A 144179-nucleotide genomic window follows, 5' to 3' on the forward strand; every position below is an offset into this window, starting at 1 on the left:
TATGGTTGAATTTTAAGGACCATGGTCTAAAATTGGATCACAAAAGCGATCATGCATTGATATGCAGAAAGATTTGCAATTATACATTTATGAAATTATCAATATACAGAAAGATTTGCATTAGGAATTAAATTACATGAATTTTCTACATATTGCTCTCCAAAAAAAACCCAAATAATTCTTTGCTTATTATTTTTCATTGCATCTCTGCAATGGCAAAAATAACAACAAAGAAATAGTTTTATGTTGAATACTTTTACATAAAATCCTGAACAGTAATGAACAAAAAATAGATACCTATTTGTCAGAAGATTCTTAGAGACAGCACATGAGGAAATTTTGCATGAAACAGCTATTCAGGCTGCCTGAAAGTATTCTCCAGAGATGTGTATCAGTGCCTACAATGAAATCACATAAACAGAATAATTGGTCATCCTCACTTTTGTATTATTGTCTCACATGATGGATTACGTGTCCCACTAATGCTAAACCAATTCACCTATAAATGAATGATCAGGCCCTAAGATTTAAAAGAATTTACTCACCTTTAAAGACTGGAGTTGCAACAGGAATAGGAAACACTGTTCACAATATCCAGAACACTTCTTAACGTTTTTTTAAATATGACTCTTTGATTTCCCCTATCAAATCACTCATTACCATGGGACTTTGCCCTTGTTTTCAGAACTTAACTAAAAATAGTACAAATGTTCTTAAGTAAAACATTCATAAGGCAGGAAAGGGGAAAATTAATTCCCCATCTCATTTGTATATACAGACTGAACAGACTTTCTTTATGTGCTCATATAACATTTGATAAATGAGAGTTGACTCCCTCACTACAAATACTCAATGTGCAGCTATTTGGTTTTTCACTGCAGAGTCGCTACCTCTGGTTCATAAAGTTCCTGAACCACAAATTGTTGAAGGTTAGGAAAATATTCCTGGGAAGTTTTACTGTTTGCTGATAAGTTACACTTTCTTCCTTCAGCAGCCAGTGCTGGTAATTGTCAGGGATGGAACACTGGGCTCTGTGGTGCCAGTAACCTTGGACTGGTTACAGTCCTGCAATCTCACACGCATTGGACGTGGAGTTAACACTGCTGCCTTTATTTGCATATGCCAGAAAACTGCATTTATTGCACCAAGGTTATTTACAATTTGTTCTGGAATACATAGTTACCTGAGTGCAAGAAATATGTCTTCGTCTAGGTGTACATTTTGACATTTAAAAATATTTAGAGGTAATTTTCCAAATAGGCCTTCCTCAGAAAGACAGAAAGCCCAACTGATCTATAAATTCTCTGCAACTTAAAGTGCAATAATTTAATTTAATTTTATTGAAATCACTGAAGCATGCCTGAACACACACCTGGGTACAACATGGACAAATTTTGTTCAGTCTGATTTCATAATTTGGGTGGGAAGGGACCTTAAAGCTCATCTTGCTCCAAAACCCCTGCTAGGGAGAGGGCCACCTGTCACTAGACCAGAACCCCAGGCACAGAGACCCCTCCAACCTGGCCTTGAACACTTCCAGGGATGGGGCATCCACAAGTCCCCTGGACTGTTCCAGTGCCTCACACATAAAAGAATTATTTCATAAATCTGGCCTAAACATACTTTCTATCAGTTCAAAGCCATTCCCCCTTTGTGTTGTCACTACATAGTCTTGTAAATAGTCCTCATGCATTCTGTAGGCTACCTTCAGGCAACAGAAGCCTGAAATTAGATCACCTCAGATCCTTCCCAGGCTGAACAATCCCAATTCACTCAGCCTTTCTGCACAGGAGAGGTGCTGCATTCCTCTGATCAATTTGGTGGCCCTTGACCACCAAGCATAGGCAGGGCAGACAAGGAGGCAAGGAGCAGGTGGCAGCTGTTTGATTAGAGGCCTGGAGTGGACAGTGAGGGAATAAAGCAAGGAGGATGCAATGAAGAAGACAAGAGAACAAGGCTAAAGTCACATGGATGTCTCACAACAGATAGATCTATAGGAGGAAAGTGGTTCCCATTTACTGAAATAAGAATCAGTTCACAGAAGTCCACTATCATGCAGTCATCCTCTATTTAGCCAGCCAATTTGTGGTTCACTTAGTGGGGACCACCCTTATTTTAGGCAGGAATTTTTACTTCACTGTATGTGGGATGATATTTAAATTATCTGTACTTCTTTGCCTTCTTTTGCTCTTCCATCCTTTTCCAGTTCCCTCATTACCTCCATACCTTTCAGGACAAAGCTGGGATCTCACAGACAGTCTAACACCCTCCACAACCCTGACTCACTCCTAGCAGGTGATGGCAGCAATGCCTGGCATTTAGCAAGCATTCTGCAGGAGCTAGGAGGGAGGTAAGAGAAGGTGGTGTGGTCACATGCCCTTTTCACCCTGTCAGCAATAGCCATGTGCTGTTAGTATAGACTGCCCTGCAGACCAACAGAGAAATCCTGTGGCAGATCAACAGTTGAACAGCAAAAGTCTTGACAGGACAGAAATCAAGGAGTTTGAAATTTTGCTATTCGCTCACAATTATAGCCCCAGACTCAGAACACCCTGGTTCTCAGGGCTCATCTGGTCTCCTGAGACAGATGCACAGAGACACATCTGATTTGCTCAGAGTGTGATTTTACATGACAGAGAAACATTGTGCTTAAGCTGTTCCAAAAGGGAATTCTTCTCAGTGATTCAGAAGGAGGTTTTGAACTCTGATCTCCAAGATCCCAAAGCTGTAACCTGATCACCAGTTATTTTGGAGAAAGTACCTCTGGCTCTGCTGGAGCTATCCCACTTTGTATAAACAGTGCAAGAAGACTCTGCCTGGACAGCTGGTGGCTGGGGAGCCTCTCCACTCTTGCAGGCAAGGCAGAAACCTCAACATGAACCTCAGCTTCCTGGTGGGAGTTTTCACAATGGTGTTACCTGCTACCCGACAGCCCAACCTTTCTCTCTTCTCCTCTTCCACTCACCCAAAGGGTGGTCAGGAAGATTTCTTATCAATCAGATCAGGTTTCTTTAACTAAAAAATTTCCCATCAGCTCCACTTGTACAAGGCAGAGCTGTGCTGGGATCCTGACAATTTCTACCTGGAAGCAGTCTGCTGAAATGAAAGCTAGAATTCAGCTTAAGGAGGGTCTGGCTTCTCTCTGACAATTTCAACCTCTGAGACAAAATGAGTAATTTTGAGAGCAAAGATCAAACCCACTTCATAGTCTGGACATCAGAAACTGGCAATTGTTGCAAGGCAAACACTGAACTTTGAAGTCCTTCTCTTTCATTTAGTACAGCAAAAAGTCCTTACCACTCACACTTAAACCACAGTGACTTCCCTCCAAAGTGCACATTGCACTGAAGCTCTCCTGCAAAAGACTCTGAACTCGTATCTTCCATTTTGAGAATACTGCTTGAAAAAATACAATTTGGCACTTCAAAAGAGACATTTGACTTTTCCTTGTCTCAAATGATTGCCCCTTATAGCCCTTGAGCAACTGCAAATGCTTTGCTCTAGCATTTGGTATCAGAGAAAGTAGTTTGAGTTACTGTAATCCCCATTACCATATTCTTTAAAAATGTGCTATTGCTTAGTGAGACACAGCTTTTCTCAGTCCTATTTTTAAGCTCTGGTGCCTAAAAAGGCTGATACTTAAGATGAAGAAAAGGTAGTTTAATGTATTTCTTTTCATTAAATCTGAAGAAAATAATAGCTGCATCCATTTGTGGTAGGTATAGATAAAAAAAACATCATTAAGTTCCTAAAGCTTGTGTTAAAATGCAATCTGTTATCCTTAAGAAAACCATCATTATCTTCCATCTATGAAATATAATGTGTGTGCACACTCATACATATGTATGCCAATGCACAAAAACACAGGTTTTTATTTTTTAAATTTAAGTGACAGCATATGAAAACAAACACACTTTGATGTACACACTTCTGCTCTAAAATAATTTACCATACTTGAAGGGCCAAAAACCCCAACAACAAGAATAAAATCCCATCCCCAAACTGAAAGTTACCAATATTTCTCTGTATTTTATTTTAAATACTTCATTATCTATTTTGCTTTCTATTATATGCTAAAATATGCTCCATCTGACTTAAAACCTTATAGCAAGGTTACCAGGAGGAACAGAATCAGGTCAGCACATTAAACTAGATTTTCTTTTACAACAGCTTCCAGGCAAATCTTCAGATTTTCCATGTTATTTACAAGGACATTAAGAAGGTCTTGTGCTTTCTACCTCAGTGATTTATTCTTCCCATATGCAGATGTGGTAATTCTTTAGAAGCTAGTTAATTAAAAGTTCTAGCAATAACAGTAGGATCTTGACAGACTAACTTTGATTTACCAACCTTATAAAAAGTCTGTCCTTACCTTTCAGAATCTGACTTTACCAGGGGATGTGCTAAATGAGAATAATAATTCTTAAAATAAATTAGCTAAAAAAGTTAGTGTCTTACACCCCAAGTGGCTACAAATACAGTAAGTGCTTTCACATAAGGATTTGACAATTTGTTATAAAATATTTATGAAAACTATTTGTAATATCAGGAGTATCAAAAGTTAAGCTATTATTAGAAATGACTTGGTGATAAGACATGCTCTTAAACAGACACCTACTGCTTTTGTCAAATACAGTTTGCATAGCAGCAGTACACTCCCACACAGTTTTGTAAGAGATAAGGGAAAACAAAATCTTCATTCAGATAAGCTTTTTTTTTTTAGCTAGTATCTATTTTGTAGACTATGTGGGCTCTCTTCATAACCTTGTTTTGATACACATCACAGAACATCTGGAACCACATGTGTTTTCCTGACTTCCTTCATGCTGGATTTAAATATTTTTATTTTAAATGATACCCAGTACAGGATATACATGATGTAACACAATATTACCACAAGAAAAATTGTTAGAAACCATCTCCTGTGTATCCTGCCTCCCCTTTCCAATCTTCTTCCCCACATCCCCTCTGCTGCAAAAGACTGATTCACCAGGATTATTAAATGTTAGATGTTGTGCTGTGGTGTGAACCATGATGCCCCTCTTGCAGAGTTGTAGGTTGGTTGTAAGAAAGTTTTCAATAATTACTGGGGGATTTGTATCATAACTAAATGATAAATCTGGAGTTACTCATTCTCATTCAGTTTATTGATAGAGGCAATAGTGTTACAGCTTTAGATAGTGAATTCACAGGAGAATTAATTGCTTGCAGAAGCTTTTAGACAAGAAGAATTCCTCCAGAAAAAAATAGCTGGGTAACATCAGATTTCTATTAGAAGAAGAGCAAGTGGCAAATGCACCAATGTGTTCTGAAAGATATTTAGTTAGAGGCATCTTCTTCAAGAGGCTATTTCCTGGCAGTGTGATATTTCTGTATTTACATATTCCATCAGGCCCAGCAAAAAATTCAAACCTTATCTACATTGTCACAGCCTATGCAATCAAGGAGCATGTTCTATAGCAAAGATGCTAATATTTGTTTCCTTAAATGCAAATTGGAAAGCTGCAATCTTTCATATCAGATAAAGTCACACCACCAGTCAGTCATACATACAATTGAATTTTATCTATCAGCTTTATCACCAGACTGGCAATAACCAGAATACAAGTACTGGGGTCCTGCAATTAATGATGAGATATAAATCCCACCACTCTTCCTACTACCTAAACATGCTCAGCAACTTCCACAACCAGATACTAACCACAAGACCAAAGTGGGACAGAGTCTTCTCTAGGTTGCTTTTGTTTAATTTTAGGAAAAATAATGTTCTTCAGTTACTTTAAGTTATATAGCTCAAAAAAAATTTTTAAAAAAATTAACATTCTCCCTACAAAACTTAAAATAGTACATTTATATCAAAGACACCATTAGCTTGTCTGGAAAATCCCTTAGGAAAAGTCTTACCTTATGTGGAGGAGACAAATTAAACCCAAGTTTGCAGTTTGAGACTTCCTTTTTTCTTCTAAAGATGAATTTATCTCTTTTCAGTTCAGTACCTCTGCGCTCTCTTCTGACCCAATTTTGTCTGTGATATATGCCAGAGTTTCAGTGGAGTCACTTGAGCTCCTGTAAGAAAAGAACTGAAGTCAAAAATGAATGCTCTCAACATTCCTGCTCTGACAGACTGCTTGACAGGACACTAAAAGCCTTGCAAGGCTATAGGTGAGGTAAAGCCTCAGAACTGCCATTCTCTTAGACAAAATAGCATTTTGGTTTTCTGCTAATTATTCTGTACTAACATAACAAAGTTAAAGCTCATGCAGATTAGGCAGGTCTACAATTTGTACAGGCCTGATACAGGCTGTTTTATAAGATTCATTCCCAGGGTATTGCATGACCAGAAGACATTCAAATTAAATTACAGCCTTAGTTTAGACAGGAGAAAGACAAAAAAAATGCTTTCTACTGAGAGGCACTGCAAAGCACAACTGGCACAGAAGTTTCTAAATTTAATCACTTTCTGTTCCTCTCCTATCCAAGTACCCTGGGATTGGTTTTTTGCTTGTTGATGGAGAGTCAGAAAATTGCATGGAGGACTGAGCACAGGTGCACCTGCTCTTGCAGAAATGGGCAGAGAACAGCCACAGAAGGTGCAGGGAGGTTTCCCATCCCAGCCCTTCTGGGGAGATCCCAAGGTATGGCAGAAGGGCCACCACAAAAGTCCACATTGCAGGATAAGGCAGGCAAGATGGCTCAGACCCCTCAGGTAACAACAACATTTAAAGGGCTCTACTGGCCAGAGTCAAGAGCTCTTCCAGCCCCATATCCTGTCCCAAATGCTGTGCTAGGGGTAAGACAGGCAAACACACCATGATTTTTACTCTACTGTTTTCTCCCAGCTTCCAGCACCCTGCAGCCTTGGAGCTTACAGAGCCAGCAGGCATTTCTTTCCAGGGCTACATCAGGGCTAATCCAGGGTTCCTGGATTTATAGGACTCATTTGTCTCCACCTCAACAAGAAAACTCCCTCACATAACAATGAATTCAGCTGGAGGGAAAAACTGAAGAAATTAGATCAGATAATCTCATCATCACCTAACACACTCAGGAAGAGTAGTCTTTTTCTGGAAACTGAACCAAAGCATGTGACACCTTATGAAGTATTTGGTGTGGGGCCAACAATTAAACAATTGTGGCTATATGTTATACAATCTTAAGCTTTAAGATGATGTAATAAATACATTTTTAAATGCTTGCTTATAGTAGAAACCAAGTTGTGCTATTTTAATACCATGATCAGTTTCACTGATTCACTGAAAATGCTCTGAAATAGTTTTAACTTCATGCAGGTATATTCTGAAATCTCAGTTTGTTGAACAGGCAAATGTTTTGTTATGTAGGATCAAGAAATGCCCAGTTCTGTCTTCTATTAGCAAAAAAATTTCACAAGATACTTTACCTGAATCATGTGAGAACAAAAACTGGCTGTTTAGGCTACCAATGAACATTTGCTTCATATCAGATGAGCAAGAAAATATATATTTATCAGAAGAGCGAGCCTTCCTTTATTAAAACTGCTCCATTTTTTCCTACTGTCTCCTCAGTCCTCTGGGAAATAAAAAAAAAACAAAAAAAAACCAAAAAAAACCAAAACAACAACAAAAAAAAAACTCCCGAAAAACAAACAACCCAAAAACACCCCAAACCCCTTTTTAAGGAATAGGATTATCAGATCTTTGAACTAGTATTAAAACACAGTATTGTAGATATATTAGGAGTACAGTGTTTCCCAAGCCTATGTAATAAAATTCATCAATGTCTTTAAACAATTGACTGAGGCTCTGAAAAGTCAATGTTTAAAAGAACTATTCAAGTCTGACTTTCCCAAGTGAACAGTTAAAAAAAACCCCAACAGTATTTAAAACAGTACAGCCAGAGCTTCTCTGCACTCCATTATTGTTAGAAGATGGGTACATTCACATGAACTCCATAAAACAGCACACCCACATTGTTTAGGTATTATCAAAACTTGCAGATCTACAAAGGAGGAACAAATTCATGAAAGCATTTGTAGATTACATTCTTATTTTTAAAGGATGAGCAGGGAGTTTCCATGCATCCTATTGCTTAAACACTTTTTCAACTCCTAGAAAAAAATTTGATTTTTAAAGGTTTAAGGAAATTTAGTGTTGTTTCCCAATGTCAATGATGCTAAGGTGTTTACTGAAGTAGAGTCACTTTTGAAAGCTCACCTTAAATTAAAAAGAAAATGTGAAGGGCACAGACATAGATGTAGCAATCATTAGTACTAATTCTTCTCCATTCTTCTCCATCTTTTTCACAGTATTTAAATGTTTAGGCAAAACAAAAGCAATCTGATCGTGTAAAAATTTACATTAAGAAGACAGCTGTAAAAACCAAAACAAAACAAACAAACAAAACCCTGAAAAACTGAAACAAAAAATGCCCACCCAAGCAAAACAAACATAAAGTATGGGTATGGCTAGGCACCAAAATTATTTTGCAAAAATGAGAGCTGAAAACCTCATTGTTTCATTCACTTCTAACAGCTAAGTAATAGCATTTATTTTCTAATGACCTTTTCTTACAGTGAGAAATAGAAAATATAACCTTGTATAAGTAATAAGTAAGAGTAATCAGAGTATCAGCTATAGAAAACACAGCAGCAGTATATCCATAGTTTCATATTGCTGCTGTTACACATTTTCCCAGTTTTGGCACTCCTTTTATAAAAACTTCTTACCCTGTGCTTGAATTTTTCTATCACTTAAAGCTTTTCCTCAAAATGCTGAAATGATTTTAGAAAAAGCAGTTGGGACAGTACCATAGAAAGGTAAAAAAAGTCATGTTCTACACATGTGTCTAATGTTGCTCTCTGCCTTCAACAATTATAGAAAGAACAGGATTCCCAAAACTATAAAAAGCATTCAAAAACTGCTTGTTTCCTCCATTTCCAAACCAAGCAGGGCATTCAGCTCTGAAGACTGGAGGAGGGATTTAAAGGAGTACATCCAGCACTGGTTTGTAAAGAAAAATGGTAATAACTTTTGTCAATATCACTACTCTTATTTTACAAGGAGCACTTGGTGATGCCTCAGGTTTTAGCTTTTATATTTTTCAGATTCTATTCTGCTTTAGTGTGTAAATCTAGGCTTTATATTAGGGGATAGTTAGCTCTCTTCACAGAATAGGTAGACAAACAATTCCTTCTCTAGCTGGGGACCCATGGACAGATCTGGACCTCAGGCCCAAGAGTATAAACAACGGTGGACCGAAGAGAGAAAACAAGAAGGATGGGACTTCATGGGCTGGAGCAGTAATTGGACAATCAGCTCCAATATGCTAATGACCAGAACTCATAAAAACCTGAAACCCTGTGACCTGTTGTCCATTTTGTGGCCATTTTGGGTTGTGCTGCTCAAGGTGGATCTATTTGAGGCCTCTTAATAAACGCCTACTTTATTCTTCAGCTCTGTCTAGTCTCTGTTCTAGGTCAGCCTTCACAAGGCATCAATGGCACCAAAAACTATCATGGCTAAAGACTGTTAAGGCCCATCCTCCTCACTCACCTGTTCCTGCAGTCCTGGTGGGGCAGTGGGCCTTACTATTAATTGCAATTACTATTACTATGATTGTATCACTGCTACCAGCAATTGTGCAGCACAGTGCTGAAGATTTTTTGCCAGGAAGCATCCCCTGTGTGAAAGCATCTCCTGGGAGCCTCTCTGGTCTCTGCAGCATCATCAGTACCACGCCAGCAACTCTCCATTCAATTCATCTCAACTTCCTGAGGATCATGGGATGGGAGTTGTTTGTTGTGGACTTTATTCCACCTGCTCTCAAGAGGAGCCAGCACAGCAGTTTGATTTACTGCAAGACTCTCAGGGTATCTCAGCTGGGCAGAGCACGGTGTTAGTAACACCAAGGCTGTGCCTTTGATCCCTGCCCAGGCCATACACATAAGAGCTGGAGTTGCTGATTGATCGCTGTGCACAATATTCTGCGCAATCTGAAACAGGACTGAAGGGACTGGAAAGCAGCTCATTCTGACATGAGTGATGACAGAAAGCCTCTTCCCCTCTTCTTCCTTCAGGAGAAGTACAACTAAATAAGGACTAAAAGCTGGCTCCTAGGACGAGCTGCCACTAAATGGTCATTGGAGCAAGGGTGTTTTGCATTGGTATCCAAGTGGCTGCTGCTGTTTGTGCAAACAGTGATCCACGGTAGCCATGCAAAAAGCCACACACAAAACACTTCTGACTTCTGGAACCTTGCAGTTTACTTGGAATACCAACGCTTTAACAGAGAGAAAAAAAGGTACAAATTAGAAACTGAAAATGACAGCTTAAGTCCACTTTTATCTTTAGCATTAACTCCCCCCAAAAAAACTTTTTTGAAGTTCCATTTAGCACAGAACTGGCTAATAGGTGAACAATTCCCTACGGTGCACTCACTCCAATAGTTTTAATATCAGCATAATGAACCTGAATTTTAATTGACTTTGACATTAGAGTTACCCTAAAATGAGTCTTATTCTGCTTTCAACTAAATCATAAGTAACATTTTCTTTATAAAGTGACAATATTATTCAAGACTTCTGATGTGAACATATCAGATACCCATGGTAACTAACATTCTGGAGAGTGCTGGCTCCACACAGCACTCTAAAATCTGGACACTTGTATTTGACCTATGATCTCTATAGATTTTTTGAGGTTTTTTATGCTTTTTATATGGTTCATTACTTTTGAAAGAGATTTTTTTTAGGTATTAACTTTTCAGAAGTCAAAACAAACAAACAAAAAACCTTTAAAGTTATTTTTAGGCTGTGTGCTTGCAGAGGTTTGAGTCGCTTTGAACTAAAATATTGATTATCAGCTTTCAAAGTGGAAATACCAAGCCCTTGCAAACAAATCTGCTGGAGTGGCAGCCTACAGCCATCCAGGACTGTTAAAATGCTAGTCTGAAGGGTTTTGCCTTTTTCTGAACACACACCATATTCCATTTTCTCCTTTGTGGAGGAAGAATCACAATAAGCACAGAAACACATGCATGCATATATGTCTATTCATACACACTCATTTGTGCCAATCCCAGATTACAGACAGTAACTGTTCTGTCTCATCTATAGGAGGAACAGATGAAGACTGACTTGACAGCACATATTCAAGACTTTTTGGTTTTAAACATATTTTCAGTTCTCCTGAGTGGGAAAGAAGGACCATTCAACCAGCTTCACTAGAAGCTTATGGTTCTAGAAGGAAGTCAGCACTCCAAATAGAAATACAGTCCTCAAACACATGGCCCAACCTTACCCTTCTTTTATTTCTGCTCAACTTCCTTTCCCCACACTGGGGAGGACACATCTTTCTCCACTGTGTCTTTTAAAATTTAAAGATGCTCAAGGTCATTATTCACTCTTACCATCACTGGTTTTACTACACTAACAGCAGAAGTTTTCTCTCAGCTGGGGTTTCAAGAACATATTCTAACACAAACCAGAAGGTGATGATGAGACTACACATCCTCAAGTCTTGTGGCCCTCCCTGCCTCAAGTGAGTGTCAGGTCCAATTGCTGCAGGGTTGGGTTTGCCCTGGGGTACCTGCTCATAAACCACAACTTGGCTCTCCAAAATTGAAACCACATTTCCAAGAAGCATATAATCAATCTTTCAGAGGAGGAATAGGGCAGCAATCTATTTTTCATGCTTTTATAACCCCTGATGACAACATATCACATTAAGATTTTTTCCAAGTGTGCGTCATTTCAGACTGTACAGGTCACAACTACATATTCCCAGTGAACGTTTCCATTACAGCACAAACTCTGCTGAATGAACCACACAGAAGACTTACAAGCCTTGATAGGTGAAGGGGGAATAGCACTGCACTATGTTAGTTTTAACACACAGGACAACTAATCAGTTCAGAAACCTCCCAGTATAATCTAGAAAGAGTTTAGCAACTGCAGGAACAAGGACTATAATGGAAAAAAAAAAAAAGCAATTTACTGCATGCTTTGGTTCTGCAACAAGACAACAATATAGCTGAAAATAATGTAATGGAAGGCAAAGTACTGGGGGGCTTCAGTTTATATTAAGAAAATTGTTCTTTTTATTTTATTTCTTCAATCAGTGTATGTACTCCATTAAGAAAAATTCCATATCTCACCTGCAATTCCATAGCTACAGGTTTCTCACTCAGAGTGGAACTCGGCAAATTTGCATAAAAAGAACAAAGATAAAAGAACTGAGTGATATCATTGAGCGCTACTGCTGCACACATTAACTCCATCCTTGACTTTTGGCACTCTTCTCTCTGAATATTTCACAGTGAGTACATAGAATGTGCAGCTGAAGAAAGTTCCTGATGCTTCTCAGCAAAGCATTTGGAAGTGAAACCATGGAAAAAGCTCAGCACCAGAAGTATGACATATTTCCTTCTGTTCTGTGCTAGATAGCAGGCTAGCAGCTGGGGTCTGCTGTCAGCCCTGGAGCTTTGAGCACTGACAGAAGTCCATTGTCACCAGGCTGGCAGCCCTGTGACGTGCTGCCAGCAAGGCATGGTGTGACACGGCTGGGAAAGTCAGGCTGAGCTCTCTGGAGCAGGTAGAGCATGAGCAGCATGAACAGCAGGAAGGGGAGCAGCAAGCATGGAGCAGCTGCTGTTAATTAAATCCATCAAATGGCAGCACTTTAGCATGAACACAAATGGCTCAGTGCTGGCCTCAGGTCTCCAGCTCTTGCAGAGTAACTTACAAGCCATGGAAAAGTAATTATGATGGCAAGAAAGAAAAATGCAATAGGTCTTGAGAGCTGGGTGGTTTAAACTCCCTGTTATATGAAAACTGAATATCGAAAAGACTTTCTCTGTACATTCCTCTGGCTTCTATTTCATAGGACAACTTTGAGTAAACACATTTATCTTCTTTCTTGCCCATATGACCTCATACACTGCACACTGGGAAAAAAGAAAGTTTCACAAGTCCTAAAGCATGCTGGGTAAGGAGAACTGCCTGCAGGAAAGCCCTTGTAGACGTGCTACAGCAACACAAATTCATCCATCTCTATAACTTTGACCACAAGTTGTGATATCTAAACATCTCAGGTTATCTCTGACATGTTCATGTTGGGCTATTTTGGTCTTGCACACATGGGACTGAGTGGCACAGAATCACAAACACTGAAGGCCACTTAAATTTGTCAAGAATTAAAAGTCATTCATACAACTGGTCCAAAAATTGTAGAAGACTAATCATATCTTCCAGTATGCCCAGAAAATAATATTATTTTGTTTTGTAGCTTTTCACACACATACCCCTCCAGTCTGGCCAGCGATTCTCAGTACTCTGTAATGTGCCTCTCAGGAGGAACTCCTTACAGTCTTTGGGATGAAGAAATGCAATATATGCCACAAGAGGGGGAAACACAAAGGCAAGACAGCATCAAAGGAGAAAAAAAACAAACACTTTCTTTGTGAGAAAGATTTTCCTTGTAAAATCTCAGCTGGTTCCATGAGTGATGGAGAATGTAAGGCAGCAGCTACTTGGGCACACTGAGAACCTGTACCACCTTCCTCTCCTGCACCCCTGCCACTGCAGAGCAGTGACACAAGTTTTTCCTTGCCCTCTCTTCCCCAAGGAGCAACTCAACCCTGCCTGCCCTCTGCTTGTCAGCCCTGCAAGTGGAACCAATAGTTGGCTGCACATTAGCTCAGAACATGCTGACATGCCACTCTGGAGAGCCTATTTGAAAGGTTAATAACTTTTAAAATCCAATTAGAGGGCCTAATTAGCTAAAGCAATCTTTGGTCTGCCTACTGAATCTCAAACTAGGTGAGCACAATAAAGATTAATCTGTTCTTTGTTCTTTTGCAGGCAGCAAAGAGGATACTGGAGCTCCTGAATGCCTCAGTTTTCAGGTGGGCACCAGAATGACCTGAGCTAGCTCAGGTCTGAACTTCAGAGCAAGTTCAAACCCAGCAGAAAATCTCAAGCCACAAATTTGTGTCCCATTGTCATGACATCATGATGCTGATACTTGGATTGTGACAAGCATTGCCACACATGCTATTTTTGCCATTCTTGAGCACCTAAGGTCAAAATTACCTGATTTTCTAGGAAGAGCAGCAGGAAAAAAATTCAGCAATTTTATTTCTCACTCAAGTATCTCTGTGGAACTTTTCCTTTGTAACATCAACTGTGACAGATCATCTTGCATGTAGTGTTGCTTCTTCACATATACACAATTCCAAATACACAAGAAAACCATCAGTTAGTTACTAACCCACTAATTACTAGTTAACCTGCTCTAGGCTTCCAAATGAAACCTTATTTCATAAGCTAGTCTTTCTCTTTCCTGCTAAACATCATTAGCAGACATAAAAAATCAATATATAAATATGTAAAAGTACTATTTTCATACACATTTAAGACAAACCAAATCAAACAAAAATTACCTACAACACAAGCTCCTGAAAATTTGTATGGCTGTCCAGAATCTTCCATTTATACACAACCTTAAAGGTAGAAAGGCTAAATTCACAATGCCGTATTTTTTAAAACATCTGCTAATAAACTGTCCTAAATTCTCTTGTCCACAGGCACACCTGAGTCTCAAAAAGCCCTACTGATTTTCCTAGGAATGCTTCCTGGGAGCTGGCACATGCTGCCAGAGCCATGGCAGCGGTACCAATGACAAAGTGAATTTCAGAGGAAAAAGACCAGTTGCTAAGAGAACCCTAGGCTGTTTTAAATTCAGAAAGCAGCTTAGCATGAATCTGCCACAGGAACTGCAGCCATTAGAACAAACGACTGAAAAAAGCTGCCTGACCTAAAATAGTCCCTAATCACTTCAGGCTTTCCTTGGTAAAATCTACACCTCATTTACAGCCCAAGAGAAGAAAGGAATCGTTCTGATTCACGAGAAAGCACCACTAAAAGTGAAAAGGTCTGAAGTGCCGAGAGAGCAAGAACAGCTCCCACGGGGCCTCTCTGGAGCCCTCAGCCCAGCGGAGCTTTCACTGCGGGAAACACCAAGCGTGTGAGACTATTTACACAGCCGGCCGGGTTCCGGTTCTCCCACAGGAACCATCCCGGAGCTCCCGAGCTCCCGGCCCCTCACGGAGCGCGGCATCCCGCCCGCAGTGCCGGCCAAGGCCCGGCAGGGGCCGCTGCGGCCCCGCGGGAGGGCCCAGGCACCGCCTGCCAGGGATCGGGAACGGCGCCCAGATCCATCCCCTGCCACGGGCACGGAACGGGAATGGCCTGGGCTCGAAGGGACCTGGAACTGAACACAGTGCCAAGCCCTGCCATGGACATGGAACCGGAACAGCCCGGGCTGGAAGGGAGCTGGAACTGACCCCGGCTCCAAGCCCTGACATGGGCAGGGACTGGGAATGGCCCGAAAGGGACATGGAACTGCACCCGGTTCCAGCCTCTGCCACGGCCAGGGAACGGGAACGGCCTGGGCTGGAAGGGACCTGGAACTGCAGCCGGCTCCAAGCCCTGACATGGGCAGGGACAGGCAACAGCCTGGGCTGGAAGGGACCTGGAACTGCACCCAGATCCAACCCCTGCCTTCTTCTAGTGAAGGGGTCACATCCTGCAGACCTCTTCATCGGGGAACTGAAATATCAGCAATGGCTACAAAGATACGAAAAACATGAAGGATACATTTTGCCATCACAAAATGTAGCTGAGTACGCAGTGAGCTGAATTCAGTTGAGTGCAGGTTTAAAACAGGATATACCCCTTCACTATTTATTAAGGCCATCCTTTCCTTATCCAATAGGGCTTGTACCCTAGAAAGGAGAAGCTCAGAAGGGACTTGAAGTAAAAATGAGCTCACAGGTGTGACACTAAACAGGAGTGGGGCAAAGCTGGCACTCAGCTGAGGAAGCAGACAGCTGAGACACTCAGCTGGTGACAGGGAGGGGAACAGCCAGGGTGCAGACAGTGACTCCAGTGGAAAAGATGGGGCTTTGCCCAGTGTTTTCAGCTGTCCCTATTCCAAAAAGAGGCATGCCTGTCCCCTTAAGGTTACTGTCCAAAATACACCTGCTTCCCCTCTTCTACAGCAGGGAGCCCCACTCCATCATTTCTCACAAACAAACCCAGCTTTGCCTACATTATTGAGAAGCACTGAGTCTCCTCTGGGCAAAGAGCCTGTGGTTAATCAAACACAGGAAGAGGGAATGAAGCCACCTGCAGAAATCCTGACAGATATCTCTGTCCACTCACACCTCTGAGTGTCTCTGTAGTTGACACCACCTGTTATGTCTTTTCTGAACTCTGCCAGGATCAAACTCCACAATACTCTCCCTCTGGAAAGAGGTTTTGGACTACAGTACTTAGAAGCCCTCAACATTTACTCATCATCCAGCACTTCTCTGCAGACATTCTTTGCACAGCACCCTTTTATAGATGGTTTGTGAACAGCATTTGCAACCACTCCAAATTATTCAGTCTAAATAGCAGAAATAACTCAAGACAGATAAGTTTAAACCTGGCTGTGTTACCTGGCTGTGTCTCTTCCTCTCTTAGCCAGAACTTATCAGTATTTGGTATCTATCTTAAACCTCTTGTAGCTCTCTTTGCCACACAACTGGTCTTTTCCTTGGAAAAAAAAAAAAAAAGAAACAAAAAAGACCCCTAACAATCAACAAAATTATAGTTTGTCCTGAGCCCACTGCTTAGTTTTAGAAGTAGCTTGGTTGGGGACAGTAGGGAGTTAACCAGGTAATAGCATAGACATAACTGAGAATAATTACTGCAAAGTTTCACACCTTCACTGAACTGAGGGAAAATTCCCATTGGAATGCATCATACTTTCTTGCTTAACACCAAGAACTGACATTAGGCATTTACAAAACAAGCCTATCCAAAGAAAATATATAAAATTACTACAGACCAAATAAAAATCCACCATAAATAGTTTTAAATCAGTGTGTTTAGAACAAAGACAGGAGGACAAACACAGTATCCATACAAATGCCCTCCTGAAGGGACTGTGACCAGTTTGAAAACTTACCAGCTCTTACCCGGAAACTTCTACTTTTCTTGTGGGAATATATGTCAAGGGAGAAATTATTTCATTTTACTTTGTTATTAAATAGAAAACAACATTATGGCTCTTCTCTGTCAACTGCAACCAACAGGTAATTAACTCCATCACCTTCCATTTCAAATAAATTCACAGAGCACAAAGCACCATAAAATCTCATAAGAAGTCCAAGTAGCACAGAGATGTCTCTGCACTGTCTCCAGTGGAGTAGAACACTGACAAACAGAATCAGTGCTGTTTTACTTGTTCAATGCAAAGCATTTGAATAACAGCCTTAAACTGAACCAAGATAAGGGGGAAGAGGAGTAAATTCCTAAAACACAGCAGTATAAACCTTAGTATGCAAAGAATGTTGAGGATTACATCCTACAGAAGGAAGCTGAAGTAACAAATCATCTGTTCAAGCTTCTTGCAACAATCACATAATTAAAAATCACCATCAGCTCAGAGTGGAACAAGTGCCAGTAGTGCCAAATACAATGACAGGTCTTAATCTCACATTGAAAAGTATCAGAGATGACAAATTTTCCTTCAGAAATTCAAAGAAAAATTATATGCATTTCAAAACATAATGTACTTGTTCAAACAGACTGAGCAAGGGAGGGAGGAAATAAGAAGTTTTTTTAAATATCCAAAGTAAACTTGGATTTCACAGAACAATATTATCTTCCTGGAGGAATGAAGAAGGGGGAGTCATTTGATTTTTGTGGAGACAGTTTGTTTTTTGGTTTTTCAACTTTCCAGACAAAAAAGACTTCATAAGCAGATTACAAGAATGTATTACCTTGAGCTATTAAAAGTTACAAGTTTTTCAGTTTCACCAATCAAGGTTCCTAACAAAAGCCAAACATCTTCCCTAAGAACACAGGAGGTTTTCTTCAAATTGCATTATGTAACACTGATGACTTGGCTTAAAACTTAATTCAACTAACGATTTTTTTTCTAATCCACATAAAAGTTTACTATGTTTACACAGCAATTCCCTCCATCTCATGATCCTGTATTATCAATATTTTTTTTAAAAAAGCAACCCCTCCCCAAACTCCCACAGGTTTCCCAAACCCTTAGTCCGCATTCAACTGGAAGTTTTACTGTTACAGATTAAAGGTCACAGACAAAATGCAAATTTTGTTTCTTGAAGAATATCTACAGGAATTAGTGCCCTTCTCCTTTTGTCTGTATATGCACAAAGTAGAAATGGGTCAAGGGAACTCCAACACAGATAACAAAGCAGATACAGTTATGAGCACTGATAGGCAACACCCAGACACAGAACACAGACATGGGTAAGGACTGCAGAGTTACCAACTGAAATCAGCATAGCAGGAAAAGCTGCTTTTGGCCAGAAGTTGTTTGAATGCAGTTTTAATAATTCAAGATGAAGTATAAAGATCAGGGTAAACTGAAAACTATTACACAAGAGGAACAGCCTCTATGATCTTCATAAACGAGGATAGGGCTGAGATACAATGCACAAGACATCCCCCCCCATGCTCCTTAAGTGCTCAGTTAAGTCAGGCTCCAATAAATTATTTCATATTTTTCTTTTTTTTTCTTGATATGCCAAGACATGGTAAAGAAAAACTCTGCAGTTTAGTTAGCTTTGGCTAACTATCCATAATTTCCTCTTTCAGGCTCTTAAATGCTGAGCTGCCAGATAGTATGCATGTGAATGGTGTTACATGACCTGTACAGGCATTTCCAGGAAAAGCAAGACAGAAACTGAAGCCCACACTAATCAGATGGAAACAGAGGAATCCTGGTTCTATATCCTGGTGGTAAAGGTACAGTTGAAGCTGATGGTGAATCAAAGACTTAACCAACTAAAAGCCTGAAAAGTGAATATTTACGTGACCTTCACTGGGGAAAGTGAAAGAATGAAGCATGGAGCCCAAACTTTATTTAAGAGGTAGTTCCCTTTAGATATGAGGAGAGCAATGAAGAATGACCATATCCTGATATTCATGATGAATCCATCCTGTGACCATCATCCTGAAAACGAGCCTTTCCCACTATGCATTTCCTAGCCTGTGAGAAGGGGATTTGGGTTGATCCCAACCACCAGAAAGCAAGCCAAGCTGTTCTTTCAAAGTGCTACCTCAAACAGTTTTTGAGAAGTACAAGTCCTTCCCTCCTATTTACAGAAAAGATCTCAAATTCATAATTGAGAACATTCCATGGCCAAGGCCAAGATTTTAAGGGCATGACAATAAAGCTGGAGCACACGTGTGTATGGCAGCAACAGACATGTCTGCAAAAGTTCAGAGACTTTGCTCCCATATGGATCAGATCTGAACTAGAAATGCTGAACCAAGCAGGAATGTTCTGCTGATTCTTGCCTACAAAGAAAGATATTCTTTAGGAGTTAAAACTGTTTCCAGTCAATAACTTATCCACCAAGACCAAGACCTCAAAAGATCTTCAAGGACACAGAAAAACTGGATCCCAAGCACATGAAAAATAATTGTTTCATTTGAATCACTCCCCTTTGGAATTCTACCTACTACATTTTGCTAAAATACCTCTTTAGATAAGAGCATTTTCATATTTGTATTATTGACCTCTCCAGAAAAGAAAAATGGAAAGATGCCACCACTTTCACTGTGAAGACTGTGACTTTTCTTGCATTCTTACAGGCTCGCATCTAGAATATATATTTTTTTTAAAACACACATTTACGTTGAAAAATGCTGCACAGATGAGGTGACTCATTGCAGACCTAGAGTGGTGCATTGTTCCATCAAAATTCTTTACCTTGTGCTTACATAAGGCCTCCCACAGGCATCTGGAGTCACTGGAGACTGAGAGAAGGAAACGTGACAAAATGAAGAATATGGGCAGCAACCATTGTCTCCCTTTATGAACCTTTACATTTGTTGGACAATATCCAGCTGTCTCCTGTGTGCTACTGGTGGTGTCCAGTTCTTTTGGGAGCTGCAATCTTCACAGGGTTACCTAAAAACAACCTGAAAGATACTTAATGCAGATATTATGAAATTGTGGTATGTTAATGCTTGAACACAAAGCATTTTGGGGCTGCTCATACTTCAGGTTTATTTGAGCAACCCTGTTCCCTTGCAGTAAAGCACAGACTGCCCACAAAGCAACACTGACTCACTAGAGAAGGTCAAGTTCTTCGTGTCTGGTGTGATTCCAAATGTCCCACATCTAAGAAGGACAAACTGACTCCATCCACCCATCCTCTTCATCTATTCAGCTCAATTCTCCTGCTGCTCATGGTTTTCTCCTAGGCTGAGACTGGCAGACCTGCTGTGGGAGCTTGAACTAGAAACAACAGGATTCTTGATACTACCAAAATATCACTTCAAGTAAAGCAGTAGGATCGGGCAGCTAAAATGAAAACATGTTTGGAAGAGATTAAAAAAAAGGGAATTAAGTAAAAAAGGGTAAATTCAGGCCTTTTCTCACTATGAAGCAACATCTTTACCTTCCTATCACCTTTCACTTGATGGCACATACAGGTGATTTTGTAAATGAATTTCAGTAAAGTTCCTTAATCTTTCTTTGTTTTATTAACTGTGAAAAACCCTGATAAAACCCTTCATAATCCCCATGCTGAAGAGACCATACCTCCTGACATAATTCTCCCCCAGATTACCAGGTAGCCAAAGGGACTGTATGCTTTACTACCTTACAGTTACTTGTAGAGGTTTTGTGCTGGGCACTGTGAATCCAAGCTATCAACTGCCTTACTGCAGTGAGAAAAGCAAGGCTTTTAAGACAAAGTTAATGTAACCACTAATGATTTCATATTAATGTAATCATCAATGATTTCACTGAAGTTTTAAACTCAGATATTAAAAATATACTAAAATAGCAAAACACATCTATATTTACTTTTGCTCTTTTGCCTTCTCAATTCAACTCAAAAATTTGTCTTTGCAGAGGAATACACAATTATCTTCACTACTTCAATGGATTATTTTCATACTTTCAGAAACTGAATAATAAAAAAAAATCTAAAACAAAAACCAAGTTTCATCCTTCCTGTCTTCCTTTTAATTTAAAAATCTTAGGTATCCTTCCCAGATGAAATAATTTATTTCTCTTTTTTACCTTAGAAAGAGTGCCTTTCCCCATGTGTTTCCCCATGTGTTTGTTGTGAAAGATTAAGCAGATGAGGGTTACTGGCTCCTTTGGGGTAAGAGGGGAGCTTTCCTTAAAAGCTTCCACAAACACTCAAAACCTGTTAGCCATAATGAAATAGTTGTTCTTTCACATCTAATTCTTTTTACTATTATTAAAAGTAGGAAGTCTGATCTATTCCAAAACTTGTTTAAAAATACAGTGCTAAGTAGGCATCTTCCTGAGTTTCAAATCAAAGTTGAACAGGTGCAAAATGTAAAAGCTTTTAAAATGTATCCTCTCCCACTTCATAGTAAGCAAACCTTTTACTTTAAGAGGGATATTTCACACATCAACAGTCTCAGACCTAAAATAATGCTCCTTTGCAGTCTTTCACTTCTAAAAGGTCAATATTCTTTAAAAAAAAAATTGATAAAATAAATGGGTGGTTTGAAAAAGCATGAAGCACTGCAGTACTGAAAAGAGGAGTGGAGAACAGCCCTGAACAGATTTGGAATTGAAGGCCACATTCCATTCCCTGTACGTTGTGATCCAGGGTCTCTCCAGAGAGAACAAGTTCTCAGGCTGATACGTGCAAAGATTGAACTCTGCTGCCTCTTGCATATGAGATACCCACATTTCTGCACTTCTAGGTGGTCTGAACTTCATCATTCCTTGCCTTCCCTTCCCTCTGTAGTTTTTATTAGCAGATATTGAAACACCACTTGAAAACCTGTAAGGAAAAGTTGTGTCGCTCCAATAAAAACATACAAATAAATATTCACATATTTTACTGATCTAACACAAAACGTTCTCTAAAAAGAGAAGGAATCAAAATAGTGTCAGGTAACAGGATTACCTAAGGATGCATTAAATATCTTTTTCCACAAAATAATTAAGTTTCTTCATTAAAACCAGACATTATTTCAGTTCTACAAAACAAGCCCGATAGATATGTTCTTTTACTTCCAACAGAAATTTAATTAGGACAGATAAAAGATTTTTGAGATATTTTGTTGCAACAATAGCAACCCATTTCAAGTAAAGAATTAAAATTAAGATTTTATTTGTGGTCATTTACATGACTCAAATACCAATTAAAAACTGATTAATCCTTAAGCTTCATAAATTCAGGTTTTTAAAATCTTTATTTTCTCCACTTACACCAATTTTAAGAAGTTTTGCTTAGAGGGTGTAATATATTTATACTGAAAATATTTTAATTTTTTTACTTCAATTTTTTTCTAAGAAGAGAAGGAAGGTGCCATTATTGTTTTGCTTGAGAAGCCAGTCCCTACCATTAGAAAAGACTTGGCATGGCCATTCACACGCACACTAAAGTGCTCAGGTGCAGTATCAAACAGACCAGTGAAGAATATACAAAACACCATTGTGTATAATACTGTGACAGTTTTTCAATATATTCACATACAGTAATCTCTGAGTACCTGAAAGGAAACTGGCCATAAATCCTAAAGAACCTTGTCTATAAAATTGAGTAACCTGTCAATATACTGTATCTCTTCTAAAAATACCCGTATTTTACAATAATATACAAGGTATCTGCTTGCAAACACAGAAGTAGCCATAAATAAAACTTTATTCTTTCTTTTCATTTACAAGCTACCAAGTACCATGTATTTACACAGCACTGGACACTTAAAGTAGTTGCAGTCACAAAATGATCCAGACAGCTGTTGATAAAGTAAAGGATCTTAAGATAAAAGCAAAGTAATACTGTAACAGATAAATGGCAAAAAAGCAGTTTTGCCATAATGATCAGACTTGCATGTTGCATCAATTCTGGTTGAAACGACTGAGCGCCATGCGATTCTCAGCTTTAATCGTTTGCAGTCTGGCTAAAGTTTGTACAGTCATTTCTCTTTTGCAGTTATTAAAATAAAAAAGTTAAAAACTATAGCAGCAACAAGCAAACCCTGTGACAGGAAGGCAAGGTTTAAGAACTAAAAAAGTTTATACAATGTGCTTAGGAAGGTCTGCAGAATTTATCTTCCATCGGCTGGAGTTCGACTGAGTGACAACATGATTCGGGCGTATCTTTCACACAGTTCATGTGTGGAGTAGGAGGGTAACTTTGGCGGGTCATTGAAACCTTTAATCTCTGTAGAACAATCTAGCAGTTTTGGCAGGAAATCTGTCAGTTTTTCTTGCAAGCTGGCTGCAAATCAAACCAGAAAAACAAACATAAGCATTTATGTTCACATGTAGAATTGTCCTTTTTCTGCCCAATGTTGACTTTTTTTTAAATTAGTGGGTAGAAGAGGAGGAGTTTCACTTGGAATAATTCAGATTCTTTAGCCCTACCAAGCAATAACTAGGACATACCAATTCCTAGTAAGATGTTGATATAAACTCCCCTTTAGGTAGTCTAATAACACCACAAGTGTTTTCCCATTCAAAAAGCATGTTTCCTTTACAGCCTGATAGCCCAGTGCAACTTATGGAAAAATCTTTTATTTAAATGTCTACAGAATTATTCAAAAGTCAGGGCAGCTCAAAAAACATTACCAAGGCAAAAAAAGATATGGGTTTAATTCCAAATATTGAAAACATCATACTCATAAAAAAGGTGCACAAGGGCCTTTTACCTTAATAATAAATGACTTACGTTCCATTTCTTGTCCAAGATAAGAACACCAACGGTTCCTCATATCTTCCACAGCAACAATATCTTTCTCTTCCATTTCATCCACCAGTAGTAATGGCAAACACGGGACAATAAGCTCGTTCATTATGATCAGGCCATTATTTACTTCCTGATCGTCTCCCGATTCAAACAGTGCTGCAGCATGTTCGTTTAGTTTCTTCATCAACCATCACAAAAAAGGAAAGCTTTTAAGTACACAGCATTTCACACTCTACCATGCATCATTATCAGTTTCTTTTAAAGCACAGTCTTTCTACAGAATTACCTGGCAGTTTGTATTAACCACAGCTGTATTTTAACATTTACTCCATGATGCATATGCTGTACTAATCCACTTGAACTTATGCTGTTCCTCAAGCCACTTCATTTCATACCTGCCAACTCCAATTGTGCAGCTGTTTTGTTAAGGCTGAGATTCTATCACCGGCTTTTATTTTTTCACTATTGTTAAAAGTGACATAACAAGGAAAAAATCCCTTGTTTCAGGCAAGGCATCATTGCTGATGCCTTTGCCAATATTTGTCTCCCCATCAAACCATGGCAGCAGGCTGAGTCTGCTCACCAGCACTGTCAATCACTACTCCCACCCATCCCAGACATGACTGCAGTAAGCCCACTATAATCATAAAGAAAATGATTGGCTGCTCGCAAAAAATGGGGGGAATAACCTTTTCTTTTTTACTTTTGCATTTTTCCCTCTTACAGCCTCACTATTAAATTACTAATGCAGGGAAGTTTGAGGTTTGTTGTACATGATGGCAATACTTTTCTATTAATTAATTTTATTAGAACTATGCAGCAAACTCAACATTTTGAGACATCCAGTTCACCCTTCACTTACTAGCAAACACTCTCGTCTGTAGTGAGATATCAGCTCCTCGTCGTGCCCTCTGTAGGGGCCTTTGGACAAGAGTTCTTTGTTATTCTGGTAAGCATAGATAAGGTAGAGCAAGGCTTCCATGTAACTGTAGTGAAGAAACAAAAGCATTACGTGCAATATCCACATACCACCTGCCTCAATGTAACTATTCCAAGGACAGATAACTCCACTTGCTGGATGGCAAGTCCACCCCTTCCCACCAATCTCTTCATAATTTTTTTTTAAACCATACAATTTTGTCTTTTACACACACTAGAACAAATTATTTTATTATTAGGTTAGATCATTACAAACAATGTCTAATCCAAAGCTCACTGAAACCAAGAGTTATCATTTCACTCACTTCAAAAACAACTTTAGATTGGCCTTGAGTATCCATGAAAATTTAATTTTTCCTGACTGCATTTATGTCACATTGGGTTTGAGTTTCCATTGCCATGAATATCTTGATAGCATTCTACACCTCAGCAAATAAGATTTAAAGTTGTCGCCTTATTTCTAAAACAACAACTGTGAATTTTTAAGCTTCACTAATTGAAAGTTCTTCCGAGTTACTTGAAATCTAATGTGATGGAAGAAGCCATCACAGAATTTCAGCAGCAGAAGTGCTGTCAGACTGTTGATATTTCTGTCTTTAATCTGAATGCAGAAGATAAATGCAAGGCTAATTGGTAGAGAAGGAATAAGAGAGCACCCAAGAACCTGTCAGTTAGTAATTGACAGAGATCCCTTCGTGCACAGATGAACAATCTCCCCTCATACTGCTGCACATCATCTCCTGCAAACACCTGAAATGGTTAATTCTCTGATTTAAAAAGACCCAGTTATGACAGCCAAGCACTGAAAGCAGTTCCGGTAGCTACCCTAAAAACAGGCAATTTGATATCTCATTTTTACTCAAATAATAAAAAAAAATCTAGGAAGAGAAATTTCCTAGGGGAGTGGTTAAAGGAACATGAAATCGTGCACTCCTTCCTGATGAGAGTATGAGCTCATGTGTCAAGCTGAAATTACCAAAACCAACTACCAAGCTACTGAAAAAGGCTAAAAATTATGTGTAGACACAGAGCATATCTGAATACAAGTCAAGAATTTTCCAAAGTAAATAACTCAGGATGTAAGGTAATACCTCCCAATGAGACAACATAAAAATAAGGGGAAAGGCTACTTCCATTTTTCCTAGCCATGAAAACTCTTCATACCACTGGTCACGAAGATGAAGATGATGGAAGAAAAGATGATTACAAGAACTGAAACTGCTGGTTATAAACCCAGAGGGGGTGGACCTTCTCCTGTTCTTAGTTCAGTTATTTGTGAAACTGCAGGCTGAAGCTGCAGTGTCAATAGCTCTGTTGATGCAAATTAAAACTCAGTGGTGGTAGTTATTTCCAGTCACCCTCTTCTTGCTCCTTCCCTCACCTATGTGTGACCCTTTACTCAAACAACTGTGGTGCCATTTAACACCAAAGTAAGCTATTTTAGATTATCATGACTGTAAATCCAACCTCAGACTCCTTATTTATCTTGGGTCTGAGGAATGGGGCTACAGTAATATCAGCAAACAGATCCATAGAATCATAGGGTGGCCTGGGTTGAAGGCCATGGGCTGTTGCTATGATATTTTCTGAAAAATCCTTTCCTGGGGATTTTTTCTCCTGAGAAGCTGAGAGACGTCAGGAACAAAATGTAAACAGTGGTTATCTGCTGCTGTGGAATGCAACAGGTGCATCTGTGATTGGTCTCATGTGGTTGTTTCTAATTAATGGCCAATCACAGTCAGCTGGCTCGGACTCTTTGAGCCACAAGCCTTTGTTATTCATTCTTTCTTTTTCTATTCTTAGCTAGCCTTCTGATGAAATCCTTTCTTTTATTCTTTTGGTATAGTTTTAATATAATATATATAATAAAATAATAAATCAAGCCTTCTGAAACATGGAGTCAGATCCTCATCTCTTCCCTCAACCTGAGACCCCTGTGAACACCATCACAATGGGCAGGGGGACACCTTCCACTAGACTAGGCTGCACAAATCCCCATGCAACCTAGCTTGAAGGTTTCCAGGGATGGGGCAGCCACAGCTTCTCCAGGCATCCTGTTGCAGTGCCTCACCCCCCTGAGTGTAAGGAATTTCTTTCTGATAATGAATCCAGACCTCCTCTCTGTCATTTTTTAAGCCATTCCCCCTTGTCCTGTCACTCCATGCTTCTGTAAAAGGTCTCTCCTTCATCTTTCTTGTAGGCTCCTTTCAGATACTCAAAGGTTGCTTTCAGGTTTCCATGCAACCCTTCTCTTCCTTCAGGCTGGACAGCCCCAACATTCTCATCCTGTCTTGACTGGGCAGATGCTCCATCCCTGTGATCCCCTTGGTGCCTGCTCTGGCCTGGCTCCAGCAGGTCCCTGTCCTTGCTGTGCTGGGAGCCCAGAGCTGATGCAGCCCTGCAGGTGGGGTCTCAGCAGAGGGGGCAGAGGGGCAGAATCCCCTCCCTGCCCTGCTGCCCACGGGGCTCTGGATGAGCCCAGCACATGATTGGCTTTCTGCCTTCTCACAGCTGAACTGCACATAAGTTCAAGTGTGTGCAGATTAAACCTAAAATCACTGAAGCTGCTCACAAAATTCTGGAGCTCAGAAGGCTGAGGCATTGGAAAAGACACAGAAAGCACAGAATGGCAAAATGGCACTGCTTTGAAAAAGGCATTTCAGTCAAAACTGAAAAGCTGTACTGGCATTCCAAGAAACTTAAAAAGGCAACTGCTAATGCATACAGTTTGTTCAATTTTAAGTTGCTGCCACAAGAGTGAGCTGCAGGCAAAATTCCTACCAAGGCTCATTAGCTGCCTGGGTTCATCTCAGCCAGAGTAGGTTACTACTCCACACTGAAGTCAGAGACGATCTGCCTTAATTCTCCACCTGCAGTGAAAAGTGGGCCTTGTCACTCACCATCAGGGATGACAAGTGACCACTGAAAGTAGGCATGAAAAAGATATACCAAACTAATCTTGATTTCTGTGTTTGTTCAACACATTACAATTAAAGAAATAAATACTGCTTGAATAAATGTTGACTTTTGGCTCCATCAAGACACTGAGTGCTGCTAGGTTATCATTCAGTGTTACTGAAGCTAAGAAAAGTTTGTCAACAGAGAGGTGGGTTTGCAGGGAAAAAAAAAGCCTCAAAACTAATGAAGATCATATTTCTATTATGAAAGTCTATCCTTTCATGAGTATTTTTGAAGTTATGATTTTATGACTTCAGTGTTGAATGAACTGACAGGGATCAGCAGTTTAGTCTTGTTTCCAGCATAAGGATGGTACCGTTCCTCTCTTAAGTGGGAATCTCTGTAAATCTCTGAAACTTTTGGGAATCTGAAGCTGAAACACAGGTATATATTTGCACAAGATGCCTTTGGAGCAGGTCACTGGATAGCCAGATCTCACTGATCCACTAACCATACTTCAGTCCTACTATCTTTGTATCAGAAACTTCATGAAGCACTTCTGAAATGGTACCTTTTATTTCTGACCCATATTAGAGTGTAAGTATTATCACATTGGTGATAATAGGCTTGTTTTTTAAATTATGAAGGTGCTTTTTAACAAAGGAAAAAACCTAATTCTGCAAGTTATTGTAAATAGTGGAGAACGTCATTTAGCACATAGTACAAACCTGTGCTTCCCTCTCTCCTCCTTGGCACAACCAGATTATGTTATGGCAAGAAGGAATTTATTGAAAACATTGGTATTTTATAACTGAAGGTGCCACTCTGGAGTCCCAGTGCCAAAGAACTAGAAGATGTGTCACCACACCTGTAATCTTAGAGAATGCATGAAGGGGTTCCTATAAGCCACACCAATGCCTGTGACATTTCTGCCTCTTTAAGGAATGAAGCAACACCAGACTTCAAATAAGCCAGGTAATCTTCTGACTAACCTTTGTACACAAACTGTTTAAGACCAATAGTGCAGCATATTTCAATTCAGATTATTAGTAAATGTACTGTTTATTACATGGTGGTAACCTGAAGACAACCCAAGACTCTGGGCTGATGGTGTTAGCCAGTATAAAAAGAGGTATCGTGTCACAAAGGCAAGGCTGTGTCTTTTGCAATCAATTTTCCTGTATTGTTTGGGGCCTTTCTTTTTTGGGAAGACATAGGATGAGAAATATGGAGCAATTTACTACTTAACAAAGAAACAAAGAATTAAATTTGACTCCCACTACAAATTTACCTACATGCTGTTTTATACACGAACAGTGACTGACTACATTTAGACTGTAATCACCATTCTTCTTGCATGTGTAGATCAGAATAAATATGAGCTGTTCTGAATTAAGTACATAAATGTCCATTTTATACAGCCACAATTTCTGACTTGGTTCAAAAAGAGAAGGGAATGAATCACCATAGAGTTAAGGACAATCAGTTACAACTATGACAGCTATACATGACAGCTTTTCTCAAATATGTTCTGTTTTCCTGACCTTTAAAGGCCACCATAGGTGGAGTTTTGGCTCAGACTAATGCAGAAGGTACAACTGCTTCAGTGGGAAGTTCCAGCCAAAAAGCAACAAAGACACAGACTTTGACTAATTGTGCCTGCTGATGAAAGCAAATAAATGTATGTGCACAGAGTGACATCCAGAGCACTTAAGAATAGAAGGAAGAATAGGGGTGCATGTGGAGGGTGCTCTGAAAAGAACCCATGGCTTGTATAAGAAATTGGAAATGGAAATTAAACACATCTTAATTTAGAAAGCAGCTTTACTTATCAACATTACATTTTGCTTTCACATCATTCCACTACATTTGAGTTCTATACTACCACTTACCTCTTTTTTTGGAAAAACTCCAATCCTACCATGAGAAATATGGTTGTTTCCCTGAAATGTCTGTAGTCTTGATGCCATCTCTGCATGTAAGAAAGGGTAAATAGACATTCATCCACAAAAATGAAATATAATTATTTTTAAACACAACCCCCCCTCCAGTTAAATTTAGTGTCCAGTCACAGTAAGTACTAAGGATGCCAGTAGGCTTGCATATGAGGGAAGTCCACCAGAATCCACCCTTCCCTCAATAAAAAGAAAATTCTTAAACGTCTTAAACATTTCTAGATGAGATTATTCTTACAGAACCTATTACCATTTGAAAGGAACACAAAGTATCTTTGGAGAACCACAGGTAAAATTATACAAGATCTTGTTTTTTCTTCCCTATATTACTCAGGAAGTGTTGGAAAGCTTTTTCATACACCAGATAGTAAGCTTAATTTTCAATACAAGAATGACATAGAAAAAGCCTGAACATTTTACATGGGAAGTGTTAAAAATACCCAAATGCAACTCTGATGAAATGCTCTTGCTGAAGCAGAACAATTATCTTACTGCATCACCATTTACACCAAGTGACTCCTGGTTCACTTTACAGGTAAATGCTCCAGGTGAGAAAGGCACTTTCTCTACAGAGGGTTAAGTGCTGACCTTCAATTGTGCATTAAAGATAAAATAGGGGACAGCACACTGTAAGACACAGCTACTAGCAGACTCAACAGAAAGAGCTTGAGAAAACATCCATAAAATGCCAGCTCACTATACTGGACTGACACAATCTATGGTGAAACTCCCAACTACCTATAGCAGGAGCTAAAAAAGGGGCACCCTTCTGCAGAGGAACAGATGATATCCCCACTCCCCACTCCTCTTAAGAGTCAAGTCCAGAATTGTTTGTTCTCTCTGTGCAGCATTATTCAGAGAATGGTAAAACGCTGAGCACTGCACAGCCAAGAAAATGCAATTAAAATGCCACTCTGAGGGTCCCTCCCTATCAGACTAGGGAGGCACACTGTAATACAGTAGTTTCTACTGTAGGTCCTAAACCTGGTAGTGAGAAGTGGAAATTAAAATATTTTTCATTGGATTTGTGAGGGGAAGATTACTCCCATTACCCTCCTGATCAAGTTGTTTGGACCTACCAACACAACAAGGAGGTATGGGTGGTGCACTGGAATCTGCCCAGGACATAAATACCCACTGTTAAGAGGTCTTAATGAACAGTATTACTCAGACTTGAAACTGATGCTGGAAAATCAGCTACAGGCTTAGCTTTAAATGTGAGATGAATTATTTAAGCAACTATTAGTCATGATTATTTAATGTCCAATATTCACTCTCACTTTCCCTCCAAGTTTTTCTAAACAACACAGGAGGAAAAATTAAATGCATACACTGGTTATGCATGGTCTCAGCAAAGAAAAGAATCTGCTGCTCATAAGAAAATGGGAATAGCTGCAGAGATAGCTGGAGGAGAAGCACAAATGGGACTGTGCCTGCTATGCAACTCTCAAGATGAGCAAGGCTGGGCACAGACCACTCTCCTCCTTCCTTGCCAGCTGCCTAGAAAAAGCCATGTGGCTCATGTGGTGATAAATTACAAAATATTGTTAGTGACGTCAAGACACGATAACGAAGTAAGGACAGATTCCAACCTGACATTTATTAATGGCTCAAACACTGGAATTACAGATGTGGAAAAAACAGCTTTAGCTCAAGAGCAGCCTTTAGACAAATAAGGGCTTTAAATAAATAGCCAGTTTGAACTTCTCAGTCTGAGACAAGAAGAAATTTGTAAAGACAAAATTCAGCTTTACTGATAACTATTTCACGCTACAACTTAATTTAAAGCATAAGAAATACCGACCTCATATTCCTCCATGTTTACTTCATCTGGCTTTATCATTTCAAGTTTGGCTTGAGCAACCTTCATTATGTTACAGCACCTTACGAAAAGCAAAAAAAAAATCGTTAAATATTACTGGAAATTCACAGAGGGTATTATCCTTACAAAGACAGGAGCCTCAAACAGTATGAGCTACAGCCTTATGCAAACCAGTATGAAAATGCCTTGGAAAATGTACATTTTATTATGCATGGTATAATCAGCAGGAGAAGGCACACTTTTGAAGTATGTGTGATGGAGGCCTGTGCTATTTAAAGGATTATTTCTTTTATTTTGCTAAATTGCTACATTGCTCAGTCTTTCTTTTAATTTTAAATTTCAGATAGTTTGAAACTCCCTGACAATTACTTGGCAGAAGTTTAGAAGATTATTCCCTACACAGAAATCAGACTGTTTTCTAACTTTTAATTTATCTATTTATATAAGTAAGTAGATGAAATTTTGAGTGGAAGAGAGACATAGCCTTGCTCTCGAGTCAGTCACTCACCCAGTTGGAAAGGCTTTGCTCTCTACTACTTCCTTTCAGGGCAGTGAGAAAACAAAGTGAAAGAAAGTACAAAAAACTATGTGCAAGATTATGAACAACCTTGAGCATTTCTACTTAATTTAGGTGAGTAGAAACTCAACTTCTTGATTAGTCTTTTAACAGGGATTTTTATAAAGATGATTTGTTTTACAACGTAAGCACGCATGCTGTTAACTAGGAGATAAAGCCAAACACACCAGCCAAATATGAAGGGGTGTTTCCACACATCAGAGAACATTCATGAACACAGGAAATGAGATGTGCAGATCTTATTACCTTTCATCAAAGCTGAGATTGTGATCTCCAAACTGCTCCAGCAATGTCCTCTCAATTATCTTCTTTGGTGCCTGGTTTTGGATGAAGTAAACAATTGCATGACGCAAACGATAATCACATTCAGGTGGCGGATCTTCCTGGGCTAATTTTAGCAGACGTGTGTATTCCAACTTAATTGCCTACATAATTTTAAGAAAATAGACATTATTCCTTCTGGCTTTCAACTCAGACATCACAGACACAAGATACTTTATGTGCCACAGCATTTTGCCTATAAAAATTTTTAATAGTTTCACAGATCACCCTTCTAAGAAGTCTAAACTATGTTTTTAAAAAGAAAAAAGAACCAAAACCACAGATAAATTGTCAAATTGGTATTTTCTCTCAGCAGTTAAGCCTGACAAAATCCCAATTTAACCTGCCCTTCAAAAGTATTTCCAATCCTGTCGCTATGTCTCCCTGAGAGGAGAGTTATACAATCCTTAGAGAGGTTTCTTTAAGCCCAAGACAAGTGTAAGATTTCAGGCACTTGACCTTGAGAAATTTTCTGAAGTCTCATAAGGTAAAAAAGTACCTCAAATATATGGTTAAATGCAAAGACATGAAAAAATACACCCTCCAAGAAGTTTAGTGAACGTGTATGATTCGGAAAATACTAAGTGGGAATGAAATATATCCTTCAATAAAAAACAATTGATAGGATTTCTGAAGAAAATAATAATTCCATATGAACAGTACTGCACTATAGGGCAGGACACAGCCCTCCCTGAATATTTTAGAGGTCATCAGAATCATTTACTTTTCCAGCTTTGCCAGCACATTAGGTTTTAATGAACATCATTTCATATGTTCATTAGATTTTATTCACTGACACTATACAGCATGAACAGGAGCAACGAGAAAAAGAATTAGAAAAATGGTGACAAATGTTAACACACATTCCATAAATTCCCTCTGATAACAGGGAGGTTATCAGATGGTTTCCTAACACATTTGCAAAGTTTCAATACAACGTATGCATGAAATAAAGCATCAAAGCACTCACAAAAAAAAAAAAATTAAAACCCTGCTTGGTATTTCAAGTGTCTTTATGCTGTAATACCAGAAATCTGGGCTTCCATCCTCTGCTAATAACACATTTTGTTTCAGGACTAAACATGTAGAGTAATAATCATCCAGGTGTAAACATAGAGCACATGGAGACCTTTAAAACTTAGGAGAATATTCTGCATCAGTATCATTTAAATACTCATGATTTGCATTACCATTAAAAAGGATGTTTAGGACAACATTATAAATGCCAAAAGCCACACAGGTTCGATTATCTTACATCAGAAGTTCCACTATTAGAAAGTCAACATGGCTAACAATTAAACCTTGTTTATTGAGGAAGCAAAAATAAACTGATTTAAACATTTAATTTTTTATATAATTATTTAGAAGTAGGAAAAATGCAACACAAACTCTATATTTTTATAATAATTTTAAAATAATGTGGTATTCTACAGATTCAGAAATCTTTACCAAAATGAAAAAAAAAACACTACACAAAAAAAGGGACAGTAAAAAAATATTATATGCTTTCATTTTCTCACTAAGGATAACAAAGATATTAAAGGAAACACTCTGCAAGGAGTTGTCTATAAAGGTTAAAGAACCTTTATATATTGGAAGAGATCACTGACCAAGAAATATCTGAATGTTAGTCATGTCTTAAACCTGAGGTCTAGGGGGGAGTGGAACCTTGGCTGTCACAATGACCCACACCACTAGAGTTTCACCTGAGTAACATTAAATGAAGATATAGAACCCCCCCAGTTTTTTGGAAACACTAATTTCATCAAGAACAAACACATAAAGGAACACAATAACAGTAATAAAAGACATAGAAGCTTTTAAAGTAAGTTACAGGAAAAAGTGAGATTTCATCTGGATGTGTCCCAAACCAAAACTTTTGCTCCCAAAACAACCCCACTTTATCTGCATCCATTCATACTAATGTATTCCTTCAAAATGAACCATATTTCACCTCTTCTAAGCTACTACAAACACGATTCAGCAGAAAATGAGTAAGGAAATTTTCTACTGTATGTCAAAACATTTTCTCACTGAAAGACATTCTGCCCCCATGAAGCCTAAATGTTCAAGGACTCAAAATTAAAGACTGAAAATCATTTCAACTGGGCATTGTTTTGATAACTCTAAAGCATTAAATAGAATTTTATTTTGAAGTAATTTTCTGTTTTAAAATTATCAAAACACCCTTCAAATTAAAAAAATATAATTAGATATAATTGACATTTCTGGTTCAAATCAAGGAGTGATTTGATCAAATGAGGATTTTTTCTTTAACTTGAAAAACACTTTACATATTTTCATTAATAAATTTGAGAAAAAAAAAAGCAACCAACACTGAATCCCAAGCAAACCCAGTTTCACTGAGCAGAGGCTGTGGCAGATGTCTCTCCCTTCCCTGAGATCAGGCACAGTTAACAGAGACAGCCCTGCACACACATTATGCTTATAACCCTTCTTTAAGTATCCATATCAAACACCCACACAGACAAACCAAGCAACCAATCCATGAGGTTTAAATTTCCTTACCAAGGAGTTGCAGAGCTTTTTGTTGGTGATGTTAGGGTTTTTTGTTTGTTTGTTGCTTGTTTGGGGGCTTTGTGGCTTTTAGAATTTCTTCTAGTGGAAGTACACCATAACAATTAAGAAGAAAACAGACCGCTACTCAGTGACAAGCAAGAAACTTTTTTCTCCTCTCCAAATCACATTTGAGAGGATTTTACACTTTACATCATGTCAAAGAAACTCCCTTTTTAATACCCTGAAAATTCGAAAGGCCATGAGCTAAAGGTGCTCAGAAGTTTGTGTATTTAAGAAAATGAACACATTCCTAAATCTGGTGGCACAGTGAAGACTAATCACTTTACATAAAAAGCCTAATGTCTAATTCCCATAATAAACCACTGCTTAAATAAATAGTATTGACACCCATGCAGTTACACAAAAGCAAGCAATTTGGAATTATTAAAAATCTTTTCAGGAGTACAAACCAAAAATATCTCTTTGAAAAAACAACAAATGACTAAAAGTCCCTGGGCAAAAAAAATCCTTACGTCCCACAGTCTAGCAAAGGCATGGGTTTTATTACTAACAGGAGAAAAAACCCATATACTTTTATCAATTACACATCTAGGTTTCATATCACTAATATGTTACTCACTACTATTACTAAAAAGCTGAAATGCAGAAAGGTATATGAGCTGCTGATATCAACAGGGCAAATATCTGTATATTTTTCAAGGGGTAAGCATCTAAATGAGGGACTGATATAGACAAGCTGGAGAAGACTTTATATACAGAAAGGGGTAGAGGGGATTAGCATATCTAACAAGTCAGAGGAGAAAAAGTTGAAAATGTTAGTTGTACCTTAAAGAACCCTGCTTCTGGCCCACACCTGTCATAAACATTCCTGGCTTTACCTATAGCCATGATAATACCTTGCATGTTCGGGGTCAGCATGACCTGCCACAAGGGATTTAAGGTAAAAGTTTTGAATGATTAATATTTTAATGACTAAATTCAATATGCCTTTAGCCTCATGCAAAATGAAAAAGCAACTTAATGCATGCATACATTGATATGGCACACTTCAATACAGATCTGGTGAGCATAATCTGCAAATCAAATCATGGCATGTGTATATATAGTTTTACTGTATCAACATTAAAGGAATCTTACAAAAAAGAAAAAAAAAAAAAAAGAAAAAAATCTGTGTCAAAAAAGTTACATGGACCAAACTTCCCAGGAAAGGAGCATGCACAGTTTAGCATTAGTACCAAGCAGAAACTGCACACTGAATGAGTGCTACCCATGGCCATGAAAGGATTAAAAAAAAGGTTTCAAGTAGAAAAATCATCCAGTCACACTTGAGATATACTGCACTAAAGCCACCTGTGTTTTATGCATATTTCAAGGTCAAAAAGAGAAACTCACTGCTGCAAATGCAATCAATCCCTGAAACATTTGCAGACAATCTCTTAAACATCAATTAACAAACACCAAGCCAAACACAGGACATCTCTCGCTGCTATTCACATCAGTTACACACAATATGATACATCCAAGCTACTCAGAAAAGCCTTTCTCCTTTTTAATCTGTAAGCAAAGGAAAACACTCCCTCCCTGCCCAAGGTATTGCTGGTACAGCAAGAAATGATGAAGGATCTTAAACTCCCTGCGAGTCTCCCACACATAAAAACATTTCTAAAAAGTGAATACACTCACAAAACGAATAGGGATATAGGCAAGAAAGTTATCTACTAGAAAGACAAGGGCATGGGGACAAAAGTAAAAACAAACAAGCAGGTCATTATATGAGGTTAAATCTGCATTTCTTTCAAGGTGGAGACTACACATCTGTGAGAAGCTAAATTCAATCTGATGATGTCAATTAAACCATTTTATTCCCCACGCCATCCTCCCGGTTATAACTGATCACACTTCCAGGGCAGAATGACCTGAAACATCCATTTGCCTAGGGAAGCTAAAGCTCCCCAAGAACCCATGTTCAGCGCCCTGACAATATGGGCTGCACCAACTCTATTCCCACCCAAAACAAACATGGAGTAAGCAGTGACAAGGCAGGGCAGTTTGATGACCAGCAGTGTTGCTTTCTACTGCTGAAACTGGGCAGCAAAAAACAATGCTCCTCAGAAAAACAACAGGCCCCATAATTATTCCTCAAGTAGTAGCAAGTACATGTACCAGCATGAACCTGAATTTTTTTAAGATTTGCAAGATTCAGTTCTACCAACCATATCAATTTCAGCTTATTTCCATGGCTAATTTAATCTCCAAAGCCTGAAAAGCTTAACCTTGGCAAATAAGAGATCAGACTTTACTGGACTGACAAGAAAGCACAAGCATTAAAAACATTTCTCAGTGTCCTGTCCCCTTTTAAATAATGCAACAGTGGGCAGTCTTATCACCAGCATTTTGAAGGCTACCTGGCCTAACACAAACATTCACTCTCCAAAGCTGAAGAGACAGACACCCCTCCAGTGTAAAAGGCAGCATGCAAACCGTGCCCAAGTAAGAGTCTGTAGTGCTTTCCTTCCGTATTTCACGACAAACTAGGACATTGTTAAAGATCACAAATGGCTAAGCATTTAGTTTTGCAGAAGTCTGTTAGGTGTCACAGTGTGCAGACATGCCAAAACTTCTCATCAGGCAGCACGAGGAAGCCCCGGGGAGGAGCAGTGCACACGAGGTACCTCATCGTCATAACCCCCCTCCTCTGACTCAATCACAAACGTCCCCACATCGGGGATCGCCACCTCCACCACTCGCTGGGTGGGAGCTGCTTGAGCTGGGGCATTATCAGAGCTCTGCAGAAGAAAACCATTATCAGTACATGCTTGGGGGGAAAAAAAAGAATCATCATAACAGGTATCAGAAAATACAATAAAACTGTGGAGAGATGCAAACTGATCTAGTTTGCAAACTGAGATGCAGGCTGATCTAGTACAATGATGTCCACTGCTGAAATTCTGAAAAAATTCAGAAGCTGTATCTAGTTAGAGAATATAAGTGATATTTATAATTTTTTAAGCAATACATTTTAAAATTAAGCCATAATTACTACAGTTATTTCATTTGTTCTTTATTCACTAATTCTATCTTTACAGGTTAGTATACCAGTATTACAACTCTAATATCCATTACAAATTTAAGTCACTTGGCAAAGGATGAGTCTGTGAACCACAATTTTTTGTACATTTCACCCCAAAATTACTAAGTATATTATAAAATATCAGCATAGTTTAGGAAGGGACCTCAAAGATCATCTAGTCTTAAAGATGCCACCCACTAGATCAGGTTGCTCAGGTACCCATCCAGTCTGGCCTTGAAGAAGGCCAGGTCAGATACTTCATATCTGAAATACCTGATGAAGCCACACTAAAGGAGAAAAACAAACTGAAAGCTAACATTTCCCAATGCTCTGGGAGAGAAAAAAAATACCGAAAAAAGCCTTTTAAAGAACATTTAAAGGAGCATTACATTTAACTGGATTATTTTTTTAGAAGAGTAATTAAACAGAAAATCAGGAGAAGACTATCTTTGTTACTAAAATTCTTGATATGTTAAACTAAGTTTTAAACAACAACAGTGACAAATATGGCTCCTATGGTCTATCACTGAATAATAGGCAGTTTGCAACATTTGCAGAACTTGAACCTTGACTCTAATCCAAGCAATGGCCAAGTGCTATGCTACTTGTTCTGCAACTGTAACAATAACTTCACTTTTTAACCAAGATTCCAAAAACACAGTATCTATTTATACCCAACACTGTATAAATACAAAGGAGGGCTATGCAATCGGAAGGCAGGAAAAAAAAGGACAAAAGGCATAAAATGGAAAAAATGAACATGTGGTGAGTAACCTACAATCCTGTTACATGTGCTGATGTTGGCTTTCCTTCTTTCCTAAATGGACAAACAAGAAGGGAAGTAATGGAATATATGCCTGCATGTCTGAGGCACATGGAAGCAGAATAATTAAAAAGTAAATATTAAAAAGTAAAATTAAATTAAATTAAAAAGTAAAATTAAAAATAATTAAAATATAATTATTAAATAATTAATAATTAAAATGACAATACACAAAGGAAGCACAATTCTGCATAAGTGAAATTTGGGGATACAGAGAACAGCTTTTAAATGTTACCAGAGTACCTTCAGATTAACTAGAAATTGAACTACATTTGTTTCTAAATAATGTTTGCATGGTTTGGTTTTTTTTCTTTTTTCTCATTAAACAGATCATGGTGTTCCCCAACCACAGTCATGTGAAGTCTTAAGGCAGACCACTGTGCCAAGTGCCATTTTCCTGAACTACAACACTTGATGCATTGAAAAAAGGCTAAGATTCTTTCTCATCTCACTAGGATGGTGTCACAAACCCTGGAAGGAGAACAGCCTTATGAAAGACATTTTATCATGTATTATGGTCTCCTCACAGCACCTTTTCAGCTGGAGTAACATGTATTAAACAGGTTCCCACTAAGCTGTTCTGAGAACTCAAAAAAGGCCAATATGCAGCAGCCTAAGGCTTTAGTGGCAGAGCATCTTCTCATCCAGAGTTAGGTGAGTTTCCCTGTTAGCTTCAATTTCAGTTTAGCAGAGGAAGTGTGCTTCCCTGCCTTCCTGACACCACAGGAGGGGTGGAAAACACAGCAGGTCAAGAGGGTGCCAACAAGCTGTCACATAATTTTCAAAGATTGTAAAGTATCTGGGGCCAGACTGCTTCTGTTTAATGAGGATTCACACCTGATCTTAGGAAGCATTTTGCACAGATCTAAACTGTTCATATCCATAGTGGTTACTAGGGATGCCTAAGGAAGCCATACTGTACTTTTATGGATACAATTCCAAGACAGATCCATATATTGTTTTAATGACACAAAGTTTTGTGGAAAACACATTTGTCATTTATCCACATACTTATAGGGAAGGAAAAAAATATTTGCTGAAAGAAGAAAGTGTCAAATATTAGTTTCATTAATAACACATAAAATAGTTAATGCCCCATTCCTCTTTCACTTTGTACAAACTGAAAACAGAAACACCCAACACTGATTGTTATAGAAATTTTAAATTAATATAGGCATCCTATGAATCACAAAAAATTATTTTTGTCAAGTTGTAGATCTGCATTAAAGCTATGGAATTCTGTTGAAAAACCCCTTATTTTTGAAAGCTACATTAACTTAGCTACATAACTTTGACAGGTCTGTCAAAGGAACTCAATTATGTTCTTACATTTCCCAGATAAAAACCTGAATGTTGAAAGCAATATTTTTCAAGTCTTTCACATGGACTGTCAATGTTTACTCCTCAAAAATACATGGAATAATCTAACATTTTTAAAAGATGGTGGGCACAAACAGCTGATTGTAATTTGAACAATATGCTGTACTCCTGACAAGCACTTTAATCCAACAGAGAACACCTATCATAGTATTTTTAGTTTTGCACTACACCCATTACCATTGTATACAGTTTCTGGATGGACTTGAGCATTGGACAGTCCCTGAAGAAAAAACAATTGTCAGTTCAAAGTTTCCAGATTCACACTCTTTTATCAGCTTTTGTATAATTTTCACTTGCAAAATAAAAGCAAAAGAAGTATTTCAAGCTTGAAAATGTCCTCACCGTATCCATTATAGCTTCTGGACCTCTATCTTCTTGTTCAGCTAAAGCTTTATTGATTGCTTGTACAGAATCTTCTTTTAAGTGCTTTGAAATATCAGTTCTTGATGGCTGCTCTAAATACTCTAGTTCTCCTGCTTGAACTTAGTGACACAAATAAAACAACAATTTTGTGTGTTAATATAAGCATGAATTTTAAATTCATTAGTTTTATTTGGATCATTATCTCATCGATAAGGTAAGCACACAGAAAATGCAGGGTAGGTCACACAATTCACAAATACAACTTTATACCAGTCTGTGTCTCATGTCATTTTAAACACTTCCCTACAAATGGATCTCTGATCTTATATTAGGAACTAATATTTTATATTAGGAATATATTATATTAGAAATTTATATTAGACCTGTCCTGTCTATAGATCTTAAGTGAGGAGTATTCATCAACCAATCATCAGGGATGACTGAGAACAAAGCTGAGATTCTAGCTGGAGTTTCTGTGGGATACAGACTCAACATATGGAATGACCTCCAGCCACCTGAGTGCAAGATCTATTTTTGCTTTGTAAAATAATAAACACATTATATTTTTCTGCCTTAAGGGAGACCTCAGTCTCCTCCACTTGAGAGCAATAAATTGATTAGTATCAATAGTGTCTTATATTTCTTACATGATAAAACCAAATTTTGGCAGACTAAACATTAATTTTGTACTTTCCATTACTAACAAAAGAAATAGCATGAATCTCAAAGTGTTTGTGAACTCAAAGCATAACAAAAGATGAAGCAACTCTCCATAGAGTATGCAAAACAAACAATCCCATTAAATCACTGCAGTTCTTACGCTTATTTTGCAGTCACACATAGCTATGAGAAATGTATGCTCAATCTTTAGGACTCAAATCCAGCACTAAGAACATCTGGACAGAAAATTCATCATGTCATCTTTCATATAATATACACAGCCTACTGCAATGGAACAAAAGGTGAATGTTACCAAAAAACTGGCAGCTCTGGTTTATAATCAGATTGCCAGTGGTCCTTATAAGCTGGGTTCCAACAAGCATTGGCCTCACAGTTGCTGGTCAGAATCTTTTCCACAATTTTAACACCCTAATTGCCACACAGTAATTTCATAAGCAGGCCCTACTCTCATTATCATTAAATCTATTCAATGCACTGCACCAAATACATTATTCTGCTCTTCAGATCTAAATGCTATTCTAATTTAAAATGTGAATGTAGGTCTCACACTAAATCATCCTGAATAGAAGAAATACATCATTTACAGGCTAAAAAGTCCTCAAAACAGACTGGTGAGACCGCTCTTAAAAAGACTCAGTTTCTATGGGTGAAAAAAAAAAAAGGAGCTCATGACAACTGGGAGGGAAAAGGCAGAAGAACCAATGAATAATTATTTTCTTTAAATAAAAAATGAAATGCAAAAACCCACTCCAACAGGCTAAACTTGAAGTATAGTTACATTGGCCAAGTAAATAGCTGTAATTCAAGATTACATAAATTAATCTTTTCTTCCTTCATTATGTTCTAAAATATATAGACAAGCTCCAGTGATTTTTGGTCAATGGTAGAAGCAGCTAACCTGGAGCAGGTGAGGGTGCTGGTGCCCTGGGTATCTGAGATAACAATTTCTCCTGCTGTGCTTTCTGAGCAAGTTCTGCATCCCACTCTTCAAGTTCTTTTTCAAAACGTTTATTGTCTTCCTTGACATAATCCCTTAGATCAGAAGGCAGCGTGTCCATTCCAACAAGCATCTGCCCTGTTTCTTTGTTGAACTCCTCTGTGGTAACATGAAATAAGTGTTTCAGAAAAAGAAAGAATAGGACAAAAGAAAGTAAAAAGTATGTTCAACAGATATCCTCAATGAAATTACCAGAAATGCACAGCATAGCACCAAACCCCCAAAACTATATTAGTTTTAACTGGTTTTTTATCTGTTGAGCATTCTATGTGAACATTCAGAGAATACTCACAAAATCTCCACCATTTCTTGATTGTATTACTGCCACAGAGAGCTGGACACAACTAAACTTACCAAGAGAAAAGGGGAAGGAGAGTAGGAGAGTGGACCTACAGAATTCAGAAATCTAGCTGGTAAGAATACTAGCTAAATTGAGTAATCTTCCTTTTGCTTTGAGAATGGTCTCTGCAGGGGTATCCTACATCCCAGGGGATCCACCAGCAGTAATTGCCCTGCAGTGAGCAAGCCTCTGATTTAACTGGAATGGCACAGGCCCAAACAGGGCCCAAACACCCTATGGTGTGGCTGCAAGTGCACAACCAACGTGGCCACCTAGGAATGTCAAGGGTAATATTGGTTCTCATTTAAAAACTGAACAAATGAGCACTTGAGCCTTCTGCCCTATGAAAAAACAGGAACCTGAATATTTTCCATGACCTTCTACTGAATATCTGGACACTTTCACAGACAGCTCTCTGTCTACCATTATCCAAAACTTTGTGTTAAGGGATCGCTGTCCTCTCTTTAATCACTTCCATACAGAGCCTTATAGCAGCATACTCCTATATGACCTGAAAATAATTTCCCAACCCCTGTACTACTCAGGTTTGATGTGTGGTTGTTAGGTCTAAGTTATTCACATTTCAGTTTACTGAATAAGCTTTCAAGTTTCCACGCTCCAGTAGAGTGTATCAGGGCTCTGAAGCTTATGGGGAAAAAAGCAGCTACACGAGGATTTTAATGTCAAAAGGCTCATTTCTCCATTTCCATAGTTCTCTTCTAATCTTGAGATAAACCCTCCAAAATTCTGCAATCCCTTCTCTAAAATATTTACAAATTAGCAAACAAGGGTTCTTTATTTTTAATAATGCTGAAACCCAGGCATTCTCTTTATGATCAATAAGCCGAACAGCAATTGTTCCACCCATGAAAACAATCAAACAGTTGGCAGCAGGAATAAAACTTTCAATAACTATTAAAAACACTTCAAAAATCTGGAAATCCATCTGAAAGAAGTTTGTTTAACCAATGTATTCAGCTACTCTATATCATGGAGAATCTGTGTAGATAACATTACCTTGTATCAAGTACTGCTCCTTGTCATTGATGTACATTAAACAATATGCACTGGCATTCCTGTAACCACCAAAAGAGTCCCGTTCCAACTCTTCCCAAGTTGACTTTGTCACAGAAATATCATTATATTTCATCCATCTGTTCTGGTGGTGGTCATAAATATATGCCCAGTAGTGTCCTGCATTTGCTTGACCCTCATGAACTAGGACAGCATGCAACCTATAAGGAACCTTAAAAAAACAAAACAGGAGATAAATGTCAAAACCTCCCTGACAGTATTTAGTTCCTATTGTATGCCACCATGCTACATGAAATAAAGGTAACTGGAATAAAGTTAATCAGAATCAAAACACAACACAGAGGAAAAACAAGTAAAGCTAGCAACTCACTAAGCATAAGGACTTGGAACTATGTTACTTACCACTACTAGTTACAGGAGATCTTAAAAATATTAGTATATGACATATATGTCTACTCTGCTGCCTTTACTGCCACTCATCCTCTTTTCTTAATTCCTTAATATTCCTACCTTCATTGTATCTATCAAAAAAACCCTTAAATAAGTCAGCCTTGACTGTCTCTGATTTGCTTCAGTTCCAACCTGGCAAATCTGTCAAAAAGTCTGGAAAGGCACATGCAAATTCAAGGTAATAAACTCAGTGTTTTTTGTGTGACAGTAAAATAATTTATTTAAATTAGTATCTGCTTCAGTTATCCAAAAAAAAAATTCCCACAGTAGAATAGGAACACAACTGTTTTCCAGTGTTTTAACTGTATCAGGAAAAGCTAAATAAAGCATGGAAGACCTGAAAAGGTCCTCTCCTGCTCCTGAGGCAAAGGATGATAGCAGTTTCTAGGACCTGGAAAATGAATTCCAGGCTACATCTGTAAACCAACAAGTAAGAACAATGAGAAACTTAGTTTCTACCTAATTGGGAGTCTGAAGGAGAGAGAGAAGCAGAATGAACGAGTTCTTTCTTTTTTACAAGCCTTTTGAGAACATCTTAGTGATTGACTCATTTTAACCTGCTGGAATAGCACACGCAACGTAAAAGGGAAAGCTGAGCTTCTCTGCTATGCACAGTGTGTCTCAATGACAACAGCTCAGCTGAGATGAAAAACCCCAAAACCAGCTTGTGCTGGTGTCACAATCTGGACTGAAGACAAACAGTCTCTTTAACTCAAGGTGTACTCAGCATTTTTTGAAAATTGTGTACTCAAAATCATTTGAGTACTGCAAGAATCACAAACACACACATATCTGTGACTGGAGAAACTCCTTGAAATTATTTTTAACCTGATCATTCTCTTCCAGGCTATATGCAAGTGCTGGAGATTTTCCAACTCCCCTTGAACTGTAAAGCAGAGTGACTGCACAGCAGCTGGAATCAAACAGCCTGTCTTTCCAGAGACCAGACCACACTCTAAATCTTCCAAACACAAGAAGAAATCCTGACAAGTCCTTAAATCCGAATGCTAGGGGGTTTTTAACATCTGTTATTAAACCAGTGTGAAAGCCTCCTTAACATGACTGCAAGCCTCTGCATATGCACAAAAACGTATGCAGATCCTGATTTAATAAAAAAAGGTCTCTTTAGACTTTGTCAAAACAAAATTATCATACCCTAAAATCGGAACTAAAAATCCCCATTGAATTTAAATAGTTTTACTTAAAACCATGCAAACTGGGTCAGCTTGAATGCCCCCACCCTTTCCTGCAAGCCAGGAGAAGTAGCTGTCAGTCACCTACACTGAGCTTTCAGGAAGGCTCCCCACAGAGGTCTGTGACCAGGGGACAGGTGAGTTCAGTGCCAACAGGCATCTCTTGTGATAAGCCATCATATCAACAGTAATTAATAGCAGAAGGCAACACAAACATGGGTGGCATTAAATTTCTCAGTTCACACTTACTACTTGTAAATCAGGAATAGAGCTTCACCAACCCCATCACATGTAGCTAGAGAACAGATATGTCAAAGCCACTATATCCAAGATAAATTCCCACAGAAAAAAAAGTTGTGTCTCTTTCCCAACAGCAAGTTCACAGAAGGAAGGAAATAAATAAGCAGCTGATAAAACATTCATTCAGGAGAATGAAACAATAAAGATTTCAGGAATGTATCTCATATGACAATTTGACAAAGGTTTTATGGACTACTGTACCTCCTTAGAATCCAAAAGGACAAAAGTAGAAAACAAAGAGCTTATCAAATAGTTCATAAATATAATATTTGCAGGATGCTTCCTAGTGTATGTTTGTCTTAAAAACGTGTCTAGTTTTGTGTGCATAGAACTTGACTTCAAGACTGCAATCCTGCAGTTGTATTTTGCAGAGGAAAACTGTTCCCAGGGAATGGGGCAATACCCAGCTATCAAATCACCCAGAGACAGAGGAAGCAGGGAAAAGCAGACAGCTCTGCATACCTACCTCCTTCCTATTGTGCCAAAACAGCAACAGAGACAAACCAGGTGAGCTGCAGAAGGGCAGCTTCCCTCCCAGCCTGTGATTTCAAATGGGTTCAGCACCTACTTTGTGTTTTACTGAGTAATCTCTTTTTTCTTTTGTAATGACAGCTGACTAGTATCTTTGCTATCCCGCAGTATTTCTTCCTGCAACACCTAAGCCAACACAGGTAGATTATTCAGATGCAAGTTACCAAATTAATTTTTACTGTTAGATGACATGTAGCCTGTGGCCTTCTTCTTAGAACACAAGTATTAAGGGAAAAAAGTGCCTGCTAGTAGCAAGCTTAAAGAAAGCCATCTAGGCAAATCTGCCTGAAATTCTTAACATCAGAGGTCTGCTGCCAGTAACTATTAGGAGCCATGTACAAAATGAAAACATACCTCAAGAAAAACTGTAAGCTGAACAGATCTTACTTGGAATGAAAATAGTTCTTTTTACTAACAGAAAGTAACAGAGGGAGCAATCCTTAACCTTAAAAGCTCTCAGAGTGAGAGAAGATGAGTATGTGAACATAAGAAACAGCAGAGGAACAATTCCACAGCAAAATGATCTAAAAACACTGATCATATTACACATAATAAGAATTTGCTAGAAGATAGCTTAGACTAATAATCAAAGTTGTGAGTGATACAAAATCTAGACAAAGTTATAAACAAACAAAAAAAAAAAACCAAACAAAAACCAAGCCAATAGCAACAACACCACTCACTACAAATTAACTACAAATCAAAATCAGAATTTCATTGTATTAGCATGGAAGTTGCAATACACAGTGGCACTAAGCAGCAAAGTAAATAGTACTTTCCTGTGTCTAATACTTCACCACCTTAAAGCCATAAGATTACTGAGTAATAATGGGCAAATCAGGTCAAGAAAATTTTGTTGTGCAAATCTGCATTCAGGTAAAAAATGGGGATCAGAGGTAGAAGATATTTGGGCTTTTCATCATAGTTGCCTGAATTTAAGCATGCCATCTGTAAAATACTGTAATGCTGTCTTTCATTTGACTGTGCACAACTAAAGGGCTTACAAAACCCATTATGACTTTGCAATGAAATTTCTCAAAACACTACATAATGGTATAGTTGCTCTCAAAACACTACATAAAACTTGCTCTGTTTTCAAACATCTAAGAATTTTTAAAAAGTGCCAAAAAAGATCTATTTTCAATCATGCCAAAACTGTACTTACCTGGACCATTGTTTTGTCAGAGTACATCAACTCAATTGTCCGATGTATTCGAGATATACTTTCTTGTAAATCTGAAAGACAAAGAAGAAAGAACCTCTCTTCCACAGGCTGTATAATTGCACGTGACTACATCTTTATCTCATGAAAACCCAAACAGGGGTGCATTTCACACATCTATCTACAAGCCAAATGCTAAACCTCCTGGGATGAAAGATTTCCCCCATGTGCACAAATCTTTTCCTACAGCAAATGCACTCCCCAATGCGTGGCATTACCTCTTGTGTCATTCTCAACTTCAGTCCTCCAGCGGTGCAAACAGCCCTCCAGGACAGACAGCTCCTCCTCTGTGATGTGCCTTGGTGCTGGATGCATGGGCAGGTCAGGGGGAATCCGTGATTGTGTGAATGGTTTATGTATTACTGATCTCTGTACAGGAGATGTGCTTGGGACATCTGATGATGAAGGCCCCTGCTGCTCTATTGTGCTGCATTCATTCAAAACATGAAATATAAAAAATTGAATCATCATGTAGACAGACTAAAAGTTACACCATAAAAATAAGCTTTTCATTTGAAAATGGGCATTTTAAAGGTAATAATTTCCTAAAGTGCAATCCAGAACACATAACTACAATAGCAATATGGAATTAGTATTTAAATTCTGAAAGCTTTATGGTGCATTACATGTTAGCACAACAACAAAGTTTGGTATATTTGAAACACTACTGAACAATTTCAAATCATGTCATACATGTAAATAACTCTGGTTTGAAACATTTACAGCCAAGTGGCAGAGAGGGAAATCACAGCAGTTTGTCTTATGGCCCATGACCATAAAATCCAATAAGCACAAATGCTCAGTTTAATAACTTCCTTCATGTGTCTTATGCCTAGCAGACTTTTTCCAACATCCTACCTACAACTTATGTTAGATGAGCAGCAATAATGAAGGGACCTCTGATATTTATGCCACACTGGAAATGCACTACCAACCCATCTAAATTTCTTCCAAACCACTCTAACACAAACTGCAAAGCAGCCACCTTAGGAGAATTCTGCAAGAGCAGCAGGGTAATAAAAAGGAAGACTTGTTACAGATTTTTCTCTTCCCATCAACAAGATCACCTCTATATAATTACACTGCATAAGAGGAATGTGAAGATCTTTCTTGCATGCCACTGAATTTTTACTTTGTGTACAGTATCATGATACAGCCTGAGGAACTTGTATCTTCAGGAGTTTAGAAAGTTCTGAGAACATTAAGAGCTGAAAATGTCACTCCATATAACATGCTGTGGTGTTTCTACAGATGGACAAAAAAGCCACAAGACTTACATTTCTACAGAACAAACTTCCTGTACAGGAGTTTGACCAGTTTATTACTTTTAAAAGTTTGTCTTCTCCTATCAATCATCAAATTTCTGCTGGCATTATACCAGTAAGGCACTGGACATCTTTTTAAAGCCTTGTTAGATTCATGTACTTCACTTCTCTGAATGACAAATTTAACAGCCTTGACTGACCCAGAAGACAGAACCCTACTGTCCAAATACAACATACAAAGCTATGTTACAAACTGTTAAATGTCCACTTATCCAAAATTGTACTCTATCACCAAAGAATTATTTAGGTTGGAGAAAACTTCTAAGATGATGATGTCCAACTGTTAATCCAATACTGCCAAGTCCACCACTAAACCATGTCCCTCAGTGCCACATCTACACTTATTTTAAATACCTCCAGTGATGATTCCACCACTGCCCTGGGAAGCCTGTTCCAATATTTGACAATGCCCTCTGTGAACAAATACTTCTTAGTATCCAATCTAAACCTCCTCTAGTGCAACTTGAGGCTGTTTCCTTGTGTCCTGTCACTTGTTACCTGGGAGAAGAGGCTGGTTCCCACCTGGCTACACCCTCCTGTCAGGGGGTTGTACAGAGTGATAAGCTCTCCCCTGACCCTCCTTTTCTCCAGGCTGAGTCCCCCCAGCTCCCCCTCATCACACTTGTGCTCCAGACCATTCCCCAGCTCCATGGCCCTTCTCTGGACACACTCCAGCACCTCAATGTTTTTCTTGCAGTGAAGAGCCCAAAACTGAGCACAGGATTTGAGGTGTGACCTCAGCAGTGCCCAGCACAGGGCACAGTCACTGTCCTGGTCCTATTGCCACACCACTGCAGATCCAGGCCAGGTGCCATTGGCCACCTGGCACAGCTGGCTCATGTTAAGTCACTGGGGACCAGCACCCCCCCAGTCCTTAGCCACTAAATCTGCAAACTGACTGAGCATACACTCAATCCCCTACACTGAGTTACTAACTTAAACAGGGAGAAAAACATTATTGGACATTGATCTCTCTGGTACTTTAGCTATTCTGCATTTAAGAAGTCAGATTATTTAGGTTCCTGACAAATTTGGTAAGATATGCAAACTGCATGGCAGAAAAGGAGCTTAGTTCCCAGGCAAAAAATAACAGATAAATTGCACACCAGAAACCTTGATGCCATGCAGCACATACACACTGCCCAATTCAAATTCTTAAACAATACACATGGGAATCAATGACCTCACCAGCATCTTCAGTCTATTTAGAATTGCAGATGGAATTGGGCTGTGCTTGAAAATGGTAATCTCCTTGTGAAGACATTTTGTTAAGTGCATGAGACAAACCCAGGTCATTAACATTTTTATTGATTTAAACCTGCCGTGCTGAAAGAAAAGAGCAGAAACTTTATGCTACCCGCCCTAGAGACTGTTAGTTTTATTGGTGTGGTGCACAAAGCGGCTGAACGTGCTCCCTGTCCCCCAGAGGCTGGCTGGCTCTGGTCTCTGCCTGGGGAGCAGGAGGCAGCCCTTACCTGGGGGGGAGCTGTGGTGGCAGTGTGCCGCTGGCGGGGGCACTGGCACCCAGGTCATCCACGGGGGACGTGCACACCGGCTTGCTGGAGGCAAACTCCAGGGCATACTGCAGGACATCTACCAAGGGGAATCGTTTAGGACCAGAACCATAGCTTAAATATCTGTTAACCACAAAACGTATTAATGCCGTGACTTACAGACACACACAAAAAAAAAAAGAAAATCAAAAAAGAAAAAAAAATTATATTTTTTTTTCTGATTGACTGCAATTAATTAAAGCAAATCTTTCCTAGCATGTTTCATGAATCAGAATTACAACACTTATACACAGCTTCCAAAGAAAGGGTAAAAAAAGAGATACAGAAAGGAAATCTCAGGTAAATAACTATACACAAAGTGTATAATTGCAAAGAGTTATTCTATGTAGCCCATAATACTATTAGCATTTACACAGTTATCTATAGTACCGTTCTAATCTCTGCTGTAAAACTGTGAGGTACTCTTTGAGTCTCTTGATTTCATCTCGTTTAATTCTTGTTATTTCTCTGTTTTTGTGCATATACCTGTAAAACACAAAATTTAGAAAGTAGTGTCAGCCCATAGTATCCCACCAGTGAAACTGAGGTCTGTCTCCATCAGCCATGCAGTTCAATACTAATAAAAACTGACAACGCTCTAGAACCTACAACATACTCAGCACTAAAAGAGAAGTGAGAAGGAAATGAGCCTTCCCTTCCACAACTTTCAGAAGATGCTTTTTCCTCAGTGTCAAAAGCTCTGTTGATACTGTGGATGACAAACATGCATTAGAAAGCCACTATTAGAGAGATTCTAAGTTAAGCAGTTTAAGTGGCAATCCCAGAGCAATACTCCTGTTTCATTATTTAGGTTCACAAATAACTTTACTGAAAGCCATCCTGGTATTTCTGCTCTACAGAGAAACTGCATGCACTCATGCTGAGAACTGACTGCATGTCTGAAGAGTATCTGCAACATTACAAAATATCTAACTTGTCACCCTGTTTCCCAAAGTGACCCATAAATGGTGGGTCTGATTTTTCAGAGTATTTTGCCTGTGTACACAAGTACCGAGCAATAAATGAAAGTGGAAACAGGTTTTTGACACAAAGCAGCAGTATGTCTTAAATTGTGATCTATGTGTATTTTCTGAAACAGATGAAACCCATGAAAACTCTAACTTGTGTAAATAGAACATAAATTTACTATGATTCAAGTGAGCATAAAATACATCATCAACTTTAACAAACTTACAAGATTTATTTTATATCCACACTAGAATTTTGTTGATAATATTATACCGTACCTGTCTAGATACAAAATTGGAGGAAATTCTAATTTGTTGTGTATCTTCTCTGGTCTCCCCAAAGCCTGATTAAACTCAAATCTTGATAGCTCAAAAGTTAAGACAGGAGGAAGCTCTGTGAACCAGTGCTGGATGAAGAAACAGAAATCCCCAAAATTAATGCCTTTCAATAGCAGAAATCCAATAGTAATGACATAGTACCTGCAGACTGATACAGCTATGACAGAAATTGGTTTTAGGTTGGGTCAGCATAAGTTTTCCAATGCTACCACCCTCTCCCTTCAATGTAAACACAGAGTATTTGTTGCCCATGCTGCATAGGAGCTTTGCTATCTGTGTTCCAGCAGAGGAGGCAGAAATACTTATTCCACTCACATTTATTTTGCTCATGCAGAAGTCAGCTCATGCTTGAGCCTACCTGCCTTGCCAACAGTCCTGTTCCCTTAACTCCTCAATGATATTGAAAGGGCTGTTTACACTGTTATCAAGTGCTCTTCCTGCTATAGTTCTCTCAGACTCAACTTCCTGATCCTTTTATTCACCTAGCAACATTCAAAGCTCCTAACAATCCCCTGTGAAACAGGATCAGTGAGTTTTTGACATTTCCTGGGTACTAACAGCTTAAAGTTCCTACTCATGTCTTTAATCATCTTACTATCTTCTGCTATCATCATCTTACCCCATTTGTCTTTGACTACTCAGCAGAGGTCTATCCATAGTCCTCATTTCTTTTTTTACATACATTGTTTCTCAATTACAATACAAATCCAGCTCCAGTTCCAGCACTGAAGTATGATCTTTTTTTTCCCCTCTCCATTCTCACACATAACAACGACAGTCTACCCATTTAAATAAGTTTTGGGTGTCTAACCACCACCTGAAGTTTTTCTGATTGCTGCAGACACCTTTGACATATTTGTCATCAGTGCCATAGCCCAGATGTGGCATTTGACTCAGGGCTCACTACAAGTTCTCCTATCCAGCCAAATGTCTTGAATAGTCTTTTCATATAATAACTGGCAAACAGCCTTTTCTTCCAGTGCTCATGGCTAAAATTCTCTTGAAACAGGATTTAAGTTCCTCAGGACAGAGAATATCTCCTTTTTCTGTTCCTACATTAGCTCACTAGCTGACACTCTGCTCTGTAACTGAGGCTTTTAGGCATCATGATAACAATGCTAATATTAACACTAATACTAATAGCAATCAAGCTAAATACCCCATTACAGTCAATGGTAGGAAAAAGGAAAAAAACCCAGAATGTTACTTTGAGGATCTTTGAGTACCACATTATTATTCTCTTTAAGCTTTGATATCAATCAACTCAGAGAAAAGTTTCTTGAAGTCTTTGTTCAGTTGAGACAGACCATGTTAAAGCTACAAGAAATTCAGAGTCCTTTAGTACCTCCAAACCTTCCAATGCACTGTGACATCTTTCAGGCAATATATTTAAACACATATTATTGCTTTAAACACATATTATTGCTTCTTACTAAATGAAGCAAGATCACTATGGATTATTTCAGTGAACCATAACCAATTTACTTGGCCCTAGTAATAACGAAGCAATGGTTTTTCTAGAGTAGGACTTAACACGTTACTTTTCTTGTTTTTCCACCATTGTCAATCTGTCATATGACTATTTCACTTCTATTTCCACATGCTAAGAAGCAAAGCTGACAATTTCACAGAACTCCAAGTTTAACAGTATAGATCTGTGCATCACTATCCTGCTGTTTCCCAGTTTCCCAATATTACAAGTTAAAAAAGTCTCAAAACCAAAACAAACTCACAACACACAAATCTGACATTTCTAGTCAAGCATTTATAACAGAACTGGTATTTTATGCATGAATACACACACAGGTTATCACTGCAAGACAACCTTTAGTTCAGAAGATGAACAATTATGCTCTTGTAGTAGGTACAACAAGAGCATGGAAAAACTAAACTTGGGATTGCACCAAGAAATTAATGAGATTTTGTTTTCTTCAAATTACATTTCAGGAAATATGCTCATTGTAGAAGAGATGCCATAAAACATTTGTTGTAAAACACAGAATTGGTACCAGAACTTCAGACTGGAGGATGATTTCAGTGTGTGTCACTAGGCTTCACAATTTAACCCCCTGTGTACTTTGACATTAAAGGAAGCAAAATTGCATTACTGCAGAAGATTGACATCAAGGAAGAAATTACACCTGAACCTTTTACATAAGTAGGAAAAAACCTCCAAGATTTCACTTCTTTAATATAACAGTGATGAAACATGAACAGCTGTGCAAAGAGAAAGTAGCTCAGCCTTTACAGGCAAAGGGGATTCCCATCTATACAGCAGGTGCCATGAACCATAAAAACCAGACATGAAACCCAAAGACAAATAAAAATACAATAACATCCCAAGAGAAGTGCACAGGAGCACTTAACTCACCTCCTGACCAGACTTTGCAGAGTTTTCTGAATGGAGAGATTCAATTTCCCCTTCAATCATTGCAGCTTCTAGGCACTCATGCAGATCTTTAAAGCCATTAACCTGTAGTGGATACTGGCCAAACATTTCTGTGTTTTCAAATTTTTTACCTTCACATGAAAAATTAAACAGTTAATGTTTTAGAACAAAAAATTTACCTTGAAAAAAACTCTTTCTATCATAGGTCAATTGATCTATTCTACTAAACAATATCCACATTTTCTTATTGAATTTAATGATATGTTAAAAGACAATTTATTCAAAAATGTTGCTCAAGCAATATTGAAAATTACTGTATTTTCCTCTTCAGCCCACGTTTATATTTTTTTAGCATCTTTTGGTAATAAGCAAAACTGAAAGTTACTTGGTACCACAGACATATGGGAAGTTTTACACATATAAATCAAAGTCCTCCCCTGCAAATAGGAGCTTCATAATACAAATGTATATTGTATCAGCAAAGTCAGTGGAATTGCTGGTATGAAAGAGCCCTTTGTATAAGTATATTTTGCAAAAATAAGCCACAAAAGAGAACATTCATTTCTGTCCTGAAAACAAGATTATAATTTGGTAACACTGTATAAAGATGTAAGTGCAAAACTGAGGACAAATATGGACGACAAGTGATTTCAACCTAGAAATTCAATTTATTTCAACCTAAAGTCAGTAACAAGTCTTGCATCCCCTAGTTTCTTTTCATTTGTTTGATTTTTACAAATCTCAGTTAAAATGAGAATAAAAGGGATGAAAGTAGCTAAATATAAAGAAGCAAGAATGCTACTAGCAAGAAATCTGCAGAATGGTTCTGAAATCTGACAACAACTCAATAGAAACATGTTCAAGGTCACAGAATAACCTGGAAGCCACTAAAAAGACTACACCTGCTTCATTCAAATGCAAAAGTCATTCCCTTGGATGGGAGGCAGAATCACCAACATTAAAATGACTCAAAAATACTTTCATAGCCTTTTGGAAATAGAGAACAGTACGATTCTGTAGATCTACTAATTGCACAAAAACAAGGTAAAGGGAAACTTGTTGTACAGTGTCTTCCTCCTTAGCACTCTCTCTAACACTGCCCTTGAGCAGGTTTCTACTGACTTGTTTTCCAACAAACTGTACTTGTAGGAGGGTGAGTTTTCCATATGAGACATTGTGCATAAGGAAATGCTGTAACTGAAGGTTTAAATTGCATTAAATGAATCAGAGGGAGCATGAGAGAACAGCTCAGTGAAACGCAGTATCTTGCATTCTGGTAAGTGGTAACAGTGCCCCAGTAATTTCTTCCAAGCATCTCCCTCAGCACTAACTCCCAAACTTGCCTCTCACCCCAACTCCTGCTGCACTGAGAACATACACTCAGCTCCTGAAGGTTATGAAAACAGTTTTTGTGGATCCCTACAGCTCACTGCATTTCTCCTCAGTCTCATACCTCACCAACCATTTGTCACAGACAAATTTATATATGTGTGTTCTCCATATCTGCTTCTGCAGAAGCAGCTAGAATCCTAAAAATGCATCAGTCACCCTTGTGCTTGGACAAGCACAGATCAGACATGACCAGAGAAGTCCAAGTAAATTCTGATGCATACCTTCAAGTACACCTACTGCTAGAAATCGTCCATAAAACAACTCCACCATTGGGTTCTTTGGTTTCTCTCCATCCCTAAAAGAACAGAAGCTGTGTTAGTGCAAAAAAATCCAAGTCAAAGCTACAATCTTTGATTTATAAAACTATGAATTCTTCTCAAATTCAGAGTTCAGAATGAATGAATGCAGAAGTTTAAAAACTTCTGAATTCATTATAGAAATGATGCCCATTTTACTGTTATTTTATTTTTGTACTTTCCTCTAATGACGATAACAATGATTCAGATACTTGCAGGGAAAACTATATTCTGAAAACTAATTTTCAGAAGCGGTTCATTTTAAGACAATCTATGCAAACCAGATTAAATAACAATACAGTTTAAACTGTACAAAACCCTTGTAAAAACTGTTTCTTGAAACAGTATAGAAAAAAATCATGTGTTCAAAAGAGTTTCCAGATGCTCACGAATACAAACAATGTGTATTTTCTTCTGAGATGAGAAAGAGGAGCAAGGTTTTGAAGTACTTTAACTACAGGATCAAAAAGCAAAATGGCATTAAAATAAAAAAAGCCTAATTGGCTACCTACAAAACACCTCTCTATTTTACTCTTTATATACTCTGGACCTCATGGAGCTAGATTTCTAATATGAAGTAAGAGGGTGAAAAAAGACAATTTGTGGAAAAAACCCGAAAGTATTGATATGTATGGAAAAAATCATACCTGAACTACAACAAGTTACAGAGTCAAATTTTTTTCAGCCATACGGAGAATTGCATTTTTGGCCATTTGTTTTGCTTTTCTCTCATCTAAAATGTTCAACATGCAGAGCTAAGAAAAAATCTTACCTCTCTTCTTCAGCTTTAATTTGGAAGGCATCTTCAAGCCAATCTAATAATTTGTGTGTAAATTCACTAACGTCTTGCTGTTAAAAAATAAAGTGATCAGTACACATTTGCAACAGAACACAACAAAGTGTCACCTTACAAGAGCAGTTTAGCAGAATTCCCTTCCCCCTCCACCAGTGTTCCAGAATCACACAATGTCTAAGACTATGCCATGATTGTTTTTTTTATGAGTGGCTCTGGTGTTCCTCAGCAGTGACACTGTCCTGTGATCCTTGTTACTTGGGCTCAGCTTTCACACCACGCTAGTCCAAAGGCATCTCTTGAATCCCATTGTTCAAGCCCTTTGGTATCTAGCAAGTGGTGACTAATATTACTTTCATCAAGCACTAAATTCTGTGTGCTATTGTAATTAAACACCTCAGCCACATAACCTCATGTTATGAAACAAAGCATCTGAAGAAATAGGATATTTCTCAAAAAAAAGGCAGAATATACACATTAAGATTTGAGTAATAATCCTGAATATTAATATTTAGATCAGCCAAACCAGTATCCAAACAAACAGTATAAAGGCATTGTACATTAACAGTACAGCCCTGGGTGTACTGTTAGATCAGAATAGTATTTCTCCTTCAAAAACTCCCAGACTTAGAAGCTAAACTAAATCCTAAAAGCAAGAATGTTTAACTATTAGTCCATTTCTAAAATAATAGAAAGAATGTGTATTGAATAAAATAGTCCTGTTGTATGGAATTTTTTTTCATCTTTCTTCATTTTTTTCATGTAACCAGAAACCACATAAGTTCAAAGACTGTGATAATTAGAAGCTGCTTTTCTGCAGAAATTCTGTTGAAATTCTGTTGTCTACGGTAAGTATTTGCTATTACAATATGGCTATATAAAAACATGCAGAAAATTGACTGAATTTACCTGTTGGGAATCATTTGATTTAAAAGCATCTTTAAGGATTTCAACTGCTCTTGATGGATCAACATATTTTCTCTTTGAACCAACTAGAAGTGCAAACAGGTACCTCAATTCACGCATGAAAGGCAGATTCCTATGTTCCTGTATGTGAAGAATAAAAATATTTAACAAAGTGGAAACAGAAATCTACTGAACAGAAATGTTACCCAATAACCTGAGTCATAATAATATATATGGTTATTTGCAGTACTACCAAGGTAATGCTGCATGCCTTTTACTTGTCAATGTTACAAAATAATGCGGTTTTCTGAGAAGAAAATTCCATTTCAGAAATGAAAGGTACCCTGAAATCGTATCTAGATGATACTGTTTGTCTTGAAGAGGGCCTGCATTGACAACTGGACAAGCAGAGATGCATTTAGCACAGAAATGTTTCTCTGGAGACTTACAAAGCCTTAAGTAACACCCTGCAACAATATGCATTATTTTATTGAAATTAGTATTCCTCTGTACCTCTAGAAGAATTTCTTGTGAGCCTACACACTACTCAGCACCTTTAAGCTTATTCTTTTCCTGAAGACTAAACTTCTAAGGTCTAAATTAACCTTTCTTATTTCTCTTGACATAAGTAAAATGGCCTGCTCTTGTTCCTACCCAGCTTTGAAGTACAGTTCATGTGACTATGGCATTCTTTTGCTGCTTTCCAGAAGAGAAGAAATACTTTCTGCCTGCATGATGAAAAACAAATAAACTGAAATACAAATACCATAGATTAAATCACAGGTTACCAATGCTGCAGAGATTGGGTATCTGCTCCTGAGTAGATAGTTGGCAAATACTTGTGAAATTAAACCCCACGAAATATCCACTTGTGTTTAGAACAAAGTATCATTCAAAGGCACCACAGATGTCTGATACTGGTCAAACTGGAAATACTTGATGACAAACTATTGCATATGCTCATCAGACAGCAGACTTGTTTAGTCACTCCAGGAGGCATAAAGCTTTTTATATGTAAAATATGGTTTACTTCAGATTGCAAAAGTGCACAGTGAATTCCATGTGTTCCACATAATACCTAGGAAATACTTCTAGCCATGTAAATCTCTGAATTTAACTTGCTCTTCTAGTCCACCTTGCAAAATACCTGCCAGTTATTAACACTGCTCACAGAAAAGGCTGCACTTCAAGTGCCACTCTAATTCAGCATCAAATCATCCTAATTTAAGAACAAAATCAGTCTCCCATTTAGATACTTAAAGCATAATATAACAACAAAAGAAGGAAACAAACTGCAAAAGTTGTATTTTTCTTGCTGTTTTCTTAAAGTTTTCTATTAAAACAAATGGAATTTCAATTTTTAGATACATTTTATAAAGATGCTTCAATATCACTGATAGTTCACATGCATAAAATAAATTATTAACCACAGAATACTATTTTTATTCAATCTGAAGTACATAGGCATTATTATAAAGTACATAGTACATTACTGCATTACCCAAATTTACACTACAACTTTGGCAGAGTTTTAGCCAAAGTTAGCTTGAACAACTTAGCTTGAACAACTGCCTACCAATGGAAGTAGAATTACTCAGAACAAATATCTACAAAGGCTACTAAAGTTCTCCAAAACTAGGGAAATCCTTGCTGCTTTTGAAAAAGCTCAATTTAATGCAATAGACATGACCCTTGACCAGAACTAACCCTAAAATCTTCAAAATAAGGTGGGTCAATCCCTAAGATAAGGTACTGAGTTCCACAAAAGGACTTGCACATCAAAACAAAGAACTGATAAAGTGAACACAGCATAGCATACAGTCCTCACCTCTAAAGCATCCTGTACATGCACCAACACAAAATAAGCTTTTAACTAAGCACTGCATGGAAATTTCATAATCTAAAACATTCTCCATTTTATCACCTATCCTTCCTGCATAAATAATTCCTTAATACATGTCAGAATAACTTATTATTATAAATGCTTTTAAGGCAGTATAAATATTTAATACATAGCAAACACTCACTATGGCAAATCAGTTTGCCAGGAGAGTGAGATAATGGTAATATTACAATAATATCAGAACAGGTGGAAGGATGTGCTAACCTGGAGTGTAGTAACCCCTTTTCTCTGATAATAAAATGTTTCCTAAAGATATCACTGAGGCCAAATATTTAGCTGGTCTCAGTGTGTACAGGAAAAAGATCTGTTCATGTGACAGCAAGAGCCAAGAGAACTGGGACAGCAAAGAAGCTGCAGTAACTACAGAGAACTGCATTTGTTCTATAGAAAGAAACCAAGGAAGACAAATTATTTTCAAATTAAAAAAAGGAAGATCAAATCAAAGATTTTAAGTGTATGCCCAAATCCAGAAAATCAAAGCCCAATTAAGCTGAGACAAATAGGGTGGGGCTGTTGGTTGTTTGGGGGTTTTTTGAAGTAAAAATTTATACCAGTGGCTTCTGGATCAAAAAGTTTACATGCCAAATTATTCATAGCATTTGGATTCAATATATTGATGGGAAAAAAACAAACATCCTGCTCTGTAATATTCCCTGAAGTACAACCACATGCTTTAATTCTAAATCAAGAGATTGTCATGACCCCAGCATTAAACTGTAATTCCTACCAACTGGAAGAACAACAGGATATAAACCCAAGTATTCAAAATTTGGGATTATTAAAACATATCCTTTATTAGCAAGGAAATTTGATCCTGGAGAATGTCAGTCACATATGGTAGTTAATATTTAAAAAAAAAACCAAAACCAAAACTGAGGCAAAATAGTTTTAAAATAAGTAAGCCATCAGAAGTAAATTCCAGGGCTTTACTTTTTTTTTCTACTGTCAACTGGTAACTTATATTACAACTCTGAATCAATTTGCTTCTAATTGCCTTCACTTACAAAGAAATAAAGGCACCATATTTGGGGGCATGCATGCTCATGTCTTCTGTTCATCTAAATTCCAACTAGCGCAGCGATCCCTTATCCTAAATTCTCCTCAATCCGCTTTCAGCTGTAGATAACAGAGCAGTATATCAAGTCATAATGTTACTTCATTCTGGAATGTAAGTTAACAAAGGAGAGGACACAAACTACTGCCAGAGATTCCTTCTAGCAAGGTTTCTGCCCAAATCCATGTACTTGCCTGGTGTCACACCATTTCTCACGAACTTATTGCCTGTCATGGTCAGAATTTCTAAAAGAAAGCACTTTGGAAGAGCTAAAGGCATTTGGCTGCAAGTGTCAATGCTTGGGCAAGACGTTTATGAAGCCAACAGCTTGTTATCAGCTATTTCATACCACTTGGCAGATGGCAATTGCTTTTTCCATGCTGAAAAATGAACACAGAATTTCTGAGTACTGAAGAATATTACTAAAACAAATTACATGATGAAAAATTAAATGCTGAGCAGAAAGTCAATCTAAAAATATAAATAAAAAAATGTAGTGCAACTATTTGTAAAGCATGACTAATCTTTCTCATTAAAATACACTGCCCCATCCCTACCTTGTGTTGGGAACACTATCCATGTTTTCTTTTCACACCATCTCATGACCTAATGCAAACATGCTTTGCAACCAAAAAAGTGACCTCCTGCACTTTGAATGTGGAGAGGAAAGAAGGGGGTAGGGCAGGAGAGAAATTATCCAGGCCTGACTGGACATTCAACTTCCCTTTTATGGAGCATACCCAGAGGTTTAGAAAATGGACACTGTCTTCTCTTTTTTTTTTTCTTTTGCTTCTCTAATTACAGCTCTTACTTTTGATAGTGAACATTCCAGAGAATCCTGAAGGGACAAACAACTAAGAACAGGCTAACAACACACTTGCTTGTTTAAATCTGACAGAAAGGGGCAACAGGAAGTACTCTAATTTACTGTGAGGGTGGTGAGACCCTGGCACAGGTTGTCCAGAGAAGCTGGGGATGCCCCATCCCTGGGAATGTTCAAGGCCAGCTTGGATGGAGTTCTGAGCAACCTAAACTAGTGGAAGGTGCACCTGTCCATGGCACAGGGGTTGGAAGAAGTTAATCTTTAAGGTTCTTTTCAACCTAAATCATTCTAATTTTGGGTATGCAAAAATTCATTGCTCTATAAGTCCCTGCTAAAAACCAGGGACAAAACATCTTCATACAGCCACTTCCTTTTCCATTTTTTCCTTCCTATTTCATAGCATGGAAACCACAGGGCCCCCACTGCATTTGTCCTCAAAGGAGGCCCATGAAGGAAGAAAAACTGATCTGTCTTGTCCCCCACTCCATGACCACTCCCCCTTGCCAGTCTGAAGCCACACAAAACCTAAGGTAAGGCCTTTCCCTCCCCAGTCCTAATGAGTACCAGGGTAAGCATGAGAAAATTTATACTTATAATCACCTCCTAAAAAAGCCAGAAGAGACAAGCTAATGAATGAAAGCTCAACGTCAGATCATGAGTGGGAGGGAACTGGAATAAAATAAATTTGCTAAGACAAGCTACACTCACATGAGAAATGCTCTGCCTCTCTCAGCACCCTGCCCCATACTCTGCTGCCAGGCTGATGCCATTTATGTAAGATCCACAGCAGGAAGCTCAGAGAACTGTTAACTGGCACCTCTAAAACCCACGCTGATATGAGCCACAGATTCAAGCTAAATTCAAGTACAAGACAGAAATGCCCTCATCAGCCATGAGAGAAAATCAGCTTCTCCTTTTACCTTTTGGTTTCGGGGTAAATCTTGAGCATTTGCAGGAGGATTGAAATTCAAAACTAGTCTTCGAAACTCCAGTAGGTTAAATAATGACTGAAAAGAAAAAAATTAAGAAAACCTTTAAGCACTTCTACAAACAATACAAAACTCTTCCAAATAAGCCTTAGCAAAACAAATGAAGTGTCAAACACATGCAGTGTTAAGTTTTGTTTCAGAAGGCAGAGTATTGCTAAACATATTTTCACCAGAAGACAATTACTTTTGCCAAGAAAACAGCATAATAAAAAAACAACTCTGCACTTAATCACATAAAAGGAACAATAATTTTACATAATAGGCAAATTACATTTTACAACAAGAATTTTATGAATTGTATAACTGTCAGTTTTCAAAATAACACGAAACACTGTTTAGCCATCTAAAATTTATCTTGTAGGCCCTCTATCATCTACTCCTAAGTGCACAGAGAGTACATCTCTGCACGTGAACCTAATTCCACTTGCATTAGCTGAACATTTTGCATTCTGTCCTCTCTTCCCATTCCTACAAGAGCTGAAGGATGCACATTAGAGTAAGGAAATTGGGCTATACAACTTTGCAGGTAAGGGACTGATAACATTCCCACTTTATGGACATGTGAATAGACAGGTGTCTGTCTGTCTAGGACATGAAAACAGGTGTCTGCAGGCACACCCACAAAGAACTCCACAGTGCCTGGAGCCAAGAGAGTACAAGAGCAAGATGACTCTGGGCTGCAAACAGTAAAAGTCCAGTGCATTGGGCTGAGGACTGGAGGCCTCAGAACTTGTGGAACTGCAGCACTGCTTTTCTGTACAGACAAAAAGCATCTTAACTAAAAATCACTACATTACAGAAGAGCATTCTGATGAAGGCAGGGTAGGAAGAAAGGTCTGAAGTACCTTAAACATGCTCATCAGAAAAGCACAGGAAAGATCTGCCTTCCTATTTGTATTTTATTTGGTTTATAATCTATAATTAACTCTCCTCCAACTTCATCACATATCTTAGCTATTTGTTTTGGAAAGGCAGAGTTTGCTTACCCCAGCAATAGACTTTGATCCCAGAACTTGTCCTACCCATGTAAAGACTTATGTCACAGATCACATCAGTTTAATAGGTTTTCAACACCACAGGGCCAAATAAGCGAGACACAAATTGTGAAGAGGCTCTGCACTTATTCCAGCAATTTAGAACATATTGGTAGGAAAATAAAAATAAAATACTGCCAATGTTCCTGATTCTCCTTGTGAAAGAGCCCATAAGAGTCTAACCTTTTCCCACATCCCACAGTATACAGCATCCCCAACAAAACAAAGAGGCTTCCATTGGCACATTTCTTTTTAGATTTAAAAAGTATCCAAAACATCAGCCAAAAAAAGACCTCTCTGACTTTGCTGAATCAAGGCAGACAACTGACACAAACTTTTTTCCTATTTTGCTGTTCAAAATACATGTTCCCCTTTTATCCATCCTTGCAGAGAAGGGAGATTAAAACAGAGTCCTTTGTTTACTTACTCAAAGCATAGAAAATGTTAATATTTAATTCAAGTGTCAGTCTAGAAGCTGATACTAATTGAAGTTATGTCTCATGATGTAACAGAATTCCACTGGTGGGCTCTTCAGCAAGCAAAACATAGCAATGTTTTATGTACAAAATAAACCAGCTGCTGAAATATAATGTCCAAAGGCTGAATTCTCTCCATAACTAATCCAAGTGCCATCAAAATGCCAAGCAGCTGAGCAGGCCAATTTCATAATACAAACACACAAATTATGTACAGAAAACTGTACTCAAGTTTAGCATTTTTGCCTGTCATTCAATCCAACAGGTTTTTCACAAAAATTCAGTTTCTTAAATTCAGAAGTCTACTGAACATAATTCCATGCTCTCTGACTGACCTGAACAAACCCATCTGTGCAATCTCCTGAGAGTAATTAAGAGGATTGTCCAATTTGCTCTTTTCTTCTTCAACCTTGAACTATTCAAAATTTCTTATGCAAGATGTTCAGTTGTTAAACTTCTTGCCAGAAAAGCTTACAACGTGCATGGCTGTTGTGAGATACCGCAGAACCCTCACAGTTTATGTGCTGCCAACACCACTAATGGACACAGGACAGGACAGTGTCATGCTGTAGCTCTCCTATAGTCAGCTAAACCAACTTAAGGAAACTTAATCAACTTAAGGAAACTTCTACCTTCATTTAAAAAGATCATTTCCCAGCGTAAGTGTAAACAAGTGCCTGAAACCAACTGTTTTAGATACAGTATCTCAGTGAGGAACCTGCAGCTTTTCCTGAGGTAAGGAGATAAAAAGGAGCTCACCTAAGCCCAGCAGGGATCTCCCAAGACCAACCACCCCAGAGCCAAAAAGTGGAAAAGCAAAACACTTTCTAGTTTGCTGAGCCACCTGTCAAGGCTCCCTGCACCCAGGGTAAGAGGCCCATGAGGCAGAAGCTGCTCTTCTGCAGCCACCAAGAGACAAAGCTGAGACTGTCCCTGGCCCAAGTGCCACACACTGGCCCTAGCCTAAAGCTCCCAACAGATTTGCTTTCCAAACACACTGCATGGAGCAGCACCTCACCTCTCACCCACTTGGCTTCAGCTACACTGAAGGGGTAAGAGTCCCAGTGCAAGAAAACAGGCTGCATCTAAAAGGTGGACACTTCACATCTACAGTCCTTGATCAAATACCTTTACAATTGACTAAAGTATGCAAAACTTATGTATGAAAGAAAAGCACTCTACAAGGTGGGTTTGTGGCTTTTTTTTTTTCTCAGTTCATTTAAACAATTTAAAAGCTGTCATCTGGAAACCTGACTGAGCCAAGCTAAGTTATACCAATTCAAATTGCCATGAACATAAGCAGACAGTATGGACATAAACATAAACAGTATTCTTACTGCCTTGTATTCTGTCAGAACAGAATACAGAAGAACAAAAATCCAGTCTCAGTTTAAGGCATTCACACTAAAAATACTGAATAATGAATACAAGACATTGTGGCTTTCCCCTGCTATAGGTGGTATTTTCAGTCATACCAGAGAGAACTAGGTAGAGCTGTAGCTTCTATACTGTAAGATACTAAAACATTCACTTTTATGAGTAATGTTTACTTACATTCAGTTCAAACACAATTTCTGAATCTAAGTTGCCAGGGTTTCCCTTAAAACACTCTGCTTTATCCCTTTTTCCCCCCCTTAAAATTAGGATTATCAAACATAAGGACCTTGCCAAAATTTAGGTTGACTGAATAAAGAATTTTTAACATTCAAGAACAGTGATGAAGAATATAAACAGAATTAGTGCTGCAAGAACATAAATTAGTCAATATATTAAACCTATAAATGCCAGGCATGAAACACAGGTCATTAAATGCCACCAGCAGAGTCCTAAATTAATAAAGTTACTGACACCAATAACAATTAAAGAGTAGGAAAACACTGCTTCTGAGTCTAGGTACAAGATGACCCAAGAAGCTGCTGCAGAGAGCTTCAGACAGGCTCCTGGTGGATTCTTGCAAGTTTGTAAGCATTGGGAACTAAAACCAGCTGTTTCACTAATAGATTAATGAAAACATTTGGTTCTCTCTGACTTCCAATTTTGTATTTGTTTTCAGCACTGAGAACAAAAAAACAAGAAAAAGGCAAAAATAGTCCACAGTAACTGTGCATTTTTAATATGCATCACCTTTATACAAGTTTGCATAAGACCATGAACAGGCATACAGCTTCACATTGAATTTGAAAAGGTTAAGCTTGGAAAGACAGAGGGAAGGCACGACAGAAGGAAGAAACCCAAAAACTAAATATATCTACTAGGACAGCTTGAAAAGCAACTCTTGGCAAGGGAAAAGAAAAGCATGCATTCCTACAGAGCTCCTAAACAAATTCCTTTAGGTACTGGCATTTAGCTAAAACATGATCTTGCATGAGTTGAAAATTTATCTGTATTAGCACAGCACAACACTCATTTTCCTCATTTAGTCATCTGCAGCCTTTTATGCACTTCAGTTTGACATTTATTTATTTATTTCATTTTTTCTTTAAAGCCACAAAGCCAAGACCATATCTACCTTCATTTTGTGTAACAAGCAGAGAGCAATTTTAAATAGTGAATACATCATTACTGTTCTAATAATAAAAAGCAAAAATATAGCCCTATGTCAAAGTATATTATTTGGAATAGTTTGCCTCTACCAACATGAAAAATTAGATTTATGTTCTTACTTCACTTTATAAACAATTTTGGTGATTTAAGGAGCCAGTTTTAATGAGGTAGACTGAGTATTATTAGGGTTAACATTTGATTCATGTTAATAACTCAAATCAAAGAGAAACACAGAGCTATGGCATTTATGGTCCTACCTGCATGCATTGCCATGTTTCCTCCAATAGAATAAAGAATTTGAAATTTACTTCTTATCAATATTTGAAGTCATAAGGTTCAAAGTACTCTTAAATATTGCAAAAATTAGTGACTTAATACTCTTGCATGCCTCTGATTGAATATTAGTGTCCAAAGCTCCATATTGCAAAAATATGAGCAGCTGACAGCTGAGTACACTTCTCACCAACTTGCAATCCTTTTGGACTCTATATCCCTATATCTTGAGAGAATTGGGATTGTTCAGCCTGAAGAAGAGAAGGCTTCAGGGTGACCTAAACTGTGGCTTTCCAATACCTGAAGTGAGCCTAGAGGAAAGATGGAGAGAGACTATCCAGGAGTGATAGGACAAAAAGGGAATGGATTCACACTCACAGAGCAGGTTTAGATCAGATATTAGGAAGACATTCTTTGCTGTGAAGATGATGATGCACTGGCACAGGTCCCATTCCTGGAAGTGTTCAGGGCCTGGTGGGATGGGGCTCTGAGCAACCTGGTCTAGTGGAAGGTGTCCCTGCCCATGGCAGGGGGTTAGAAACAGATAATCTTTAAGATCCCCTCCAACCCAGGCCATTCTTTGGTTCTAATTTGGGAGAATCACTTCCTTCCCCTCTTTAAGGCTCTCCAGACTTTTCCTATTTAGTGATTATTTTTCCTTTTTTGGTTCATATTCTTCAAAGTACTTTCTCAAAGTCCATAAAGTGCTGCTTGTTGCAACTGCACCAATTACTCTGCTGTGCACAGCGCTCCCTTCTACCCTGCTCCTCCTTATAACTTTGGGGTTGTCTCCCACTCCACCTGTTTGTGTCTTATTCCTGTTAGGTGGTAAATCCTGTTTCCAGAACAGAGACTAATAAAAGGCATTAAGAAAATTAGGAAGTCACCCAAAACATACTTTTGTGCTTCTTTATATACACTGAGGATTTGGCACAGTCCAAAGCTTCTCTCACATTCTTTAGAAAATTTCACGTAAAGAAGACAGAAGGGAAGTGAGCAAAGCAGCTTTAAATCTGGGACTTGAGCAGGTTCCTGTTCAAAATTCACTGTGAAAGTATGGGAAGAGGAGTTTTCTTTTGCTCTTCCCCTCTGAAATAAAAACTCTTACAGACAAATATGACACTGCCTGATGGCTGAACTTCAACACAACCACCCCACATGTACAGTGGTAGTGAGAATCACAGATTTGAGAATCACAGATTCAATCCCAGGTCTCAAAAGCTTTGGAAAGTACCTCTAAAAGGACATTTTTATTTATAAACAAGCAACCAATTAGCATTCCAAACTGCTGAAGACTTAGGTACAATTTGCAGTTTTAAGCTATCATGTCTTTCATCTTCAGAAGGCTGAGGTACAACATGGAAGAAGATGGAAAACAGCTTGCACACTGTTTGAGCTTGAAAGTCAAACTAAGACCTCTAGCAGGCTTGGGTTAAGTCAACATTTTAAACAAACAGCTCACCATGGAATTACCAGCCTGCATTTAGAGAACATTTACTTGTTTATAGCAACAAACTCAGAACACTACTACAATTCAGAAGACAGCTAAGTATGATATGTGTCCAGAAGAATTCACTTTATGCTTGTGTCTTGGCACATACTAAGAAATGCCATCCAACCACTCCTCTACTACATGGTCAAAGCAAGAAAAAAAAATGTTAGGACAAAAAAAATCACAGCCAACATTTCCTTACATGGTTACAGAAGTTTTCAGCTTCTTGCCCAAATTAAGTGATGTAAATTTAAATAACACACCTAAACAATGCATCCTGTATTCTTTATTTTAATTAAATAAGCAACTATTTATGAGTCAAAATGAAAGGCATGATCCATTAAAGCTTTCCATACCTTCGCAAAAAATTTTGCAATATTACAAATCACTAAATGTAAGGTAAGAGTATGAAACACCACACAAGCAACCTGAGGAAGCCAGAGACCACAGAAGCACAAAAAGCAGGAAAAGGAACACATTGTCAACAAATATCATAGGATGACTGAATTTGGAAGGGACAGGTTCACTTTTCAGAGAAACAGAGCGAGTGGCAGAGGAATGGAAAGCAAGAAACTAGATTTCCAACATCATTATTGCTCTGCCCATGAAATTCTACAGAGCAGTTTCTATCATATCCCCCACCAACCCCTGCGTCAGGCTGTTCCACAGTGAAAAAAGTGGAAAGAAAATATTCCATCAATGACCCTTTTAAGTCATATGGGGATTGAACACTGAATGCTCTTCAGCCTACAACCTGGCATTGCATGCCCAGCAAAGCAAGGGACTCAGGAGCAATGTATAAATGTGCACATTTAATAATATTATGCTAGGCTTTTTGTATGAATGCACTACCACATCATCCACCACAATCCTTTCCATCCGTCATGACAAATAAGAAACATAAAATAATGTAAAAGTTAGATACTTGTGGTAGGCTGCTTTAAAGAAGAACAATATTGGCAAGTAGCTGAGCTACCAACTGGGAAGAAAATACTTGCTTGATTCTCATCCATCAAGTTGGTTCATTTCTTCCCAGAACTAGAATCAAAGGAGATCCTAATCCCAAATACACTGACATCAGGGAAACAAGAAGCCTGCTCCTAAACACAATGCAACAGAGTAAAATGCCAGAAGTGGTGTTAGGGACCCTGAAAATAAAAGTTAAAGAGCACCCTAGGAGATTTATGCTTACTAACTTCATTCAGCAAGCTATGCACTTTTGGGGAAAAAAAAATCCTACTCAGACAGACACAGGGAAAAGTGTGTGAGGATGCCAAGCCCCAGCTGTCCTGTTGGGATACCTCATTTGGTAAAGGGAGAAGCTGCAACCTGGCCCTCTGGAAGTCATGAGACTGGGGGAGAGAGTGCACATGGTACATGAGGAATGGCACTGGAGAAAGAGGAAACAGCAGCATTCACAGTACAGTTTTCACTGATTTCCCCACACACTTTGCTTCTCCCACAGAAATGTACCTTGGCACACTGTGACATCCTCTGAACCATCTGGGCATTTCTCATGGCACCTTTTCCACAGGGCAGATCCTGCCTGGACATTACTTCTTGTACATGACCAGAGCTCCACTTGGGACTCCAAAAGATAAAGTGTGTCTGGTGCAGTGTCTTAAACCAAAACATCTGGGGGAGAACTTGCACAGGCAGCAAACCTAAGAGATGATTCCAACAACATATCCATGTGCTGTCCTTACTTGCTTTCTGCATCCCATGTCCTGAAAACTCTTAACTTCTGCTCAGCATGGGGTGAAGGAACCACTCCACAAGCTCCATAAATTTATTATTTCTAAGCCATTTTCAGGCTGTAAACTCTTACAGTCAAGAAAAACTGTGACGTTACCTTTTCACAAAGGGGCCACTAAAATCTACTGCAGAAAAGTAAAAACATACAGTGGTGTATTTGTGTTTTGTTTCTTTAAAGAACTTGATGTCATAAATTCTAATTCAAGAGCAGACATATGTAGTCACAATAATGAGAATTTTTAAAAATTAATAAATAAAAAACCAATGCACAACCAACAGAGAAATAGTCTAAAGCCTCAAGATTTATGGGTCCTTTTATAAATGTTCCTCTAACTAAACAGTAGCAAAATCATGCATGGGTGAACTCCTGTCCCAAATGTAGGTTTATTAAAAGTTCAAGAAGAGGTAGAAAAAAGGTTGAGGAACTTGATTCATTTCTTGGCAGGTGACATGATTTAATACAGTTTTGTTCTGAAATACTGTCTTGGGGACTCAGTTTTAAATTAATGTTATTATCAAGTCAGAAGTCCTTAACAGCAAGGCAGATTTTTAGAAGTTACACTGTGGGAAAACATTACCGGTCACTAATGCTGCTGAATGTAACTGTGGAAAGCAAAATTTTGTTTTGCAGCTCTCTGAAGAGAGACTCCCCTCTTCCTGTGCAGAAGAGGATGCCTTCCACATGTGCCTATTTCTCTACAGCACAAATAAATACAGGGTAAAGGCAACATTTCAAATGAGGTTTGAATCTTGTTAAACCTTGCTGTCATGCACCATGAACGTCTCTTCAGGAATTTCACACTCTTAATGCAAATACACAAACCATTTATGACTGCATTTCACTTAGTCAGTTAATTGGTGCCTATAAAACATACATTGCAAAAGGAAAGCATCAAAATGTCAAAATCTCTTTTTTCCTTAACAAGTACGCCTTAAATAGAAAGATGACTTTTTTCTTTCTTTGCAATTTAGTTTTAGATTATATTACACAATATATCATTGTGACTGACAGTAGTTAACATTTAGATATTGTTGACCTATGTGATGTGTCAGGTTTCAAAAGCCTCCCAAAGAAAGCAAAAAACTACTTCTACATAGTCAATGCAACCCAAGTAGTCAATCTGCCCTGTGGATACATAAGTATGGTATTAGCTAATGTTCTAAATTAACATGCATTAAATTTCCTGGGATGGTTGCTTGAAACATAAATCTTCCTGGCTGACAGATAATATTAATAACCTAAATTTTCAACCAACTGAAGCTATAAATCTTTCACTGGTTTGCTTAAATTACATTCCATAGACCTAACTCCAGAAGTTTCACTATCTTTTAGGATCAAGCCATTATAATTCCAGACACCACAGATTTTCACATGGTATGGCTGGTGACCATAAGAACTAGCTAGGTCTCTTTCTAATCTGTTTTCAAGGTATAAAGTTGCACACTGGGTATAAATAACATGAGATCATAGGTCTAGCATAGGTTTTTACATTCTCTGCCCTCTGCTCTTATCTCTGTGATTAAGAAATTAAAAATGCAAGTTTCCATAAAAACATTTACCTAAAGATTTTCAGTTATATAAAAAATATAAAAAATTTCTTTAACAGAAATGCACATGCACATAAAATCAGTGCTTTAGATTTTGGGCTGCTAGGAATATAAAATCTGATTACACAACAGAGAGGGTAAAACACCAAGTCACATTAGCCCCATAAAGATCTTAATGGAAATATTTGCTTCTGTTAGGACAACGTTTCTGCTATTGCAAAAAGAGCTATGCATGCGATGGAATAAGGAAAGGGGGAGAGAGGAACAAGGGAAACATCAAAAGATATCCAGGAACACAGAAAATTCAAATATTGCTAGATTCCTAAATGCTGAAAAAAAAAAAAGGTCCAAGAACATAAAAACTTCAGTGGGAAGTTGAGAGGGTCATAGAACAATTAAAGAAACCTTTCAATTTCATGATCTACAGCATTAGCTAAACAGAATCTGCAGGTAAGTAAATCCTTCCCATTAAAAAAAAAAAAAACAAAAAACAAAACCAAACCAACACACAAAATGACCCACTTCAAACAAAACCAAAAAACCTCCAAGTCAAGCAGAACATGTATAGCAGTAATCCAATTTATGCAGTCTTCTGGGATTTCAGGGCAACTTTAGAAGAATTAATTTAACTAAGCTTTTAACTAAGCACCAGTGAAGTGAGATGGAAAGTCCAGGTACAAACAAAGAAGCAATCAAAAACTAAGAAAGGAAAAAGAGCCAACCATCTGTTCCAGCCTGAAGGGAGGTTACTGTAAATTCACCAACTCTGCACTGGTAAGTAAAATTCAGAAGTGATTGAAAAAGGACAGCAAGTTTTGACCATGTTTGCTCAGTAAAGAGATTTACAGTGTAGTAGAAACGTGAGTTGGCAAGCATGAACAGACAGAAACATCATATGAGATTGAGTACCTATGTAAAAAGAAAGCTATTTTCAAAACTGCTATGTGTACAGTGAGGTACCTGGTGGAAAGCAACTCAGGAATTTGTAGATGATGGGCACTAAACTAACTAGCATTATTCACATTATTGACCTGTGAGATCAGACCACGCTACTCAGGGCTTTTTTTCAGGCATCTAAAAACTTTCCAAGGTTTGACAAACCCTGCACAGCCTCTCCGGGCAACCTCCACTGCCTGCCTGTCTTTATAGGAAAAATGCTTCTTTATATCCAGGCTGAATCTTCCTTATCTCAATGACTCCTATTGCCTCTCATCCTCACAGCATGCACTGCTCTAAAAAGCCTGGCTCAAGTACATCAGAAACCTCTTGTATTCTCCATGACTTCGTAAAAATCAGAGAGAGCTGCCTTGCTAAGACTTCTTCCCACTGTCTCTCATCACCACTGGATGCAGCTCAGTGGGTCCTGTGGACTTGTATGGGTCAAATTTGCACACTCAAATCCTTGTTCAGAATTCCCTCAACTATGTACAGGTCTGAGGTCTTAGAGATAGATCTCACTGATAAAGACTGAGGCAAAGCAAGGCACTGAGTACCTCACCTGCTCTATTCAGCCATATTCTCCTCACTCAGCCCTTTACACCCAGTATAACATCAAAACCTTTTCTTGTTACCCTAGACAACCTTTTAGGCATCAACTCAGGTCAGCTTTCACTTTACTAATACCATTCCTTCATGTCTGCACAACATCTCCAGTCTGCTCAGCAGCCCATCTCTGCTTCCAGATCCTGCACACTGCCTGCTTGGCAGTGAAGCTTGGCTATGAGCTCCCTGAGAGCAGAACAGACTCTTCTGGCAATCAGGGAATGCTCTTAGCTTTCCTAAGCATCTCTGCACTTCCACCTATGGAACCCCAGACACCAACTCTAGAAGAAAACAAAGTCTGTTCTCCTGAACTGGGTCTGGGTCCTGTTATTCTTTTCTCACGCCCAGCAGCATCTTAAACTCCATTATTCGTGGTTGCTGCAGTCAAGAGTACCCAGATTACTCCACCTTCAGTTCTTCCATTTCTGGGGAACAGCAGATTCAGCTGTGCATCACTGGCCCATCAGTGCTCATACCAGGAAGCCGTTCCTCAGGCCCTTCAGAAATCTAGTGTGCTTCTGTCCTGCTGTGTTGAACCCAGCAAGGGTCAGGATGTTTACTGAAGTTTCCCATGGGAACCACAGACTGTAATGCAGAGACTTCCTTGCCTTTCAGGAGGCTGTGTGCACATCCTCATCCTGAGGAGGGTGATCTGTAGCAGACACAACTGTCACTGATGACAGCATGAGCTGCCTACACCCAGGATCTGCAGAGAGTCAACTCCTTGTCTTCAACAACTTCTTAATAAGAAACATTTTGAAGCTCACTTATATATGCTACCAGCACCTTCTACACTTCAATCTGACTTAGGGATAGACACATTAAGAGATGCAATAAATAAATAATGCGCAAAAAACATCTCATGCAGTGGCCTAAACTTCCCAAGAAAAGAGATTATTTTAAATTACTCACTTAAAATGAGCTGACTCACCTCCCAACAGATACAATGAAGAATGCCCACAGCTGTTTGAAGAGTGCTTACCTGAATGACAGCACTAAACCAGCACGTGTTGCCAACATTCTTTAATCCTACAGGGCAGTTGTCTTGCCGCTTCCGATCATAAGGGTTTGGAGAGTCACTCCATACCTCTGGATGCGTCCTCTTTAAACTCGCTTTGTTTTCTGCAATACTGGCTTCTAGAACTCTTTGAGAACAGAAGGGAGGGGAAAATGTGAGAAAAAAACAAAGACCCCAGAAAAACAAAACAAAAAAACCCCCACCAAATACAAGTAAAATACATTCAGGTAGCAATATGGACATCATAATGACATCATTCACTTATTGTTGCTGAGCAATATATGCAATATTATATGCAATATATATTATATGATATAACATGCATCCAAAAATCTATTTTACTTCTAGCTATGCTACAACAATTCTGTTACCTTTTGGAAAATGGTATTGGTGAGTGCATGAATCTCTTGTAAGAGCTCTAGATACAAGAGCCATGTCTACAAGTCATCAATTATTTAAGAACTAGATTCAAACAAGATGGAAAAATTTTAGGCAGCACTAATAGTACAGTGCTTTCATCCTCAAATGCTTTTATTGCTATGTGAAGCACAAAGTCACCAATCTTTTGTTTACTGACAGGAAGCCAAAGCTAGCAAGTCAGCTTTCAAAAAGGAAGGCAGTTTTCTTAGTTTTCCTTTTTGCAACTTAGGCAACTGTGTTAATCACTTTACATGGCAAGTAATTACTTTATGAGCCATGGAAAGACATCTCCCTGCAATTTTTCAAATGCCACCCAACATTTTAATTGTATGCTTCAATGACCACTTTCTTTGCTGGAAACTGTTCCTGTGTGATTTATGCTGATTATCCATATTTCACATGACAACAGGATCTGATGGGTGTGAAGATCTCCAACTCAAGCCTCATTTGATACATTATTTCTGTATCAACAGGTGGCTTAGCCTGGTGACAAAATACACCTTAAAAGTAATTTGTGGTAGGTGTACTCTAAATAGAAAGATGGAGATGGATGCACTGAGGTCATGTAACAGTGGCTCTAACTCATAAGCCAAGAGTCTGGCTTCGCACTACGGACACAGTAGTCACTGTTTCCAGCCATCCAGTCCAACTCTCAGACAAAAGGCTGAGCTCCTCTCCAACACCAAGCACAGGATTTCACAGGCTGCTTCACAAGCATTAAGCAGTCTGAGCAGCATGAAGAGCTGCCCCCTCTCAGTTCTAGAGTCACCAGCACCAAAGAAAGGCAGCTTTAGGTTGGTCTGTAAATGCAGATCCTCAAGGATAAAGTTCGAACTTCTCAGAAAAAAACACAGAAACAGACAACCCCCCTCCTCATAATCTCTCAATTTCCTACCTACATCTTTATTTCAAGCTATGCTCCTATCAAAGAAAGAAAAGCTATCTTACCAAGAACTATGAAGCATCATATGAGTTTACTGAAGATAACTGTTCTGGGGAACATACTAATTTGTCATTGATACTTATTTCAGAAAAAATACAGTAAAAGAGGCATTCTAAATTTGAGAGACCATTTGATACAAATACCACTTTTGTACCTGTCTCAGAAAGAACCTAAATCTGGTAAATTCCTAAGGATTAATCAATTTATTTTTTACACCACCCTGTAAAGAGCACTGAAAGGGCAAGCATATAACCCACTAAGAGTTTCTATTCTGACATCTCTTCAAACACCGTATAGGGATGGAACCTGACCCTGATTGCTCCAAGAGTCTTTTCTGATAGCTTTTTCTAGTAAGAAAACCACAAAATGTAAAGAAACAGTCAAATTCATTTCCCTTTTCACTAATACAGTCCTTCAAAATTATTGGATGACCTACGTATCTCTGCTTTGAGAGCAAATGTTGGTCAATGGGGACATTTTTTTAATGTCATACATAGTTCAGAGAATTTGTCATGCAGGTAGAATTGCTTAAAATCTTGTTTAAACTAAATTGAAGGGACCTTTAAAACTGACAGGAAGATTGACAGACTGGAATAAATTTAAATGATGTTGTAACTACTTCACACCACTTGTGTTTCAGGTAAAAAAAACCAAACTTCTCTTTTTGTTCTCCCCAGAAGTTCAAAAATATTTCAAGATATTTCAAGATTCAAGTTCAGAAAAATAAATACTCTCAAACTGAAACAGTTCCCTGACCCCGTGAGTATTACCATTCATCAGCTTAATTACTCACTAAAACTTCTTTGTATTTGAATTTGTGTTTCTTTAGCAGGTACGGGATTGACTCCCTTCTAGCTCGACCTAAAACATGTTTCCATGTATTAATAAAGTATTTGTTTCTGAAGGCATCATGGTATTTTTTCCTTAATTCTACTTATAACATTATCTGTCCTCAGAGATATGCCATTTGCACATTCTCAGAGAGCACAAGCAATACTGCACATTCTCTCTGCTGAATTAATTTTCCAACATAATGATAGTCATGATGCAGTTAAATCAAAAATGAAAAGTGAAATAAAGTGCAGTAAGCACAGCAAATAGGAACTTGATGATCAGCTAGAATGCTACATAAATAAATGTATTTACTAGCACAGTGAGGATATCTCATATAAAATGCTCACTGTCTTACATTCATAGTGTCACAAGTTTGGGACATGGCCTGGATCAAGAATCTTACACTGCTTGACAAAACAAGCATCCTTCCAGAGAGTTATGATAAAGATTTAGCAATTTTGTTGACAGAGCTGAAGCCCCACTTTTTGACCCTTGGGGACAACAGCACAGTCTCCAGCACAGAGCCATCAGCCAGCTGTTTGCAGTTTGACAAAGCCCCAACTCACAGGACCTACAGCTTCCACGCCTCCAAGGGCTGGAATCCTGTTTGGAGGGAAACACTGTAGCCAGGGTTAATTACTGCCAGGCTTGCCATGAGGCTTGAAAGCAGTGTTTTATTTCTCTGTAACAAGCTGGGCACAGCCAAGCATCTTTGCAGAACTGCAGGGGGTTCACCAGACAAAGCAAAAACCCCACAGCAAGGCAAGTGCACGGCACGAAGATTCTGTCAAACCACGCTCTAAGGAAGCCCACTCAACGTGCTGCAGAAAAGCCCACTCTGTCAGCTTACTCAGCTAAAGAGCATAGGAAGGTACTTGTACTGTGACTGTCTTACAGCTGGACATGCAGGAATATATCCCTGACTCTACAACATTCTAAAACTCCACCTTGCATCTACACACACAATGCCTAACCACAGTGTAGAGTCCCAAGCAGTTTTGATGACCCTGATTTAAAAAAAAGCTCAGGGGCTGTGCACATCCTTCATGGACTGACAGCATGGACTCATTTTTATAGGGGCAGTACCACAGCCACAGCTGATTTCTCCTTCCAGTAATATCTCACTGGCTTCCCTAGTGAAGCCCTCTTTCACCAGCTTCAGACTTCAATCCACAAAAAGTAATATAAAAGGAGAAACTTCTTCACAACAGGAAACACACTGATCAAGCACATTTCTCCAGGAGACTTAAAGAGGAAACAGGAAAAGCTTTTAAACGTGCCACGTACAAGATGTTCAGCTCGGACACTCGGACATTTCAGATGCACTCTCTCAACACCTACACAGTAATCACATCTGTCCTCATCAGGCACTTTAAAGAAATCACATTCAGGAAGACAAATTCTACGTGCATTACAACATTAATTACACAAGTCAAGAAATTCCATTAATTCTCCCTTGGAAACCCTAACAAAATCTTCACAAATTAGGTTCCAAACCACTATGAATACCTTTGAAAAAAATATCCATCACAGCAAAAACTACTTAAATATGCACATGGCCTACATTTTTTTTAATGAACCATTTCCACAGTTTAAATTTGCTTATTATTGACCTCCTATTGGATTTTTGCTTCTTGTTTTATCTAGAAAATCAAAAGTAAATGGCTGTAGCTTGACTTGTTTACAGCCAGTGTTCCATTTTTTGTTTTGCAAAGCTCTCCACAGATCATGCACTTTCTGTTGGAATGCCAACATTCTTCTGTGGGGTGTTAACTACAAAGTGGGCTGTTTTTTTTCTTTTGTCTTTTTGTAATAAAACCAGTCTAAATTCTGTCCTTAAGGAAACTGATTAAACAGTTCAGATTAAGAATTTAAGAATTCAACAACTCTGAATTTCCTATATTTGTTCAACACTGACATAATCTGTCATCAGCTCAGGGTGCTTCTTGCTAAATTACTGAGTTGATCTAATGTCTCAATGCTGCCAAAACCTTCAAGATCCTCATTCTTCTCTGCCTCCATTCACAAGCAAAGTCCCATTCCCTTCCTTGTGTCATGAAATACTATGGATCCTCCAGTGACTATTTTTACATGGCTTGTGAAATGAATTTGTGCAACAAATGATCCAAAGAACCCTCCAGCAAGCATAGAAAATGTGGTGCAGTGCACCAAGGAGGATATGACCTGCAACAAGCTCTTCATTTGACATTGCACATGTTACTCTGAGCAATTTTGCCATTAGATGTGAGTCTCTACTTCATAAGACCAACATCTTCTCAACAAATAACCAGATTGACCAGATTGTCTAGATGTCTTTGTAGAAAACAGGCATCCTTTGTTATTTTCTGCAGTCAGAAAGATATACACTGTAATTTAAGTAAAAAGTATTTATAATACTTAAATACTAAGTATTTATAATACCAATAATACTATGGGCTAAGGTAGGACCAAATGGGGGGGGGGGTTAGTTTCAAAAGTAAAAAACAAAGTCTACAACAAAAATCCTAAATCTTCAAGGCTCCCAATAATTGAGCACAGCAGAAGCAGACAAGGCTTGGGTAAAGAAAAAGAGGAAGAAAATTTTCCATCTCCAGAAATAGGTCCATCTCTCTGAGTGCCTGCTTAAATCACAACTCTGTAATTACAGCAATTCTGCCTTTCAAAAAGGAACACGCAAGAGCTGACCTTCTGAAAAAAAACTGGACAGAACTTCCACCATCCTCTTGCATACATGCACATACTGAGGCTTTAGAAAAAAACAACCCCTTAAATCCTTCTTCCAGTTGTTAATGAGAATATAAACCCCTTTCATCCCACCCTTCCCTCCTAAAATATGCTATCTCAAATTCTTAAAACAAGATGACTTTTATCACAAATGGGGAGGCAGAGGAGTATGTTTATTCTCACAATTAGTGTATTTATTTTTCAAAAGGGAAAAGAAAATTACTGTTGATAAAGTAATACAAATAAAGCAATAAAATATCTATATTTTCAGAGATGGAATTTTCTAATAAGTCATTTAGCCTGTCAAACACAATGAACTGAGAAAAAGAATTATCATGGTTAATCTCCCCATCTAAATTATTTTTTTATAAAATTGGTCTTTTATGAGGAGGTAGTACTTTACCTCCTATCAAGGATCAAATCATTGCCTGTTTCAGAACAAGGCCAGCCACAAATTGAAAACTCAACATTCCTCCCAAGGCCAGTGACAGATGAAAAAAAAGAAACAACATCCCTCCCACACAAATCTACACCCAGGCTTAGTTCAAGTCCCAAATATTTCATAATTGTATCAACATACCAAAAACATACACTGTACAAAACGTTATCATAAAATCTGACCAAAAGTTAGCTCAAAGACTCTTATCACACCCAAACTGAGACAGTTATGTTTATAAAGCTTGAAATCCAGAACTTCACTCAAAGCCTATAAATCTTACGTGTTAAATAGGTTAATAACATTCTTCATCTGCTAAAATAGAGCAGCTGCTCTTAGTGTCCTCAAGTCACAATAATAATACCCACTCCCTCAATCTCATCCCTAGCAAAGAGGGAAGAAAATGTTATTGTAAAATGACCACTGCAAAAAACAGGACAAAGTATTTATTTGCTTCTTAATTTATATTTTGGTTTTGTTGCTTTTTACCTGATACACAAGAGAAACTTCTGGGTTTTGTTCCTATTTAAATATGACCACACATTCTCTATCTCCATCCACTTCCTCCATATTTAAAGAAATACAAAAATATGAAACATTTTATTAAATCTTAGTCCACACATAATAGACTATTTTCCAGTGTAGAAGATACAATACATTAAAGCAGCATCCTGAAGCCAGGCATATCAGTAGCACAAGTAAAAGTAAACAAGTTATTATTTGTTAAAAGTTTAAAAAAGCAATACAGGCCAATCTCCAACTCTTTAATTTAATTTCTGCTTTATATAAGTTGGTTGTTTACCTGCTAATGGCTTGTTCCTCATCTGTAATTCCAGTCTCCCTGAATGCCCTGTTTGATTCCTCCAAACTCAAGGCAATTGCCCTCTGAAGATCATCTTTATCATCTCCAGTGAGATCAATCACATCTGAAAAGCAAAACTATCTTTCTCAAAATTAAAAGTGAAACAGAATGAAAGGTAAGTCTTACTGTAGAGGAGAGAGCCCACATGGATTGCTGAGTACCATTCCAGTCCATCCCTCCTGTGCCCTATGCTCTTGCAACCACAAACCCTGCTAACAGCTCCCTTCTGCCTCCAAGCCAGATAAAAACCTCAGCAGCTCACTCTTGACATGATGGGCTGTGGTTCTCCTTGCTCCTAATGTTCTTAACTTTCACAAAGTTATGGGACAAATTTAGGAATACATGTTTTCTGAAAGCCCTCTTAAAGCAATACACTTAAATGCATTACTTCAGCTACTGAGATCAGTTGCTTCAAGTAACACATGATGAAGAACCTTACTTAAAAAGGATACCTTAATTGAGCATAGTTGATTTTTCCTCCTCATGAAGGAACATGTAACAATGTTTTCCCAACACAGCCCCAAGTCCTACAAGTATTCTGTACCCTGGTAAGCCAAATACTTTCACACAGTTTCATAACAAATGGAACAGTTCCTTACTCAACCTAATTATTTTCTCTCCTGTTTGTGCATTCCTTTTCTGAACATATTTAAATTTTCTTTCATCTCCTGAAAGTATCGCATCTCAGCATGAAAAAAACAAATACTGGAGAGAAAATGAGGACCCATACTTGGATAAATGGGGAATTTTGGATGGACTACTGACTGAAAACAGCTCTATTTCTGCCTTCTTCACCAGCTCTTACTATACAAAGGATCAAAGACTGACATCCCCCATAAACTTCCTTACTTCCTGAGAGCAACAACACCCTTCTCCTAATTCAGGTGGGATCCTACTACACACCACAACACAAATCACGTCCCTATCAGGCACAGCCGAGCTTTTAGAGCAGCTAAGAGCCTACAGGAATGTCCATCAGCTGCACAAGACCTTCAAAAAAGCCAAGGTCACTGGTTATCACCATTTCAAGGGTCAGAAGTCTCTTTTTCCAAGTCAGACAGAAAGAAAGGAATAGCACAAAAGAGAACTTGTGTGCAATATCAGATTTGCACACGGACAGGGAGCACCGGCTGGTTTGAGCCTCCCTCTTCCAAGGCCAAGTTTACCCAAAGAGTTATGAAAGGGAGTTGTCTCCAGCCTGGGGTTTGGCCATTAGAAGCTGGAAGGCTCTGGGAGAAAGAGATACAGAATTGAAACTGGAAACTGCTCACAAAGAGAGACAAGAGGTTTGTCAGCATTTCTGCTTCCACAGGCAAACCCAATTACTCAAAAACCCTTGTCTGTCTACGTTCTGACTTTTCTGCTGTGCAGGCCAGCCCACGGTAGAGACTGTAGCTTCCCCTATTCCTCTGGGCTTTCTTTTATGGGATGCTTCTCACTGGATCAGAACAAAACACTAAACTCAGTGTATAAAAATCATTGCCACAGTCACACACAAACAGAAAATGGGATGACGTGTCGTTGTAAAAAGCTGAAACCAGAGAGAATTTGTAAAGAAATTTTCTTGTTAACACCAGCATCTTCAAAACTTAAGTTTTAAACTCAGCCCTGTTTTCTCCAAATAATGGTTGAACTTCTATTTTATTTAGTGGGCCTGTAAAAGGGAGCACTCTTACCTGCAGAGTATACTGGGCAATCTGTCCTGACCTAGAAGTATAGAAAAACACTGTTGCTATAAAAGCAGCTCTTCCTAATTTTATTCTTAGGTCTTTTACAGTCAGCTCAGATCTTCCAGTGTAACAGAAGGGTACTTCAACTCAGATGCCTGAAATTCTCCTTCAGAAATACCAAAGCAATTACAACCACCACCAGCAGAAGTCTCTCCCAGAGAAGTTTTGATAAATATGCTGCCACTCTGAGAATAACATAATTTGGGCAAAAATACCACCTCAGCCTGGGTCACATGCAACCCCAGCTCTGTCCTACAGCCTGACAGCAGAAGAAGACTAGAAAGGTTGACAAATGAGAGGATCCCCTCACCACACACACACACACACTGCCTATTATGATCTAAAATGTGGTGCTTGTGCTGTATTTTCTGCACATTTACAAGGAGCCACACACAGCCCCTCATCTTGCCTGGAGCCAAGCTGTATTTCTCAAAGTAGGAATAGTGGTCACAACCCAGCAGCCCCACATGCTGATGGACAGGGATGGGATTACTCTGGTCACTTCCTTACAGAGAGGAATGTTTCTTGAGCAAGTCTCTAGTCAGGTAAGAGTGATGACATTTTTACATGACAATAAAGAAAGCAAGATGAAGAAGTCAGCTTCTCTATATGGGGACTATTTTCTAGAAAACAACTCAATGTAGGTGAAAATGATGTATTTAAGAAAACCTCCCCCATTATACAAAAATCTATCTGGATCAACTCCAACTCTCACTTCCATTAAAATATTCAACTTCTTTGCAACTCCTTAGCTCTCTAATTTTTATTAATCTATAAACCTTATGTGTTTAGAAGTTTATTACCATTCGTATTACCAGAAGTTACATAATTTTAATATTAAAACCCCAAATCTTTTACTTCCCTTTGCTTTCCAAGAGCAGATGAGACAAAAGTGTTTTGGCATGCAAGGGTTTTGGAGCAGACACTATAGGATTCTCTTTAGAAATGTTATATCCATACATTTGTCCTGCTCTGCAGAAAGAAAAAAAGACAACAGAGTGAAGACACACTGCCAGATATTACCACTACATGTGAGTGGTACAATCAATTTAAGTCACAGGGGGCTAACCTAGCATAATTTATGTCAAAAAATACATTTATTAATATCATCTCATCCATGGTAACCTATTTCATGAAAGCTTTTAGTTCAGAGCAAATGTAACATAAAAATGGTTTTGACATTTAAGCTAAATGTCTTTACAGCTCACACAGTAAGTCATTAAGCTGCAACACCTCACATACAACTTGAAGCCTAAATCATAAGATATTAAAGAAGACTTCAACAGAAGTCACAAAAGAAGGGTAAGTCTGAGACTAAACTCTTTGCTCTAAAAATCAAAAATTTATATATATTGCCTTGTCTCCACATCTTGCATTCCTTTCACATGGTTATACATTATACAAATATGTACATATAATACATGAAATTAATGTAATTTTCTTTTTTTCTCATTTTTATTTTAAAATATCTTCAAGTTTTATAAATTCTTGCATGGGGATGCTAATGTTGCAGCTATGAGTAGTAGAACTCATTCATGAAACTGAGCTGCTGAAGTTTCCTATCTGACCAACAGATTACTGGTTTAAGTATGAGTTTGAAGAAAAACAAAAAATATTACTTTTACTCAAAGTTTTTATCAGACACACAAGTTTTTTTCTGTGATAGGCTGAAGGATGCATTTCATAAAAGTATGGAACTAATGCCTCTTGTCCAAATTTAGTTCTGTGACTTTAACTTACACATGCCAGCTTTGTAATATTCCTCTCATTTAGCCCACAGAACACTTCAGTTCTCACTGGCTCATCCTCATAAAGGTACTTATTACTTTAATGTCAAATAGCCTTAGAAAATGCAAACATTCTTAACCAAGCCATGACTAGTAAATAAAATTTGCTTATGAAAAAATTCTTCATTTTTTGAGGTGAAGAAACTTCTCATCAACACAGTCTGGTTTAGTGCATGTGTGTTTATTCAATGAAAACTAACTTTCATAATTAATCTGTTTTACTAAGGAATGTATTCTTGGTTTACAATATTATTATTATATAATAATGTGTCCATCTGATACATAAGGTTCACAGAGTTTGACACTGTAATTCTACAAAACAATTTTAAGTTGTATATTGAAATTTGGGACAAATACTAGCGTATGTATAATAAATGCACACACTATATCTATCCCCATAGATCTACCTTTTTTTTTTAAAAACCAACTTATTAATCTGTTTACTTAGGAAATTTCTATCATCATTTAAATAAATGGTTCTTACTTGTTTATTGCCCAGGTCATTAAAATAATTACTGTGTTGTTGACTTGGTACTTATATGAGGAGGAGGCAGAGAGTAGGAACTTCAAACTTAAGTAGGCTGGGAAACTCAGCATGAGAGACAGATCAGAAGTAGCAATTGAACTCAGGGATAGGCAATAAACATCCACAGTGATGCAACAACTGGAACAGGGAGAAAAAAAATGAAGGGGCAGCCTTGATGGGTTCAATAGAGCAGTGCCAAGTATGAAAATTCAGCAGCAACATTCCAATTTCAACACAAACAATATAGAAGTTTTTTTAAAGGGAGTTGAGACTGCAACTGGTTTATTTATTACAAGCAGAGCTAACTAAGCAAGACCCTACATACTGCCACCTATTCTATGATGTTAAATTCACAATGATCTCCTAAGGTGAAGATTTAAAGGAATTTATGTGGCTGTATTTGCCAATTTTGGTTAAAACTGGATGTGGGGAGAATACCCAGCACCCCTGCAGCAATTCAGCCAACTCAAACCACTGTACTGGTGCAAGAGCTTGTAAATATTGGCCACCACTATCCCACAGCTTCCTCATCTCAGCTGTATTTACAACATCCTGCAATTCTAACACCTTAAACTGAAGACTCCCACACCTATGGGGAAGGAGAGAGGCAATCATGACACAAAGCAACAAGTTAATGTGTAAGATGAAAAGAGGACCTCAAGGTACAAGACTCCTGACATTTTGAAGTGGGGACCTTGACATATCAAGCTGGCAAAACTCCCAGGAACCTGGATGGAGATGACACAAGTAATCCTTGAAATAGAAGGAAATGTCATGAAGACACATAGAGATGGCTGAGTTAGGCAAGGTGACAGAAGCAGCCACTGTCAAATTCTACTCACAGAAACAATAAATGAACAGCTAGAAGCTAGAGAATGAGGACTGACTAGGACTTGTGCCAAGAAGGATCCAGGAGCTACAGCCGACTCATGTTCAATCTGCAATTCACATCATCCCAGAACTGGAGAAAATAGGAAGTGTTACATTTCTGTCAGAGTACTACATGGATATTTATAGAGATTCACCTATTCTTCTGAAGAACTAAGCTGATGTCTTCATTATAATTTTGAGTGCCACAGCTCAGGAAAGAAGCATACTAAAGAAGGCCTAGATGAGAAGAAAAAAAAAATGACAATAGGTATAGGAAATGCATCCAAATACTTGAAAGGAATTTAGGCTGTTTCATTTAGATCCGAGAGAAGTCTTTTGATACACTGTCTTCAAGCATGCAACATGTCATCTGAGATAAATGGAATGAAGTATGCTATAGTTTCCACAGGGGCACACAAGGAGTAAAGGACTTAACCTGAAGCAAAAGGGATTTAGGCAAGACACTAGGAGTCTAAGGTAGGGGCAGTGAAGCTCCAAAAGAAATTACCCTAAAAACTTTTCAGAGTCTCTAGAATGGAACAGTAAGAAATGTTTTATAAACATCACTTCAGAAGGATGTAGGTACCATTGAGCCTAAACTCTACCTGACTGGAAAGGGCTGAGTGACTTTTGAGATATATGCAAAGGCTCAAAGTATGAACAGGAAGATATAAGAAGGCAGAAGCCATGAAGTCTACAGTCCTCAAATTGCTCTCTATGGCATTTCATAGTTACACTTGCCCTTATAAAAGGGCTTGAAATCTTTTGTTTTGGCTATGGAATGTGCAATTGCAAAGACTAATAAGTCAGTTTTAATGAAAAATAACTGGGTTTTCAAAAGAAGGGAAGGAGAGAATTTGTCCTGACAAATTTCAGGACAAATTTGCATTCAAATTTCATTGGAACGCAACGCAGCTTCCAAAATACATCTTTTCATTCTGTTCCTTCCTTTAACCCTAGGTTCTTCAAGTTCCTTCAATAATAAGAACAAAATGGATACATTCTTAGTAATCCAACAGTTCTGTTGTGCTGCCACACATGAAAATACACAAAATTGCTTCAAATGGGAATAAAAAGGTTTCTAGAGAAATAAATAAAGTGAAAATATTTGGAAGTACTAATAAACTTCTTTTGTTTTTCTTTAAGTACAATGCCTAGGATTTCCTCTACCAAGTGAAACATTGAAATTACCTTGGACTAAAAAGTGTGCACCTGTACATTGAAAATCTAATGCTTAAGCACTTTCTCCTCACAGAGTGCAAGAAGGACAAGAAAATGCTAAAACCACCTTTGCAAAAGGATCAGATTAAGCTTGCATCACTGTTGATGTGAAAATACTACATTTGCAGGTGCTTGCACATGCCATTTTGAACAGACAAAAAGGCAAGCATCATGAGTAACACTGGTTGCGCAAGTCAGTTTTATTTAACAGATGGAGCAGGTTTAATGAAAACCTATTATCCTATTTTTTTTTGCAGCTGCTGAAATGTTGTATTTGATAATAAGAAAAACCAGGTCTCCTTATACCTCCTACCATCCTGTCTGCAACTCAAACCATTTATGACCACTGTTGCTTTTGAAAGAGCCAGGGCACAATTCTGGCTGTTATGGTACACAGTAGCATTTTCATTTTACCCCTTTAACTAAGTAACCACATCAAAGAAATGTAGTCAGTCAAACTCACATCTGATACATCTTTATGCAAGGAATGCATTCAACAGCCTTCCCAAATGGCTGGAGGTTTTCTGTGGCATAAGACAGCTCTAGTATTTATCTGTGACTCTCTCCTTCCCAGTTTGGATGCTTTAACTTGGCAGGACCACAAAGCTCAGTGACTCTTAACATCCCCAGTTCCAAACACACAGAGGTACTTAAGCAGTAAGGAACAGTAAGGGTGAGTTTTAATTAATTAATGTAATTATACCTATGTGGGATAATAAAGGGAGTCAAATTTGAGAGACAAGATCCTGTCATTAACTCAGCATAGCCACTGAGAACTGCTAATACATGTTCTTTTGCAGTAGGGAGCAGTGATGGTCAAAGCCACCTGCTGAAGATTTCCCATCCTGTGACCACCCTCCCATTCCCTCCTCACAAGTCACTGCCCTTTCACACCTCCTGACATGACAGTGTTTACTAACACAGGGCCCTGAGACTTGGCCTTTTTGGTGCACTGCATTTTTTAAATCTAGAATCCAAACAATTACAGGCAAGCACTTTACAAGGAAAGGTTTCTTCCAGAAGCATTCAGTAAATCACTACAGGAGCTTGCGGGGGGGGGGGGCTCCATGGTCACACTGGTTTTGACTTTTGTTCTGCTGTAGTGTTCAGTTCTTGCCTTCTAAGTCCTCCAATATGATGAAAATTTCACAAAGCCTTTATCTCAATGTGTTTCCAGTCTAACTAAAACAGCAAAGACTGGCTAAGGGCTCTCATCTTTGTTGCCAGTGAGGACCTGACCAGATATTAAAGATGTTTAAGAAAAATTTCAAAACCTACTTTTCCCACAGCAGTTGGTGTTTCTTGATCACTGACTTGTCGTGCTGTGTAACTGTAAGGAATCTGCCTTCAGCCCTCCAGAGAAGAGAAGAGAATCCTGAAATTCACCTTGGAATGTACAACTCAAGACCTACCCTTCTCAGTTTGACCATCTGCCATGGGAAATGTGGGCTCTTGCATCCCTTGTCACCTCATTTCTTCAGTAAGGGTGTACAGCACAGTAAGTGACAGTAAAACTAAATACTTCTATTAATGGGATTGCTATTAAATCTAATTAAACACAGACTCCAAGAGAATCCAGCTTATTATTCCACTGCCATAGTAGGTTGTCAGTACTAGAAACTATGACAGTGGTGAGTTGATTCTTAATAGCCTTCATTCCCTCAGTGGCAATTTTCCGACACTGAAAATTAAACACATGGGGAAGGTTGTATGTTTTCCTTCCAAAGGAGTGAAAAGAAGAAATACACAAAAAACCCCAAGCCACCCACCACAACTTACTGCATGGATAACACAACTACCTATAATGCTCTCAGGACACTTTATACAGGGTTGCTAATAATACCAAGGATTTAAATGCAGTTTTCAGGTTGGACATACTGAGAATAAATTAATCTCTAATTAAAGAAAAAAGTTTAAAAAGTTCATGTCAAGGTTCTACAGACAAAAGATAACTGTACAATTGATAAGGAAATCTAACTAAACTTCTTTACATTGAAGGCACCATGAGCACAACAAAGGAGGAAAAAATCTTACTGCATGAGGCATTAAATAATCTTACTTGTTTAATAAAATCTACATAGATGTACTAGATATATGGCCAAAGAACTGATATGTAATTAAAATATTCTCCATCTGCATTGGAAATGGTGTAAAGTAACTAAAGAATCAAGAAACTAAGATTTTACAGATATCAATCCCACAACAAAACTTACTTTGACTTTTACTTCTGTTATTTCCTTTATTTATTTGCAGAATACATTTATTTTCTCCCCATAAAAATAACTATACACTAAAGCAGAGGATTAGAACCTGCAAGACTTAGAGAAATGCAGGTTGTAGGACCTCCTGTATCAACTAAATGAAATTGTTTAAAATTGGGTATATTTAATGCTAATTTAATATATAAAATACCTACTCTTTTAGTACAAAATTCACACTTAACCTCCCATTTCTCCCTTTGGGATAGTCATTCCTGTCAGGGAGGAGCTACTCTTAACAATATTAAGCTTTAACATATTAAAACAAACAATGACAGACTCTTCTCCAATTTTGTTTTGACAGAGGAGTACCCAGCTTTTGCCTTAAATTATTTACTGCATGAACCCAAATTAAAACCTGCAATATGGGGGAGGAAAAAAAGGTAAAAAAAGATGGAAAGCCCAGTTACTCACCCTTTGATCAGTATCATACATATAGGTAAAGGAAATGCCTAAAGGTAGCTCAAATAAATTAAAAATTAAAAACAACCAAAACAAACCCCACTGAAATAAGGAGAGAGAGAACACATAATAATCTAAAAATTGATAAGTAAGAATTATCTGCAGATTAACAGTTATGTCACAGGCAAGGTTTTATTTCCCATGCCTTTAAACTGAACTTATGAAAAGAAAAGATACCTACTGGTGTCTGCCTGGCTGCCCACACTGATATATCTGTCATTCCCAGGAAGGGCTGTTTGGTAGTAAGTTGCCTCCTCTAGCTGGGGAACCTTGGCATTCTTCGCAGTGAGAAAAGCCACAGCCAACTCCAGATTACCATTGCTGTCCTTTAAGCATAAAAAAACCAAAAACAAGTGAGAGTCCTCTCACCCTTTCTTTAATTTTTTCTGAAAGCAAAGGACATGATTAGCAGCTTCAAATCAATAGGCATTGATTGTACTGTCAGGCAAAATACTGACTCAAAAAGAAAGTTTGCAAATGTGACCTATTCTGCATATTTCACTATTTTAAACCAAAATAATGATATAACATCTTATAGAAAATTGTTTTGGTGGTGTTTCACTTCTTTCAGGAAAGGAAAAAAAAATGTAGTGTAGGTCAACCTCTTAACAAACCAGCACATTCACTGAAGTCAGACTTCAACAGAAGTAAGATGAATTCTTCTGAAAATACACAGTTTCATTTTCAAAGACAGAGATCCCAGCTTTTGAAAAGCAGTTGTGCACATGACTTAGGCTAACAACAACTGCCTGGTTTTGTGTAGATATATATTTTTGATTTAAATTACTAAATCCTCATTTACCATGTATTAATAGCTAAAAAGTTCTGCTTGAGGGAGAGAAAGCATTTTTTAAATTTTTATATATATTTATTTATATAAATAAAATATTTATATATTTATGGACACAGAATACAGAGAGACCTGCCATTTTTTACTTGCCTCAAAGAATTCTTCTGTGCTGTGAAATAAATTACAGTGGTTGAAAAAACATTGAAACAATACCAATTTAGCAAAGGTTGGCAAGTTCAAGCAGTTCTTCATTCTACACAGTGAGCAAGGCCTGTGCATGGTAGAAAACAGCCACACCTTGACAAGAAAACACCACTTGGTTCCTCAGGAGCTGATCATCTGTAGTAGCACCAAAGTATCCCAAAATAATTCACACAAGGCTAAAGGTAAGTCATAACAGTCCTGTCTTTTCATTTTTGAACACTTGATTAATTTTTAGGTCAGTACCAAAAGAGAACAGGATTCTATGCAAAGTGAACAAGCAATCATTGGCTTTTTTTTCCCCCTGAAATAAATTCAAGGGGGGAAGGACAAAAGGAAGGAAGGGAGAGAAAGGAAGGAAGAGAGGGACAGAGTAAGAAAGGGTTGGATTTATGGCTTTCACAGGCAGTTAAGATGCATTCAGGTTCATTCAGCTTCAAGTCACTTATCTTACCTTCAGTGCCTGTTGTAGTACCTGGATGTCATTGATACCAGTGATCTCCCTCAGCTGATTTAAAAATGTTTGCTGGTGCTAAAAAGAAAACAGATCATCAAAATAGGATTAGAGCCAAAAAAACAGCAAAATCATGTCTTAACAGAGTACACTCCTCCACAAACATTAAAGGCATCTCCATAGGAGGTTTATGCACCACAAAGGGGTAGAACCTACATTACTTGAGTTTGTCTTAGTTTCTGAAATTTGGGCACTTTTTTGGGAATCATTAATTCCCAAATGTAATGATTTTGCATTTTGGTGTGTTTGCTTGGTTTTGGATTTTTTTAAACAAAAAAAATGGGTAAGCTTATGCAACATGGGTTTAAGAAGCCCATATAAAGCCACAGTTGGCCCTTCTAAACAAATAAAACTCCACAGCTTTGGTCTGCAGTGGAAGTAGTGGAAATAGCTGACTGAACACCCACCAGAACCAACTTCTTTAACTCCAGTTATTCTCAACCTTATTATTTCCTTAACATAAACAATTCCTAATCATTCCAAACATAAAACCTGGAAATTCAACTTTGCTGACCACTGAGGTGTTTTAAGAGAAATACTATAAAAATTCCAAACAAAACAAGTTTCTTGATACTGAAACAGAACTTGAGGAATCCATCCAAACTGCCTTCCCAAACCAGTTAAATCCAACTCTCCCAAATCACATAAGTCAGCACCCATGACTCAGTTTAAAGCAACACTTGGAATTAGAAAAAGAACAAGAGGTTTTGGGTCTCTTAAATATTCACTGCATAAGAATTTTGAGGCTTGGCTTTGTTTTACTTAAATAAAAATCTGGTCCCACCCCTGTTTAGAGCCAACAGATGATTCACTCTGGTCATGCTCAGCCATCCCATCACAGAAGCAAAAAGCAGGCACAAAGCTGGAACCATCTTTGAACTCCTGTAAACCATTAAATGCATCTTAACCATTAAAACCATGAAAAAACAGAGCATTGACCATTGTTCCATACTAACAAATTCAATTGCTCCTTTGGCAGATGGGAAATGGAGAAAAAATATTTGCAAATGGTTTTTCTTTTTTATTTTTTGCCCACAACATCCTGAACTCAAAACAGTAATTTCGTCTATGAAAGAGAAAATTTTTGTAAAGTACAGGGTTTTGTTTGCATGACAAAAAGCATATTTCCTATCAGGAACAAATAAACATTCTCCTGCTACTCTCCAAATTCATTTTAAAATAGCAACTATAATTGTCTTGCAGCTTCTTCTAAAAGACCTATTTTCAAGCTGAATTATCTAGACTCAAATATTCAAATACCCTTATTCTTCCTTTATCACTGCTTTGTAGAGAGGAGGAAATTAAGATCTGCATGAATGCTGAATTCCTCAGTGAGAAATTAACCTGGCAGGCACTACTTCATGCCCCAATAAGTTGAAATAGAAGGCGTATAGTTCAGGATGTTTATGAATTACATACACAATCTTCCCTTCATTTATGATCCTAAGAGACACTGCTAACAATCCAATTTGCCTCTTTCTTTTTCCTTTTCCTTTTAAAAACCCTTCTGTTGGCACAAGAAAAGTGAAGTGATGCAGGAAAACAAACTCCCACTCTATCCCCATCCCTCAACCCCCTCGTTTGTTTACTCTGTGCATTTCATAGCACTGTACAAAGCCATGACTTGTTTCCCCTATAAAGCTGCTTTCCTGCCCCTAAGCCTGGCAAGAATCAAAGAAATTAAATAGATTATTTGGGAAAAATAATTACAACAGCATTAAAATTGGCAGCACCAATTCAAGGGCATGGCAGTAAAGTGGATTTCTTTTTCTATTTGCCACCAACACAATGGTGAACAAAACAGAAAATAGTTTCACTGTAAAGTATTACAACAACAAGTTTTAAGAGATTTCTGTATCTTCCACAATATATACAACACTTGGAAAGGCTGATTGGAGGATATTCATCGTTCACAGAGGCTGGGAAAAGACAGAAGAGACAGTTTACTAACAAACAATCTCTTAACAGTTCAAAATATTGGCTGTTAATTTATGAGCACAGCTGTGACTTATAAACTTAGACATCTGTAGTTTCCATCCACATTTCAGCATTCCAGCATAAAAGCTGTGTTTCAAGGCCCCCTTCCCATGGACATATACATTTAACAGGTCAGAACTGCACCCAGAGATGCTCCTTTCTCATCAAGAGATTACTTCAGTATCTAAGTATACTTTTTTTAAGGCCAAGAGTTTAAGGTACTCAGCTCTAGAATTTCTAACTGGTAGTTAAAAGAACAATATGGAGAATCCATAAGCACCATTGTTAGAAGTGACAGGAATTAAGAAGAAAAATAACAGTTCTCCTGAACACCTTAAATGGAGCTTTAGGGCCTTTGTTTGATTTAGACATTACTGTTTCTTCAGCTAAATGTGGACAAGTTGCCACTAATTTCTAATTGACTTACTTGAAATTATGCAGAAGCTAAATAATGGACACATTCCCTTTCTAGGAGTAGTATAACTGACATTATTTCCACCTGATCAACATGTTCTTTTAATACTTGCTAATAGACTAACAGATCTTCAGAAACAATTGTGAAACTGCATAAGGCAGCTAAAATCTCTGACTGGTAGCCTTCTCTTCCACAAATTCACCATCTGCCCTCATCCTCACAGATCTGATGTAACTGCATCCATCATCTTTACTATATGCACTGACCTCCTTTGCAACTGGATCTTTAACTTGTCATTAGTCTCCTTCACTGTTATAATGACAATATGTTATTACCCATGAAACTGTATTAACACAAGAAATTCTATTTCTTTTCATTACAAGTGGCAGAGCAGACACTGTCAAACCCTCTCCTCATTCACTATTACAGGAAGAGATTCAATTTTGTTTTTGCTTTTCTTTTCACTTAAGACACTTATGAAACAATTGCAACCACATTCAGAGAGCTTGTATTACTGAATTCCTGATTTGACTTTATTTAATGTATCTGTACTACTTTGCAAAGTCAAAATAGCTAAATTTTATTTGTTTTGAATAATTATTCCTTTAGCTCTGGTTACTGTGGCATACAGAAAACTTAGGTTACTATTACCCATGACTGAAGCTTAGAGATCAATTTCTAGTGCAACTGCTAAGCAATTAAGTCTCTTCTGTATGGTAAGAAATATTTAATAGTACAAACAGACTTCTACATATGAAGCAAGTCACCCTCCTTACTCCTATTAATGCTCATTCTGTTTACATGAAGAAGCTTGGGCTAACTTGAGTTGAAGTGACTGTAGTATATAGACCCTCAAATGTCTAAAACCACATAGATATATAAAACAATTATAATAACAGTTCACTCACAGGCTATAACCAAAAATACCCAAAAGAGCTCACCCTATGCTAAAACAAAGATAAGAAATGAAGAAGGCAGCAGACAAGTATTCACAAGTTTCTGAAGTACCCACACCAATGTGCACTCATGAAATCAGGCCAGTGAGGGAAGTTTCAGATCACAACTACCCATTCTAACATAAAAAAGCTGCCATATCTTTCAATGCAGCTCTTTCCTGATTCCCTGTTTTTTCCAACCTTGCCTGAGCAGAGGTTCAACTTCTGAATTATAACTCACTGTAATTCAGTTTAATAAGCAGCCTCTCTTTTCAAATAGACACACAAAGCAGATCATTCCAACAGAACCAGGTGCTAAGAAATCCACCTGCATTCTTTCAGGTTTGCCCGTACCCACTTCTGTTTGCTATCCTATCCTCAAATTTACATGACTGATTCCATATCTTTTCTCTAGCAGAGATCCTCCAGTTTAGTGAGTCAAGGCTCCAGTACTATCTGCAGTGCTAGATGTATGTGCACACATGTCACACACAGATTCTCCATGAAGCCTGAACAGCATTTGACTCAATTCTAAAAAGCCCCCAGGAGCTGATCTCCGACACCAGCCTGTGCTGGTACAGCTGCTGCAGGGTGCCCCAAGTCCATGGGCACACAAAGGAGATGGTATGGCTGCCCTGGATCCAGCTGTTCACACCCCTCAGTCCCACCACATCATGCAGCAGGCTGCTCCCTGGGGCTTTCATGCACAAGCTATTCCCAGCCTTTCCCTTTCCTCTGGCTCCCTGAGGTATGTAGGCACTGTATCTTCAGGCTTTCAGCTCTTGGAAGATTTTAACTAACAGGAAATTCTCCCATTTTCCTGGGTGGAAGCCAAATTTGTGTATTAGGAATGCATGCCCTTATTTCCAAGTCTCTCCTTTTCCAGCCATCCCTCTCTTGCTCTCAGGAAATGCCCAATTAAGATTATCTGGTTTATAACCTCACACAATAGCATATTCAGTAGCTGTGCCAGCACCAGTGAATCAGAAAAGGATCTGCACTACTATCAGCTTAGGGAGATACTGTACCCAAATTAGTTCCACGACAGTACTGTAAACTCTGATAACTTCCTACAATCAAAGCAAAAAGCTAAATTACACAAATGGTTTTTTTTAACAAGGCAAATCTCATAAACTGACTAATACTGAATTACAGTGAAGATAAATTTGGGGGGGGGGGAGGGGGGGAATTAGCCACCTTTTGATCTGTTTATTTTCTCCTCTCTGCAGCTTCTGAAGAAGCACATGTAAACTTCAGCTTTATTCATGGCAACATCCAAATATTTGTATTTGCAGCACAACCACTTAAAAACTCAGAAGATAAAACAACCCGTTTCCATTTCCAAGCACAGATAAAGTTCTATGTTCAGGAATGAATGAGATGATCCAACCATTAGGAGGAGAAAACAGGATCTATGGCCTCACTACACAGTTCACATTTCAATTATGTACTACATAATGAAAATGCACTAGGGGCACCAAGCTGATTAGAAGCACGGAACACTTCTCCTGTGGGGAAAGGCTAAGAGAATTGGGATTGTTCAGCCTCAAACAGAGATGGCTTAGGGTAACTTGCAGCCTTCCACCACATGACAGGAGCTACAAGAAAAATTGAGATTATTTACAAGAGCCTGGAGTGACAGGACAAGGGGCAATGGCTTCAAACTGACACAGAGTACATTTAGATTGTATTTTCAGGAAAAACATCTTTACTGTGAGGGTGGTGAGGCACTGGGATAGGTTCTCCTGGGAGGTTGTGGGTGCCCCATCCCCAGAAGCGTTCAAGGCCAGGCTGCTGGGGCTCTGCACACCCTGGTCTAGTGTGTAAGGTGTCACTGCCACTGGCAGGGAGGTTTGATGATCTTTAAGGTGCCTTCCAGCCCAAGCCATGATCCTAATTCCTGAGGGATGAATACTTTTATTAGAGACAAAAAGAAAGAAGAAAACGCAGATGCTGAGAATGGCATTTTGACTCAGGCCCTCCACACAAATCCCACTTTCTTTACTTTCTAGTGCAACACTGATTTTAGGGAGGAAAACTCAAATGACACTGCACAAATATTTTATATTAAAGACAATTCTAATGAAGCCTGAGCTGCAGAGGACCTGCTAATGGCATTGCTTGCAGACAAGTAGCTAATAAGCTGGTTTCCTCATATGATGCTGCTGTAATGAGAAGAACACTGAGAGCTTAGAGGAATGTAATCCTCCATAAAGAGGCTTTAAGTTTCTGCTACAAACAAACAAACAAACAGAAATAGTTTAACATACAAAGGACAAGCATGCTAAAGACCCTCAATTACTACTGTGAATATAATTTTCTGCCACATTAATCATATCTCCCAGGAATAGTTAAAAGGCCCACAGACACTGCTGTACATTACAGCTTCCAGCACCACAGATACATTAACCATTTCCTAAATATGCTGTTGGTCAAGTTCCAAATAGGCAAATAAAAACTAACTCTTTTCATTAAACTATTGAGCTGAAACACAGGAAAAAACATGCAGTCAGCTCCAGAAGGCTTTGCTTTTCCCAGCTCTCTCCTCAAGATTTTTCTCCATGTATGTGCAGAACAAAAGTATTTATAAAAATATATAAATTAGAAAGTGGTTATATGTATGCATATTTTTTAAAAGCACTATTTTGCTAATGCAAAGACCAAGTTAAATCTCTGCACCAGCTCTAAGGTGCTCCTTAAAGTACAACAGAATTTGGTCCCCTTGCCCAGCATCTGCTATCTGGGCTTCCTTTTGTTCAGGTATGAAAAGAGAAATGTCTTACATGACTTGTATCCTCTAAGAAAGTAGGTAAAGATATATTTTTACACACACTGTAATGCCAAATGCACCTCAGCTGTGGTTCAGACAAAAATCACCTGTGGAGAGCAAAGGACGTGCATAAAGACAGCAGATTTTCAGTCTGGGACTGCTCTGCACAGGCTGCCAAAATCAGGCTATTACAGCAGCAGCTTGTACAAAGTGCAACTGGACTGAGAGCAAAAACTTACTTCAAGGAGCTAAAGGACACAGTGTATGGCAGGAACTTTCAGCCAACCACAGCCTAACCCAAATAAAACTTGCAAGGGGAAAAGGCTTGAGTGCACTACTTAGGTGTGTACACTCTTCTCACAAAAATTAAAGTAAGGGTTCTACTTAATCATAGGTTTAGGCAACCTATATTGATCCTAGACAACACACAGAATACCCTCACCAGACTTCCATGCTTTTCATGTTTTAACTAGTGACTTTTCAATGAATTTCAATGTCTGATATTAAGGTTTCTACACAACATGAGATCATGCATTCATATAAACATGAGCCTCATATGCGGCCAAAAAAAATCTTTTTCACTCTCAGCATATACATTTGTCTTTATTCAAGCTGATGGTTAAAGATTTTGAGATAATATTTTAAGGAGAGGTTTGAGGAGTTTAGTTTGTATTCTCTGACACTAAATATAAGGCAAAACCCAGCTTTGACAGTTATCTAAATAAAATCACCCAGAAGTTATGAACCAAATAATCACCTGCATGGGGAATACTCTCACAATGAGCAGGAAAACCACCTGCTCAGTTCACAGGGGTAAATTTTAAAATTAGTCTATGAACTGATTTATGATCAATGTTACTTGAGTCCATGTTTTGAGTTGTTACTGACAGCTAGTCCTAAATGAGTCTCAGGGACAGGATGCCAATCAAGAAAGGATAGCAACCTTAGTACTTACTGAAAACAAAAAGGTGTCAGAAATGCAAAATTACCAAGATTTTTGAGGTCTTTTTGTTTTAAACCATCATGATTTCTCTATACCCTGCTCAGCATAACAGTGAGCTTCCCAAGAGTAATGACAGCAGCTCTGAAATTAATTAACCACACTAAAACCAATGAGATCTTCAGTTTCACTTAACTAGACACAAGTTAAACTTCAGGTTGTATTCACTGGAACCACCACGGGAAAATCTGCTTCACAAAAAATGCTTTGATTCTTAGATACTCCAGTAACTGTGACAGTAATTAGCAAAAGTCTCTGCTCCAGTTCAATTTTGTTGAGTAATTAGTTCCTGGTAGCAGTGGGAGGGATCTTTCAAAGCACCAGCACATATTAGCTGTAAACTACACATAAATTCAGGAGGATTCCTCCAAGAGCCCCCCATGGACAACAGCTGGGCAGTGACACAGTACCAGAGGTTCACAGCCCATCCCACCTCAACACCAAGTGACCTGCCAAAAACATGCACAAGCCATGGCAAACTAAAGCCACTGGGGTCAGTCTGAGGCAACAATATACAGATAGAAAGGAGGAGGAGGAGGCTGGAGGATGACAGATACACAGCAAACTGTGTGTACATAAATACACAAACACAGAACCACAGGGGCAGCAGTTGGAAGGGGCTTGTGGGAATCATCAGCACCCTGCTGAAGCAGGATACACATTCACATGTATGAGGAAAGGCTGAGAGAAATTGGGCTATCCAGGCTGAAAAAGGGAAGACTTCAAGATGACCCAGCTGTAGCCCTCCAGTAGCTGAAGGGAGCCCACAGGAAAGATGGAGGGAGATTATTTACAAGGGCATGGAGTGACAGGACAAAGGGGAATGGCATCAAACTGAGAGTAGGTTTAGATTAATATTAGGAAGAAATTCTTTACTGTCAGGGCAGTGAGGCACTGGCACAGGTTGCCCTGAGAAGCTGTGGATGCCCCATCCCTGGAAGTGTTCAAGGCCAGGCTGGGTGGAGCTCTGGGAAACCTGGTCTAATGGAAGGTGTCCCTGCCCATGGCAGGGGGTTGGAACAAAATGAGCTTTGAGGTCCCTTCCAACCTAGATCATTCTATGATATTTTTCTGATTGCTCCTGGCTACCTTCTGTTCTAAAAGTTTATTTCCTAATTTTCCTCTTCAGTTCACAGATATTTACCATCAGGCATAAACATCCCATTTTATAGTGTCTGACCCGGCAGCACCACCAAGACTTAAGCTTTCTCCTCACAGCAAAGATTATTGCCTAGGGTATAATTTTACTGTAGCCACTATTAAAAATGTTCAGTCTTGTCTTTCTGGTCTAAAACAACACTGCCATGAGATCCACATTTTTACACTTTGAGATATTTTCCTTTGCATCCCAATCACAGTTTAACCCATCACACCACAGACAAGCTCTTGTGGTTCATGTCTGATGCTCTTCACAGTCCTAACTCTCAAGTGGAAAGGCAGTCCCACTAGCTCATTCAAACATTCAGCATATTTATAGGGCTGTTCTTCTCCAAACAGACATCATGATAGCCTCACCCTGCTCTGTACAATACCAAAGAGCTCCCAAGGAAACACCAAGCTAGCCCCTCACTGTCACTCTGCTGTTATGATAACAAGGGCTACTATTCTAGGAACAAACAAACCAACTCTGGAAATTCCAAGTATCCTCAGATCAGTGGGATCCCAGGCCCTGCAGTACTTACAAACAATAACACTCACAAGGACTGTCAGACCACAAGCTGCTTCCAAGGAGTCAGCTGTTCTTCCCAGGCTGCAGCTCCTGCCAGTGCTGGCCAGCCCAGGCTGGTGTTGCCAGATGCCACTCGTCCCTAGGAACCAGCACCACCACTCATCCAAACCTCTGGCAAATCAGGCCAGGGTCCCAATAAACCATCAGGGAGTCACCCTCTGCATACACTGATTTCCTGCCAACTTAGTGAGAGCCAGGGCTGGGAGAGGGAGGGGATAAGACAAGAGATTGCACCGATTTCCACCCAGTTCAACTGTTGTGGAGCAGCAGCCTTAAAAGAATGACTTGTTTCTCTGATATTATTTTAATCCTTCTTTTATTTGGTAAGAGAAACTGATGGGGGAAAAAGCCTCCTGCAGCCCCCATCCTACTTAGGCACAATAGCAGAAAACTTACACCAATGGGAGATGAATTAAAAGTCTCACAGTGACAGAAATGTGGTGCTCCTGGTGTACACTTCCCACAAATGAACATGCACAATCAGACCTGCTCCTGGCATGGGCTGAACTGCCATACACTGTTCTCCACTCCCTGCTTTAGGTGTGCACATCCAGAAGGATTTAATTTACTGCAGCTGTTAATGGCACAAAGATCAAAGCTTCCACTTCACCTCAAACAACTCTGCTACATGCTCTAGGTAAGTGATACCAGGAAGATTTCACAATTTTTACACACAAAATTCAGCATAGTACAGCAGAGAAATTGTAAATAAAATTTAAATTGCACTTTTTCACAGACAGGTCTGTATTACAAAGAGTCCACTGTATTCAACAGAAGGGACACATTTGGGGAAAGAGTTCAGCTGTCTGTTTTGAATAGGAAGGGAAAAAAACAACAATCAAACTTAACAGAAAGCCTTTCAATAAAGGTCTTCCATTTAGTCCAATTAAAAAAAAGAATTAGTAACATGATTTCCTACAAACACAGGCCTTGTAATCACAGAGTGGGCATGTACCCAGGCACGTCTACCCTGCTACCTCTCCAGCTCAAGGTCACCTCCAGCAACTTGGCCTGGCCTCAGGGATCCCCAAAAGCCTCAGCAGCACCCCCAGGCTTCCCAGCACCTTGGCCAGCCAGCGTGTAGCTCCTGATCACACTGCCTGCTCTTGCCCACATCTTGGGCCACAAGGAGTTAGAGGAGACAACACAGAGGGCTTGGGAAGAAGAACAGAGGGGAAGTGCCTCCATTCCACTGCAGTGAGGTCTGCCAGAGGTGAACTCATCCCACAGCCTCAATTGGTCACCCCCCCTACTGTTGTGCATTATAAGACAAAATTACATCAAGAAATTCACACAGCCCTACTTGCAGCATTCAGCAAAATTATCTGATAGTTTATTCTGCCCTCCACTAACCACCTACAAAGAAATCATGTAAAGAGACATGTTTTCAGCCTGGGGAGGGGCACGTGGGCACAGACAGACACAAGGCACAAGAAGGAGCCTACAGATAACATTAAGCCATGTAAAACCTGGGGCAGTGTTTAACAGGTTGCCTGGAAGGTGACAGGCTTCTGACAGCAGTTCCAGCTCCTGGGGTGAGACAAGACAGCCTTTCCTGGTGGGTCTAGCACCAGACAGGCACTGGCACGTGCTGTGTCCCTCTGGAAAGGCCACTGCCACACCATGGCCTGTGAAGGGCAGCCAGCAGCCTTCACTTGCATTGGATAATAACCTCCATGGATGCAGGTGATGTTAGAATTGAAATGAACCTCAAACACAACAGAGACACCACAGTATTCAAAGACATGGTGATAACTGTACCAGGGATCAGCATGTAATTTTACTACCTCACAATTAAAGAAATAGTAAATTCAGCATTGAATAAATAAGAAAGAATAAGTTCTTTATTACTAAAGAAATAGTAAATTCAGCATTGCACTCCACAGAGGGCAACTGAAATTTTCTAGGCCATTTTCTTCCACGAAGAAAGATATTGCTTAAAGTTTGGAGGGTGCTTTTTAGTGGGCCTTATATTGAAGCACACATCTGCCTCACCTCCAACAGAAAGCTGAAGGTGCTACATTCTAATATGTTCAGACATAGTCTCAAGAAATCTACAACCACCTTGGTTCATAAGCACTATTCACTGTAATTTAGCCCTGCCAGTTTTCCCAATGTCAGTGGTGTCACACCAAAAATGACTTTCTGCCATCACCACACACCTACCTGAAGCTTCAGAAGCTGACTTGAATAAAAGGGGTACAAAATACTCCTCTAACAAGTTCACATTTTTGGAAAATTATTTGAAACAAAAATTTCAATTCTGTGCTGACTTCTTAGCAGCAGCATTATGCCAATACATTCTCCATCAAACGACAGAGATGATAAACTCTGACAGTAAAATCTTCAATCCTTTTCTGTTCAGTTAGGTCACAAAGCACCCAGTACCTTCCCTGGCCTCCAACAACTCAGCAGAGCCTGTGCACTGCACAGCCTCCACTCAGCACCAGCAGCGGGTGGCATATTTACCACTCACCTTAAAATCAGCCCCAGATAAAGCCTCAAGGCAACACAGCAAGAGCTGGAACTGGACAATGAGGAAATCTGTCTGTCTTCACCATCTATAGAGCTCACCCTGCAGACCTGCAGAGTGTACCAGAAAGGCATCCCAGGCAGCTTCAGGCAAGGGGACAACTGTGGTCCAGGCAGAAGAAGATTTAATTCTAGCATCCCATAAAAAAAAATGATATAAGCTTAGATGCCAGAATTAAATAAAATTTGCCAATTACTACCACCAAATAATTAAAAGATTCTAAAGCAAGAAAACTACACAGTAGTGGGAAAGTCTCTAAATGAAAAAAAAAAGAAAAAACCAAAAACCTCAAACAGGTGGGAAATTTCATAAGAGACACAAGCAGAATTTGAAGGAAATTAGATAGGAAAATAGATAATACCAAGAAGGGAAATCCCTATGCAAGCCACCTCTAAAGCTATTTAGCTTTAAAAAAAATCATATTTACAAGCTTAAAAATATTCTGATATATTTTCCCACAGTTTTATATCAAAACAAAGCAAAAGCTAAAATCCACAAAGTATAGGAATGCTTTCTCAGTCATAACCTAAGATTTCTGGGATACAATATAGTATTCAGTCCTCTAACCAGGCCATTTATACCTATGCAGTGTAAAGTGTTAGGGGGAAAAAGAGAAATACTTTTCCAACAGCTGAGGTCCCAGGATAAATTTCTGTTTCAAAGTAACTAACTTTCAGAAGAATGAAATAAAACCAAAAGGGAAGTGGAGTAGGAGTCTGTTCCTGCCATCTCCTCTTCTGAAGAGGACGAAGAACACCATGTGCCAATGCACACCCAGTCTTTTCCAGATGCTTACTTTAAAGCACTCTCACAGCACATACCTGAATGTAAATCAATACTATTTTCTTTTCAACTTCCATGTGACATTCTCCCTTTTTTTCTAGCTTAAACCCAGTAGAAACACAGCTAAATTCAACTTTGTTCCAAGTGGCTTTATGTTTTAATGGAAATTTGATTGAAAGTCAGAAAGTGTCATTTTTGGTTTGAGACTAGGATAGAAATTTCAAGCACAGACATCTGACTTTCCTTGGAGTCACACAGCTGTGGGAAGGACAGTTATCACATAAACCATGTGTGACCTCAAGCCTACCATTTACTATTCAAGAAAAGCAAAAACTGGCATGAAATACAGCTGCATAAATAACAATCCAAAAGCTTTACACCTTGGGCTCAGATCCTAATGTTAAGTGAACATCCTCTTCTAAAGGGAACCCTCTGGATTTTGGGGTACAACAGCAGAGAAATGATGACAATTGGCAGGACAAAGCCACAGGGGGATAGAATGCCATCACATCACGTGCATGTATTTCCACAAATTCTGTCTATGGTAAGATACAAGGGTCAATTAGATTTAAATAGCTCCAGATCATGCCTTGCAAACACTAATGCCTCTCTGGCAAGCCTTTATTAAATACATTGTTCTGTCTACCTTTGCTTACTGTAAAGCTGAAAATATGCTTTCACCTGATGGCTAAAAAAGCTGTAGTCAAGGATATTTTGAACACAATCTCCATTTTCTTGGCATCTAAACTTTGATAAGCTTGACTGTTGCCAATTAGTTGATAACAAACATTTTAAAATAAATACTTTGCAGAGTATATTTTTTTCAGCAAGAATCCACCAGGTAAAATAATTCAGAAACCAGCTATAAACAAAAGCATCAAGTCAAAGCTGGGCACCTCAGAATAAAACTTGTTTCAATTTGCATACCAATATTTCCTTAAATGCCCTTAAAAAAAAGTGGTTTACATACACAAATCTGTGTCAGGTAATGTTTTCAAAGTTAACCTAGTTGCATTCCAGCCTTTAAGCTGTTCCAATCACATGTCTTTTGGATTCCACCTCTCCAACACCCTTAGAAGGAGAGATACTTTAAAACTGTGGATACTCAGTGGTGCTACTGCTCACAACAATGCTGTCCCTGTTCAAGTCCCATCAGCAGGTAACACCAGATTTCAGGGAAACTCTCATGCTGATGGCTTTCAACATGCTCCTGAATTTCATCCTTTATGGCAAAGAAAAGCTAATGACATTTACAAAACAATGAAAACTATAAAACCCAGCTGAAAAAAAAAATATATCAATGCCTTCTTAAATTGCAAAGTCTAGTCTGAATAGATTATTTTCATTGTGATTTTCAAATGCTTAGAATGAATTATGCTACTAAATACATGGGAAAGCCACCCTATAATTGAACAAAGAAGAATTCAGAAATCCTGTCACCAACAACTGAAGTCATCAAAGTGTCCAGCTCATGATATTTTGTGTCAATCTGTCCTTTACACCATCTTGAGACACAGCTCTTCCTTTACAGCATTTCACAGCAACCTCAACATTTTGAGTCAATGTTGCTTAACATTTCACTCAGATTAAAGCCCAAACCCACAGATTCTGCACAACACCCCCAGGAAAGCTACTGTGTAGTTCAGAACGCTAAAACCAGCCCTCTAGCAGAAGCTAGAGCCCTGTGAGTGTCAGCAGGAGTCAGCACACCCCCACAGCCACTCCAGAACACAGACTGGAGTACTAGCCTCAAATATTGAGGCAGGGAGGTGTAACCCTCTGCAGCCAAGAGGCACTTGATCCACTTGAGAAAGATGGGGTGGTAACAGAGCACAAAGGTGGTAGGGACAGGATCATTCAAAAAGAAGTTTCATGAAAATTTTCCACTAGTCGTCTGTAGAGTTCTTAGTCAATTGCAAGTTTTGGACTCCTACAGAAATTTAGCAATGAAAAACTGCAAACTCTGCAATACAATGAGAGAGAGCAAACTGCAATGCTGGAAGAAAGCAACATTTTAGATTTACCATTTTACCACAGCACATACTACAGCTGCTCTCAGTTTTACCTGCAAGCTCGGCTGAGGTGTTCAGGCACAATACAGCTTATGATAACATCTATATTCAGCACAGTATTACATGGAAATATTCAGCACAAGGTTACATGGAAAAATCTGACATGTGCTGTTCAGAACACACTGTGTTGCCAAGGTAAGAGTTACAAGTGTTCACAAAAAACAGCAAGAGATGGCATTCCTCAGCCTGAGGAAACAGGAAAAAGTATTTCCTTTGGTTTGGCACAAAGCCTGAGTTTGTACCTTCACTTGGCACAAAGCCTGAGTTTGTACTATCATGCAAGGTAGGCTCTGCAGGAAGGCATCTCACCACCTCATCTTTCCTTCAGCCCCACAGCTTTAGCATTCTCTCCCTTTTTAAATAATAAAAGGAATAGGCTTATAGAAAGCTTTTAACTTGCATGGTTTTGCAAGCAACTAACTCCTGTGATGCACAGTATCAGCTTTTCCCTATTAATTATGCTTGACCAGCCATTAACCAGAACACTGAACATATCACAGTCCCAAAGGGAACAGAGGGAGCTTTTACCCCATGTATCTCACACTCAGCTCCCTGGCAGAAATCACACCTGAGTGACATTAGATTCACTTGACTACTGAAACTGAATTTTCACTACAGTCAAATATTTTCCACTCCTGGCAGATGTTGACTTCTTTAACAGCGCCCCAACTGATAAAATGTAATCATCAGCTAAGAAAAGCCATCTTTTATTTCATGTGAAAAGAAGACTGAACTCTACCCTGAATTCACAAAAATCCTTTTGAAATACATTGTCACAACAGCCTCTCCTGTTACTCACCTAATACTCTTAACTTGTGATTTGAATAGTGATGTTACACTGCTACCCCAGGCACAAGTCAACAGGCCCCTGCTGAGAACCTGAATTCTTTCAATTTAAAGGTGTCCATTTGCTGACTGAAGACCATCACAATGGTAACTTAGTCACCAGGGCTTGATGGGCAAGTGTAGTAACAGAGCCAGCGAAAAAAAAACCCAAGCAAACAAAGGAAAAAACAAAACAAAATGAAACAATCCAAAAACAAACAAACAAACACCTATACACACACAACCCTTCACTGTGACTGAAGGCAACCTCCACCCACTTTAAAATAATCACAGTGACTCTCACAAGAGAACTAGAAAGTGAAAGCCATCAGGATACTTTCATTTCCGAGAAAGTCTGCTCCCACATCTGTGGCTTTTCTACTCAGAGAAAGTAGAAAAGATTTTTCTCTCTCCGTCAGGTCCCAGCAACTCACACACACACAGCCCCCTCAGCTTTTTAAGAGTTCTGTTCCCTTACAAGAACAGAAAATCAATTTTAAAAACCCCAAAAACACAACCAAACAAACAAAACTGAAAATTCAGGCCTTTAAAGGAAGTTATTCCTACATGAATACATGTAAGTGAAGACACAGCTCTTAAGCTTTTTGTTTACTTTTTATGCTATGGAATACCAGGAATGTCACATTTGACTCTTGACCAGCTGGGAATTGAAAATCAGTACCTCCACTGGAGAAAGTGAAGAACAATACTATTTAATACATCTTTAGGCATCTCTGAGCACCTCAATAACCCCTCTGTCACTGGCACTGCCAGCAGTGGCTGTAAGGGGGTGACTGATGCAGCTCCTCAGACAACTCCTGGCACAGGAGAGTGTCAGAGACCTTCCTGCTGGTTCTGCAAAATCTGGGCCCAGCCTGAAAAGGCATTCTCCAAGTCCTCTAGGGCCTCAGGCTGATTTACCAACCTGGCCACTCAGTCCCCAGCACCTGTGACATCCCTCAACCTCACCATTCACACCGCTGGAGCTACAGAGCCAGCTTCTCAGGGACTGAAAAAATGGGCTGTCAACTCCTGGATGGGTCCTTCAGCAGGGAAGTAGAGAAGATTTAGCCAAAAACAGAAGAGAAATTCCGTCTTTTGTTCTACCTTTCATTCCCCTTCAGTTACTCAAGTCCACGGACAGCAGCTAAACTCAAAGAATTAAGGAGATGCCAACCACAAATATCTTCTTAGGCACACAAGTGTAAGAAAGGTAACTGTTCAATTATCCTTCCACTTATCTTTATGAAGCACTTCTTAAAATGCTAAATACTTTTCTATTTTAAGACATGGGTAATTTTATTTTTGACCTTTTCATAGAAGCTGATGGGTTTTACTATCTTTTGTAGCTGATGCTCATAGTAGCTGTGAACACAGGGTTATCCTAAAAATATTGAGGGGAGGAGGGAATGTGTGTTAAGGATTTATTATAGATATTTTAAAATAATACTACCAGAGGTTACTAGGAAAATCTATAAACTTTAGACTTTCATATTCTGAAGCAGACTTTTCCTTTCAAGGTGTGGACCAAAAATATTTAAAGATATTATTTCGGACAAATTCTAATGATAGTACTATACTTGTAAACTCCTGCAAACACAACCAAAATCATTACTGAATTTCTGTGAAAGGTTTTCTGAAAGCAAAAAGTTTTAACCTGATGTTAAAGGTTTCATAAAAGTGCTGATTCATAGCATATATCAATAAACACAACCCTCCAAGACTCAGCAAGCTTGAATAGATACTAAACAAAAAAAGACAAAAAAAACCCCAAACTAACCACACACACCTCCACCCATTCCCAACAAAATCCATCAAAACAGTCACAAAACCAGAAAGCCTTCAGCAGACCAGTTTGACAAGGGCTTTCAAAATTACTTTGAATCACTGGCCTTTGCACCTTGCTCTAGCTTTCAGAAATACCAACAGGAATCTGTGCCAAAGGTGTAACTACAAGTATTACAAGGTTTTTTGATATGAGCTTCTTAAATACAGAACATGATGCACATATTTAACAGCATAACTCCACAGTACTTGAAGTAATGTTTCCAAATTACTCAGTAGTTGGTGCAAACACTTTCAGTAAACCAGTGTTGTTATTCTGCTCATTCTGGACAAAGAGGTACTAAAGCTCTGGGTACCAGCACTGACAGCTCTAACACCCCATATTCAAGCCCTCCAAGCTTGGCTGTCACACAGTCCAAACACAGACAGCTCCCCATTCATGGGGAAATGCAGAAACCATCCTCATTCCGTGGCCCAGGGGCCATTTCTCAGGTGCAGAGGGACACCTGCACATTGGTCACAGGTAAGGGAGGCTCTGGCCTCGTGATGAGAGAGGGAGCCTGAAGCCTCTTGGATCCACCAGGCAACTCTGAACTCAACTCTCAAGATACAGAGGTTTTAAAGATTTGAATTTTAAACCTTGGAAGGTTGCCACCTATTAAGATGGAAAAAAAAAAAAAAAAAAGAAAGAAGAGAGTACAGAGCTCCCAAGATATCCTTGTGTACCAGGTGCTCAGTAGATACTTTGCAATCACTTCCTGCCATTTAGGACTGCATCATGTCAATTGGTGGAGACAGATGACTCTATCATCATCTGCATGAAGCAGCTATTGCTCTTAGGAAAAAAAAAAAAAAACAACTCAGTGCCATATTATTAGCTAAATCTTTAAATAATAAGTACATCAAAGCCACGGGACAAGCACAACAGAAGCACACACAAGCTAGCACAATTTTCACCTTTTTACCCCAAAAAACAGCAGGAGAGAAGAATTTAGTATCAGACCTTGCTTTAAGCCAGGCATTATTTCAAGTGGTAAATATCCTTAAAAGTTTGTGCTTCTTTTAGAAAAAGAAAAATGAGCTGAGCTGACATAGCTCTATTCTACTATTATTCTACTATTCCTGAGATTACACTGCCAATGCACTGCTGAATCACAGGTCTGAAATAACAGTGGGTGTGGGAAAGCAAAGGACAGATAAAACAGCCTTTAAATCCATGTATCAACCAAATGTCAGGCTCTCTCCAGAAGCAGTAGAACTTGATAACACACATTGCTGAGAGGCCAGCTAAGTGCCACCAATTAAAACCCAGCTTCTTCCATCTGCCATTCCAAGATGACCATCACAGAAATTATCAGAGCTGAGACAATGCTTAAACACATTTAACCTCCTCACATCACAACTTCCAGTTAGCAGGAAAATCACCATTCACCCAGCCCCTGAACTCGCTGTGTAGGGGACACTGGGCAAGGGAAGGGTCTGCACAGCACATGGGGCAGCCTGGGAAGATCTTCTTCCAGGAGGAGAATTGAGGTACACAGGCATCAGCCACATAGGGCTGCCTGGAGTACGGGAAATCCTGCAACACTCATGCCTTATTTCCTCAGCAGCAAAATGCCTGACCAAAAAAAAAAAAAGGATTGGACAGGACAGAAGTACAGATTGGACAAAACAAGAAGCTACTTTTTTTTTTTAATTCTCTCATTGTTTACCTTTATTCACATGCTTTAGTCTTACTGTAAACATTACCTATAACCTTCAGACACTGAACAATGTCAGAGAAGCACACAAGGGCCATGAGAAACAAGAATAATCTGATTAATTACTTGCTTCAGGACATAATTTACAAGTTTTAACTAAGGGTCAAGATGACCAGTAGAGATGAAAGAAAAAAACTTCTTTTGACCTGACGCAGCTGCTTTAACTACACAATAAACTAAAGATAGCTTCAGTGGGAAGCAAGCTGTTTGTAGTTAGAGCATTTATTAATACAAACCTACATCTCCAAGTGCTGCTGAAGTTTGACACACACTTCCTGTATGACAGTAAGAAAACATCTGACGAACAATGTTGGGAACCACAGCTCCGAATAAGGTATGCTGATGACTCAGGCATCTCTTGTAAACCCAATATATTTCTGCTTGTACGTTGTTTCTTCACACTAACAGAAAACAATTGTAACAAACTTTGAGGTCTGCAGAACAAACTCCCTTATTTGTGGACATTGGGTTTTCCCTCTTTCAAGGGAAAACAGTGAGTTACTGCTGTGGTAGCCTCTCCACCTTACACCCATCCATCAGCCCACTGCACCTTCACCATTTGCCTTCCTACATGCAAATACCTGACCAATGGTAAAGTTTGTCATCCAGTTAGCTAGTCATTATTCTCACTAAAAATTAGATACTCACTTTGGAGCCAAATAAAGCTTTTTTACAAAGTACTTTTAAGATTTGCCTTTCCCTCATTCCCTAAATGCATGCAATTAGGGATAAAACAGGTTAAAAGCAATTGCAGATAATAAAATAATCAGATGATTCAACATCAATAATAATAAAATATCCCTGCCATGAAAAACCTTGATACTTTATTCAGTTTCCCTAGACACTTAAAAAAGTGACCAACACCCACAGATGCTGATTACAACTTCAGAATTATTGCTAGCTGTATTTTTTACTGCAGCGTGGATTACCTGGCATATACCACAATCAATCTTCAACCTCCTTTTGGGCTTATCCTCAATTTCAAGCTCAAGTGAATCTGAACTACTGACCCACAAGCAGTAGTTTAGCTGAAAACTAAGGATCCTTCTAGTTTAGCTGAAAACCAACATTACTCCTTCAGGATTATTGTCAGAAAGCACAAATAGGCAGCAGCACTGATCAGGGTCCAGAAGGCACTATGTATCTGACGTGATAATTACGATATATTAACTAAACCACTGACAAGACGTTTTGCAAAAGATAAACTTGCTCACAGAAGTTGTCAGATGCACAGCAGCAATATCAGTTTTCAAACACAGCAGGCACATGTAGCAGCAAAGCTGCTACATTAACCTGCGAGCACGCCCCAACTGAAAACACTGAGAGAGGAACAGAGTCAGCCCTTGCCTTCCTGCTGAAGCCGCCAAAATCACTGCTAACTACTTCCAACTATGAGAGCAGTCCTCGGCCAGACACGCCCTTCCTCCAAAAAAGCTTCTTAAATGCGAGCTGTACCACTTTAACCAATTATACCCTAATCAGCACATTCCCACTGTCCACTCTTAGGGCTGCAGCCATTTAACTTCCACACCGACTATACCAAAGCACATACACCTTTATCCTCTTGTGAAGGCAGTACATGCCATTAAAACACTAATAAAAATCAGGAAAGAGGCAACAGTCATACCACTAACCACAAGAGTTGCGTTAACCTACAAATTACCTTTAAAACATATTATTTTAAAAGCGTTGCAATTTAATTTTAGACATTTCTCTTGACGGTTCAGTACAAGCGAATGAAAGCTTTAGAAAGTATGCTTTTTTTTTCTTCTTCTTTTGACAGAGAAACATTCTCCGCCGAGTCCTTCGCACAGTAAAAGACTGGGAAGCGCCGTCATTCCCTTAACCCCGTTCCATGATGCACGTTAACACGAGTCCCCAAACCCGGCACTTTTTCACTCCAGCAGGAGCGCGTCACTCGCTGGAAATAGCGTTCACCTTTGGCAGGCGCGGATGCCGGCGCTGCAGGGTCACGCCGGGCATGTGCAGCATCTCCCCCGGGCCCACGGGGGGCTCGGCCGGCACCCCGCGCTCTCCCTGCCCAGCCCCGCTCCCGCCGCTCTGCCCGGCACCCTGCGAGCGCAACAGGCCCGCCCGGGGCCGCGGGCAGCGCGCCGGGGCTCCCCCGAGGGCAGCGCCGAGCCCGGGGCCGGCATGACCCGGGGCCGGGCCGGCAGCGGCCCCCGCTGCGGCTCCGCGGCCGCCGGAGCGGCGGGGCCCAGGCGAGGCCGCGGCACGGGGAAGGCCCGGGAGAAGCTCAGCACGGGCAGGAACGGCGGGAGCCGGAGCGGGCGCGGCCAGGCCCGGGCGCGGCGGGGACGCGGAGCCGCTCCAGGCCGGGCCCCGCCGGAGACTCACCTTGGCGGCGCCGCCGGGCTGCAGCACGTTCTGCTCCACCGTCATGGCCCCCGCGCGGCTCCCGGCGGCGCCCCGGGCTCGGCGGGTGGCGGCGGCGCCGTACGGCGGCAGCTGGGCCGGGCCCGGGCTGGGCGAGCGGGGCGGGAGGCGGGGCGGGAGGGGGAGCCCGAGTCACCGCCCGGCGGGGGGGGGCAGCGCAGCCCCGCTCCGGCCCCGCCGCCACTCCCGGAGCGCCGAGCGCCGCCCTCGGCCCGGCTGCGGCTCCCGGCGGCGCCGCCCCGCGCACCTGCCCCGGGCGCAGCCCCCGCCCGGCCCCTTCCCCGCCCTGTCACACCGCCCGCCTCCATCTTGGGAGCGCCCGGCAGCCGCGGGGCTCGGCGGGGCCGTCTCCCTCCTCCCTCAGGAAGGGCTCCACGTCCTTCGCCCGCTGCAGGGGCAGCCCCGCCGCGTCCTTGCCCGGGGAAGGCAAAGTTTGCCTCGCTGCGGGGGAAGGAAGCGAGAGCAGCTCGGACCGGTGCCGCTTTCCAGGGGATCGCCAGGGAATTTCTGCTTCCAGCGCTGTCACTGCTCGTAGCGACAACAAACCGTATTGCCAAATGAATCACAGAATCACAGGATGGTTCGGGTTGAAAGGGACCTCTGGAGATCACCTGCCCCAATCCCCCTGCCAAGGCAGGGTCACCCAGAGCAGGTGGCGCAGGAACGTGTCCAAGTGGGTTTGGAATGTCTCCAGAGAAGGATACTCCACACCTTCCTGGGCAGCTGCTCCAGTGCTCTGCCATCCTCAACAGAAAAAAAAAAAAGTTCTTCCTCATGTTGATGTGGCACTTCTTGTGTTTTAGTTTATGGCCATTTCTCCTTGCCCTGCTGCTGGGCCCCACTGTTGCCCCACCATCCTCTTGGCACCCACTTTGGAGATCTTTGTATGCATTAATGAGGTCCCCTCTCAGTGTTCTCCAGGCTAACCAGGCCCAGCTCTCCTCATAAGAGATGCTCCAGACCCTGATCACCTTGGTAGCCTTTGCTGGGCCCTCTCCAGGAGCTCCTTGAGGAGCCCAGAACCAGACCCAGTAATGGTGCATCCTAAAGTTGCAGGCCTTCCCTTTCCCTGAGGTTTGACTGAGTGAGCAGTGGGGTGATGGTGTTCAGCATTCAAATTGTACGGGAATGTCACCCACATATGGGGGGAGGTAGCTAGTCTTGGCAGCCCACAGTGAATTTTGGCACCAGAGATAAACAGTATTAGGGAAGAGATTGTCCCTCTGCCACCCTGCTCTGGGGTGTCAAAGAAAGGGCAAGAAAGGACTCTTCTTTGGGCAAAGTGACTCGGCTGGCCAAAACATGTTTGCCCAGAAAGCAGGTGAAGGGCAGTAGAGAAACCCACCCCACATTTTGAATGCCTGCCCAGTGCATGGTACTTGTGTCGCAGTTCCATTTCCAAGGCTGGTGAAGCTTCGTCTGTAGGATAAGCTGCAGAGAGTAACATGGTTCTGAGAGCCCCAAGTAAAAAACATGAGCTGGGAGCCTAATGCAACAAAATGAATTGCAGCTACTGCTTGTCTGTCATACACAGTCTTTATGACTCTCTAATTCAAGGCCCTCCTCTCCCCACAGAGGAGTATGGATCTTTTTTAAACTGAGGTTAACAGGTAATAACATCACTGGAAGATCCTGGACTTTAAGTAAAACACAAGCACAACTCATGACAATCTGCAACCACTGCTTTATTTCACTGTAGCTTCTGTTCAGGAGATGTTGCAATGTAATCAATATTTGCACTTCTCAGGTTTGTTGCCCAGAGATTGTATCAGTTTTATAGTATTTTTCCTTTTATGTTGCAATATGCAAGGCAATTTTAAAAATTAATGTTCCCAAAGAATTTATTGTGCAAAAGACAAGATAATATAACGGGATCAGAAATGGCTTGCAAATTACTTTACTGGAGATAGGAGTGGAAATTTTCTCAGCTCAGACTGATGGCTACATGTAAGAAAGGCAACAGTAGCAGCTTGGGGCTCTTCTTAAAAACCTTTTCTGCAGCAGCTGTGTGGGAATGCTGGTCCAATTCCTCTGTCCTCTTCCAATCATGCTTTTTCTTATAAATTTTTACAGCTTCTTCATCGTATTTTTGACATGTGCTATGTTCAGATAACTCTCATCAAAACTATTAATTATTTACATTATTTGAAAATATTATAAACAAATTAGCATTTAAATTAAATACATTTGTCTTGCAATATTTTTTCAAGTGTTTTCACTGTTTCATTTATTAGCTTTTCTGTGTCTAAAAATAAAATGTGTCCAAATAGAAAGAAGAAATCATATGTTTTGTTCAATTCTCTTTAAATCAGGATAATATGACAAAATATCACCTCCCATTAAATTCCCCAATAAAATTATCACTTTTAAGGGCTCTGGCTTCCTCACTTTCTTTAATATAAAAAAAGGCTGAGCAATCCAATCCCAAGACAGGGATTTGCCATTGAAATACATCATCTGAACCACAGCCATGCAAATGAGGATTCTGTCATACTTACAGTGTTGCTGGGAATCAGAGGGAGCAGAGTTCCCTGTTCTGTTTGCAGCTCAAGCTCTCTATGAAGTACATTGAGCACAAGGCTGGAATTTGTACCTCATTAGAAAACACTAAGGATTTTGTCAGGGCCACAGTTTAGGAAGAATATATGTGTGTGTGTATATATATATATATATGTGTGTGTGTGTGTGTGTGTGTGTGTGCATATTTTCACAGAAGTTTGACATGTTTCCCCTTAGTTGCTCCTCACCTTTTAACAATATTACAGGGTTTGGCTATTACCAAACATGGCTTGGTTGTTAAACAATTGATGACACATTGCACAACCTCTGCCTCCAGCTGTTTGGTCCCCTGAGCAAGGTTCCCCCTTGTCTGCACCTCCTCCTCCTCACCAGCAGGTCTGGAGATGTGATTCACCTGAAACACAAGCACAGATTCCCCTCCCCCCTAAACTGGTTGTTTTCTTCTGCTAGATCAGTTCCCCAAAATGGTTCAATGACTGGCTGCAGGAACAGCTGTGCTGGCCCAGAAGAGAGGGTGACCCAGGCTCAGCGATGGTACCCATCAAGTTTCATTTCACCTATTTCTCAAATCAGTAAGTGATCGTGCCTTCCTGATCTGCACACTGCCAGCTGGAGGGAAAGCCTGTGCCTGCTCACAGGAATCCTTGTTTTCCCATTTTTGCAAAGAGCAGCCAAACATCAGCCAACCACAAAACACTTTAGCACATGTTTTATTGTATACAAAGATCATGTACAACAAGAAATAGCTCATTATTTCCCTCCATTTTCAATAGACTTGGGTTTGTCCTTAATTAAGTGCAACATTTATTTAGGGCTTTAATTAGACTGTGGCTGCATAAGTTACAGCTGGGGAAGTACAAGTCAGGACTTCTTGGTTTTCCTTTCCCAAATGTGTAACTTGCTACACTGGGGATGAGAAAGCACTGCTTTAAAAAGCACAGTGAATGCTGCAAACACAGGCTCTGTAGTTAACCCTGGACAAGAGCTGCCCTGGATTCACATTTACAAACCCCATCTCAGAGCACTTTCACTTAGGCCTTTTGGCTCTGCAGTAAATAGTTCAGCCAACTGACAAAACCACAGCCATTCAAGCAGATTTTATAGCATGACACTTTTGAAATCATCATTTGGCAATTGCTCTCTGTGTCAGTGGTAACCATTCAAGCATTGCTTTGGCACCTGCAAAATCTCCTGGTGGTTATCAACCAAGGCAACCAAAACAAAAACTAACCAAAGTTGTAACTCAGGAAAGAGAGCAATCGTTTTCTGAAAACCTTTTGAAAATCTAAAAGTAAAATTAAAATGAGGTGCACGTAGGTTTTGTTGCTATACAAAACACAACTTCATATTCCATCATTTATTGACCTTAAATTGAAGGTACCTTACCTTCTAATTGCTTCCTGACAGCAGATGTCTGTTCATGTGCCTTCTTAAAGTCAGGTGCTTCAGTCAAAATAAAAATTCTCAGATTTAGTCTCCTGAGTTCATGTAATTGCTGCTGAATTCCACAGAAATTATGGATTTTACAAGAACCTGGTTAAAGTGCTCTTTTTACCATAGCGATTGTCACATTTTATTTACTTTCTTCACCACCCTTGCACATTGATCATATTATTTCACACAGCTTTCCTGAGAGGCCATAACATTTTTTTGTATGTGGCTGAAAATAATTTAGAGCTCAGCAATGACTACTTGTCCTTCCAATAGGCATTACCCATGTTTTTCAAGGAGTAGAAACTTACAGAACTGTTCCCAAGATACTGCTTTCTGTCATTGAAAACATAACTCATTTAAACGAGCATGTTCCACAACAAATCACTATTTCCACTGAGCTAATTTTAAGCAAAATAATAATTAGTATTCTCCCAATTTGGACTTTACTGAATGATTACTTATAATGTTTATTTTGAAACTATTTCAGCTCAAACATTTATTACTTTTAGCACCATAAGTGTGTAACACTCATATTCAAGGTCTAAACAATTTCTTTTGGATTACAAAGTAATAAAGCCAGTTCTACATATTTTTTTTTCCCATTCTTACTTTGCATGTATTTTTTCAAGTGGCAAACTCCCTGTTCTTCTCTTCCATTCAACTACTCAGTCATTTCTTGCTTTTTGTTGAAGCAAAAGCTTGTTGATCATGATGACAGCCTATCACAACTCCTGGACAAGATTCCCAAGATTCCCATACATGCAGTCATTGTAAATGCATGCTGCACTCTTCCTTAAACAAATAATGACAGACAATTGTTTTCTTAGACAATGACCTTACATTTGATGGTCTATATGGACAAACAGGGTTATTCTCCATCAGGATCATGTAATCCACACATAAAACTAGGAGTTAAAGCTGGCAGGACTAGCACAAAAGTCCCATGTTTTGCTTCTGTCATTTTGGATGCCCTTCTTTCTAGCCACCCACAATCAAAGATAAAGAAATTAAAGGCCCTGACTGTAGTGCTTAGTTTCACATAGGTTTCAAGTATTGAGTTCTTAGGGTGATATTGAAGTACCTCAGCTAGTTACCCAAGTTCCCTGTACTAGGCATGGAATGGCCTTGGATGCTTCAAGCTGGGATGTACAACATCCTACAACCTACAACCTTCTAAATTGCTGAGGGGAGGCACGTGCCCAATATCCCAGCCCTGCTAGGGACAGGGAAGATACTTTTGAATGGGTGGGAAGATGCTTTACATAAGGATTCATGTTTCACAACTAAAGCTTAATGATCCTTGCTCAGGTCCAACCAGCCCATGTCCTTATCACAGCCTGGTCTGCAGCCTCCCTGCCTGGCCACTCCTCTGGAATGAGGGGAATGTGGACACCAAACCCCTGACAGTGTAGGAGGGAGCAGCACTCAAATCCTCCATCTACTGGGACAGTACTCTAAATACAAGGGTCTTAAATAAGGAACAAACATCATTACTGCCTCCCTCAGTGGCTGTATTTTTAAATGAAGAACCCAAGGCTCTGCATGCCATGTTGATTCACCCTGTCAGCATGCTCAGAGCTCAGCTATCAAGTGCTCTCTGGGAAGATGAACTGGGGAATACCACCTGCTTCCCATTTAGGGAATGTTCCTAGGTATTCAGCCCTGGCAGGGTAAAAGCACACACACAGAAAGAGCTTCCTCAGCACATAGGAAACTTTTCTGAAAACTATTTGTTTGTCTAAAAATTTACATGGCATTTTGCCTTTTTTTGTGTGTTTGAGTTGTGTTTTTTTTTTTTTTTTTTTGTTTGGTTTGGTTTGGGGTTTTTTTTGTATGTTTTTGTTGTGTTGTTTTTTTGTTTGGTTGGTGTTTTGGTTTTGGGGTTTTTTTGTTTTTTTCCTCTATAAATCTTAAATTTCAATCTACTCTGCTGTAGACAGGAAGTTTTCGATAGACCATGGTGGGCATTAGCATAAGTTTCATTGTATTCATCCTGTAAAAAAGTTAAGGAAAGATCAGGCAGTCTGTCACAAATGATTATGACTTCCATAGTAGGATTTAATTACAGCTTCTGGGGTTTTTTCCCCAAGAAAGGGTTTTAATAGGATCTTGCCCTCAGCCATGCCCTCAGCCTATTTAAAGATTTTTTTAAACTTAATAGCTCTCAGTCTGGATCACACAAAACTACTGAGTAAAAGGTGTAATAATTTCCTCAAAAGGAACTGCATGTTTGCATTTTTACATTCCCTGAGTGGTTTCCTCTCTTTTATATCCAGATATGGGACAATATGTCCTTAATTTTCTTAAAAAGGTGTCAGTTTGGTTTGTATCTTACTACTGACTGGAAGATATATGTAAAAAAATTGAGTAGATACAAAAATATTACTGATGTGTGCATGGTCAGGCTCAGCACCATCTTGTATTTCTTACCTGCATATAGAAACTAAATGCTTTCTAAAATAGATTTTTTGGCAGAAAATAATATATTCTCTATGTTACTTCAATGATCCATGGTGTCTGACCACATTTACTGACTGTAAGAATAACAATTTTGTAAGTCAGAAGGCATAAGAGAAAACAATAAACAGTTTTGTTTTCTTGTCATGGTTTTAACCAGCAAGCCTACTTTTCCTAAATGGTACAGAAGAATGCTGACAGTTGCAGACCATTTCACCTGACATATCTGACTTGTTTTATCTGAACATAGTATTCATTTGGGTGATTAAAAAGTTTCCATTTTAATAATTAATTCTGAGGAGGTCACGTACTAGAAAGAAAGAAAAAGGAAGTTTTTAATCAATATATATAATATATTGATTAAATATATATATTTTATATATATATAATAGCCCTTTAAGACCCCTTTATTGCTATTAACCTTCTAATAGGTGCATTGAGGGTGGTCGTGGTTGTTGTCAGTGGCTGCTCTAGACACAGCTGTAGGCCAACCTCCAAATAAATAAGCAACTTTACTCTTTGTGTATTCACATGAGGGGCAATATTGGGCTCCAAGAGTACACTTGGCACCACAAAATCTGTCACTTTATATATTCTAATGAGTTTTCCAGTCCCCCTTGTCCTGAGAAGACCAACTGAAAGCAAAGTCATTTAATATGTTCAACATTTAAAGCTGCTCTTGTCAACAGATTTGACTGTGACTCTTCCTCATCACGTTTGGTATATAAAAATGAAACCCACCTAATAGAAAAGTCAGCCTAGTGACCTTTACTACTACAGTATCAGGCACAGCTCATGCAAAGCCTTTAAATGTAAAAACACGGACAGCTGGGGTGAAACATAAGATTGAAAGGATGACACATTAGCTAAACAGGAGCCTGAGGAGATGAGACGGGGTCATAAATTGCATTAGTCAGACTGTTTGAGAAATGATCTCCAGTGGCATTTGCTTCTCATTGGGGACTTCCATTGATGATCTTTAGTATGCACTGGTAAAACTCTATTCAGCTTCTTGTATATTTGGTAAATGTTCCCAAAGAAAACCATCCTCAAGGTCAGCTTTCCTGACACAGAACTAAACATGCAGAAGGGGCAGAGTGCTACACTAGCTAGGACTCCGTGCTGAACAGCTACAGCAAGGGTTAACTTTGGAGAGGGAGAATCCATGGCTTAAAATGGAGACAGGAACTGAAGTGGTGACATCAGGCAGTGCTTTTGGGGAACTTGGGAGCAGCGGCCTCCTCAGAAACACTGCGTACGGACTGACAGCAGGAGCTGCTGAGAACAGCAGTTCATGCATGTTTCATTGAGGCACACTACTCATGGGCACACTTTGCAATTTAAAACAAGCTCAATATAGTATTCCAGAGAGTCAATGAAACAAGAACATCTCCAAAGTGTTCTTTATAAAAATGGACAAAATTGAGACAATAAGATAGTTCATCACATGAAAAAGATGGAGACTGATTAGCTAAGTGTGAAGGCAGAGACAGAGGTTCATCATCAGTAGCTGGTCAGCATTACAGGGAGGTGATGTCATACACTTAATTTAGTTGTCCATGTAGAAATGTGGGCAAAGCTGTTCATTCTGAGGGCTCTCTCTACTTTGTTAACCAAGGCTGGGAGATGGAATGGCTAAACAGAGCTCAGGGATGGCAAAGCTTAATTGTAGAAGGACACAATCACAAGGAGGGACTGTGGGAAAACCCCACACTATGAGGGCAAGCAGCTCTCTGCACCAGGTTAGGCAGGTAACTGGTGTGGAAGCTGTGCAGAATGCAGCCTGGGAAGTGGCCAGGATGCAGTGTTCCACCACACTGGGAGCCTTTGCAAACACACCTTCATGGCCTGTCAAAAAGTTACAATGCTGCACTGGAAATACCAGTTCCACACACACAGTGACAGAGCAAGAGAAACAGCACAAGAGACTCAGGACTACCCATCCCACCATCTGTGTATCTATAGTAAGGTGAAAAGTTCAGGCAAACACATTCTGTAAGATATAGGAGTTTCATTGTTGTTGTTGGTTTTGTTTTTTTTAAGCTATATGATAAAAAATAATTCAAAATGTTCTTTAGTGAAATCTGGTCACCACAGAGGAGACATGTGGATCAATGTAATAGAGAAATTCAACATCTTTGTGCAAGGTTCAAAAGGTGTATTGACTAACTCACACAATGACATGAGTTTGTTTCTTCACTAGGTGAATTCAGTGGAAGGAAAACTTTTGCTCTGGGATCTTTACTTAAAAACAAGGTTTTATGGATTTTAGAGTCAGTTTGACTCAAGTGGTCATGGATTTGAGGACTTAGCTAGAAAGACCCGAGATGAAGGCATCTATTTCCTCAGAGTCAGTATTGATTCCTAGATGAAGGAATCTGTTTTCTCAGAATCGATGTCGCTTCTTCTGATACATTCAATTTTGATCCATTCTTCACGCCTGCAATATTTTTTAAAGTGATCTAAACTCAGGTTCATTAATGCTGTGTCTTTACTGAGAGTCACATCCCTAAGACTGCCACAGATGACCAGGAGAACTTATAAAGGCCAACTGAGACTCTTAACTTTCAAAACCACTACTCTCCCTTCTTTGTAGTGGAGCTTGGACCCCCGCTTGTCACTCAGACTGCAGGGAAGCACTCTGCCTCTGTCAAGGCACTCATTTCCTTCTTGCCTGCTTACAATTGCAAATATTTCAAAACTGAAGAGTCTTCCGCTTTCTAGCCCTTCCAGACTGACACCCTCATGACAAAGCAGGAAAAGAAAAACTAGGGAAGTGGATAGCATCAAGCCTTCTATTATTACTATTTAGGAAGTTGCAACATCTTCTGGTTCTGACACAGCTATCATTGCACCTGCACCAACATATCTAAAAGCCTTCCATGGACTTTTCTGGAACCTTTCAAAACACAACACAAAGAGAGCTACTTGCACCAACTAGATAATGGACATCTGGGTTTGCAACCTATATAAACATGTATGCTCCTCTTCTTCTTTGAGGCAGTTTCACTCTGAACCACAGTGCTGTAACTTCAGCCCAGCTCTCTGGGGAGGCTATGTGAAAAAAATGTACTGTGGTACAAGAGCAGGCAGCACATATAAATTGCCATGGCTGGAACAGTCCTGCTTTCTCTGGCTATGCAGCAAAGCACTGCAGCCCAATGCCATGAGACCAGTTCTACTTGCCAGGAAACACAGAAAAGAGCGTAATTTGGAGAAAACCATAACTATCAGGGGTGTTCCTGCTTGTAACTGCAAAAGTTACTGTTTGTGTCTGAGTTTAAGGTGAGAAATTAACAGACTTTAGCTATAGACCTGCTTTGGTAACATCTGAGCCATCTAAAACTGGATTTCTTACCTTGCCAAGTGGAAAACTGCAGCAAAACTACTGTCATGTTGTCACACATGCAGGTACCTCTGCCTTCTCCTATAATGTCTCTTTACTGTTTCAGCTTGGAAGAGTAGAATCTCTTATTAGTGAAAAACATAAAAACACCAATCTCCACATTAAAGAATTCATTTTACTAGGATAGATTAACTTGTAATTAAAGACTCAAGCTATTGCAGGACTGTGGCAATCGTTTGTTTGAAAAGACTGTCTTTCTTGAATGTGTGCATGTGTTATGTTGCCATTTAGGTGGCGCCGCTTTTTGCATAAAATTTACTTTGCATAATTACAGGCAGTTTTGCAAAATATATATTTGTAATCTTTGGTACTTGCTTGCCACATATTTTTTTCATTTGGTTCAGAATGTTTGTAATAGATGTCTGTTGTCTGTTAAATGGACCTAAGAATTGACTTCAGAAATACAGAAAAAAGTCCAGAAGTCTTTGAAAATTCATTATTTCCTCCTTCTGTTTCTAGGCCCTTCACAATTTGCTATCACATGTTTGCCAGGGAAAACCATCCCTGCAGAAAAGCAGCTGCTGGGGCTGTGTGTACATGACTCAGTTGCAAAGTCCAGCAATTTTCTTTAAAGTGCTGACAAAAGCTGGTTTGGGCCAAGAAAGAAGACACTGTGCTGAGGCACGTGCAGGTGCTCCACCCCTGCAGGCCAGCTGTGGAAGGGACAGGACAGACAAAACAGCTGAAGAGGTTCTGCTTCTTAACAACCTCAGCACAATTTGCAAGACTGTCCCCCTCCTTGTCCCTGGGCTGCAAGAGTGGCTAAACTGCTTTGTTCAAGGAATGAACACAAGTTATGAATAACAGGGTACCTGTGGGACAGGTGAAGTAAACTGGGGACTTCTTCCATTTTTAAGTAGAGTAATTCAATGGGAAAAAAACTGAATTTTCATCTAGTTCATTGAGTTCACCTCATCTAGTTCACAATATCTCCAAGTTTGGATTCTGTTGAATCCAAGGTAAAGTGAAACCTTTCCATGATTACTGTGGACAGCTGAGAGCAAAATCCAGCCCTTGTGTTCAGCATTTCTGAATCAGAGCCACCAGCTGTATCCTGGATGATGGAAACCCTCTGCAAATGGCTCATGGCACAAAACATGGGATATGCCAGCTTTGTGGGCTTCAAGGGGAGCCAGGGTAATCTTGCTGGCACAAGGAAGGGAGGTAAGCACAAAGACCATCAAATGTGAGAGATATGGGGCATTAACAGGGCAAGAAACATAACAGAGAAGGAAATCATGATCTAAAATACTGCAAGTCATTCTTAGAATTCAGCAACTTTCATGTTCAGATTTGTATTTCATGGGCATTTCTCTTTCTCACATTTCTTTAGGTACCAAAAATATTTCCTCCATGTTTTGTTCTCCATTTCCCCTTTCCCTGTGCATTTTTTCTTTCTGTTGTCTGAGTATTTGCTAAACTTATTTTCAAAAACAGTCTTTCTTCCTAAGTACCAGGTTGTAAAATACAGGAGGCAATTGTTGCTCATGCTCACTGATGTAAAGATAGATCCAAAATTGAACTAAAAATGTTAAATTGGCTGAGCTTTTTTCATGTTCAGACAAATCTCATTATAAAACTATAAAGAAGAATTATCCTGCTGTCCTTCCGAGATGCATAGTTTAATTAATACTGGATATATTTAGTTTCCAGAGTGCCTCTCCCACACACAAAAGCCAAGGTAAAACAGGAATATTCAGTTGCTGCATAATGGGAGGATATTTATAAAAACAAAGCTGCATTAAGCAAAGCATTGTTCATTTAGATGCATGAGTTGAAAGATGTAATTAATTCTAACTTTGATGTGAACTTGTGCACATTACATATATGATTAAGAACCCATACAAATAGCTAAATTAAATTTTTAACTTGACTATGCAGAGTTTGCAACCTGATTGTTTTGGTAGACATCCCAGGCCTGGTTTTACTAGTCTGTTACCTGTACAACTCCTTGGCTTACAACAGCTCTGCATCGTGTACAAGGGAGGTGTTATCTGCATTCCTTCATATGACTAAGTTACTCTGCCATGAATCTGCTGTATACAAATTAAGATGAAGGACAAGATTCTTGAGTCCACCCACAAGAAGGAGTAACTCATTTGAACAGACAAATAATTCAGACATAGTTTGAAGGGCATTTTGAACTAGCACAGACATGTTCATTTGGTGACAAATACTCCTCTAAGGTCTACACACTCCTACATGGTCTCCTACATAGGAGAACTCTAGCTAATTAATTTGTCAGACTATATTTCTTCTTCAGCTTACAGAGTGATGGGAAATGCATGGATGTGACATAAGAAAAATCTGTTTCAACAGGAAATAGGTCAAACTCCCCAGAGGAAAAAGATAATCTGGCCAGTAGATGATTATTACATTTGGTGGGTGTTACAGTCAAAGCAATGGTGCAATGCTCATCGCACAGAGATGAGTTGCACAGTACAACTAGTCCTTTTTATTTCATGTTTGAATTTCTACATAGCAAGAAGAGCTAATGAATGGGCTCTTCCTTCACACTAAAAGCTTCTGCCTCCACCAACACTTCTTCCAGTTAGGAAGCTGGTCTTTATAATAACAGTTTCCCAGCTTTCCGCTGCCAACGCTGGCCAGCTCCCAGTGAGACCTGGCTTGCAGCACTCCATGGTGACATGTGAGATGTGGTAACAGCTTATCTGACATGTTCTTTAGGCTTCAAAGGTAATACTCAATTGAAAATATACAGAAATTTAACCCCAGCCAGCACCTAAGCACTGCACAGCCACATGCTCACTCCCCCTCAGTGGGATGGGGGAGAGAATCAGAAGGGTAAAAGTGAGAACACTTGTGGGTTGAGATAAAAGTTTAATGGGGAAAGCAAAAGCCAGATGCACAAGCAAAGCAAAACAAGGAATTCATTCCCCACTACCCATGGGCAGGTGTCCAGCCATCCCCAGGAATGCCAGGCTCCACCACACATCACTTGGGAAGAGAAACCCCATCAGGCCTAACATTCCCCCTTCCCCCTGCACAACAGCAGCCTACACTTCAGCTATTGAGAGCCTTATGCTTTATTGCAAAAGCATAATTAGTCTGAGGCTGTTGATATTTACAGCTTGGGAAAATCTCTTCACCCAGTTTTCAGAGAGGAGCACAACTAAGCTTGAGTGCTGAGGAAACATGTGGAACAGGGCTTCCACACAATGATCACGCCGGCCCCGCTGAAACAAGCAGTTGGCTCAGGAGATCTTAATGCACTTGCATTTGTGAGTTGACATTTAAGAATCTTCTCTCCCTTTAAAACCATCAATCAAAAGTATTTACAGAATCATGAGTCATGATTCTATGAATCAAAAGTATTTGCAGATTTAGGAAATTGTCACTAAACAGACCTGGTCAGGAACTGGATTTTCTGTTTCACAGAATTTTTTTCTCCAATTTCAATTTTTTCCCATTTAAACCAAATATATCTTGTTGTTCTCTTGCTGCAAAACATTTTCTAGAATTTAGATTTCTTTTATTCTTTTAAATACCATATTTCACATTTAAAAAACTTTTAAAAATAGTCAAAATATTCTTTGCTGGACTTTTTAATGCTTTATCAGTTCTCCTTTGAACAGACTTACATCAACTTGGCATATTTCTCAAAGCATTTCAAATTTGATAGAAATAATGCTGCATTAAGAAAAAGAATCTCTAAAAAGATACACGAATCCCATCTGCTGTACTCATCATACACCTTTCTATTTCTTTCCCTAAATTTACAGTTCCTAGACAGACTCATGAACACTCAGAAAAGAGGGATGAAAATTATAGCAGTCATTCTAGAAAGCTTTCGTTCAGGATTTTTTTTTTATGGCTTCATCAGTTATTTCTTTTAAGATATTCTTGGTAATATTGCTCTAGTAACTATTTATATCTGAATGAAAAATGCCAGGGAAAAAAGAAAACCCAGCTGTGCTCAAGAAAATGTTAAAATCCATAGCAGCTTAGAGAGCCACTGCAGAGCAGGGACCCACTGAATTGAATCACTAAGAAGCTTCTTCACCTCCCTTCAAGTATTTTCTTTATGAGAGGAGGTTTTTAAAGCTCTCATTACAAGATAGAAATATTGGAGGTCTTTTGCATGTGCTAAGCCAAATGTACCACAAGAGCTACTCTTGGATACAGGCACATCTCTGCTTAGCTCTGTAGACTTCAAACCTTTTTCATGTCTGCCTTTATTTTAGCACATTAGGTTCCATGTCTGTGGGGAGGGTGGCAGTGAAGCTCCTGACACAGCTTTTCTTAATCAATAAACTAAATTCATGAGATGACTTGAATCAAGGAGCTCTAAAACCATCACCAATTTACACATATTCACTGTTCTTTTAAAAGACTAATTGTGACTTGTGAACAAGTGACTTGTATTTTAGCTTGAGGAGTAGCAGATCATTTTTTTGACTTGGTCCAGGCATTAGACATTCAGAATGCACCAGAAATCTTTCAACTTACCCAACTCAATTAAAAAATATGTGCGTGCAGCAGTTATGTAGTGTTTTGAAGACTTTATTTTCTCCTTAAGTGATTCAGTTTCCCCTGGATACATATGGCCCTCTCTTTGTTATGCAGAACTGGAATTGCACAGAAAGAAGATGAGATTTTTGGTTATTGGCTAAGTTGCAATACATTAATTAAACCAGTAATTTCAAATAGCCTTCAATAAATGAAATGTTCTTTAGGTAAAATCTGATTCTCAGCTACTTTAATCATTAGTCTACCAGGCCAAATTAGAACAAAACAAAGTAGTATCCATTAATAAAAACTGCTGATAGCAAAAGCAACAGAACAGCCATTACAGTCAGAAGAGACAGTATCCTTCTGACTTCTGAACCACCAACATTTCAGAATCAAGGAAGTTTTACTTCTCTCAATTGCTGTAGAAGAGCTGAGCAATTTTATCAGATGAGAATGGTGACTACTAAAGAATCAGGCAGTGAATTTCAAGATCCACATGCTTAAAGCATTCTGTTTGAATAAAAGTTTAATAAAACCTAAGAAGATGGAGCAGTCCAGTGCAAAATAACATCAAACAGCAGGACTTTCATCACAAAGATGCAGGAGGTCAGTGCCCACCGAGAGAATTATCTAAATCAGTCAGTGCATCTTGAAGTCTCTTGGTGACTCCCCTGAAGTCCAGTTTTGGTTAGGTCCAAAACTGTGATGCTTTGAATATCTGAATCCTCAATACGGGTGAATAGGCACCCATGACTTCAAACAGCTGAGCAGCTCCATTCTCATAGATCCAAGTGGCCAGGCTCCACATGGGCAGCCTGAGACAGCTGTGGGGACAGCACGTGGCAGAGGAGGGGCTGCAGTGCTGGGGCATGTTCCTGAGACCCCTCTTCATGTGCAAAGGCAGAGTCAGTGCTTTCTGAATGCAGACCTTATCACCCACAGCTGACAAACACAATTGGAACAAAGCATTAGTCAGAACTTAATGTCATGTAATTTGCTTGCTGTAAGCATGAGCAAGAAGATCTCATCTGAAAATGGCAGATACCTCATGTACAATATTTTTGAAAAACAAAAGACAGGTGTTAACAGAGAAAGTGTAAGAGAAGAGAAAAGATGGACTGATACCCCAAAGAAAAGGTGGCTGTGAACTGGTGGCCCCCAGTTCAGGTACTGGGCTCACAAGATGTTCCAACTCACCATGCTTTCTGCAGCAGCTCTGGACACAACAGCAGGTGGAAACTGGCACCTCCCTCTCCATCTGTGCATGGCAGCCTGTCAGGGGAGCCCTCAGCCAGCCTCCAGCACTGAAAAACTGGGACCAACAAGGCAGATTCACCCCTCGCATACTGCAAAGGGTGGCTGAGACAACCCTCTCTCTCCTCCCCTGAAGGGTGGCACAGAACACCTGAAATAGACTTCTGACCAAGAATTCCCTGTGAGATCCACTTCCTCTTTGTGGACTACTAAGGGGATCCTTGGAAATTAAAATCTTAATTTTGTTGACCAAAATTAGTGACCTACAGCTAGAGAAAATGAAGTCCCTATCTTTTTTCAAAGCATTTCCCATGGGCAAAGTAGAAAATTTCCCAAGGTTTTTTATGAAAAGGTTTCTCATAAATCAGTATTTGATATTCAGCCAAACACATTTACATAATTTCCAAAAACATTGAGAAACAATATCTTCTATTAATAGGAATGAAAGGCAGAAGCAAGCCCAAATCCCCAAGTTAAACTACAACTTCTAGTCACTTCTGGAGTTTTGTGCTGATACTGTATCTCTTCAGTGAACAATTATCTCTGCTGATGCTAATAAAATAGTTAAAAAAATTATTTAAGCTATTCTTTAATAGTTGGGTTGTAGATGCTCCATTGCACATAGATGCAAGTAAAGGGTATCATCTCTGTTTAGGAGAGGTTATAAGTCAAATGAAGTTTCCTAAAAAGAAACAAAACTATAATGGTAAGCCAGTTTTAAATACTGTCATGGCTCTAGTGCATTATCCCCTCCACAGAGGACAGAGGCAGCTGTTAAAAGCACCTTTGTTTATTGTTAACCAATAAACTTAGCAGGGGGAGAGATTCCTATCACAAGGCAGGATATAAGGAAGGAAAAATAACAGTGCATTTCTGTAGTTGTCTTTATTCTGTAATATTTTGTATAATCCAAGTAGCTGATGATGCTATTTTCTTGGCAGCAGAACAAGGAGCTATTGTAATTAGGAGAGGCCAGGCCATTTTCACATGAAGCAGCTTTCTGAAACACTACAGCAACATTCAAGGTTGGGAGAGAAGACTGTGGAGAAAGCCCAAGCAAGGAAGAACAGAACTGGACACTGAATATTCCCAGGCTTCTCACAGGACAAGTTGGGCAATGACACTCAGTGGTCCCACACATTGTGTGCTCTGAAGCTGTGATGATGTTACAACTCAGAGCAGGACAAGATGTGAGATCAGCCACATCTGATCCTGTTCTCTGCATAAACCCTGTGAGACAAGGGCAATGGCAAAGCTGGGCTTCACTGCCTCTACAAGAACTTTTTAATCCACACACAGGGAAAAAGGCAGTCACCTGGCTGAAATATGGCATATGGAGAAATCAATGGGATATATTTATTTCCCAGTAGTCAGACACTGCAGATACATCTATCTTTTCTCATTACTGCTTCTGTACCCTCCCCCTTCCAAAATGAAGGCATTTGTAAAATTACAAAAGGGGAGGGCAGAGAAAATCAGTCAGTAGGTTTCTCTGTAACTATGATGTTAAAATTGAGACATGGTTTACCTTGGTAACCTTTTTGTTTAAAGATACAGCTTAGCATAGAATAAAATATATCAAATGCAGTACTTTTGGGGTTTTTTTATAAATGCATTCTCCTTAGGGTTTTTTTTATTGTGGAGTGATTTCAAGGTTTTTAAGACGTACCTCACTTGTGATCAAGAAATGGTATCTAGTCAGCTATATCCTGCTACAGAGTGACAAGAGAGGGACTCCTGCAGGAGCTCCAATCATTCAAAGAGCTCAGAACACTGAGCTCTTTATTAGCAAATGTGAGAGATTAGCAATCTAGTTTTCAGCACAGAAACCAGGTGCCTAAAACTGGCTCAAGTACCTGACTTCAGGATAAAAACTGATATTACAGGTTCTAGCTTGACTTCCATCTGGTCAATTCTTCCCCAGATAGAATCATGGTATTGTTAAGGTTGAAAAAGACCTTTAAGATTTTTAAGCCCATCCCTTAACCCAGCATTGCCAAGGCCACCATTAAGCCATATCCCTCAGTGCCACACCTACACATCTTTTAAATACCTCCAGGGATGGTGATTCCAGCACTTCCCTGGGCAGCCTATTCCAATGCTTAACAACCCTTTCTGTGAAGAAATGTTTCCTCACACCTGATCTAAACCTTCCCTATAAGAAAGGCCTATATACAACATTTTAATGTCCTTCTTGTAGTGAGTAGCCCAAAACTGAATGAACACAGGATTTGAGGTGTGGCTTCAGCAGTGCCAGAAGAAGGGGACAGTCCCTGCCCTGGTCCTGCTGTCACACCACTGCTGATCCAGGCCAGGAGCCATTGGCCCTCTTGGCCACCTGGGCACAGCTGGCTCATGTTCAGTCACTGCTGACCAGCACCCCCAGGTCCTTTTCTGCCAGGCAGCTTTCCAGCCATTCTGCCCCAGCCTGTACCTCACTGTACACTCTTTAAGGCACTGTATAGACAGCAATTTATGGCCCAAATACTCTGATCTTTTTCAGCAACATAACACCACAGAATTTATAGAAAAAATAATATCAAAACCCCTTGAAACCTATGCATCTACCTGTTATGTATCCTCATTGTGTAATTAGCATTATCATTAACAACCTAGAAATCCAAATTCCAAACTTTGAATGCAAAAGACCCATAAACAAGCAAGATTCTTTTCCAGGTTGTTAAACAACATCAGGCAGTTCCTGTGGAAGAATCTTCTCTCCCTGCACTGGGCTCTGTCCCACCCTTGGTTTCAAAGCATTGTTCTTTTTAAGCATTCTTTTTAAAAAATAATTTCTCCACTATTCCACCTATAGAAAAAACATTGCAGACACTATGGCAAACATTTCAAACTTTCATAAGACTTTCTAAAACTATACTTAACTTTTGTTACTTATTTAAGTAGAAACAAAAGAAAAAGAGAAATGCAATTAATAGGTATAATTAAGGCTTGCACAACCCCTTCTTGCCACTTTGCTGAAACTAAAAGAAATGATGATACCATCAAAACTCTGAGATCTAGCCATCCCTTCCTAAACCCATACAACAATATTTTGGATCTTTATAAACAACTGTAATTTTGTATATGTAAACTTTTTTCTTAAATTCAAAGAAAGCTACAAATACATCATGACATCCTCCTAACAGGAACGATCATGGCAAGGAAAATAACTTTTCCAAGAAGTGAATTCATACTTGGGAAGCCCTTTCTGCAAAAGTGGATGACTAAATCTCATCCCATACCAACAAAATTTCTCACTAAAATCTCATTCCTTGAACTAAGGTTTCCACTAAGCTGTTCTACACACACACATAATGTACATACATACAGTTTTTTCCTCACTCTCACACAGAAGAACAGGAAAATGACATTTGAAGAATTTAAAATCAGCAGGCTTTGAGGGAATATGATAGGTACCATGCTACCTGAACAGAACAGCTCAGACTGGTCACATTTGTGGCCTGCCCTTCCATTCAAACCACTGCTCAAAAATGTCAACTTTCCTTGAGACAAATGTTTAAATACATATCATCTGACAAATTTACAGATTTCAGCTATCGCAGAAATAATTTTGAATCACCTGTGATTATTTCCCTCCTCTTTGTCATAAGTTTTCACGATGCCATTAATGTAAACCAGAAACTAGAGAACTGTTCAGCACAGATGGCACAGCAATAAAAATCTGGACATTTTTCATGTGAATGTCTATCTTTGGACCTATTTTCTAGGCATATGGAGAAGAAACCACTACACACTGCTGTGTGGTAAACACTCTCGATAGCAGTAATTGACTATTACTTGAGCACAATGTTAGGGATCGTTTGACATAAAATACATGCCTTAAAACAGGTTATTTACCTTGGCACCATACTTAACTCATTCTGCTTCAGCTGGTACAGTAAGGAATTCATCTGCTGTTTTTGGATATCTTCAATGTTGCTTGAGGTAGTGATCTCAAGGATCAAACATCTGAATGGCTTCTTTCAGTTGAAAAAAAGGCAGGGTTTTAATCTTTGGGAATTGAAATTTTATACAAGATAGGCTTATACTAAAGAAATTAAATGCCATGCTCCTAAAAGAAAAATATGTCTTGCTTTATGAAGAAACATGTATTACTATAATTTTGGAATGAAGAAGAAAGAAAAAAAGAGGATTCAGAAACCATTTTAGGCCAGCAACTTAGAGCAGTTTTCACACAAAGAGAACTTAGCTAGAGCAAGCAGCACTGTAGAGATGGCCAAAACCTGAAATTGGCTGCTCAAGTGTGTGAAGCTTATATTAAAGGCCATCCATGGCAGGAAGGAACAGAGTTTTACCCAGCTTACCTGCTGAGAGCCAATTATTCCTATTAAACCCTTGCATTGCCACTTCCATTACTGCAATAGCTAAATTAAAGCCAGTTCAAGTATTGATAACTCCAGTTTATTATTACAAAATAATTTCTTAACAGCCGCTTTTGAGATGGAAATGCATCTTCACAGCAGCAACTCCTACACATTCTCTCTGGTTTTAAAAGGAAACAGGGATTAGTCCAGACTTGAAAAGGTCCCTCAAATTAGGAGGTATCAGTTGCTCCAAATCAAGAGGCATTTGAAATACACTTCTAAGAAAATCAGATTATTTAGCCTTTCAAGTTGAAAATTACAATTTTTGAAGGGGTTGCTACAAAATATCTTGTATGATATTTGCATATATACAGTCTTCTTGTATCTTGAAATTATTTTTGATTGATTCCTGGTGTTATAATAATTTAGTTTATTGTGCAGCTATCACATGAATTTTTTTGAAGAAACCTCTAGGAGAACTCAGTAACATTTTTGCAAATCACAAAGTATCTAAAATTTTTCCAGCTGTTCAGCCCAAATAAAGCTGAACTTCCTCTGAAATTGTCACATAGCTTTCTATAGTACTAGGCACAACTGTGTTTTAGGACCCTCTGACAATGAGAGAATTGAGACAGTGTTACTGAACAGAAATTATGTTATAAACAATTACCACCTTCCAAAGCCGATCCCATCAATAACTGGAAAGGAAAAATTTAAAAACCATAAACTTTACAGGAACAGTCTTCTCAGACTCCTTCTGTAAGATTGCACCTTTTCTTGGGCAGGTAAAACTCAGTACACAATTACCACTGGTTCTCTGGTCATTTAACACAGCTCACAGAAGGTCAACAAAGTTTTTGGAGCTGATTTTTCCAAGTGCCATTCCTCTGAAACATAAATGTCTGCTATGCGAGATCTCTAAGGAGTGAGCCTGTGACATCTGATACAAATCTTGCTACAGATGCAGAAGTGGTATAAACAAGGTAGAACTTTCTTTGTAAAACACTAAGCCCTAAAAAAGAGTAAGAGCAGGAGACATCCTGGTGAGTCAGGATGCCTCCAAATGCTCTCAAAGCACTACAGATCAGGCACAAACACTTGCAGCACACAACAGGACCTATTTGCTCCCTGAAATAAAAGCTGGCCAGCCCCACAGCTCCTCTAGAAAGCTATCTTCCCCCCCATAGGGTGCTCACTGTCAAATTAGTTGCCCCTTAAGGAATAAAACTATATGCCTCATAATCTATGTCTAAACCCTTGCTGCTACATAATCAGGCTATTAACACCATCCACTCACACATTCTTTGAGATCTGGGACAATCCACAATTACTCCACTCTGGCCGCTCTTAGGTTTTGGAGTCACTTGTTCTGTATTAATTACACCATGTGAGAGAAGGGTATGAGTAACCTCTTAGTAACAGTGCCCTCAGTACCTAACACATGCACAGGGCCTCAGAGACAGATTAGGGGTTTATGGCACAGCCTGACTGACAGCTCATAGTGCTACAGTTTGGGGATTTCTGAGCCAGGGAAGGAAGCAACACCTCCTTTACAGTTACCCTTCACTTCAGCTTTAAGAAATACTCAAGATAAGGAGCATTATATAAAAATCTCATTATTACTCTGCCTCTTCCTACATTTGAATTTCATCCCTTTTATTATTTAATTCCCTCTGCCTGTGCTGTGTCTCCTCTTCTGCAGGTGACAAGAAGAATATGAAGAGGGACTAGTGATGACATGTAAATAGTACCTAAAGAGGTGAGCTTGAAAGCACCAGGCATAAAATTGCTCTTTATTGGTGTCTTAGACATCTTTGCTTCTGGTCATATTTCAAGCAGCAAATGCAAGCACTTAATAATGTTCCTCAGCTCCTGACCAGTAAATTTAATGAGAATGTTAGAGTCCCTTAATTTGATTTGCAGAGACAGTATGAACTGGAAACAAGTAAGAAATAGAAAAGTGTGATAAATTTTTCCTCTCTGTGCCACTTCCATATCAACCTACCCTTACCTGTAACAGGTTGTAACATTCAGGTCATATTTTAATAACCAAAGGAATACACCATCAATGATTTCTTATTAAGATGCAAATCAAGAACAATCTCTGATCTTCTAGCAGAGCCTGAAAGCAGTTTCTTAATTAGTCAGGCTCCATCTAACTTCTGACAAGACTTCCTTCAGCACAGGAAACTGACTTGAAAATTATCTTAAGAATTCAGATTTTTGGTCAGCAACAAAGGGCTAGAACCATATATAACCCATAAAAATAATATGATAATTTTTAATAGTCACTGTAAATCAGCATATATTCTCCTTAACAACCAAAAGTGTGAATGAAGTTTAGTTGCTTAATCTCTATTTTGTAAACTCGTTCTGACACCTGAATTCCTTTATATGCTAAAATGAAATGCCTCATGTTAGACAAGCAGAATGGTATTTCACTGACTCAAGAATCACTTCTAACTGCTCACTAGGTGAGTTTTTCTTCGTGCTTTCTCTCTCACCACTTCCTAGCTTTTGCAGTATCTCCCTTCATCTTTTAAATATAGACCTTTGGAAATGTAATTCTCTAAAGCATCTCTGGTGATGACATGATTACCACATCTCACCTGTTGCTGCCATCATGTGGTCCATAATTAACCTTCAAAGTGCTTTGTTGCTATCTCAGCTTGAGTAATAGAATCCTTGAGACAAACACCACAGCCTGCGTTCATTTTTAGAGAGCTTGCTTTTCTTGCCATCAATAACAGATTTACAATAAATTATTAATACCTCTATCCCTTTCAGACCTTCATTTGTACTGAGCACAACTTTGCTAAAGCCAACAAATATCTAAGGTCATGCTGAGGCAGAACCATATCTTGTGGCAGCACCTTTACTATTTTTCTCACACATTTTGGCAGGCTGACCAGTCCTGCTATGGGTACAGGCACACTGGAAAAAAGCCAAAGGTCTTCCACCCACATTCCAAAGAGAAAATGTTTTAAGGAGGCTTATTATAGAGGCTCGTCCTGATTCAGTGAATTTCCATACCAAATTCTCTATTTGTCCATCTTCAGCAGGACTGCTCATTATCTTAATTTAAAACTTGAGCCTGAGGAGATTTGTTTAAAGGAACTAATCCAGCTAAATACACTACCATGAGGAATTTACACAAGCTAGCTCTCTATATTTGCATCTCCCTGAGGCAGTATTCTAATGGCACCATAGTAAAAGAGTGTTACTGCCTCACAAATCTGACATCTTCAATGCTCTAAATAGTTTTTTAAAAAATTATAGGTCAATAACCATCTGACTAAAGCTGATGATGGGTCTGGAGCATCTCTCTCATGAGGAGAGACTGCAGGAGCTGGGCCTGCTCAGTCTGGAGAAGGCTGAGACTGCAGCTCATCAGTACATACAAATATATCCAAGAGGTGCCAAGAGGTTAGAGCCAGGCTTTTTGCCGTGGTACCCAGCAACAGGATAAGGAGCAGTGGCTATAAACCAAAACACAAGGAGATCCATCTCAACATCAGGAAGAACTTTGCTCTAAAGATCGCAGAGCACTGGAGCAGCTGCCCAGGGAGGGCACAGAGTCTCCCTTTCTGGAGGGAGACCCGCTCCAGGTGACCCTGCCCTGGCAGGGGGTTTGGAGCGGGTGATCTCAGAGGCCCTTTCCAACCCAAACCACGCTGTGATTCTGTTTTCCGAAACACACAGCCCTGTCAGCCAGCGAGCCCACACAGCGCTCCCGCTCCGAGCTCCGCACGGGGCTCGCAGCGAGCTGGGCCCGGCTCCCCCTCCCGCGGGCGGCTGCATGCTGAGGGCGAGTACGGGCACAGCACAACCACCACCAGAATAAAGGCATTTTCCGGCCAGAGCAGGAAAAGGGCGGCCGGAGAAGGGCGGTCCCGGCAGGAAAAGAGCGGCCGGAGCAAGGCGGTCCCTACGGGAAAAGGGCGGCCGGAGCAGGGCGGTCCCTGAAGGGGAGAAGGGCGGTCCCGGCCCCACAGCCCCGGCCCGCGCCGCCACCTTGTGGCGGAGCAGCCGCCGGCCATGAGAAGGAGCCGCGTTCGGGAAGTCCCACCCGGAGGAAATGCAGGGCACCCGCGTCCCACCGCTTTTGGGCGGTCTCTGAGCCGGCTGCGGCAGTGGCGGGGTGCGCTGGTGCCCTCACGCTGCGGTCGGGCCAGCGCAGTTTGGGATTCTGTGCTGATTCCGCCCAAGGCGTGGTTGGTGTTTTCTGGGGAGCACACACCTGCCTCACCCACTGCAGTGTTTTCCAGGGGATTACCGAGGCGCCTGAGAGGCAGCTATCTTTGTAGTTAATGCCGTTAAATCAATCCACCTGTTCCAGAGGCGAAGGAAATGCTTGCCTACTACGGGTTTAAGGCTTTCATAAGTCAGGTCAGGCTCGCTGATTTACAGCCGGCCTTGCGGGCTGTAAGGGTGAGCACGACCACTGAGCAGCTTGTTTGGAGTGACAGTGCCCTGAACAAGAGAGAGCCCTGGTTCATCCGTGTCCCCCCCTGTGAAAAATGCGTGTTTTATGACTGGCTTTTTGCAAATATTAAATTGAATATTATGTGTGTTGTGTTAGAAAGTAATGCTGTATTAATTCTCTTAAGTACTGTGGAAAATATAGTTTTAGGTTATAACAAAATGTTAAAATAGAAACTATGCTATGTAAGATACTTTTTTCTAAAGAAAGGACTCACACTGAGATAGCAGCCACAGGACACCCAAATCTTTCGGAGAAAGAGAATTTATTGCTCCATTATTAGCAGAAGACACGAACTTCTTCCCACCTCGCTCAGCCAGGATGATGCCATTAGGCTTATGAGGAAGAAGCTGACGCTGACCAGACAGAATCCTGTGTTTGAATGGAATTTATGCATCACGTATGAGGTGTATGAATATGCAACAGGCTATTGCTTTTAAGGGTTAATCCTCTGTTAACGTGTGTCCTTTTTCGGGCTTATGCTGCCCAGAAAGAGGTACCTGGACATCCGTAACTCTTTGTTTCTGTTGTCTCATGTCGACCTAATCCAAATTGTCCAAATTACTATTACTCTAATTGTATTACTATTTTTATAACTATTTTATTACTATTAAACTTTTAAAATTTTAAATAGTGATTGGCATTTTTCACACCCCCCATCACAGGGCTGCCATGGCACAGCCCTCCCATGCTCCTACTTCATCCCAGCTCAGCACCTGCACTCAAACTGTGGCAGTACCTGGGCAATGAAGGCTGAGGAAAAGGCAACAAAGACAGAGCTGAGCCCTTTTTTTACAGCTGGAGCAGTCATCCCCCATGCCCAGGTGTGGCTCCACGTGTGTTGGGAGCAGCTGTCCTGTGTTCAGGATGACCAGACAGGCTCTGTGTGTCCTGCTGTGCCCAGGCAGTGACCGCAGGAGCTGCCCTGGGTCTGTCACCTGCCCTGCTGGGCAGCCCTGGCCTTTGATCTGCTGGGTCACACCCCAGCTCTTCCTTCACAAAACCACGATTCCCATTGGAGGTAACATCAGGGACTGAAAACAACTGAACTTTTGCTTGGTTTGGGAAATCCTGAGTAAGCTGGTTTTGTTGTTTTGGGTTTTTGTTGGTTTGTTGGTTTGTTTTTTTTTTTTTTTTTAAGACAAATAAAACAAACCTTTGGTTTTGTTTATCTGTATGCAGCTATAAGTATATAGTATATGCCGATACATTCAGGTCTTCTTTCTTTCCTTCTTGGACCTTTCCATATTCAGTCATTCTCAGAGCTCTTCTCTGAAGCCATTCCAAATTTTTCAGTATTTTTCAAAGGCACTAATTTCAGAATTGGACACAGCATTCAACAGTGATCTCACCATTGATGCTGAGAAAACAAAACAAGCCAGCAAATAAACCCGTCCCATCACCTCCTGAGTAATATCTCCTTCTTGATACAGTGGAGTAGGGCTGCCTTGTCTTAGGACAATTATACTGTCCTAAGCAAATATAGCACTTTCTAGTCAGAAAAAAATACTGCCTTCATAATGCTAGGCCTGTTTAATTCCAGAAGAGGGCCCTTAGTGCTAAAACCTTACTTACAGTCCTAGCATGCAAAGTCTGTGTCCTTTTTCAGACATAGACCTGCAAATAGTGCCTTCCACCTAATTTCAGGTTTTTATTCCTGACTCAAGGCATCTTGCAGGTGTGCCCAATCTTCTTGAATAGCTTCTTAATTCTTTTCTTCCCTGAGGTGTCAGCAACTACCAGAGACTTACCTTCAGTCTGACAGTGCTATTTTCTTTTTAATTTTTGCAAGTTAAACCGCAGTGTAAATCTGAGATTAACACCTTGCAGAAGACCATTTCTGACTGTTTCTTTTACTAACCAAGCCAGTGGTGTTCTCAAGAAGTTGCATATTGTTTTGATGACTAGATTAAATTTTCATAGCTGATCTAAGACTACAGTGAGCTTGTGGAGCGTATGAATCTTGTAACTTTTGTTCTCCTTTTTTTAGTGTGCAGTGCCTGGACCTATGTGATTAAACTTGGCAGCCAGTGTAACTCCTGCTGGGACTAACACAGGTCAGCCCTTCACTTTCAGACACAGGGTCAGTCATGAAAAGGATCTGGTTCAGTATAAACAATAGAGAAGAAAAGCAATACTATGTAATACCTAGACTGTCTTCAAAGGTTAAGCTAGAAATATTTCTACTTTGTTCTGAAAGAAACCCCATTCATACCCAAGCTAGTGGGCAGTATTAGGGTATTCACATGATGCACTGGAAAGTGACCCTGTGAGTTTGTGGGTTTAAGACCATTGATAAGGAAGCATTCACCTTAGGAGAACAGGCCCATTTTTTGGAAGGCCGAAGTCATAACTTACAAGAGTTTTCTTCTCTGACAGGAAAATCAGCCCCTTCTTCCTTTCAGTTTAGTGGCAAAAAATTTTGCAGGAAGCCCCTTCAGGCAAGATCCCAGAATCATTTACATTGGAAAAGACTTCCAAGATCATTTAGTCCAGCCTTTGATAGATCTCCAACCTGAAGTCTAGATTGTGATGCTACATCCAGTCATTTCTTGAACACCTCCAGGGATGGTGACTCCACTTTTGGGCAGTCTGTTCCAATGTTTGACAAATTTTTCACACAATTTGACTTTTTTTTTCACACAATGTGACTTTTTCCACAAATGAATTTTTACTGAGAAAAATTCTTTCTGAGAAGAATTTATTTTATATTTCAACAAAAGCCAGACCCCAAATGTGCAGGAGAATTCAAGTGTTGCCTTGCCTATTAACAGGAATGATCAAACCTTAGTACTGTTAAAAAAACCCCAACAACCCAAAACCAACCAAACAAAAACAGACAGGAAGACAGACAAAGGAGGAAGGTAGTAATAATAACAGTAATGAAAAATCTATCCTAGCTGGCATGCATCGTCAGGAATTGGAATTTTTTATTTCTCCTCTGGGTAAGAAACTATACTATGCTATTTTATCTTTGCCATTCTCTTAAGGTCTTTGATAGATGTCATACTTTAAGAAAAATCATCAACAGTGTCAATTATTTATGAATGGTAGAGAAAACTTCATCAAAGAAGACATGGAAGGCAGGCAGTAAGATGAAGAGCACAGAACTCTAATAATTACAGATGGGTTAGTTCTTAGAGATTTTTATACAATGACAAATATTTTTCTTGACAAGTTTAAAAGCATGTCACTTCAGAAAGGAGAGGCTAAACCAGCAGATACCAAATTCCCGATAATAAACATAATCTAAAGCAATTTCATTGAAATCTTAATTTAACAGCACTTGGATTCAACTTGGTTGCAGTAAAACCCCACACTGATAGAGCTGAGCCACTAGTGGAGCTGACTTCTTTTATGGTGTCTTAAAACTGATTTAATCAATCCTTTGAGTAATTTGAGAATAAGACAGTTAATGAGGGAATAAAGGGAATCTCCTTCTTAGGTAATGCTTTTTACCTTACAGAATGGGGATACAAGCTGTGCTGCAGGTGGCAGATTCAGGGAAATCTTTTATCTCCCTGACCCCTTCCTCCTTCCACACCTCAAGGCCAACAGAGACTTCATCTCTCAGTAATACTCATTTAAGTATTTGCCTGGTTGATCCCTCGCCAACAGACTGAGCTGGCTTGAAACAACCCTTTTCTTATAAAGAGCTTTCTTCTTCTTCTTCTTTTTCAGTTGGGTCCTTTCTCAGAACTGATTTAGAACCTGCATACCTCAACCTGCTCAAAGTGGAGCAAGCAAATGAAAGCCAAACCCAATGGCAGGGATCTCTGGCCGAGGCAGCAGCTAAAGGTGAAAACAAGCAGCTCTGGGGAGGTGAGGGGGTGTTTGTGTGTGGGTGGTGGCAGTAAAATATTGATTCAGCTCAGCTGTAACCAGAATAGTTTCTCTGATCATACACATAGTGCTTATCTCCTACTTCATCATATTGCCTGTATGTGACTTCTTTAATTGAAGTAATATGTCTTTTGGGTTGCTTTCCTTGTGTTGATACACAGTGGAAGACTTAAGTGGGGGAGAAGAGAGAGTCAGCTCCTACATTTGTATTCACCTTCCTGATACAGGGCTGGAAAAATATGGAGGCACGTCTCAGGCAAACATCAAAACAGCTATTATACAAATCTGGGAGAACATCAAAGTGAAAGCTCTCGTGTGCCCTGATTGATTTTCATTGCAAATACAAAGCTTACTCATTTATTTTCCAGTTTGTGCTCATGATTATTTTAATTTAACATGTTTGTCCGGAGGCAGCCGTCATGTTGATGCCATGGTGCTGTGTCACACAGGCTGTGGCCTAAGACACCCCAGCTGGGGATCTCAGTACCAAGGAAATTTATTCATGCCTCATACAAAATGCATTGTGCAGGAAAGCTTGCAGTGGTATTTTGCAAAACAGCAAAATCTGCTACTCTGGAATGTTACAGATATTGTAAGAATCCCATGTGGGCTTATCTAGTCTACTTTTTTTTTCTAAAGATGGCCAGAATATACCTTAGTGGCAGATAGTGCATCTTGAGACTTTTCTTACTGGCATCAAGAGCAGATTGTCTGCAGATCCACTTGGATTCAGAGGAGCTGCTGGGTTAATGGTACCACCACTGTCAGCCAAAGCTGTCAGTTAACTGAAATTTTGTTATAATATCAGTTACAGGTCTGCTGCAGAGCAGCAATTCCACAGAGTTTTGAAGAGGAGGTGTCAGCTGTAATTGTGAAGAGCCATGCAAATACACCCTGGAGTCAGTCAGGAAGGGAAAAAACAAACAAACAAACAAACAACAAAACCTGAAATCCCTTAGCTTCATAACCAGTTTATTTAAGTTCAGTTGTGGCTGTTGCAAGCACCTCACAGGTTCTGGGAAATTAGGACTGGAAGGGACCTTAAAAAAAAGGCATAGTTGGGAAATTTTCTTAATGGTTATCCAGAACTTACCTTGCTGTAAGTTCAGTAAACTTTTGTCCTGTTTGTCAGGGAACAGTGACAGTGGGGCTGCTCCCAAGGGAGGATGAGCCAGGGGCCAAGGGTAACTCCAGGACAGGCAATGCCTTCAGCAGCTGGGGTGAGCAGAACCAGGGGCTTGTGACAGCATCTGTCAGGAGCCCAGACCCAGGAGAGGGCATGAACCAGGGGCAGGGCCATCCAGGGACAGCAGGAATGAGACAGGATTGGAGACAAGGTGATGACATGAACCTGGGATCCACCTGGGAAGCCCTGTTGGAGAAGAGGGACAGAGGAGGTCTGGGGGGAAGGGAGAGTGGTTCCAGGGAAGCTGGTCAGAACAATTAAGACCTGTTAGTGCTGACAGTGTCCTGACAGAATTCACAGTGGATGTGATGATCAGTTATGCTCTTCTGTGGAAGATGATCCTGCTGGTTTTATCTGTCCCTCTAAAGGTGCACTCCTATAGTTATTGAAAGGAAAAAAGATGGTGGAAATGCACATTAAAAAGGTGTATAAAATTATCCTCTTGGTTCTTGTGTTTGATGGTGTCGTGTCTCAATACAAGCCTGTGGAAGGATTTTGTTTCTATGTGGTGGTTGCTGTTCTGGATAGGATTTTTGTCTCTTGGCAGGAATGAGAAATAAACTTTTTTTTTCCTTGAACCACTTGACTCAAAATTCAGATACATGAACAAGTTTGAAAAGCAGTCTCTTAAAATCATGAATAGTTTGAAGAGCTGTTTCTTTTGTCAAAACATTTAGGTTTTTTCCCAGAAGACATTACCAAACAGTTTGAATCCTTAATGTGGGAAAACCAGGAGAAGTTCAACAACATGCTCTACAGTTGGCCACAGTTTCAGTTAAGATGGTTAAACCCCCAAACCTCTGTCATCTCCTTCCATTTACGCATCCAACTATTGTAGCAGGAGGATCATCAGTGCTGTCTCTGAGCAGGTCATCCTCCATTCCAGGACCTAGAATGATTTTGTGTTTTGGTTTACATAATAATATAGTTTATAAAATTTGGTTTATGTAATGGTTTTATGTTTACTCAACACTATCAAATGCTTATGTGAAAACCATACCCTGAACTCTGATAATTACTTCCCATCATCTTCCCAAGCTACAAGTAGTTCAGCTTTTCTTTGAGGCATTATCTATGGAAGGTTTCAGAGAAGATAAAAGGGCTCTCTAATGGCTGAAAATTTGGCTAGAGTTATGTTGAACTGAATAGCAAAATAAATAATATATGGCTTTTATATTTTTAAATATATTTCAGTTCTATAAAAGGTCCCAGAATTTCCAGTTTGCACTGGTATCTTGAAATTTCTGTTCCTCATTCCAAATGTACACAAAGCTGTACCTATGCCCACTGAGGGATATTTCACACACATTCTGTGAGTAGTGCAAACACTGAGTTATTTAAGAACAAAGTATTTGTAGATGTGTACAGAGGAAATGCATGTACCTGGGAAACAGAACCATTTACAGTGCTAACGCTTCACATACTTGACTATTTCCCACATTTTCTGCCGTATGTTTTATTAAACCAGGAACTTTTGAACCTTTGTCCCTGTAGGGAATTTAATTTAATCAAGGCTCATTCACAGGAGCGACAGATACTCTATCTTGTCTCAAAGTGCAGTCTAATTCTGCCTTGATGCTGCTGCATAATGGATGCATACTTTACACTCACATTCCAGAGTGTATTTTTCAGCTAATATACTGTTCCAGCACTGCAGAAAAATCATCTCAAAATTGAAATATGTGTCAGTCAAATGGTAGAGATTAATAAAAATTGCTGCCTGCATGAAAAACTGAAACTAGGTTTCTAGCAAGAAGATATTTTATTAGCAGAAATAAGAAGTTCTTTTCTGAATTCATTCTCACATGATAAATTAACTTCTCTTACAGTACAGACATTAAATCATTTGAAGTTACCTTACCACAGTTCTCAACATCTGTGCCCTTGGTGAGCTTCCTTCAGTGCCCAGCAGCAGGAGCACTCAGCTAGCTGGAAATGGAAATGAGTTGTTTATATAAAAATAATGAGCCACCTCTGAACTGATTAAATTCCCCCCTGTACACTGCCTGCATAAAGGATTGTCTGAGATTACCTATTTTGTAAACCCCTCACCTCCTCTACTTTGTATCTCATGAGCTTTAAGACTCATAACATTTTGCAGTGACACTTTTCCAGCCCAGATTCCTCACCTCTGCATTTCTTTTTTTATTACAAAGGATTTATATTTTGCCCAGAGCACTCATACTGTAGAAGTTTTCTGCATCCTTGTAACTAAGGGGAAAAAGAAGAGGACAGAAAATAAGTTAATTAAATTCATTTTGCCTGCTACAGAAGTTTGGTTTTCATCAGCTAGTGGGGACAGGGAGGGAGAAGAATGGGGATGGATGGATGGATGGATGGATGGATGGATGGATGGATGGATGGTTCAGAACACATTTCCTTCTTTGTTGCTAGAGACTGAATTTTGGGGTTGCTTCCTTTGCCAGCAATTGATCTCAAAACATTGTGATTCTGGTTTCTTTATAATATATTTGAGGAATTGAACGATAGACGATGTGAATTCAAAAAACCATTCATAAGGCACTCATTTTCTTTACATATTGCAAGCAGTTGATGTACATTACGAGCTAATAATCTGTCAGAATTGCCTGATACATGATTTTTTTTTTCTCATTGCATGTACTTCATCTTGGCCAAACTGCATTATTTGTTAATAATACTACTGTACTATGTCAGGACCCTGTTGTATATGAAGACCAGAATGCAATTCATCAAAAAAAACCAACCTAAAGTAAAAAAGCATTTCTCTCCCCTTAGTTTTAAAAAAAGGATAAATGTTTATGAACTGTCAGACTTGCAAGAGGAAGGAATGAGCATGAAGCAGGTCGGCATGATTGCCAGGGATCTGATGATTCAGCCCAAACAGATTTGACTGCCTACAATGCACAAAGCTCATTGTTCTACCTGTTAAAAACTAGAGGAAATTTTCCTGTAACCATAACCTTTATAGGTCTTCTCAGCAGGGAATTCAAATCAAAAGTGTAAGAGCTGGCATGGGAGGATCTTCCATATTGCTCCCAATTCTACCTATAATAGTTGAGAATAATCCAGCTCTCCTTTAGAAGCACATGAAATACAGATGGGTCACCCTAGACAGCAAGTCCTCCCAGCAGAAAGTAGAGAAACACATGTTAAAACCATTCAATATTTTTTGCACTTCACTTGAGCAACTGACCTAGAACTGTCTTAACCAAGAAAGACCAATACATGCCTGACCGAAAATGACTTGTGTATAGGCTGCCAGTATTAAGGAAAGTGTTTAGTGTGGTCAAAGGGGCAATTCAAATAAAAAGGTGATACATGTTACTTAGGGGTTCTGCATTGCTTATAAACTAACCTGTACCACTGTACAGTTTTTGGAAATGGAGTGGTGTAAAGCACCACATAGTTTCAAGAAATACATTAGTACATGTGAAGTTTTGTTTGCTTTATGTATTTTTTTCTGAGTTTATGGGTTTACTGGGATAAAAAAAGATATTTTCACTCTTGCATTCTAGATCAGATACCTAAACAATCTGCAAAAGTTAAAATGAAGAAGGTCGTGGCAACAGCCTGTCCTGTTTTTGTGGAGAAAGTGAACTTCAATAGGAATGATGAGGCACAATGTGTCCCCATTAGTCTGTTGCCCTGGT

At 39.4% G+C, this 144179-nt stretch overlaps 1 protein-coding gene across 3 annotated transcripts; it reads right to left on the reverse strand.

Moving 5' to 3' along the window:
* Positions 1-22692: 22692 nt before the first annotated feature.
* USP25 (ubiquitin specific peptidase 25) lies at positions 22693-111392 on the reverse strand. 3 transcript variants are annotated; one of them, XM_071433678.1, is made up of 26 exons: positions 111128-111392; positions 90126-90203; positions 88862-89006; positions 79767-79890; positions 73572-73734; positions 61857-61943; positions 57160-57297; positions 56230-56306; positions 55383-55456; positions 53752-53900; positions 51321-51448; positions 50464-50559; positions 49996-50157; positions 47414-47622; positions 47139-47209; positions 43482-43710; positions 42026-42223; positions 40426-40565; positions 37483-37596; positions 35636-35731; positions 32195-32373; positions 31354-31432; positions 29487-29566; positions 24620-24743; positions 23740-23935; positions 22693-23289 (listed from the first exon to the last, which is right to left on the reverse strand). In XM_071433678.1, exons 1-26 carry the CDS (start codon positions 111170-111172, stop codon positions 23117-23119), a joined length of 3354 nt encoding a protein of 1117 aa, XP_071289779.1. In that variant the 5' UTR covers positions 111173-111392; the 3' UTR covers positions 22693-23116. The 3 variants fall into 3 exon arrangements, with proteins under 3 accessions (XP_071289779.1, XP_071289777.1, XP_071289778.1); XM_071433676.1 differs by lacking the exons at positions 35636-35731; positions 37483-37596 and having other exon boundaries at positions 111128-111389; XM_071433677.1 differs by lacking the exons at positions 35636-35731; positions 37483-37596; positions 79767-79890; positions 90126-90203; positions 111128-111392 and having other exon boundaries at positions 88862-89001.
* Positions 111393-144179: the final 32787 nt, after the last annotated feature.

The sequence above is a fragment of the Agelaius tricolor genome, unplaced genomic scaffold (genome assembly GCF_023055355.1).
Source record: "Agelaius tricolor isolate 1412-34295 unplaced genomic scaffold, bAgeTri1.0.p SCAF_9, whole genome shotgun sequence".
Lineage (NCBI taxonomy): Eukaryota > Metazoa > Chordata > Aves > Passeriformes > Icteridae > Agelaius > Agelaius tricolor.

Bases quoted from the DNA above. Each gene is read 5' to 3' on its own strand.
- USP25 (XM_071433678.1), bottom strand. From the start codon at position 111,172: ATGACGGTGGAGCAGAACGTGCTGCAGCCCGGCGGCGCCGCCAAG. The intron at 79,891-88,861 runs GTAGGTATCTTT...TTTGCTTTTCAG, and splicing joins GGGCAGCCAGGCAGACACCA to ATGTGATTGATCTCACTGGA. The intron at 23,290-23,739 runs GTAAGTCATTTA...TTTGATTTGCAG, and splicing joins TCTTGGACAAGAAATGGAAC to CCAGCTTGCAAGAAAAACTG.